General features: G+C 45.6%; 1 protein-coding gene and 1 long non-coding RNA gene across 4 annotated transcripts in view; both read right to left on the bottom strand.

Moving 5' to 3' along the window:
* The window catches only part of Bcl9 (BCL9 transcription coactivator), a 14,916-nt gene extending 12,525 nt beyond the window's left edge, over positions 1-2,391 (bottom strand). For 2 of the 3 annotated variants that reach the window (XM_052730568.1, XM_052730567.1), the window contains exons 1-2: positions 2,217-2,391; positions 990-1,306 (exon numbers count right to left, since the gene is read on the bottom strand). In XM_052730568.1, the coding sequence (XP_052586528.1) occupies positions 990-1,306; positions 2,217-2,269 (370 nt within the window). In that variant the 5' untranslated portion in view covers positions 2,270-2,391. The remainder of the gene's footprint in view (positions 1-989; positions 1,307-2,216) is intronic. The other variant, XM_052730569.1, reaches the window with a different exon arrangement.
* A 5,627-nt stretch (positions 2,392-8,018) lies between these two features.
* Positions 8,019-76,158, bottom strand: LOC128105421 (uncharacterized). Its single transcript, XR_008216326.1, has 3 exons — positions 75,868-76,158; positions 10,113-10,247; positions 8,019-8,101 (listed from the first exon to the last, which is right to left on the bottom strand). It is a non-coding gene; the product is annotated as an uncharacterized LOC128105421 (long non-coding RNA).
* Between the last annotated feature and the right edge of the window lie 68,021 nt (positions 76,159-144,179).

The raw sequence follows: 144,179 nt of genomic DNA on the forward strand, positions 1-144,179 counted from the left end.
GACAACCTTTCTGAAACTTCTTAGACATGACAGGACGCCCTATTAATCCAACTCATAGCCCCCTTCCGGCATTTTGGCATTTATCACATTCCTACTGATGGTCTAACAACTGGTTTCTAGGTGCACTCAAACTCTAAAGGATGACAACTATTTGTCCTGTTGACTGCACCCCCAGTGACAGGAGAGTGCTGGGGTTTGTAACAGGATCCCAAGGACACTTCAGGAAGGAAGGGGAAAGGGAAGAGAGGGAGGCAGGGAGCAGCTACTCAGGTTTTCCCTTTCATTTGGGGCTGGGGAAATCTCACTTTCACTTCTTAAACAGTAACTTCCCATTCTGGCCTCCTCCTAAGATTTTTTTTTTTTAATTTTATTTTTTTATTTTAAGTTTTACTGTAGGAAGGAAAAAGCCTAAAGCCTCACACCAATACCATTTCCTGGCTCATTACACTGTGGTGCCTGCCAAACTTCTACCACATCTGGTAGCCACTCATTCCTGCCACACTGAAATCAGCTGTGACAGCTCTGGACTAGCGCCAGGGCCATTAAGGCTTCCCCTTGTGTCTATGAGTCTGGCAAAGTGGCAACCAGCAAACACAAAACCCAAGTCATGGAGGATTTCTCCAAGAGGAGGGAATGCCAGAGAACCTGCTCTAGTGTGGGCCACAGGCAGAACTGCAGCTACCAGCTTGACTGAAGGACAACGTCACACAGGCCGGAAATACGCTTATGAACATGGCCTAGGACTGTAAAACATCTGATCAAACCACATGCACCTTCAAGAGCAAGAACTCCTCAACGAGGTGTTCTAGACTCTTCTTTAATGAGGAGAAAAATGAAAAGCAATGGTCTCTCCTAAGTGTGACAGTTTCTGAATCTGCCACCTACTCTCCCACTTGACTGACAGCAGCCTCTGGCCTCTAGGAAATGTCAGAAGCCTTCCCCAGGGAACAGCTACTTCCCTCTGAGTCTCAAAGAGCTTATAGACATACCTTTAATGTCAGAGTCATCGTTTGGAGTCCCAGGGTCTCTCTGATCAAAGGAGTCGGCGGAAACACTTCGCTCCCTTTTCCCCTTGCCCTTGGCACCATTTCCAGCCCCATTCTTCAGCCCCATGCTCCCACCTGGGCCAGGGAGGGCTTTAGGGGTATGGCCCCCACTCTTGGAGTCACAGGGGGATGGCTGGGATTGGCTGGCTGAGCCCCCCGGTTTACCCTGATTGGAGAATTTGGGATCCAGCTGGGGGTTTCCAGATGGGGACATCACTGTAGGGGGACGGACCATCACCTCCTGCTTTGACTTAGGGCTACTAAAAGAGACAAATAATAAAGAGAGATCAGGTAGCAGAAATGGTCAGCACAAATCAGTGTTTCCATAATGGGTTAAGGAGACCCTGCATGCTAAAGAGCCGCCCCACACTGCTCCTTGCCCACTTGCTTGCCCCTGCCACTCTGGCCCCCATCCTGGAGCTATCAACAGATCAAACAGAATGGCCTCCAGGGCTCAGGAACACTAGAGTCCCATGGGGACCTATCTCTAGGGCTTCTGTCAATAAAGGACAACCGTTTCTATGTACATAGAAAAGTGACTCTCACTCTAGACTAGCTCAGAGTAAACAAACAGACATCGTTAAGATCAAAATACTACCACCCCCAGGCTGACGACCAGGAACAGCTGTAATGAAAGCCTAGCTCCCCTGCTGGAACAAGCAAGCAGGCCCAGGAAGGCAGAAGGAAAACCCATGGGTGTCACCAGGTCAGGAAGTCCTCCAGCATCCAGACCCTTCCCAGCAGCAGCACAGCACCAAAGCAGGGTGAGCCAACCACCGCCCCCAGGGAAGACGGAAAACATTCTTTTAGGTAACAGCCTGCGAACTGAGAAACAGAGCAAAGGCTCTGGGTGGTCTAGTTCTAAGATCTCATCACTCTATGCCTCAGTTTCCTCAGATGGTACTGGCTGGACTTTAAGGTCCTTGTGGTTGTGCTTTGCAAGAGGTAGGGAAGTGGTAAAGGTGGGAGACATGGGAATGGTGGCTGAGAAAGTAAGCCGGAAAAATGGTAGCATCAGGGCTGGCTACCAGCTGTTAGTACTCCATTACGTTTCCTCTTTCTTTCCACTTGGGACGACTCTGCTGCTAATCCTACACTGATCCACCGATGGGTGTGTGTATAGTGTCCATGTGCCATCCCTGAGAGATGCAGCGAGGTACAGGCCCTTACCTCTGTGTGTTTCCTGATGGAGAGCTCCTCACTTTAGGGTTACTGGAATGCATTGATTGAAATCCTGAGCTTTCGGTCACTAATTGGGACGGGCTCACCGAGTTCCTCTCGGGCTGCAGCAGAAGTAGCTGCTGGGGGCAGAGGCAGCTGCCCACTGCTTGCTTGGTACGTCCCTTAGTGCTGGCTGCCGCTTCGCCTTCTTCCTCTTTGTTTTCCTCTGCTGTGGAAGTGGGTCCTTCCTCCTTGAAGTTCCAGCATTCTCTGAGTGTGTGCCTCCTGCTGCCAAAGGAAAATCTCGCATCTCCAGGGCACACTACAGGAAAAGAACACACAAGGAAAAAGGTGAGACAAAAACAAAGACAGAAAACGCCTTTCAACAGGATCAACACAACGAGAGACATCTGGGCTATGCTTCAGCTCCCACTGGATAAAGGGGAAGGGTGACAGCCATGTCATAGCCACTAGCTCTCGTGCTCAAGCAACTGAAGGGGACTAAGAATTTCTGATCAGCACACAGGGCTCCCATCCAAGCAGCCTTTGTTTGAAGGACAGAACATTTTTAGCCATTTATTCTCCCTTGTGTTTATTCCTGAATATGAAAGTCTCAATGGGTTTGGGTTGCCTTTCTCCTCCTCCTCCAAATCATGCTTTGAAATCATGCCTTCAAACCAGAGGGCACTGATCTCTGGTGTTTGGGCTGTGGTGGCAAACAATGGAAGAGATGTGTAACAAACCCACCCCAATTTCAAACCACGTAGCAAGTTATCAATGCTTTTACTCAGTGGGCTTGGGGGTGATGGGGCACTGAAGGAGACACTTCTGGAAACAAACATTAAGCTAATACCAATACTATCAGTTCTGGCCCCGATTTCCACGATCCTTCTATTAAATTATGCAGATTTTGTGCCTGTGTTCTCACCTCAACGACAGGGACATGGGCAAGCATGGCAACGAGCCACAGGTTTGAAGGTGAAGGAGCACCTTTGAAGGCTAAGGTATTTTTTGAGCCAATTTGCAAGGCTAATTTGAAGCGTAAAGGTCAATAAAATATTCCCAAACCTAGCTATGGAACAAACGAAGAAGCCCTTCATTTAGAGAAGCCCAGACAGTGGGGGAGGGAACCATGGTATACACTCTACGTCACGGGTCCCCCCCAGGAGTTCCACAAGCATCTTTCTGTAACCCCCGTGACCTGCTCTTCCCTCTCCTCTACAGGCTGCTCTCCTGCTGACCAAGTGTGGGACTGAAGGAGGGAGTGTCAGGTGAAGGGTGAGTGGCCACGAAAGTCAAAGGAGCTAGAAACAGCTCAGCTGTTACACCTTACACATATTTTGAGAGTCTCAAAGATTTGACTAAGATCAAAAGGCACCTTAGTTATAGTTAAATCGTGGTGGTATGATAACACCAAGTGCAAAATCCCTTCAGTTAGGCATTTCCCATTGTCCCAACTATTTTACCTGGGCCAGTGAAAGAAATGTATGGAAGTTCTGAGTACACACACGAATCTTTTCCTGTTTTAGTAAAGGAGGCAGGAAAGAGAACTAGGAAAGATATTCTGGAGTGGTTCTATGTTGGCCTCAAGAAGCAGGATTCTAAAGAACATGTTGGTCTTAATTACATTTAAGGTCGTATTCCTATCCCCTAATACTTCTTTATTCTTTTACAGTTTAAACCATAGGACGGACTATGGCTGTCAAGTGTGACGAGTTAAGATCATAAACCATTTTTTACATCCTTTTTCAAAAATCGTAACCATCGGTAAAGTAGAAGCAGCAATTGAATCCTGGGTGGGCAAGGCCGAAGATTTATCTCAGCCAAGGAAAGCAGTTATCAGCTCTCTAATCCGAGTGTAACTTTCGGTACTTTCTGTCTGCATCACACTCCAGTGCTCAGCCACCGGCACTGACAATCCTTTGTGTATATTTCCTCCCTGTGAAGACTGTGTTCTTTGAAGACAAGAACCTTCTTGTAAGTTCTCTGGTTTCTCTATACTACTCAGCATGATGTTCTAAGGATACAGTTGGTTCCTCTGTAACTTATCAGCTCCTCAGAAAACACAAGCACCTGGCCTTTGTGCTGCACATTCCCAAGAAATGCAAAATACATCACAAATAGCAAATTGCCTCATTAATCTGCCAGGCATTTATGATGAGCTGGTAGCAAAGATTATTTCTAATACTGATGCTATGAACATAAAACATTTTTATTTTCAAAGTACTTCTACATACAATTTCTAATTCTCACAATTTGCCCGACCTTGATTGACAGGTATTTTCCACCTGAATGAACCAGAGCTCACAGGCACAAATGGTTTCTCTAGCCAATCAGCGCTCTCAGACCCCGGCTCGCCTTTCTAACCCACTTCCCTTAACCTTAGTTTGTGGATGGACAGACAGAACAGGGTTGGAAGGAACATGAGGCCTCATGGAAGGGTTGAGAATGGAGTCCAGGCGTCTAATTCCTAACCTAAGACAGGTGTTCAAAAACGTCATGCCTAGCTTTAGCCTGCCTCTCAGAGTACAAACACTGAGCAAAACCCATCAAATGTCTTAGGACAGCCACAAAGAACAAGACTCTCCAACAGGTGATGGACTGGAAAAGATCTTGCAGAATCCTCACAGCCTGAGATGGGCTTCCCTCTAAAAGGAAGACTCCTCACTCCTCAGGTCTTCTCCCGTGCTTCTCCCTCTTCTTCTTCAGAAACCCGACATTTTTTACTAAGCCCCAGGCATTGTTCTAAGCACTTCATACACGTACCAGCTCATTCACAGCAACCCCACAAGATGGCTATTTCTACCCTATCTCAACAATGAAGAAATCGCTGTGCACTCCATTAGTGGTAGAGCTGGTGTCTGGCCCATGCCTCTGGGGTGGGTATTCTTCACACTGCAGTGCCGTGTACAGGCAAGGGGAGCTAGTCCTTCAGCAGCGCTTCACCAACTCGCTGTGACTAGTACTGCTCTGCAGCAGCTCACCGCTCCTGCGGGTACCACCTCATACGTTCTCCATATGCTCTGTCTACCTCCCATCGTCCTCTCTCCCCTTAGCCCTAGTTTGTGGGTTACTGGTTTTTGTTTTTTTTGTTCGTTTGTTTTTGTTTGTTTTGCTTTAATATAGTGTCTCACTCTGTCGCTCTGGTTGGCCTAGAACTTGCATGAATCCTCCTGCCCCCACAGCCTGAGTGCTGGGATCCCCGTCTGTGGCTCCCGCCCCCACGGCCTGAGTGCTGGGATCCCTGTCTGTGGCTCCCCCCCCCCCCCCCCCGCCCCACGGCCTGAGTGCTGGGATCCCTGTCTATGGCTCCCCCCGCGCCCCGGCCTGAGTGCTGGGATTCCTGTCTGTGGCTCCTGCCCCCACAGCCTGAGTGCTGGGATCCCTGTCTGTGGCTCCTGCCCCCACCGCCTGAGTGCTGGGATTCCTGTCTGTGGCTCCTGCCCCCACAGCCTGAGTGCTGGGATCCCTGTCTATGGCTCCCCCCGCGCCCCGGCCTGAGTGCTGGGATTCCTGTCTGTGGTCTTGGCTAGTACTTAATAGGAAGAAGACATTTTACCAAGTAGGACATCCCAATCAGTAAACCTGCAAATCTCTTTCCCAGTACTACTTATCCCTTTTTGCTTTACTATATTCAAAACAAATAACAAGACCTAGCTACTTTTCCTCAAAGCTTAGTCCACCAACAGGTGGTCTGGCTCATGCCTAGGGTCACTCTGCCCGCTGAGGGCTCTTATTCTGTTCTCTGGCCATCCCTTCTACTTCCCGTGTCCATCAGGTATTGCCAATTAGCATGCAGACCCACTGGAGTACCCTTCCAGCACCAAAAAAAAAAGAAGGGCCAGTGAGATGGAAGGAGAGAACCAACTCCCAAGGGTTGTCCACAGATGAGCCACACACAGAGTGGATAAATGTACAAAAATAAATAAAGCAAACCCAACGCCAATCTACTCTAGGGGAGTCTTCTACTCCCCTTAGAGTCAAGTTTCTCTTATGAACGTGACATGAGACACAATGTTCTCCTGCCATTCACCGCTCACCATATGGAATTAACTTCCATCCCCAGATCACAGGACCGCTGTTTCTGTGGGGGTCATCCTGGCCACTGGTCTAACACCTCACTCCATCATCTATCAGGCATGTACACGGTTGCTGTAAATGTGGCCCAATACAAAAATGAAAACCTTACTGAAAACATGACATGACTTTCTTTGTTCAGTTGGAAAACCCTCCGCTCTGTGGTTCTCAAGCTCGGACTCTACAGACGACGACGACGACGCTGTCAACCTGACACCACAGGCTGGACACCCCAGCTCGTTCTGTGAGCAATTCCTTCCTTCTCGAAGCTGCACTTTCCTCTCGCTCTCTCCAGCTACTCCTCCTATGGAGCATCCCCTGAGGCGCTTCTCAACCAGCTCAAACGCTCTGAGTCCCACAGGACTCTGCGCTGGGTTCTCTTCTCCTTCAGTGAGTTCCTGCTATGCCAACAGCTCCCAGACTCACACAGCTGGCTTGGCCTGTACTCTGCAAGCACAGCTGCTACTTGACGCTTCCCCGGATGCCTCAAAACCAACAGGGATGAACACGAATTATCCACCTTCGTTTAGTCTTCCTTCCCAAACTATTTCCCTTCTGGTTTTCCTCATCTTAACTAATGCCTCTTCCATTTACCTCGCATGAAGTCACAGGTTAAATATTTCTTCTTCCGAGAAGGACCCCTGAAACAGTGGTTATCAACCTCTGGGTCATGACTCCTTGGGGGTAGTCAATGACCTTTTCACAGGGGTCGCCTAAGACCATCAGAAAACACAGCTATTTACATTATGTTTTATAACAGTAGCAAAATTAGTTATAAAGTAGCAAAATAATTTTATGGTTGGGGGGGTCACCACAACACGAGGAACTGTATTAAGGGGTCGAAGCCTTAGGGAGGTTGAGAACCACTGCCTTAAAACCACCCACCTACATGAACTCCTCCATCGGTTTTCAGAGCACCTTGGGTTTGCCGCACAGGATTCCCTCCATGTTTCCTAACTGTAGAGGTCATGTGATCACCGTGAAACATTCATTCACCTTTCCTACTAGACTCTAAGCTCCATGAAGGTAGGGACCAAGACTGACATTACTCATCCTTCCATCCCTACCGCTTACTATGGCGCCCAGAGTAGTAGGTATTGGTTCAAAAACTACTATTCAAGAGAAGGAAATGAGTATGTCCAAGGGGTCTTATCACAGCAGAATTCTTTTTTTATTTTATTTATTTATCTTTTATTTTTGAGAACGGGGTATTACTATGTAGCCCTGGCTGGCCTGAAACTCTCTATTATATAGAGTCTAGTCTGAACTCAGAGAGATCCACCTGCCTCTGCCTCCCAATGCTGGGAATAAATTCGTGAGCCACCACATCTAGTCCTCACTGCACGACTCTTAACAATAGCTAAGACACCGAATCTATCTAAGCAGCTATCGATGGCTGAATAGATTTGAAAACTATGAGGAACCCTCTTCCCCACTGGGACTATTTGGCCTTAAAAAACATTGTAACCCTGTTACATGTAACACAGATGAATCTGGAGGACATATAAAATAAGCCAGGCGCAGGAAGGCAAATACCGTATGATTTCACACACATTTAACAAGTTGAACTCAGAAACAGGTAAGAGAACGGCAGCTGCCAGAGATGAGGGGGAGGGAGACAGAGCTGAATGATAGAAGGAAAAAACATCAACTATTGAGAGAAAGCTAAAGGTTTCTGCAAAGATCACATTCCTAAGCCAGGCACGTTTTCACGCTACCAGCCAAGTGTACTCACCCAAACCCCAAGGGTCACGACACTGCAGAGTTCATCCTGGGGGTGAGGAGTCGGGAGTCCCTTCCTCAAAGGTGACCCTCACCTAGAAGAGAATCAAGTGGGTCAGAGTTCCTAAGTAGACCTGAAAATGTCAACAATATCGATGTGACAATCGTGGAATAACAAGACAAAAACAAGCTTCCCATTTACTCTAGGATTTCAAAGAGGAGGGCGCCATCTCACGTGTAAACAGAATCGACTTCCAACTGTTTAGGATGTATATAGAACGTGTAGATATTTCAAGGCCCTTGCTGTTTCCTTTCCATCCCAACTACACATTCTGTTTCCAGAGGCTGGAGCGATACTGAGTGCAGATAAAATCAACTTTTCCACTTTGAAATTTCCAGGCATTTAATGGAAGAAAAAGAAAGCTCACATTTTCTGCTTCTACCACTTCCCACCAGTATAGAGATTAAAGGTTAACCGCGAAGGTGCACCGAGACAAAACACCAAGGGTACTTCTCAATTTACAATCTGAGGGCCACGTGCGGCTACTCCCTCTGCACATCCGCAACTCTGTGTGGCAAAGGCTGGCAAGAAAATGTATCTCCAAACTTTGGAAGGAGCTTAGGACTGAACCAACTTGCTTTCCTTCAATGCCGACTGTGTGTGTGTGCGCAAAGTGATGTGCTGAACTGAGGAGAGCTGGCTACGTGAACGATTTCCAACGTCAACCTCTGCAGACTAGAATTACAACGCTTTGCCAAAAATGTGTCGTTTAAAGAAATTACACTTATTTATTTATTTAGTACGTGTGTGCATGCACGCACATGTGTGCTATGGTCCATGTGTGGAGGTCCAAGGAAAAGTTGTGGGAGTCAGTCCTCTCCTTCCACCATACGGGTTCCGGTTCCGGTCTTATCGGTTCAACTCAAACCGTCCGACTTGGCACAGGTGTCTTCCTGGCTGAGCCATCTCACTGCAGAAGCTACAGTGTTCTGACTGCAAGGGCAGCAAAGTTCCAGCAGGCTTCAGAGTCAAATTATTTAGGGATCTTTAAAAGTGCAGGCTACGGGATTAGCAAAGTTTTAAGTAAACTCACAAATTAATTTGACTGAGCTCAGAACCAAAATTCCAACCTCAATTCTCCCGACGACGCTTTCCCACTGCCCTGCTCTACGAAGTCAAGTTTGTTAGAACTACGTCATGTTTAACAAATTTCATTTGTATGCTATGACCACTACTCCATAAAAGGCACGGTGTCATACTTAGAACGTGGAGCTAAAAGGCCTTAGGATTCCATTCCTAGCTCACTCTTAACTTCTGGCTTGCCAACAACGCAACAGTTTCTTCAAGCACACAAAAGGAAGAGCCGATCTCTCTCCAGAATGTAGAGAAAAAGAAATGGTTCAGTGGGCACATGCAGAAAACCTCAGTTCACATGAGATGTTATTGTGTGTTTTAGTATTCATGGGGCAAAATGCATCTACTGTCCTTCAATGGCTACTAAAGTTTAAGAAAACAGAAATTCATATCAACTTAAAGAATTCTGACAAAATTCAAGTGTTCAAAGTCAATTCTAACTATCATCCTTAAGAATAATGGCCACCTATATCCCTTTTCTGTGAAATTTTCTTAGATTGCCAGCTACCCATATATGTCATCCAGGACCCCTAGTACTCTACTCACACTATTTAACACTTTGAAAACAGTATCACTGCTATAGTTAGACAGGGAACTCCCCGAGGACAGTGTCAATCATCATCTCAACACCTGGTACCCAGCAAAAAACCAACAACTGAGGGTTGATCGACGTATTACAGTGAGCTTGCTACTCCTAGGTCACATTCACGCAAACCCAAGGGGACATGATAAATACTATTCCACTTCTCACTGTCTGCCTTTCTCCTCAGCTTTCTGAGCTGAGTCAAGCAAAAGGCCCCAGATCACCCAGGGCAATAGCATATGTAGTTTTGACTTGCATCTGACTTGATGACTTTCATTTTGGGAAACTTCTAGAATAGACAGCAGTCCAGTTTTACATTACAAGAAACCCCAGAGAGACAAAAATCCAACATATTCACAGAAGTTCCAGCGTATGATGAGGTTTTTACCTTTCAAGTTGTCCACTCTGCCCTGTCTTCTACATTGGGGCAGGGAGGGACGGACAGAGGAGGAGAACTGTCACCCCACCACACAGGCGTTTTTAGGTCAAAGCGGAGTGACACCAGTTAGTCCCACATGCAGTCCTACGATAAGAAGGAAGGAAAGTTCATTTCAAACTCACACTGACTCCAAGGAAAACTACCCATTCCCCAGTGGGCCAAGGCCAAACGGACACCTGGAAGAAGAAATGGTAAGAAAGCAATTAGTCAACAATGGGGCAGGAAGGCAAAGCCAAGAAAACTTTAGACACAACTCAGAGAAAGGGACTGCCCATCTACCCCACAGGGGAACGACCTGTGCTAATGGCAGCCAGGGATCATGGACAAGGAAAACCTACCAGGCACAAAAGCGTCCTTTCAATTCTTGTTTCTAACCTTTTCGACAACCAAGAATGGCCATCACAGGTTGCAAAATGGTCTTTGGCTTTTCATGTGGTCTCTATGTCCCTGTTCTTAACACGATGGAGATACTTAAAAATATCACAAAGCCCAAAATATAAGCAGCCTTAAGCTAACTTTCAAAAATCACAGTCTAAAAAAAAAAAATCAGAATCAGTTGGTCTAGGGTAGTTCTTAACTCCACAATTCATGGCTCCTGCAGAGTCTGTACACAGACCTGGGGGAGGAGAGTGGCTTGGAGTCTTCAGGGGATCGATACAACAGCTCATCATTTTGACTAATCTCTAAGTAATGAAGTTAGCACAGCCTTCAACAGTGGGTGTAGGATTAGCAACGCTGTGACTGTGCCACCAACAGTAAGTACCACCACACATTTTTCACGTCACATTAGTTGTTGAAGATACGTTGACATAATGACACATACTTTTCCCTTATCACTACTCAAAATCACAGTCTCATTAGACATTATTCAGTGTGTTAGAAAGCAGCAGACACATTACCATATCACCTCGAACATTTTGACAACTCATTTTGTACTTCTACGTATTTTAGTTCATGCATTTAAGAAACATTCTCAGGTGGGACCCTATATCACTTGATTGCCAGAGTACTGGGATACAGAAACACTAAGAAGCCTACTCTCCCATCATATTCCTGAAGGCAGAGAGAGAAGGCATTTTACCCACATTATCTCATGGCTGGAGAGGCCTAGCCAAGAAACCAAGGAATATGCCTTAGGCCACAACACAAGGCTCCTGTAGCCTAGTCCAACACCAGAGCATCTACTTTCTCACTCGGCGTGCTGATTTTCGCTCGCACATTTACAATTACCATCGAAAGTACTGTCTTGCCACTGAACACTAAAAGGAGGTATTATCTTCCAAAATTAATATAAAACCCCAAATTCACACAACAGACCAAAACATGTATACAAAACATCCCCTTTTGTTCTTTGATTAAACATATTACCATAATTATACAAAAGTTGAATTTGGTCTGTTAGTGAGACAGTTAAAAATAGGATAGAAAAAAAAAAAAAAAAACTTGTGCTACATAATCTCTCATCCAGAGGTGTTCAAAGAACTTTTCAGACAGGCATTAACTTGCTAGGCTGAAAGGCAGCTCCGAGTGGTTAGAGCAGGCAGCATCACCATGCCACAGGCAGGAAAACAAGAAAACCAGAGATCTGTTCAAAGTTGAAAGTCAGTCAACCAGAGAGCTAACATCTTGATTCCTAGTTCAAGGATTTTTACCACTGTACCAGGTCACCACGATCCAATATTCAGCCAGTTAACAATGCTTGTGAAAGCTCTGGGTCTTTCCCCTACACACTGTAGAGCATTTTTCTTTGGTTTACAGCAGCAGACATTTCTGAAGGTCAAGGGGAAATAACCCACAGAAAAAAAAAATTCCAATGCATATAAGTCCTTTTTTGCTTGTCTTGGTTAACTAGAATCCAGAACAAAATATTCCTTTTGCTCAAGAACCAGTTCCATGGTATGTGCCCTATAAATAGAAAACTATACAGACTTTCTGCTTTCATCTTTAGGCCAATGACTTTCCTATCCACCTATCATATATTTTGAAACTATTATACTCAGCACATTGATTACAAAGACTTCCATGGCTCAACACCAAACTTCTAGGTCACAAAACTGTCAAACGCCATACATACACCTCCACACTGCTTCAACTTATCCAAACCCACCGTTAATGGAGCCCTCATTCCTCAAAGTGTGTCTGTAACACCTAACGAACAGACCCTCTCCTTACTCCATCTCTATCAACAGAAGAAAGAGGGCTTTGTGACTGGTCCCCAGGACTATCAGATTTGCACACAAAAATTTCTTCAATGCTAAACTTCCCGATGGCTAGCGTCCAGTCAAAAACTTTCAAATCAACAAGACAACCATATTGAACAATCTCCAGCCACAGGTTCTACACACTGTTTCACCCTCCAAGACCCTTTGGTTCCACTTCTCAACTATTTTACTTACCCTTGTTACCTGCTATAACTAATTCAGCACTCTGCGTTCCTACACAAGAGCCCAAACCTCTGTCGCCCAAACAAGCATTTAATTCCATAATACATCAAATGCTAACAAATACTCTATCAAACTGACTTTTTACACGGCCACTCCATCATTTTCCCACTGAAGTCACTGCCAGGGGTTGACTTGTGCTTGCCTTAACTAAAGTCTAACTTTGCATCAATTGCATTCGGCCTTGGAGACTACCTCCACAGACACATATTTTCGTCCATTTCTCTACCCTGTGGTAATGACTTTATGAAGTCCCCACCCGACTCCAATCTTAGCCTCGGAATCACTCTTAACACTTAAAAGAACGCTCTTCCTGACCTCCCGCAGCAGACCAAAGCTCTTGGAGGACAGAATCCAAGACTTCTTTCTCATCCTTGGCAACCTTAACATAAGGTCCCCAGCAGTAGTACTATTACAGGCCTTGTCCTGCCCTCTGGACTAAACCAACTCTTAGGGTATCTCCACTTCACCAAGCTCACCCAACACTTACCAGTGACATCTTAATAGTCTTTGCAACTTTCAAAGGCCAGCCAGCGTCTAGGGCTCCACTTTGAAAATCACTGGTGTGTTCTACGACCCCCACAATGACTCAGTGACCTAGACATCGCCAACTCACCTGCTGGAACCCTTTACAACTCAGACATTCCTCTAGGCTTTCACCTCCCCCAACCCCTCAACAAGTCACTGGCTTGAGGAGTCCCCTTTCCCCCTACGCATCTCCGGGGTCTTACAGACCCCACCAAACTCAACCAGAAATCCCTAATTTCGCGCTCCTTCTCCTTTCCATCGCCCCTCCATCCCAGGACCCCGAGACGGTCTTCTCCCCTCAGGTAACCTCTCCCAAGCACAGCTTTGGGACACAACCTCTAAAACCCCCGAGAGATGCCCCGATCTCGCCCACAGCTCCCGAGGCTTCCCTGCCTCCCCCAACAGGTTCCTCCAGACTCAACTCGCCAAGCCAGCGCCCCGACCCCCGGAGGCCCCCCGGCCACACGCGCACGCGGACCCGGCCCCCGCCGCGCCGGCCCGCCCCTCCCCCTCCCCGGGGCCACTTACCGGGGGCCGGAGCCGGGGAGGGGGCGGGCGCGGGCGGGGGCTGCGGTCCCGGGCTGCTCTCAGCCCCGGGGGGCCGGGGCCGGGGCCAGCGGCAGCGGCAGCGCAGCGTCTCCCCCAGGCGGCGGCGGTGGCGGCGGCGGCACCGTCCCACTCCCGCAGGCACACATAGGCTCCATTGTCCGCCGGCGCCTCCCCCTTTCCGGCTCCCCCTCCCGGGCCCGCCCCTTCCCCCCTCCCCTCGGCCCTCCCCCCAGCCGCACCGCGCCACGAAAGGTACCGCGGGGCCCCCGCCTCGGACGCGAGCGGAGGCGCGCCCCTCCCCCCCGGCCCGCCCGGCGGGGAATGGGGCCCTGGCCCCGCCGCCGCCGCCGCCGCCAGGGCCCGCCCCCTCCGGGGGAATGGCACCCGTCCCCCCCTCCCCGGAGGCGCTCGATGGTACCAGCCCGCCGCGGCCTCCACCCCCCCCCCCCTCCCCCGCCTGGCCCGGGAGAAGCCGCCCTCGCCCCGCCCACCCGGAGCCCCGCCCCCGCGCTACACGAGGGCCCGCCCTGTCGGCCCCGCCTCCTGCTTTGCATAACCCCGCCCGCCCCGCCCCGCCCCGGCTAGTCACCGGGTCCCCGGCGGTGACGCCCACTCCCCCCCGCTTTAAAGCCGCAGAACCCTCTTTCTCAACTAAAAGATCCTCCCGCAGGACCCGCGGGGCCGGTGGTGCGGCGGGGGTGGTTCTCTTCCTTCCCTCGCCCTCCTCCCGACGCTCACTCACCCGGACTCCCCACGGCCTCCAGCAGTACTGGGAGCCACCCGAGGGGACTAGAAAAGGCGCGGAAGGGGGGAAGGGCAGAGTGGAATTTGGCCATCTTTGACAGAAACTAATTGGAGCCGCCGCAGGAACCGGTCTGCCCTCACTCTCTCCCGCCGCTCCGGTCCGGGCCTAGTCCCCAATCTTCATGCCACCTCCTCACACCTCTCTGCTGCGATTCCGCCCGGGCCCGACCAGCCCTCCCACCCGCCTCTCGGTGGCTCTACCTTGGCCAGGGCAAGCTTTCTTCCCTCTGGAGAGCAGGCCCCCTGGGCTCGCACTCCTCTCCTGCTTTGCAGAGCAGACTCTCTGGGGTCCTGCAGGCGCGGTGGCTCGTGCAAGGTCTCCTTCACACCTCGGGCCCTGCCCCCGCCCCGCCCCGCCTGGCCATCACCACCTAGGGTCCCCAGAGGGCACCTCCTGCCCTGGCCCCCAGGTTTTCTCCCAACCACAGGATTACTCCCTTCATGTTTCCGAAGAGCTTTGTGGTGGAGAATTCGAAGCCGGTACGTTCAGCACTATCCCCAGTGAAGTGAGTGTGAGCTCATTAGATTACACTTTTTCACATCATGGTTTAACGCTCAGATTCCGGTTAGTCCTATTTTGTGGGGCTGGTTTTACTACCGTGACCAGCCGTCGTTACTGTCCGCCCTCCCCCACAGAACCCCACTAATCTGCGAATTTGTACTTTGCGGAGTCAATCTTAAAGATGTTTCTGCAACTGTGCACTGGTCCAAAGCTTTTCTAACACAGCTGAATGAATTCTGTCTATCTGAGAAGGTACATAATCTCCCCGAAAGTGGATGCAAGCAACACAGCCAAAAGACTTACATAGATCTGTTCTTCTGTTGCCTGTGGATTTAACCAGGACAGCTATTTGTGCCTCAGTTTTTCTGTCTATAAAATAGGGAACTTTCCTTGTGGTGTCCTTTTAAGGAGCAGTGCTGTTGTAAAGGGTGGTATAAGAGAACCCTAAAAGCCGGGCGGTGATGGCGCATGCCTTTAATCCCAGCACCCGGGAGGCAGAGCCAGGCGGATCTCTGTGAGCTCGAGGCCAGCCTGGGCTACAGAGCAAGATCCAGGACAGGCACCAAAACTACACAGAGAAACCCTGTCTCAAAAAACCAAACCCCCCCCCCCCCCCCCAAAAAAAAAAAACCACCAACAAACAAACAAAAACCCAAGAGAGAGAGAGAGAGAGGAGAGAGAGAGAGAGAACCCTAAAAGAACGAAGTTCGTTCAGTGCCCAAACTACTCAAAACTCATGACTGGCCCTGTGGGTTTCCATACAGTTTCTCCCTGGCTTAGAATCTGAACGACTGTGGCAAGGTATTTTCTCTTTTTGTTCTATTGAGACTGAGTTTACACATTTTAAAGAGTCAGGTAGATCTAAAGAATATAAACCCGAGAGCAAACGAAGGAGTCCAAATAAGAAATAAAAATTAAAAAGCATGGGGGTGGGAGAGCTGTCAACCTCTGGCTTTAGACATTCGAGTCAACATAGCTAAGAGGCACGAGGGAAGGTCGGGTATAAATATGAGAAAAGACAACCAAACCAGAAATGTGCAAGAGACATTTGGGGTTGCTAATGTAAGTAAAAGGTTCTCAGATCATACAGATTGTATCCCTAAAAGGAAAATACTTTCCTAGTTAGGGTTACTATTGCTCTAATGAAACACACGACCAAAGCACCCTGGGGAGGAAAGGGTTTATTCGGCTCACACTTCCACATCACCGTTCATTGAAGGCAGTCAGGAACTCTTAACTGGGCAGGAACTTAGAGGCAGAAACTGATGCAGAGAGATCATGAAGGGGTGCCGCTTACTGGCTTGCTCCTCATGGCTTGCTCAGCCTACATTCTTGTAGAACCCAGGACCACCAGTGGCGGGGATGGCCCCGCCCACAATGGGCTGGGCTCTCTCCCATCAATCACTGACTAAGAAAATGCCCCACAGCGGATCTTATAGCGGCATTATCTCAATTGTAGTTTTTCCTCCTTTAAGATAATTCTAGCTTGTGTCAAGTTGACCTAAAACTAGCCAGCACAACTAAGGTATTCTAGTTCAGGTCACTACTAGTCAGCAAGCTGAACAAGAAACAATGACAATAATGTACTTGAAAAAAAGGAAAAGAGCCTTAACTGCTTTTGCTGGGCAGCCATGAGTTAAAGTTCAAAACTATTTACTGACTCGGAAGTAAAATGAAGGTGATCACAGACACAACAGTGAGGTAAAAGCAGTGGCATCAACGCCTTAAGCAGGCTAAAAAGCAGGAAATGAAAGGGTTGGCATCACAGTAATGGTAGTTCAGCTGTATTGCACACAGAACAGAAATGTGGTCTCACAATATCATTTATTCCGCTCAATAGTTTCTTTTACTAGAGTATCTGCTCTCTGAGAGTCCTCACCTCCACACGTCTCCTCTCACTGGACAAAGACTTGCCTTTGGTGTGGAGGGCCTGACACACTGTATATGCATAAACGCTAACGGATACTGGAGAATCCTTCTACAAGCATCTTGTAAACAGAAGTCTCATGGTGGTTCTGCTACTCCAGCAACTCTAGGAAAGCCTCCTTCCTCCGAATGGTAAAACTGCTAGAAATAACGGCGTCTCAGAACCCGGGTTTGAAATTTCTCACTGAGTCTTGCTTCTCATAAGGACGATAAACATGCAGTGGCCTCCAAGCTGGGATGATGCAAGTGGGACTTCTTAGTTCTTCAACAGATCATGCATTTGTGGTCTTATTTAAGTGCGGTCTTATTTAAGTTTGTCTCCAGGCTTTCTGAACACCTATTCTCTCTCTCTCTCTCTCTCTCTCTCTCTCTCTCTCTCTCTCTCTCTCTCTCTCTCTCTCTTGATGTTGTTGTTTTTTGTTTTTCAAGACAGGGTTTCTCTGTCCTGGAACTCACTCTGTAGACCAGGCTGACCTTGAACTCAGAGATCCATCTGTCTCTGCCTCCTGAGTGCTGGTATTAAAGGCATGTGCCACCATTGCCCAGCCATAGACACCTATTTTCAAGTTAGAGGGACTTGTTTGCTCTTGTTTCCTCAGTTTTTCATAAGCAAGCCTAGATACTGTAACTGAGAAGAATCCATCTTGTTTCTCAGATGACAAGTTATTTTAATAATATTTTTTAAATTTATTTTTTTGTATATGTGCGGGTATTTTACTTGCCTGTATGTCTGTGCATCACGTGTGTGCAGTGCCTGTAGAGGCCAGAAGAGGGTGTTTGTCAGATCCCGTGGAACCAGAGTCACAGAAAGACTGTGAGCCACCACCATGTGAGTGCTAGAGATTGAACCCAGGTCCTCTGGGAGAACAAGGCAGTGCTCTTAACTACCAAGCCATCTCTCCAGCCTCTCAGATGACAGTTTTGATGAGGAAATGTAATGCTTTGCCAAGATTGAACTCACTATGAGGGGCTAAGGTTTGAACCCAGTGCCCCACAGCACTGTCCTAGCTACTAGGAACTGCTGGTTCCCAGCAGTATTTATGAGTGACTGTAGGAGAGAGCAGGCAGTTAGTTACCTTAGGAGTCATGGAATTAAAACTATGAAAGCCTGAGGCACTCAGCCAGCTGGTATCAGGGTTCCAGGAGCTCCTAAGCTCTTGCCATGGTCAAGGCCCTCAGCATGCCCATAGGTTTATTGCTAGGGCTTGATCATGACCAATCCATCCTCCTCACTGTTCCAAATCAGTGAATTCCAATGCTGAGGGAATGCCGCTGAGGGTCACGGCGACAGAAAATGCAGGGTGACTGGAGTGGCATCTTGTCACTTGCTCAATGCTATGGTGAGGTAGTCCAGATACCACTTCTTAGACTGCCATGAAGGAAAAACAGCTCTCCATGAAAGTTCATGGAAGAATCTCAGAGCTTCATCCCTGCCTGAAAAATGAAGGACTAACTGCCTTTTTTCATGAAGCAGGAGTCTGTGTCCCCAACCCCTTCCCTCCTGCACCTTCCCAGGGAGCCACCAGCACTCTGCAGAGAGTGGGCATCGAGTCATCCTAATTGCAAAGCTCTCTCGGAGGTGACCTGCAGATCCCCCGAGAAAGTAGCATCCTGCTTTATTCCGTGCACCAACCTGTATGGCCTCATCATCCTACTCCCTAAAATTTCAGCTGTGTGGCATTCAACCTGCCATGTTCCAGAGCTCTAAGTGGCTGGCGCGGTGCTGATGGTCCCCCTCACCTTTTCCAATCTGACTGTAGGCCACACAGCCTGACAAGGGGCAACCTGAGTGCCATGTGCTTCAACCGCTTCTCCCCACACATAAAAACAACAGCAGCCTCAACAACCGTGTGTGCGGATATTTAGCCCGCATGTGTGTCTAGGCACCATGTGTGCCTGGTGCCCTCAGAGGCCAGAAGAGAGAGTTGGATCCCCTGGAACTTGAATTAAATATGATCTTAAGCCAACGTGTGGGTGCTGGGAATTGAACCCAGGTCCTTTGGAAGCACAGCAGTGCTCTTAACTGCTGAGCTCTCCCTGTATTGCTGAGTTTTAAACTTAGGCACTAATGCATGCCAAGCAGGTGCTCTACCACAGAACTACAACCTTGGTTTTCATACCAGTTCCTCAAGCCTGTCCTCAGAGTCCCACGCCCTCTCCTTGTCAATTTCCACTAGTTTGTTATTCCACTTTTTTGGTTCTTAACTGCTTCCCCAAGCAAGGATTCCGGACGCTTCTACGACCTCATTTGATTACCTTCCAGACATTTTCTTAGGAATCTTGTCCTTTATCTATGCACGTTTAGTTTTTGCTCTTGGGCCCTTCCCATTTCACACAAACAACCTCTTCTCCATTTCTCTGGAATTGTCGCCCAACCGTTTTGGTTTGACTTTCACTACCGTGGTTTGTATGCAAGTCGCTGGCCTTAGCCAAGCAGCCTCCCTCGAACCCTTGACCACCCACCATCCCAGCAGTGGAAGTCACTGTGTGTGTCTGTCCTTCGTTTCTCCATTTGGGCTGCCAGACGGCACTGGCACACTCTTAAGCCAGAAAGCGGATCCCAGGTGAAATTCGGACAGTAACACACAAACGGAACGTCATCACTTATTACCCGTTATCCCTTCATATGTTCTCACCGCTGTCGGCGTCATTTCCCAAGAAAGGATTCCAATCTTCATCTGACCTGCTCCGACGTTGCTTGGGAGAACCATGCAAAGATTTTGCCTTTTGTTTGGCTTTTGTCTCTTTCTTCAGTAACATCTTTTTTGTTGTTGTTGGTTTTTGTTTTTGTTTTTTTGAGACAGGGTTTCTCGGTGTAGTTTTGGTGCCTGTCCTGGATCTTGCTCTGTAGACCAGGCTGGCCTTGAACTCACAGAGATCCGCCTGGCTCTGCCTCGGTGCACCACCACCACCCGGCTTCAGCAACATCTTAAAGTGATACCCTCTTCCCCTTTCTTTTCCTCCAAAGCCATTCAAAAGGCAGTGGTTTCCTTGTTTGTAAGTACTCCAGCCAGGTCACTGAAATAACCTCCTGCTACAGCCTAACCCAGCTGCCAAATCCACCGCCACCGATTTCCCCCCCTCAGCCTTTCCTCCCAAGGGGCTGTTCTTCTGGGTTCCTCTCTTTACTGACTTCAGCTCTTCTGCCCGCCCCCCATGGCGGTTACTTCCTCTGGTCCTTGGTTCTTGGGTCTTCTTCCCTCTCCTGCTCTCCCCAGCTTGGCCATCCCCTCTTTGCGTAGGATCAGCAAACCCAAGGTCTAGTTCAGGCCTCGCTTGAATTTGATGCTGGATTTCTAGCTGCTCAGCTTGTCTCCGTGAAGAGGTCAAAACAGAATTCACCATCTTTCAAAATTGGCACCCTTCTCAATTCCCTGTATTTTCACGTAGGCTCCAAACCTTGGGGATAATTCTGACTCTACCCTTCCTACTCTATATATTCCCAGTCACCAATGTTCATAAATTCCTCCTTTAACCAATTTATTGTTTTTTTTTCTTCCTCTTTCCAAGTCGGGACTGTAGGACAGACATCCTGGGTCCAGTTTCCCGCTTTGTCAATCAGTTACATACTCTTTCCCAACAGAACTTTCTAACGATGTCTATACAGACTCTAGTTTATACAGTGCCCGTTCCTCTAGCCAAGTGTCCCTGCTGAGGTCACCTTGGTTCTTTGGTGCCCAGCTACTCTAAGACCCTAACAATATGGTAGGACAGCAATAACGCTGACTCTATAGCTGTGAGAACCTGAATATTGAATATTAAACTACACTTTTTAGCCAAGAAACTTCAGGTAACCCCCCCCCCCTTTTTTTTCTCACTCATTTCAGTTCTTTATATCACCAATTTGAAAACACACCTAAATATGCAACCTTGAATACCACCAACCTCTTACTGTACGTCCCTTTTCCCACCCCCAAACCTCAGAGCAGGCTCTTATGCCTATTTTGTTTTTGAATCATTTATCATTGCTATATTTATCAAGCATCTACTAGATGCAGGGCATGCTGAGATATCACACATACAAAAAAAAAAAGAGAGAGAGAAATTTAGATGTGCAATCCTGTGTTTGAGGCTCATCAGACTTGAGGAATTCATTCATTTAAAAATTAAAACGTTGAGTAAGTGCCCGTTGTGTGCCTTGTGCAAAATACTAAAGAATCAAAATAGAAAAGGAAATATAAGGCATTTTTATTTCTGATGTTGGGAACTGGCGGGTCTACCTACTTAGGAATAGTGATAAATAAACATTTATGATCAATTATAATAACTGACATGGATAAATACTGGGTTGCTGGGTGCATGCAAAAGAGATGTATCTAGGTAGACAGGAGACTTAATGCAAGAATATCCAAGCAGAATCTTAAGGAATGCGTAGGAGTCAGCGCAGCAGAGGACGCGGCAGTGGGCAAGGGCTCAGCTGTGTGACAATGTATATAAATAGCCACAAAGTAAGAAAGGAGGTGATGAATGAACAGCAGCAGAGACAAAGAAGCAAAATGGCAATCCGAAAAGATCCGTTATTTGATCGGGGAAGGGCTAAGTCCACCTTGCTTCACTGAGGTGGAGGCAGCTGAGGCAAACTGAAGGTCAGGCTGGTTCCGACCCGCAGCTGAACTGTCACCTCACTCCATGCAGTGTCCTGCACAGCAGAGGGACAGCACCTTGTCGTCTGCTATGACGACATCTAGGTTCTCCTCATAAAGTATGCTCCTCGGCTTTCCCCAGTGCCTGTCTGGTGAGAGCTACTTCTGGGTGGAGAGCCTCTTGGTCAGACTGCCTGAATTTGAACCCCAGCTCTGCCATCAGTAAGCTGGGGCCTTAGAAAATGAACTTGACTAGGCCAGACCTCATGGCATAGAGTAATGATATTTTTCTTCCTCAAGCACTGTGGGACTAAATGATCATGAGTGGCTACGTACAAATAGTGCCCAAGACAAAATAACTACCCAATAGATGCCGGTTATTGTTATGTTTGGTTATCTCCAGATTGTCCAAAGTGGGATGAGCTAGAAAGAGAGATTTTAGGAGCACCGAGAAATCCCCCACAATGTTCCCTTTATACTTCTACACAATCTCACTCATAGAGATCTCCTTAATGCTCCTGGCACATTCCTTTAAATTCTGCCATTGAAATTCATACCTTTGGATATAAGCTCTTACTTCCCCAAGCCTTTGAGGGAAACACAATAAAGGGTTAACCCTGCTGTATTCTAAGAAATTATCTGGCCATAGTCATATCCTCCGTAGCTGCGGACTGCACCAAAAGAATATTACGGAAAGAAAGAAAAGGCTAATTCTGAAACCAAGAGGTCCTTCTTCAGAAATTGAAGTCAGGCAGATGCTCCAAGGGCTTTTCGAGGGTAGCCTTTCTGGGATTGGAGGAAGGGGTTGAAATTACAGAGAGACACCAAGAAGTCAGAGGAAAATAAAAACAAGGTCTTTAGTGCCCAGAAAGGCAGGCTTTGCCAACTCAAACAGCTCTGACCTTGATTTGGGGAGTCTTCATCAACCCCCCTTTCTCCACTTTGTGCTGTTTGAGAATAAGCAATTTTGGGCAGGATCAGTGTTGATTCCTAGGAATTGAGGGTACTATGCAGATGGACCAATGACCTTGTGTTAACTTTTTTATTACTTTACATGTTTGATCTTTTATCATTGATCATTTGTGTTAAATTAAGCAGGAGCGGGGGAGAGTGCAAGAGAAGCTGAAGGAATCTTATAGTTCAATGGAGGAAGCAACAATAAAAAATGTTATATAACAGTTAAGACCTTAATTGAATTACAAGCATGCTAAAAACCACAGGCTCCAAGGGACAAGAAAAACAAACCGTGAGTCAAGAGTCTGGGGAAAGGAGTGACAGTTTCCTGAAGGGCCGGAGGTTAAAGTGGCCTTGTAAGAATCTGACTTGGTGGATGCAGGAGGAAAGGATGGCCAGGAGGGGCAGACAAGGGGCATGTCAGACGCTGGACAACACAGTAGCTGTGAATCCTAAAATAGGAATGGCAGAGTGGCAGCTGCCGTTCACAGAGCCGTCACACGGGCCAACCCCAAGCCTCAACAGTTGACACGATCTCACTTAGTACACAGAGCTGCTTTGCGGGAGAAGGACCTTTCTTAGTCAGAAAGGTAAGGGACAGTCCTAAAGCCTGCAGCTGAAGCGTGGAGCTGAGGTTCGAACCAGTCGGTTTGAGGCGGAGCCGGCTCTATCCGCACTGTGGCCTCTGTCTGGACACGTGGTGGGGTCACTGGGGAGTACAGCTGGGTAAATATAACGGGAATTGGGGCTGCAGAGGTGGCTCAGCAGTTAGGAGCACTTGCTGCAGAGGACCCAGGTTTGGTTCTCAGCATCCATTTCAGGTGGTTCACAACCACTTGCAACTCTAGCTTCAGGAGATCTTATGCATTCTTCTGGCCACCAAGGGCACCTGCACACAAGGGCATGCGTCCTCAAAGACTTATACACATACACATAAAAGAAAAAAATTAAAACTCCTTTTAAAGATACAGTGAGAATTAATTAAAAGAAACAATCTAGGGAAAGCATATAAAAAGATACATTGTTAATTTAAAAAAAAAGAAATGAAAAGGTTACAGTTGACTCAACACTGTGCAACAGCCTCCTTACAGCATCCTTCTGGCTGTGACTTATAATTGTGTACCCATTTTACAGATGAACAAACCAGTCTGGAGAGGGTAAATAACTTGCTCAGGCCTCACAGCTGCTAAATAGCACAGAGGTCCAGACTCAAATGTGAGGCTAGTGGCAAGATCCGGGTTGTAGCTGCCTCCCCTTGAGCAAGGGAAACCCGTGTACATGTGTGATCCTTATGCAAAGCATGTGCCAGGACCAGGAGATGGCGAGCTCCTAAGAAGCAATAATAAGACAGTCATTAGCACTCTAAGCCAATGCCGATCTGAGTGCTCTCCTTGTACCTGGTATCATGCTAAGGGCTTTCGGAGCTAATTCTATTAGAGAACAGCTCTATATCTCAGCTTCTATTATTAGCTCACTTTGCTCAGGAGAAAAGGGGGGCTCAGGGAGGTTAACGAAGGCACTGGGCTTTGAGAAGTTGCAGGACTAGCTCACGTGACGACGGAGGGTTGCGGCTGAGCATGCGCACAGTTCCCTGGTGTCACACCCATACCTGCGCCTTCTTGGCTCGTGGCTATTCTAACCATTAAGCTGCCGCTTTGGAAACGGAGGTTTGCAGAGTGATCAACTGGCAAGGAAAGCCGCCAAAATATATATCTAGGGTGAGATACCTGGGTATGAAATGATGCAGACCGCGAGAGGGAGAGGGGGACATTGTGGAGCTGGTCGAGAGCAAAGAGGCAGCAGCTCTCATGGGGGGGGGGGGGGGGGGGTAGTGGCACGAGGGGCAGGACTAGCATAAACTGTGTTTCTAGCTTAGAGACTGGGAGAACAGGGGCGCTGGGGTCAGAAAAAGGAGGGCTGAAAAATTCTCCAACCTGCAGTAAGATGCCACCACATATCAACTCGGGGTGGCTACAATGAGAAGCCAACAATACCAAGTATTGGTAAAGACATAGCTCTCTCTCTCTCTCTCTCTCTCTCTCTCTCTCTCTCTCTCTCTCTCTCTCTCTCTCTCTCTCTCTCTCTCTCTTTCTCTCCTTACGTATAGGAATGTAAAATAATGCAGCCACCTTTGAATATAGTTCACTTGTTTCTTAAAAAGTTAAACCTGGCTGGGTGGTGGTGGCGCACATCTCTGAGTTCGAAGCTAGCTCAGTCTATAGAGTGAGTTCCAGGACTGCCAGTGCTATATACAGAGAAACTCTGTCTTGGAAAAAAAAAAAGTTAAATCCACGTTTTCCACGTGCCCCGACAATTCTACTTCTAGGTTTCTACCTAGGAGAAGTAAAAATACATACTCTAAACTTGCCTGTGAGCAGTCACAGCAGCATTATTCTCAGTAAAAAAGAAGAAACAACCTAAACGCTCAGTTGATGTATGTATAAACCAAGTGTGGTATATCTGTATATATATAAAAAAAATGAACCACTGACACACTAGAGTATAAATGTATCTTGAAACTACTATGTTAAACGAAAGATGTGAGGTACCCAAACCAAACCCTGCATGTTACTTGATTTCTCTTACATGAAATGCCTAGAAAAGAATTCATACAGAAAGTGATTTAGTGTGGGGGGAATGAGGGCGGACCACAATAGGAATCTGGAGGGGGGTCGTGTGGGAATGAAACCCTGGGCCTGTGTGCTAGGCATGTAATCATCTACTGAACTATCTCCCCTACCTACAAACGGGCAGCGATCATAGGAAGCAAAGGTTCTAGAGCCACATGATGATGGCGGTGGCTAAATACAAAAGAATATAAATGACAGCACAAGGAACTGGCCTCTTTTAGGAAAGTACAGGTGATTTAGGAAGGAAGAAAGAGAGTTAAAATTTAGAATTACAAGTGACTATTGGACATGGAAGAAAAGAACCCCCTGGGAGGTGATAGCAGAAGCTGGAGACCAGAGGTGACATCTGGATGAGCTCCCCAGAAGAAAAGGCATGCAAGAAACTCAGAAGACGCCACAGGCAACACCTCAGTGTCGCTACCTGTAAGACGATGTAAGGGCTGGGAGATGGTTCGGTAGGTAAGAGAACTTGCTGCCCGAGCATGAGGACCAGAGTCCAGAGCCCAGCGTTCACATGACAAGCCAGTGTTCTGGTTGTCTGTGCTGCCTCTAACCTCAGCTCTGTAGTGGGTGGGCTGTCTTCCCGCCTAACTGAGGAAACCCAAGCTCCAGGTTCAGTGAGAGACCCTGCCTCAAAGGAATAGCTGGTGAACGACAGAGGAGGACACTCAATGGCCTCTTCTAGTCTCTGTACGAATACACAGGCACATGCAACTGTACACACATGTACACATATACCAAACAGAGACACATAGTCATGCACATGATAATAAATAAATAAACAAACAAATCTTTAACAGAGTTTTAAGAGGACAGCGTCAACATCTTACTAACAATGTACCCAGCTCCTATTAAACTTTACTTGTATCCTTTAAGCCCTGGATGATTGAACTGTGGGCTGTGGCCTGCTGTGGCACAGCTGGAAGTTGGGGGGCAAGGGGTATCACAAAAACATTGGCAATAGAAAAAGATTTCTAAATGCACAACAAAATCAAAAGTACTTCAAAAATCAAATGCGTAATAAGCCCAAGTTGAGCACAACACATGCTCAGTCTGCCCTGCCCACATCACAGCACACCACTAAAAGGTGCTTGAAATACCTCCCCTCACGAGACAATCATGTGCTATGAACTGCAATGGGTTTTCTTGCACACACAAAGATTTCTGATCTTGTAGGAACATAATGGTCTATAGAAAGCAAAGACTTTTCATATTTTCCTACTGACATTCTTCAGCGTGTAAATACCAAATTAGTGTCACTGGGAGCTGTATTGTATTAGAGTGTTTGGTTTAAGACACTCCCATCCATGCCCTTAATTTCACACGTATTTAGTAAAATCATATTATCTGTTTTGCTTGCATGAGAGATAGAACTGTACAGATTATCTGTTGCTTTTATACGGAAACATTTAGAGAAAGTCATTTACATATAATACAAAGACGTGAATGTTCATCGTGGTTTCATTCTCTTTTGGAGTCTGTTATACCCTCAAGATTTTAGTTTTAATAACTCTTTGTTGTTGTTTGTCCTGGAACTCGCTTTGTAGACCAGGCTAGCCTCAAACTCAGAGATCCTCCTGCCTCTGCCTACTGTGTGCTGGGATTAGATTAAAGCCATGCACTCACTGCTCCCACCACCCAGCTAATTTGAGTAACTGAATCTGTCAGACTCTGAAAAGTGGATTTTGCTGTTTTCTTGGGAAGATAATTTGGAAAAAAAAATGTGGTTCTAGTTGATTGTCTTCTTTGGTAATCTGTCTGGAAGCGGTTTAGTAACTCATGTGGCTTCTTCCTAAACAGCACAGTGCTTGTCAGGACGCCTGGTAAAACTGAAGAGAACCACTGCCAGGCTTGCTTCTGCTGTGTATGGAGCTCCAAGTATATCACTCTCTGAAAAACCTCCTGTCTGGGTGGCGTGAGCTTTATAAAAGCCATTAGACGAATTTGGGTTTGGGATTAGGACAGAATTTCGAAAGTGGCCTTGAACATACTTCTGCCATTATATACTAAATATTTAAGGATGTGGCGTTCTCAACATTGACAATCATAAAATCAAACATATTGACCAACACTGAAAAGCGCTAGAGAGGCTCTGCATCCTGCAGTATCAAATATTCAATCAGGATTTAATTCTCCATATAAAAATAAGCAAGCACATCCATCTCATTAGTATGCAAATTTGCTTTCATCCTTAATAAATGGTAAAATTACATGCATATCTAAGAACTGTTTTAAAATATATTTTTATGATAAATTGTCAGTAAATGTTTGAGAGGTACGACTATTTTATAGACCTACTGTTAGGGTCTTCGAGAAGTCCTGTAAAAGACCACCAGACACCCTGCAGTCAGCATGAGCGTTTACTATCTCGAGAATAAAGGCACCAGCATGCTGGGGCCATGCATTCAACACAAAGGCAAAAATGGTGACCCCATCCCCACCCCAAGGAAAGCTATTTTATACACAACTAAGCGAACTCTAAAAGCAATGAGCTCGTTCTATCTAGGATTGGCTTACACAAGTGACAATCATATTAGTACGTTTCTAATTGGTTAGGGCTAGCAGGGGTGGGCTAAGGCTATAGCCTTTCCATTCTTGGGTGAATCTGGACAAGTCCCAGGCTTTGTCCTGATTTGGTTATCACCTGAGGATGCGGAGGTCGGCCCAGGCCTACTATATGCAGCTCTCCTTGTTTCAAGAGGCAGGAACTGAGGCCTAGTTCTTAACTAGGAGCCTGTCATGGTATTTGCCTGGACTTCTCAATTATACAGGGTAACTTGGAATGGATTGAAAACCTTTCTCTGTGTTTTGGTGTTAAAAACAGAACTACACAAACACTTAGACTCAAACCAGTAATCATGCCAGCTTAGAGAGTGTCCCCTCAGCCCTGGAATGATAGACCCCTCAGTCTTCAACCACCAAGATGGCTGCCTGCTGGACCACCCTGGGATCCAGCAGTTTGTCCCAGTGCTGAACTCTGAAACCAGAAGGAACTCAGAGACTTTGAGGTGAATTGTGCAACTCACTTCCTTCAGTCAGGGAGATGTAGCTGAACTGGGTCTGCTAAGCATGCTTGAGGCTGTGGGTTGGATTCCCAGTACCCCCCACCCCCATCCCAGATGAATAACAACAGACCAAGGTAGTATGAGCAGTCTAGGTTTTTTGGGTTTTTTTTTTTGCCAATAAAATCACAGATAATCCAAATACCGTAACTAGTTATCACTATGACAATATTACAGTAGTTATTGGACCTGCCCATAGACTTTATTAATGCCTTAATAAGAAGCATAAATATTATTACATTGCAAATTTTGTTTGTCTATTTAGACCATTGTATTTCATTATAACTAGTTTTTAATCGTATGTGTTTAATTATATGTACTTAAAATAATTCTTTTCATATGCTTTACAAGACTGGGGTCCCATTGCACATACGCCCTCAATGACCCTGGGGTAGAGGGACCTTTCCTGGTTCCCATCCTGAACTACTACCAAAAAAAAAAAAAAAAAAAAAAAAAAAGCCTTTCCCAACGCCTGAGATCCCACCATTAGAGAACATTCCCTTTGGGTTTTTAAGATTCCCATTAAAATGCAAATGCCCCCGAAGGAGAAGAACTTCTCTGAGTGTTATTAGTTAACCCCTTAAATGGGGTTGTTTAGCAGCTAGCTGAGCGCAGCATCCTACAATTCAATTAAACAAGCGTTTATTGACCTGCGGCCACAGGGAAGGATCCAGGCTTGGGGATAGGGAGCCCATCGATCCTCCTCTGTTCCTCCCCTCAAGGATGTTTGCAGTCTAGCAGGGGAAATAAAACAGGTTCAAAAGAGACAGAGCAGAAAAACCTGCTTTCCCAGACTTGCAAAGGGCAAAGTCAGCTCTGCGGGAGATGGCTGAGAAGACAAGGCAAGCATTTCCGTTTGTGTTCTAGAAGGGCTGAGTCTGGACTCCGTGCTAGGCCTGTGCTAGGTCCTCAGAATACAAGCCTTCCAAACTCACTGCCCAGGGTTGAGGATGAACAGGAAACACAGCGGGAGTGACTTAGAGCTTCCGGGACCGAGAAGAGGTGAATGTGTCAAAGAAGTGAGCTGGATCCAGTAGAGTTCCTGAAAGCAAACTAAGGGGTCTATACTGAGGAAGTCGGGGGTTTTCTGGTTAGTGGGGAGCAGGACAAGAGGTGGACTGCTCTGTACCGAGGGAAGGCCTGACACCAACGTGGAGTGCTTCTTACCCTTCCCTTTCCAATCGGAAGGCTCTCACAGGAGCAGGAGATAAATGATTTGTCCTTACATTTAGCAAGGGGAAAATTTCAACAAGTTGGGACAGGGTTGGGAGAAGAGTTTCCGGGCTTGATGAGATGAGGTATAAACTGAACCAGAGCACTGTGGGGTCCCCAAAACACAGATTGGGTGGTCCACCTGAAAGTTTCATGACTGGGGGCGTTGGGGGGGGGGTAGATCTACTCAACAGAGTAGATCTGTTGAGTCAGACCCTCTGCGGGCAAAGTGGGCTTGCCTAACTCCACTGGTGTTCTCGTTGCTCTGTGTTGAAAAGAAAAGGTGGGCTGAACAGGAAGGGTGCACTTATAACACACCGCGGGGGCGGGGCGGGGCGGGGCGGGGCGGGGGTGGGTGGGTGGGTCAGAAGGATCAGGGCCAGAACAGGACTTAAGGGAGCTGGCCAATTTAGGATGCAGTGTGTGGAGCTCAGGGCTACTCCGCGGACTCACGTAAGGATAATGGGGGCTCGATCGTGGAAACGCCAGAGGAAGGGAAGGAAAGGACAGATGTAGCTGGTAGCAGGCTGACGAGCTTTCCATGCCTCACTGGGCAATGAAGTGCGAAGGGAAGCTGAGTCACAGGTGACGTCAGAGAGTTGAGATGGGTGTTGGGAATACCTGGGGCTTCTATGAGGAAAGCAGGGGAGTAAGATGCTTGCGGGGGGCGGGGGGGGGGGGGGGAAGATGATGTATGTTAGGCAGGAAGTGTTCAGCACAGAGAACCCACTAAGTCATAATTTTGACTTGGGGTGAGCATCCCACTGTAATGAGTGGGATGCAGGATGGGGCGCAGGTGGTACAAGGACACTGGACACAGGCTGAACTTATTACCATTTTGTTAAGGGTCCCCTAACAAGAGGGCAGGCAGGAGCTGTGGGCTGTAAACTCGGGCAAGTTGCCCCTTTTCTTCCCAAGAGCTCCTGGTCTGTTTTCTTGTTGTAAAAACCCGGCAATGATAAAAACGTATCACCCACTCATCTCTTGGGAATGCTGCAGAGAGCAACTGATACACACACATAAATAAGTTTAAAGCTCTCTCTCAGCAAGAACGAAGTGTGCTAGAAATGCTAAACAATAATAAATCCAGCCACCCCCTTCACCAAGATAGTAAACAAGGTGTCTTTTTAAAGAGCAAATGTAGTTAACCAGGTACTAACTTTGAGTTATATAGCCTCTAACAACAGGTAATTAAATCTAAACTCCTGATTTGAGTTCTCTCATTAGAGGGTCTCAGAGTGACCCTAATACCTTCATCAAACTGAGTCTAGACTATATAGCAATTAATTAACATGGACATTACTTTATCATCCCTTTCCTTCTTTAGTACCCTGTTACGCCACTAATGTCAACAGACACACATTAGGCAGTCCCCACCTCCACGCCGTGCTCTTTGTCACACCCCTGAGGTCCGTCTCTTGGCAGAATGGTGCCATATAAAATATTCAGACCCTAGGTAGAGTGCACACAGGCTACAAGGGGAGGTGGCTGCCAGACAGAAACGCAGGGAAAGGAAAAAACACAAACCAAAAAGGATCCACGACTATCCTGACAAAGACAGCAAATCCAGTTTTAAAGGAAGGAACACATCTCTAATTATAAGTTCCACGCATAGCAAAGCTCTTCTAATAAATCCCCACCTCAAGCTCCGCTTCCCTGAAGAGCAGACCTGGTCGGTAATAACTCCCCTTCTCTGTGGTAAAATCCAATTTTCACACCTGGTAAATGAAATAACTCCACTGCGAACCAAGGGCAGGTTGGGGTGAGCCGCTAACAGAAGGTTAGGGGCTCTGCACCATGTAACGGCTCTTCTGGGAGCTCCTTCCTGAGATTTGCTCTTTTTATGCTGGTTGATACTATTTGGCCAGAAAACCTCTAACCTGTGAGGTTACGAAGCATAAGCCTTTATCGCTTGGAGTGGTTATGAAGGAGCCCTGTGGCTCCTGGTTCAAGTATGTGGGGATCTGGTCCTTGCTCTATCTCTGGGTTGGGAGGACTGCTCCTGATAGTCTGTGTACTTTTCATAGATAAACTGATACTACATTCCTGACTTACTGACCAAGAGAGGGGATGTCGCTGCCAAAACTCACAATCACAATGGACGAATCAGAATCAACGTCCACAAAACAGGCAACTCCACCCACGTGGGAGGAACGGAAAAACTAAACATAAATCCAAAATTCTAGCCAGAGCCTCTGTCTTGTATAGACCTAAGGAAGAAAAATAAAGCGGCTGTCACAAGGAATTAGCAATGACTATGTACACACACATTTACACACTTGACAATAATTGGAATGTGGAACAGAAACATACCACAGGACAATAAGAATTTAGCAGAGGTGACATTTAAGTGGAGAAAAATTTTTACTCAACAATAATTTTGGAACAACTGCTCTCCTGTTCAGGACTAAATTTAAGATCTCATCTCATACAACACAAATTCCACAGCTGAAGACATAAGTATGTAATAGAAATGAATCCATTAAAATAAAAGGGGGAGGATATAGGAACATATTTATATAAACTTGGCCACAGGGATAGATGGAGATTCTTAGAATAAACTCAAAGGGAAAAAAAAAAAGGATTTTATTTCATATGAAACTCTGTACGTGAAAATATCACAAAATTAAAAGGCAGAGAACCTGATGGGAACAAAGCATTTCTAACAAACGTGACTGAAAATTAATAAATGTCTTAGTATATAAAGAACTCTTGGGCTGGTGAGATGGCCCAGTGTGTAAAAGCACCTGCTGCCACCTGAGTTTCTGCTCTGAAACTCACGTTTTAAAGGTTTCAAGAGTTGCCCTCTGTCCTCCACGTGTACACCATAGCATGTGTGTACCCACATACATATGGGGATGCACACCTACACAGAAATAAATAAATACATGTAATTTTTAAAGTCTTAAGAAAAGAATTCATAAAAAGATGAAAAATACAAATAAAATACAAATGGCCCAAATCTAATTTTAACATTTCATACAGAATATTAACCGAGAAAAAAAAATCACTTTAACTTATGAAAAGCTTGTAACTAATAATCAAGAAAATATACCCATGTTTTATTTCCCATGAGGGCTTGGCACGTGGTGAACACATGGTACATATTTGTTTGTTTCTTCAGACACCGTCACAGGTAGTGCAGGGATGGCCTCAAACACAGCGAATACCTGAAGATGACGCTGAACACTCGGTCTCTACTTCTCTCCCCCCAGAGCACCAAGACTGGAGCAAAAGCCTCCACACTCAGTTTATACAATGCCGAGGGGTTGAGCCCAGGGCTGGACACATTCAAGGCCAGCACTCTCCCTAATGTGTGTGTTATCAAATGGACATTTTCTTTCTTTCTTTCTTTCTTTCTTTCTTTCTTTCTTTCTTTCTTTCTTTCTTTCTAAAGATTTATTTATTTATTATGCATACAGTGTTCTGTCTGAATATACACCTGCAGGTCAGAAGAGGGCACCAGATCTCATTATGGATGATTGTGAGCCACCATGTGGTTGCTGGGAATTGAACTCAGGACCTCTGGAAGAACGGTCAGTGCTCTTAACCTCTGAGCCATCTCTCCAGCCCCCAAATGGACATTTTCAAAGCAGTTGAAGACTGCAGACTTGGGCACAAATCAGTAAACTGCTTTCTGTAAAGGGCTGGTAGTGATTATTTGGGGGCTTGCAGGTCACACAGTCTCTGTAGCAAAAACAACCAAAGATGGTATGTAAACAAAGAAATATGGCTGAGCTTTACATACACTGCACTCATGGACAGTCTGACAAGTGAATTTCACACCACTTTTATGTTCTGGAATGTTACTTTCCTTTTGTACTTTGCTAAGCATGTAAACAGGTGAAAAACGTCTGGAGCTCAGGAGCCGTACACACACAAACGGGACAGATCTTGTCCTCGGGCCTTCTTTTGACAACCCCTGTACCAAAGCAGCCACCTGAGCCCTGACAGTTGGCCATATCTACAAGAGAGGCTTTAAAAAGGCCATTCTCAGCCTTGTCAGCAATGAAGTAACTGGGTGCAAACATCCTTTAAAATAAAAAGTTCAAGTTCATCTTCCTTGTCCTAATTGCTGTCATAATTCTTTTTCTGGGGAAAATTTACAAGGCTAAAGGAAATAGGAAATGCAGTCAGAATGTTATACACAGGCATCTAGAACCATTAAACCTCAGTACCTTCATACGATGAAATACTATACAGATGTAAATCTTTATGGTACGCAAGAAAATGCTCAGGACAAAAACCACCTGAAAAAGTCAGGACAGAAAAATATATTTACCTCTCCATGCCAGTTTGCAAACATACTCGGAGAGGGTCGTTTTCTTCCGTCTCCTTTTCAATTCAGGTCATTTGTATTTTTAGTCTTTTCAGGAGTTCTTTTTAAAAAGTTCTTTTCAAATCCAATTTACTTACTTATTTACTGTTCTGATTCTCTACTGTACATGGCTTCTACTTTTGTGATCAGGAAAACATACAAATATTATATCTTAAAAAAAAAAATCTGGAGAAACATCCAGATTTAGAAGTTGGTATAGAATATTTCGGGGAGAAAAAAAAAAGAAAAGCTTTTCAAATTCAACCTAGATGTACAATCCTGATAACACTGCAATGAAAACCAGACCCAGGCAACTGAAAGTTACCAGGGTCTAAAATTCATGCAAAATCACCACAGAAGTAGTGGTGGCGGGGGTTGGGTAGTGGCCTGATCAAATGCAGCTGAGGCCTGGAATCTGCAACCGGCCCTTCAGTGAAGGCATCCAGAACAAGCGACCTGAGACCAAAGGCTTCATGAGGGTCCAGGGTCTGGTGCACGGGAGGCTGGGGGACTTGGAAGCCTCTTTTTCCTACTCCTCCTACACCCAAACAATAGAACCCAAATAACTCCTCCTTCAGACTTCAGAGGAATGGAATTCAACAGCCTACTCTTCTGTTTTGCTGTTGAGAAGCATGGCTTCTCCCTTCCAGCAGTTAACAGTCCTCCAGACCTTGATGTAGGTACCTTTTTCTAAAGAGTGAAGAGGAGCAGGGAGTGGGGAGGGCTGTTTAGGGAATGGAGGGTTCTCCTAAGCAATTTAGCATTTCACAGACTCGTTCAGAAGGTGAACGTGCAGCGCGCAGGGAAGGTTTGGGTATCTGTCGTTTGGGGGAGTTCACTACATGAAAGTTTCCAATGAAGAGTCTAAGTGGTGGTCACACCGGGCAGACATTGCACACCACCTGCAGCTTAAAGGGGTTCAATAATCAGCCCCCGGTCATCTTTGTAATTATCCAGATTTGAAAGCTGAATTTCAAGGATGTGACGCTGATGCCCGAAATACTTCTAAAATTAGATTTGATTGTGGCAAGGTGTTACCATCAAATACACCTGGAGCACAAAGTTCAAGGTCATAGGATGACTTACTAGATTTTTTTTCTTCCTTCCTTCCTTCCTTCCTTCCTTCCTTCCTTTCTTTCTTTCTTTCTTTCTTTCTTTCTTTCTTTCTTTCTTTCTTCCACTTCAATTTCTCACATATAAAAATACAGGAGCAGTAATAACACCTTCTACTCAGAAGTAATACAAGAAAAAACAAAACAAAACAACAAAAAACTCACAGCACACAACAGACCCTCAGTAAAAGGACCAGAACTACTAATAACCTTTGCTAAGTCAAAACAGTCTCAAGGTCTCTATTAAGAACACAAAGGAGAGTTGACATGAAGGGGGGCAACTGTGAGGTCACGGGGAAGAAGGCTTTTCTCCCCCTTCATTCCCAGAGTCTTCCAAGGCTTTCCTTTTCTCCTTTAGGACAACAGGTGTGGAAACGGATGTACTTTATAACGTGTTTACCCTTTAAAAATCAAGTCTAAACTTTGTAAGACCACAGACGGCTGTACGTGGTGCTTGTGGAGCTGGGTAGGGGTGAAGCAGCTTTTCCTAGAGGCAGAGCCCGAATCTCACAGAGCCCCAGAGACGGCCAAAGGACAGTCTGTAAAGTGGTAACGTCCTTCATTTCCTTTGCGGTTTAAACCTAAACCACAGCTCCTCCCCAGCCCCTCCGAGCGAGCGTTTGCTTTTTATACATTGAGATGCGAGCTGGGCTTTCTTCCCTCTCGACTGCCCCTTGCTTCCCCCACCATACGGAGGCACGTCCTCCGAGTCTGGTCCTCCCAGGAAAGCTTCTCCAGCACTCAGCAGCGGTTTTGAGCAGTTCTCCTGGCTCATCTATTTTATGCACAGCTGCCTGCAGGAGCGTCTTCTTCAGAGTGATTTCAATACCCAGGCCGGGGGCATAGAGGCAAGAGGATGAATAAGCGGATTGTGCATCATTTAGTGAAAAGAGGAAACACATTCTGCTCTGAAATGAATGAGAACATCGGGATTTCTAGGTAGAGACGCATGGAGGAAATGGGCCGGGCTGTGTTTGCTTCCTAAGAGAAAGAAGGATGAAAGAAAGGAGAAATGAATTCAATGCTCAAGCCAAGGAAAGGAAAACCAGAACACACCCCAAAGTGACAAGGTGGCAAGCCTGTCTCCTGCCGGCGGCTGCTGCCGTTCTCCGGTTAGTATCTGCCAGACTTAGCATTCCTGCGAGTGCTGTTGGGATAATGGGCCCCACTCAGCATCACGTGAGTTCTCCGTCTCGGGCGAGGGACAGGATTTCAACCATATCACACACAGCTCTCATTACTTGCAAGGTAATGATCTTACTGGGAAAGGCAGCACAAACCATAAACACAACTACTTAGGAAGGCAAAGCTCTTAGGTGTGCCCCTGCGCATGAGTCACACCGAGATGGCCTCCGCCGCCCAGCATTTCCCAGACTGGATCTGAGAGGCCTTTTGGGACAGCAGGGCCCGTAAGAGGCCCATCCTCTGGGGTAACTTCCTTCCTAGAGGGGTAGGACAGCAGTCAGATCTGAGGAATCTATTAAGCATCATCTATGTCAAGAGCATTTCTCTTTCAACTGGCAGGAAAAGAAGTCTGCTTCTGAGAGGTTTATGACCCCTTCAGGGAACCAATATATCCTAAATCAGAACTTTCCCTCCAGCGGTACTAGGGATTGAACTAAAAATCAGAATTTTCAAGTCTAGAGAGGACCTTAGGCATATTGGTCTTTCCCAGGCCTGCCCTTCCTTCCGTCTTTCAGATTAAAACTTTAAAATTTAAAACCTAATGGAGTTGAGTGACGATCCCCGGACCCACAGTAACTTAGCAGAGATGGAACCATATTTCCCAATTTCAGGTCTTGGTCCTTTCCTTATACTTCAGAAGGAGTAAGTCGAACAAATAAGAAAATAAGTTATGTTTGCAGTGTGCCACAAACCACGTGCTCAGAAACACGGCTGAATGTGAAGTCTTAAGTGAGCTCTTCCGGAAAGATTTCCTCAGCCGGAAGCCCGAGAAACTGATGTGTATGGACTGTCAGACACTCTCTTCAATTCAAGAGCCATCTTTGGAATGCCTAATACACCCAAAGCATATGACGCAGCCGGGAGGAAGGCCAGGGAACCTCATGGCCGGGCCCTGCTCTAAAGACAGCTGTCCAAATTTATCAGCTACTGGAGTAACTAACCATTAGCCAGCATGAGGGAAAAGCTGACAGCAGAGGAAACCAGCTGGAGCTGGAGCTGGAGCCAGAGTCGGAGTTGGAGCTGAAACTCAGAGTGCACACCTATAATCCCAGAACTCAGACGGCAGAGGCAGGCAGATGTCTTAGTTCCAGGCCAACCAGGGCTACCTAGAGGCTCTGTTCAACAACAACAACTACTACTGCCTAGAAATGTTGAGGGAATATAACTTGAGAGAAAGAATATAAACAGCGGGCTGGAGAGATGGCTCAGTGGTTAAGAGCACTGACTGCTCTTCCTGAGGACCTGGGTTCAATTCCCAGCAACCACATGGTGGCTCACAACTATCTATAGTGAGCTCAGGCACCCTTTTCTGGTGTGAAGGCATACAGGCAGGCAGAACACTGTATACATAATTAATAAACTAATCTAAAGAAAGAATGGCATTAAGGCAGCAGTTCTCAACTCATGGGTCACGGCCCCCAACAGGGTTTGCATATCAGATATTTTCATTATGACTCATAACAGTAGCAAAATCACAGTTATGAAGTAGAACCGAGATCATTTTATGGTTGGGAGTGGAACTGTATTAAAGGGTCGCAGCATTAGAAAGGTTGAGAACCACTGTATTAAGTCCTCAGAGGGGGAAGTTTTTTAAATTTAATTTGAGTGAAAGTGGGGTGTGTGTGATGTGGGGGAACCAACTTACATTTTTAAAATGCTTGGCTGTGGGGGCTGCTATTGGTTGTCAACTTGACTGCATCTGGAATTACCGACAACACAAGTGGCTGGTCACTCACCCCCAGGAGGGATGTTCTCAATCGGTGTGTTTGAAACCACGAAGACCACCCCCCCCCCAAATTCAGGCAGCGGCCACTGACGGCAGCTTACGTGGAAGGTCATGGAAGAAGGACACTATTTTGCCTCCTCACCCTCACTCTCACCGACAAATTCATCTGTCCTGATGCCACAGTACTCCATCACGCATGTGAGAATTAATTTCCTCAGGATTCAGACAGAAGTTAGTACAGACAGAAGGACAGACAGAAGACCAACAATCCTCCAGGCCTTTAACACCTGATCTGGACTGCTGAGAATCCAGCCTTGTAGACTGAGCAACTCCTGGATTCTCGACCTCTCCAGTGTGAGGCAGCCATTGGTGGACTACTGGAACTACATACGATGAGCCAATATAATAAGCCCCCATTTGACATGCATATTTACTCTCTCAGAATTCTGACCAATACAGTCCCTACAGATATTAAGATTTTATTCATCGTATTGGTTGTAGTCATATTTAGAACTGGAGCCAGGAAGACATTTAAACATACATACACAGCACACACAATACATGTATCTTTAAAAAGCTCAGATGCTAGGCTCAGAAAACTCCAAAAGTAGCGTTAGATGGCAGTTCAAGATCTAGAGCTAGGAGTGATGGCGCACGCCTTTAGTCTCAGGACTGGACTCAGGAGGCAGAGCCAGGCAGATCTCTGAGTTCAAGGCCAGCCTGGTCTACAAAGTGAGTTCCAGGAAGGTCAGGGCTACACAGAGAAACCCTGTATCAATAAAACAAAAACAGAAATCAAGGTCTGCAAAACAAAGCAAAAACCTGGCCTTTTTTAAAAAACAGAGTGTATAGCTGAAGCCAATACCCACTATATTCCAGCCATCAGTTGTATGGTCCAAGCCCAAAGTTAAGACACAAAATAAACTTGTGCACACACTGGAACAGAATATTTAAAATAAAGATGAAAAGTTACAACAATCTGAGATAATGCTTCCAGAGCATTCTACTGCAGTCAGTCACCCCCCCTCCCTTTTGTTTCCCATAAGGGGACCACGCTTTGCTCAGTTGTGAGAGTCTTCCGTAGTTACAAAGAAATATCAGACTCTAGAGTCGAATTCCACCCACGGAGCGCCACAGGCGAGACAAAAAGCCACAGAGATAGCAGGTAGGGTATTTGATAAATAAAGCGAGATAGGAATAACTTAGGACCACCAGACCACACCAGCTTTCTACAGGGCTAGCCTCTGCAGGGCTCGGTAAATCCTAAATGTAACTACAATAAGCCAACAACGACCTTGGCTAGTGTGCTGCATGGGTGTCATAAGATGCTCACATTGCCATGAATTTAGCCCACTTTGTGGCTTGTCAAAACGCAAATCTGATTGTTTTACTGTCATGGTTATTCAGGAGCCAAAAAAAAAAAAAAAAAAAAAAAAAAAAAAAAAAAAAAAAAAACCATCGAATTTTCATGTAATTGTTGCAGGAAGCCTGGTGCATACTTCTGCGCTCAGATAGGTTCCTACGGATCCACCAAGCGCTGGCCCCATAAAATGTTGCCATGATGAGGCCCTCTGTGTAAATAAGACACTTTTCTTCTGGTCGTAACCATTTGTGAGATTTGTCCTCAGTTTCTCACCTCACTCCTCCAACGACAAGAGACCAGGAGAAAGTGAAGTTACAACAGCGATCCCACCCTTTCGCCTCAGCCTCATGATTGCTGATTTTGAGAGAAACATCATCTCAATGAGGTTAGTCAAAACAAAACCCCAGGAAGATCCAGAGCCCACCCTGGATGACGCCACTGTCACAATGCAGCAGCACCTCTTACTCATTAGTACTGGATCTAAACGCACCCCTAGAAACCAAGTGTCGCCACCATGGTTCAGAATCGTGATGCAAGAAAATTGTCTTTAGGAGCTTTTGTGATTTTGGTTTCTATATAATGAGTTTCTCATTCTCACTCTCTGTTTTTGCCCAGACTAGAGAGTGAGTTAATTTACCTCTAAGTTCAGTGTGAACCATGATGTTTCATCTAAAGTCAGGGGCTGTGGCTCAGTGACTCAGTACATATCTAGCAGGCAGTGGTCCTGGGCTCCTTCCCCAGCTAAGCTAATACCTTTAGATTTGGCTGGGGATGTGAGCTAGTGCTTAAGGGCTTGCCTGTGAGAAACCCAGGGCTCAGTACCCTATGCTGCCCCTGACCAAAATATGTATCAGCATACATACAGATTATAGGGAGCTGCTTCTGCAATGGAGGAACGGGTTTTTACTTTGCTTGTGAGTTTAATACTTTGGGCAAGTATATATCTACTAAAATGGTTTTTAAAATCTTTTTTTAAAGATTTATTATATATAATATATTTATAATTTATATAAATTATATATATGTATATATACACACATATAAGTACACACACACACACACACACACACACACACACACACACACACACATATCTGCATATACAACTTTATACCGTAAGAGGGCACCAGATCTCATTACAGATGGTTGTGAGCCACCATATGGTTGCCAGGAATTGAACTCAGATCCTCTGGAAGAGCGGTCAGTGCTCTTAACTGCTGAGCCATCTCTCCAGATCTCTACAAAGATGTTAATCTTTATATATTTAAGTGTGGTTTATTTTTTTAATTTAAAAGTATGCTTATTCATCAACAAGGATACAACTCAGAGTTATACTGTTCAGTGAATACAAAAAGTTTCTTGGTGTTTTCAGATTCCTGGCATGCTACTCTTTGAGATTCAGGAACAACACATCAGCATTCCCAGATAGTCTCGGAGTTTTCAAACATATTTTAAGCATACTTATAACAGTCTTTACCCGCTATAGTTTGAATAGCTAAAATCTACGTTTAAAGAATAAAATGCAGTTAGTTTAGTGGTGCTCACAAAAAACTGCATCCTGTAGGAATAGTCAGTGTGAAATATGATTGAAAAGCCAGGTCTCCCAGCAGGGGGACAGCCCCTCATAGAATCATATGTGAGCGTCACTGTTTATGGAGGTATTTTGCAGTGACAATGTAGTATACCTGTAGAGAGCATTCAAATGACCTACAGGAAGTATACTGCATATGTGAGTTCATTACTAAGCATTTTGTCTTTTTTTTTTTTTTTTTTTTTCGAGACAGGGTTTCTCTGTGTAGCTTTGCACCTTTCCTGGAACTCACTTGGTAGCCCAGGCTGGCCTCGAACTCACAGAGATCCGCCTGCCTCTGCCTCCCGAGTGCTGGGATTAAAGGCGTGCACCACCACCACCCGGCCAGCATTTTGTCTTTTTTTGTTGTTGTTGATTTGATTGTAGGAGTGTTCACCTATGTGTATGTGTAGCAGGAGCATGCAGTGCCCGCAGAGGCCAGCAGAGGACATCAGATCTCCTAGAACTGATGTTACTGACCTTGGTGAGTACCATGTGCATGCTAGGAATTGAACCCCAGTTCTCTGGAAGAGCAGCCAGTGCTCTTAACTGCTGAGCCAGCTCTCCAATTCCTGTCTTTTTAAAAATTATTCTTTCTTATCTTCCTTCCTAACTGTTGTATTATAGCTACCTATATGTTTACTTATATACATGTGTATAATATAGGTTAGGACCCACGTAATGAGGGAGAACATGCATGTTTTTTTTCCCTTTCTGAGCTAATGTGGCCTTGCTTAATATTGCACATTTTAAGTCCATCAATATTTCTGAAAACTTTGTGATTTAATTTTTCCTTGGAGCTGGATAGCATTCCATTTTATGTATACACCAGATTTTCATTATACATTGTTTGTAAAATGTAGTTCTAGATGGGCATAGTAGTGCACAGGTATAGTCCCATTTACCTGAAAATCTGAAGCGAAATTGTTTGGTCAGATTGGGAGCATCCTGAGCAACACATAATAAAATAAATAAACAAACAAATAAATAAAATGTTTTAAATAAACAAAAATTACCATGGAGCTTCCTCGTCCCTACTTTTCAGTGGGGACCAACATTGAGCAGCAATGATTTGGAGGCAGAGAGGCAGCATAGAAGGTAAAGGTGCTCACTGTTGAGGCTGATAACCGGAATGTGGTCCCAGGATCCACCTAAAAGGCCGGATGTGGTCGAGGCTACCCCTCCATAACCCCAGTGTCTCTGTGGCGAGATGGGGGAGGATGGAGATGGCCGAGCTGATGGGAGATGGAGAGGGAAGCTCAGGACCAGCTAGCCTGGGATAATACACAGCCCAGCAGCAGAGAGGAGAGATTCGACTCAGCAAGGAGAAAGCAAGAGCCAGCTCCTGCAAGTTGTCCTGACCTTCACTCACACGCCATGGCACATGTGCACCTGCACACACACACACACACACACACACACACACACACACGAACTAAATAATTAAAAAAAGTAAGAGCAGTGACTTCCAAACTTCTAAAGCCATTGCCTCCATCTTGATCCAGCCTGCCTCTTATTCCTCCACAATGCATCAGGTAACATATTTATTTAAATATTTAGCAACATTAAGTAGAAAAAAATGCTTGAGAATTTTTTTTTTTTTGTCACTGATCATAATAACCAAACATTCTTGAAATGTGTCAGAACCATTGTTATGGACTCCTAAAGTATGGGTTTGGAGTGCTAGGTACATTTAAAGAATCTGCCGACTCCAGGGATGTGCAAAGACACATCAATTCTATCTGGTTTATTCCAATTCTCTCAGGGCTATTAGATTCAATTACCAATTATTAGATATGGGTTAAAAAAACATCCCTAAATTGTAGCATAAAGTTGAAGCATTAAGCAGATAAACATAAATGAGGAGTTAAGGGATCTACTAAAAGATCGGCATTTTGCAAAGGTAAGACTTCCACTCACCCACCCATGCCCAGATGTATATTTATTATATTTGCATTACCCAGAAATGCCACCTTAGATTTGTTTCCCACAAAAGGAAGCACGGAAACCAGACCAGAAAACCACCAGTCACCTGGGTTTGAACCTAATAAGGCAGGTGACTAGTATGTGGGGGGTGGGGAGACGGACCAATAATAATCACTATATTGCTAGTTCTGGACACAGAGGAAGGAATGGAGCAGAAATATCATGGTTTTGTGGGGAAAATAGAGAAGTTAAAAAAAAAAAAGAGTGTAAAAGAATTGCAAGGACCCGCATGGAGGAGCTAATCTGGTGTGGCAGTTTGGATGTAATTGACTCCCATCATATCATAGAGAGTGGCTATTAGGAGGTGTGGCTTCTTGGAGTGGATAGCCTTGTTGGAGGAAGTGTGTCACTGTGGGGTTGAGCTTTGAGCTCTCATATATGTTCAGGATACCAGCCGGTGTTTCGGCTCACTTCCTGTTGTCTGCAGGATGTAGGACTCTCAGCTCCAGCACCATGTCTGCCTGCATACTGCCATGCTCTCCACCATGATGCTAATGGACCGAACTGAACTATAAGCCACCATCTAGATTAAATGTCTTCCTTCTAAGAGTTGCCGTGGTCATGGTGTCTCTTCATAGCAATAAAAACCCGACCTAACCCTACCTTGCATGCATTAGCTAACCTAGTCTGTATTGGGGACCTAGCCTGGTTTACTTGGATGAGCTAAACTGGTCTGTATGGAGGAATTCACCTGGTTTGTATGGAGTAACTAACTTGGTCTATATCAGGGAACTAACCTCGTCTGCATGGGTGAGCTAACCTGTTCTGTATCTGGGAGCTAACCTGGTCTGCATGGGTGAGCTAACCTGTTCTGTATCTGGGAGGTAACCTGGTCTGCATGGGTGAGCTAACTTGTTCTGTATCTGGGAGGTAACCTGGTCTGCATAGGTAAGCTAACCTGGTCTGTATTTGGAAGCTAACCTGGTCTACATGGGTGAGGTAACCTGGTCTATATTGAGGAGATAATGTGGTCTGGGAGTCAGAAGTAGGCTGAAGGGATAACCCAGAATTCACCTGGGAAAGCCGCTTCCTCCTTTTCAGGTCTGTCCTTGTTTTGAATTGGGGATTATAATAAGCTATCTCAGGGAGGTCCCCTCTGAACAGTTTTAGTGACTGTTGAAATTTAAAGCAGTCAGCACAGCTTCGGGCTTGCAGTAAATACTCAATAAATGACAGCTGTCCTTACTACTTTTGTACAGCCTTGAGTTATATCGAGAATCTTCTCTAAAAAACGCAACACTCACAAAGTGACCCTCCAACCAAATACTTCCGTTTTCCTGCACTTGCATCATGGGAGAGAGGGCTGAGCAGACCATGGGAGAATCATCCTTCCCTCACCCTGCCCTTGGCCTGTGAGGGACGCTCACCTTGACCACAAAAGCAGGTCCCCAAATCGCTTTAGTCACAGGGTTAATATGTTCCATGAATCAGATCTAAAATTCTGGCCCCTTCAAAGGCTGCAGCTCCTCTCTGTTTAATCAGACATGAAACAAATCGCGTGCTGCGGCACAGGCGTACAAACACGCTTTAATTACAATATTGTAACACCAATTAGAGATCTATCTAATGGAGGACTCGGCACTTCCTGCTCGGATATTACTCCCATGTTGGGATAATTACTGCTAATTAAGCTTGGAACTAATTAGGCTAAATGATCTCATTTATACCAACAAAGATGACTTCTAGGAGTTCATAAGAAAAACTAGGGTGATCTTATCGTTCCTGGACTATTTGGCTTTCCATTCTGGAAACCGAAGCACCTTTGCTTGACATCAAGGTACATTCCGTGTTTGTCCTGTGGAATTCTGGGTGAGATGGTGACAGGTTCTTCATTTATCATCCCAGCTTCCCCTACCCAGGGAAACCAGCCCTATCCGCTCCAGGCATTCTATCCGCCTCCACAAATGTGTTGAAAACAGCAGCCACTCGAGAGATTGCCTGTGGCAAAGGGCTATCTGATGCAGCCTTGTTCTGGCTCCGGTTTACCTGCAGTTCTAGGCAATCTGTGTCAACATTCCTTCTCCGTCCCCCACAGGGCAGAGTACCCACGGGCTTGGGCTTGGGCTCAGCCAGACAAACTGAGGTCTGTACACACTTCTTTGGCTGCCTAGCCCTCACTTTCCCTCTGTAAGACAGGGATAATAATAGTATCCTGGGGTGTTTCCAGGGCAAGGGATGAATAGCACCTCCCGCATGGAGTGGAGGGTAATGCTTGGTGTATGGTACTTATCAATGAGTAACATAACTTTTTTAAGCTTCCCCTTCAAGGGCACAATACTACCCAGTTCTGAACTAAATTCCACTTGGACGGTGTTCCACATTCTTTTCTGGCCCAGAGCAAAAGGCACATGGCACTGAGTTCAGAAGTCTGGCTGTTTTTCAGGTTGCTCCCTAACCAGCTGCACAACTTGAAGAAGTCACTTCTTCCAAGGAAGGACAGCACTTGTCACATACTTGACCGACTGTTCTACCCGAACTTTCAAACTTCATCTTTACAGTACTCCCCATTCAAGCAAGGTAAGAAAGCTGAGACCTCAATAAATAACTTAAAAACAAACACAGCCTCCACTTCTCCTAAATGCCAGGTCCAGGAGCAGAACCTCACTCAGAACATATTCTCCAAGTTACCGTTGCAAGGGATTGCCCTCATCCCTACCTGTAACTGAAGGGATTTAAGTTCTGGTCTTAGTAAAGCCTGTGATATTTATCAAGTATGAAGTCTTTATTGTGTGTCTGATACATGCTCCAGTCTATGGAGAACAGCATGCTCCCTCAATACCAACACCCTGACACACCAGTCTTAGACTGGACCCCACAGATACACAGGTACACACATGTGTCTGCACTCACATGCACACACATCCCACATATATAATCTTTGTTGCATGGTTCCGTGGGGGACGATGCTGTTCTTAGTACCTTCCTGGCCTCTGGAGGGTTCTCCCCCCCCCCCCCCCCCCCCCCCCCCGGGGATGGATTTGTACAAGTGAAGACCAATGGGAACTAAGGATTCCCCCCCCGTTTTTTTTTTTTTTTTGCTGTCCACAAAGGTTGGTTCCACATCCTTCATAGACAGATGTGACAAGTGAGGTGCCTGGGCACAGAGCACTCTGGGTTGTCTTATTAGAAAAGCATGCTTTTAAGGAATCTGGAAAGAGGGCAGGAAGCTGTCTCAAGAACAGGCCTTAAAATATACTAGGTGATTAATTAAAGAGCATGAAAAAAATAAATAAATAACTCCTTTGGCAAATTAGGAAACCTTTTATAAGATGAATCATCAAGCCATCCTCCCAGCTCTTGTTTCTCTGGTGTATAGACAGAGGCTTAATGTACCATTTTTGATTCCTTAATATAGCTAAGGTCTTTGGCTTCTCATACCATGAAAACCTGCCAGGGAGCAGAGGGCCTCTGTGGCTGGGGAAATACTCAGAAACACAGCATATCATGCCTAAGGGAGAGTTTTTGGTTAACTTAACCAGGTCCTGGCTGTTCTGTCCTCATGTGGCCAGTCTCAAAGGGGGTGGGTTTCCTGGTTTCTTCATGTCTGTCCCAGAACTACCATCCACTATTATTTAAGTGTGATCTCCATATTAAGTATGATTCAGTGTTATTTAAGCAAGGATCTACAACCATCACGGTCATTTGAGGACCAATAGGCTGGGCTCTCCCTAGTAAAGAGCTTTATCCGAGGGTTCAATCTTGAAATGGGTCTTCCTAAACAGTGTCCTCAGTGATAGTGGGCCACTGGTTCTTCTTTGACACAGGGTCTTTTTCAAACTCTCCTCGGCATCTACACACTTGCTTACACGTTTATTCGTTTGTTCAGCTGACGCCAGGCTATTCTGAGCTCCATTTGGCTGGGCCTTGGGAATATGATGTGCTGGCCAAGGAGTGACAGCCCTCCCAGGATTGTCCCCCACCTCCACCCACCCTGAAGAGTAGGTTATGTGTCATTCTTATTGGAGAAGTGGTTTTTTTTTTTTTTTTTTTTTCTCTGCTGGAGGACGAAGGAAGAGAAAATTCAGAAGCAGTTAGTTTAACGCATTTAATCTTCTTCCGGCAAAAGTCGCATGTCACCCACGATGGGAATGTGAAGGAGCTAGGGTGGTAGGCAGCTCAGGGAGCAGAATGGCAGAGACACAAGTAGAGGACAGTAAGGAAAGGGAAAGCCAAATAGCAAAGGTCTTAGCATTCCTTCAACCGACATGTGATGGGCTTTTGATAAGGATGCGAGGCACAGTCCTAGGATTACATACAGATCAAAAGGAAGGTGAGCCAGGTGGTGGTGGTGCACGCCTTTAATCCCAGCACTCGGGAGGCAGAGCCAGGCGGATCTCTGTGAGCTCGAGGCCAGCCTGTACTACCAAGCGAGTTCCAGGAAAAGGCGCAAAGCTACACAGAGAAACCCTGTCTCGAAAAAAACCAAAAAAAAAAAAAAAAAAAAAAAAAAAAGGAAGGTGAAATATGTCCTCCAAGAGGCGCGCAGTGCTAGACAGAGAAAGAACACGATGAGTTGGGAGATGTTTCTCAGGTAAATTCAACAGCTTCTCAGGAGTATTTGGATGTAGAAATCAAGGGGGGAAAGAACTCGGTTAGTGAAGGGTTTTACCTTGGGGGACTGCATGAGAGCTGCTGTGATTAATTAACCGGGAAGGGAATGCAGGTGGCGATTCTCCCCGCCTAAAATAAAGTGAAGGAGGTGTCTTTTCATGGTTTTGTTTTGCTTGTTTATTTTTTTGCTGAAGATGCCTGTGGGAGATCAAGGTTGAGGTGCCCGTGGATAACTGTAAGGGGTCTGGAACTCACGAGAGACATGAAGGTGTTAGGGAAATGGGACAGTGGTGAAAGCTATGGAAACCTTTGGGGAAGTCAAGGAGTCACCGATTAGAAATCAGTGTGTAGTGAGTTCACGGAGAATGTGGATGAGGCAGAGAGCCAGGATGATGAAAAGGAGCAAAGTGTAGTGTGCACATGGAAGAATTTGAGAGCCCTGAGTCCTAACCACTAGGCAACCAGGGGTGTCACACGTAAGAATTGGAAAATGTAGTCCCTGCACCTGAAAGATGATCAGGCAAAAACGCACCCACTCTACTCTATAGAAACCGCTCTGGCCAAAGTCACAAATGGCTTCAGATGGGCTAACCTACGAGGCCCCTTCCAGCCTGCGTCTTGCCTGCTTTCTCTGCAAGGCTGGCATCACAGATTCGCAATGCCTCTGGACAGAACTCCAGGGACACTGTCTTTTTATACTTCTTCCCTCTTTCATCTTTTTCTCAGCTCCCGCCGTTTAAATGAAATATCAAGGATTCCCCCAAATTCCACCCTAAGACTTCTCTTCTCCCTCAATGTGCTCTCTGTGGGTGAGTTGGGGAGCTTCGGTTGCTGCTCACCATGATGGCTCTCAAGTTGGTGTCGCCAGCCAGACACCTCCTGGAACAGAACACCTGACATAGAAAGCACTGAAGATCTGCTGAAACCGAGTTCTAGCTGGGTTTTTCCAGCCACAGGCTCCACCAGCCATCATCGCCAGGATGTCACGGAGGCCTCGCATTCATGAAAAGGAATCACCTTCATGCCTAGTCCTTCTTTAATTTCCCCCACAGAGAAAGACAGTTATTAGGGGGAATTGACTCTCCTGGGTCTTAGGCTTCTGGAGGCTACACGTTTCCAGAGATGATCTGACCACAGTGCTTTGCCCTTAAGCACTGCCATCCTAGGTCTATTAGAGAAACAAGGCCTTAAGAAAACAACCTGGACTCTCTACAAAGATAAGGCACTGGCCAGGGAGGTGGGCTCATTAGCATATCTAAAGGTTGCTCCGCAAACGCTTTCTTAGGAAAGGGGCCAGCAAGCCCTGCCTCAGAGAGGAGCGCTCACAGAAGGCCACTAATGGTTCTGGGTGTCTGTGCATTGCACACACCTTCAAAGTGTGGTTGTCGGAGCTGCAGAGGAACCTTCAATTTGAAACAGATAGCCAGCAGTTGAGCAGAAAGGCAGACAGACCTGCTGGGTCACCAGCCACACCGCCTTCGCAGATAAGGGGGCTCTGCATTCAGAGGAGGGAAGAGATCGGCTCCTGAGATTGTGGGGGTGGGAGGGGGGTGAGGTGGGGTCGGGGCTCCCAGGGCAAGAAGTGCTGGAGGCTTCATTGTGGAGGAATACTACCCGCTTTCATGTCTGGTCTCATTATTTCCCTACACACCTTCCTTCTTCCCCAGAGTTAGGCATTAATATGAGGATCAGTTATTTGACAAGCTTGATGCTTAAAAAAAAAAAGACTTGTATACCATTAGTTGTTGAGCAGATCTTTGTTTTTTTCAAGTGAAATATTTTTCACATGGCTTTTACTTGACTTAGAAATAAATGAATGGATTCCATTTTGTCTCTCCCTCCTAAATTTCCCTTAGGCATAGACCAAATATGTGTGAAATGTCAGCTCAATTAGGGTATGTTGGAAGTTATCTATGCTTGTGAAAAGCAGGCGAGGGTAGAGACCTCTTCCTAAACCTACAGATGTTACTGCTACTGCAGTAGGAGCATTAATGATAATCTTTGGTTAAGGAAATTAAACAACAGCAAAACACTTCTCTGCAAAAAACAATTTCCTAAATTTCTTATTGTCTATGAATTCACCTTTATAAGAACTCATTATAAGAACACAGGCAGTGGGTTTGGAAAATCCACTTGTTGGAGTTAGTGAGTGTCAAGAGAGGGAAGGCTAGGAATAGTTGGCTTTTGTAAAAAAAAAAAAAAAGAGAGAGAGAGAGAGAGAAATGGGATGGGGGGTGGGGTGGAGAGGTGGCTCAGTGGTTGGCCTCCTGCTGAGGACCAGAGTTTGGTTCCCAGCACCTGCATCCTGCAGCTCATCACTGGGGCACATGCATTCATGTGCACATACCCCCCCTCCACACATACAATTTAAAAGTAAGACTTTTAAATATTCTTAATTAAAAGGAGGAAAACCAGAATATGATACTCCTTTGTGACGTGAAATACAACCACAATCACAATCGGCTCAGAAGTGGGAATCCTTCCCACACAGGAAGAGGTTCTTGGCCCCTTCTGGGGCTTCCCAACCCCACAGCCTCTATTTCCCACAGGGCCTAATTTAACACCCCCCCCCACACACACACACACTAGCATCCGTAGAAGATGAAATAATGGGCATCTGATGCAATAGTCTTGGGTATCCAAAACCCTTCCGTGTGTAGATTTCCCCCTAAATCAGCACACATGCACACCATCCCCATTTTAAACACGGAGCTCACAGTTGGGCTTGCACAGAAATGACAATAACCAGTGGCCCTTAAGCTTTGGAGCCTGTCACCTTCATGGGCTCCTTCTGAGGAACCACACCTCAAGAAGTTTGACTCTTCGGGAGCCCCTTCTCCCAACTGAACAAACCAGCTCTCCCAAGCCTGGCCTCAGCCCTGCATGTACATATATTCCATCCTCAAGTAACCAGTCACTTTCCCTCAGGTCCCAACATCCATTTCACCTGAAGGATGGGCCCTACGGGTATTCGGTCCAGATGGATGCTGGAAGGTTAGAGGAACGACACAGTGATGTTTCCAGCATATTTACTACTTAACATATTGTGCTTTGCTCTCTCTTGAGGTGTTTTTATACCAATAAGACACCAGAAGTCTTCATGATAAACTTTAATTTCATTTTATTTTTATTTGTTTATTTTGAGTCAAGTTATCTCTATGTAGTCCTGGAGCTCACTGTGTAAACCTGACTACCCTTAAACTCAAAGAGATCTGCCCATTTCTGCCTCTTAAGAGCCACCACGCCTGGCTCTCACATCTTTACTGCTATTAGTACACCGGTCATGTGATTGTGGATTCTCAGTGAAGATTACTTTAAGGGATAAGAATTTTAAGAAACAGTAATTTGGGGTTTTAGCAACTAAAACCAATTTTGAGTGTTGTGTTGGTCATCCAGGAGTGGCAGGCAGTTGGTGAGGACCCCGGCGGAGGTAGCTCTAGCCAGAGAGAAAAGAATGAAATCCACCAGGCACCGACTATGTGCCAAGATCTATGTACAAAAGCCTTTTACATCCATGCTACCTGTGTTCCCAAGGGACAGCAATCCCATCCCAAATGTCCTGGCAGTTTGTGTCAAGAGTCCCTAGTTTATGATTTAAACTTCTGTGTGGAAGGAAGCAAGGCCAATCTCAGCGGATGGAGCTGGGTCTGGGGACTTTCCCCCAGGTCTGAGTTACCGAATACTCCAGTCCCTAAGCAGCCAGCCTTCCAAGGCATGTATGAACCCAGAGGCGCCAATGCCAGGGTGTGGGCATTCACCTTCCAGCATGAGCTCAGCAGCCGCAATGGCCAGGCGTGAGGAAGAATGGCCGCCGGCAAAGCAGGCAGCCTGAGCTGTGTCTCAGGCAATGTTTCTTCCTTAGCAGATGGTATTAGGAGTCCAGTAAGAGGGACAGACACCTCTGCCACTCACAGAGACACCGAGAACAGTAGTGGGATCCAGTGAAGAGATGTATGGGATGGAGCGGGCAAGCTCATCACTTTAGGCTTAAGTTTTCTCATGTTAAAACCTTAGGATGTTGGAAGAGATGATAGTTAATGCCCTTCCAACTCTTGCTACTGTATGGTTTTGTCTTAAGACGTCCTGATGGTTGGGGCTGGAGAGATGGCTCAGCCGTTGAGAGCACTGACTACTCTTCCAGGACTCAGGTTCAGTTCCCAGCACCCACATGGCAGCTCATAGCTGTCTGTAACTTCAGTTCCAGGGGATCTGATGCCCTCACACAGATATACATGCAGGCAAAACACTGATGTCCATAAAATAAAAATCAATAAATTAAAAAAACCAAAGAAGTCCTGATGGTTGATCATGACTGTTAATTCCACTGGACTTAGAGTCGGCTAGAAGACGTACTTCTCTGAGTGTGCCGGTAATTCAAAGGGAGACCCACCCTGAATGTGGGTGATACCATCCTTGAGGTCCCAGAAAGAATCAAAAGGAGGAAGGAGCCTACACAAGCACTTATGTGTCTGTTCCTTACTGCAGAGGTACTGTGACCAGCACTCACGTGTCTGTTCCTCACTGCGGAGGCACTGTGACCAGCACTCACGTGTCTGTTCCTCACTGCAGAGGTACTGTGACCAGCACTCACGTGTCTGTTCCTCACTGCAGAGGTACTGTGACCAGCACTCACGTGTCTGTTCCTCACGCAGAGGTACTGTGACCAGCACTCACTGCCCAGGTACTTACTGTACTAGCATCTCCTGCCGCCATACCTTCCCTGCTATTATGGACTTTATCCCCTCAAGCAGCCCTTCCTTAAGCTGCTTTTATTCAGGGTTTTGTGAGAAAAAGTGGCTAATCAGGAGTAAACGGAAGGCATTTGTCAACTGAGTAACAAGTGTGTTGAATTTCACTATAGGTATAAGGTCATGAAAAAAGATATTTGAAAAAAATTCACAAAGGTCTACTTAATATAATTTTTCACAAATGTGGACATATTTCCTACATGTACTGTCCAATACGGTAGTCACGGACTACATTAGGCTATATCAATATTTAAAATAAAGGCAATGTGACTAAGATACTGATTTTTAATATCTAATTTCATCCTAATTATTTTATATTTAAATGGCTCTATGTGGTCCACCATACAAGACAGGACAAACATCAACTTTATTTAAGCCAGGTGGCCAGGAACAAAGATCCAAAGAGACAGTAAAGGGTTGAGAACGGTTTTGGAGTAAAGAATGTAGGCAGGCATGGGTTTGATTTAGGTAGTTTACAAATAGAGCACAGTTACTGTTTTAGGGCTTCTAAAGAGGGCACTCACATTTTGTGATGAAGACAGGGATAATAGGTTCTTTGCAAATATATAGAACTTTATGCCCTGCAGAGGTCTTTCTTGGGGTGTGGTTTGAGCCTCAGCATAGCCCCGCGCTGCAGAAAACAAGTAACAGTTTCTCATTTTACAGACGAGGAAATCTAGACTCGGATATTTGCCTGTGGCCACAGACTTCAAAGAGTGTGAAAGGAATATTTTGAACCAGGCTCTAGACTTCATTTTTCTCTAGTTTCTTTCACAGAGAAGGTGGCTTCCAAGCCCCGCCCCTAACCCTCCCCCACCCCCCGTTCGTCCCCCCCCGCCCCCCCCCCCCCGCCCTTCTTCGTGGAAACGGCAACACGTTATAAAATATGCTTAAATATAAGAACGGGAAACACGAGGAAAGGCAAGGGACAAGAGAGCCCTCTGAGAGATAACTGAAGCCTGAAGAAATCAAGAATTGTTTTTGTCTCTTATGAGAGGAGGTGTGAAAAACTAAGTCCTCACTACGCACTACGCACAGCTGTTCGTGGAAACGCCAGCATTCCCTGCGTCCTTTGGTCTGGCCGTTGAGCCAGTGACTCCCGTGAGAGAGATCACAGAACCAGATTGTGTCCCAAGGCTTCTGACTGTTTCCAAAAGTCACAGTCTCATCAAAAGGAAAAGTCTGTCCCCCACTCCACTGAGCATGCTGCAAAGGGCGTAAGCACACGGCTCTGGGGCCACCAGGGGCTGAACTTGAACACCAGACCTGCCGCTCTTGGAAGGATTTAGTATGTCCGAGTCTCAGTTTCCTCCGCTCCAAGAGCAGGGGATCATTTCTCTTCCATCTCAGATGGTCATGGGACGCATTAATGGAGAGATACCGTGTTTGTGAGTGGTGGTTATTAATATTTTATACCATCTAGGCACTGCAGATTCTTGTGGATTCTAAAATGGGACCTGCAGAAGCGACTTTCAGACAAGGTAGTATAGAAAAGATCCCCGCAAGACAAAGGGCTTGGGCTTGGATATCAAAGGTGAAAGTGGATGGATGCCCTGCAGGTTCTAAACGGTTGTTGGTAGGATCATTGACTGGGGCAGGTAGGTGGCTTTTTCTTGACTTTTCATCTTCCTGTGCAATGGTGTCAAACTTTGTTCCCTGTCCCCCCAAGTTCTAGCCCTGGGATGCAAGTACTTTTTGCCTGGTTTGCCTGAATGTTCCTTAAGACCCGGATGCCAAGCCGGGCTCCCTGACACACAGCTCCCTCTTGCTCAGCCATTGATTAGCTATCAAGTACCTGGTATGTGCTACGTTTGATGGGTTTGTTTTTGTTTTTTTTTTACATTTATTTTCATTTTATGTTTCTGAGTGTTTCGCTGCATGTCTGTCTGTCCATCACGTGCACGCATTGCCTGTGGAAGCCAGAAGAGGGTGTGAGATCTCCTTGGGACTGGAATTACAGACAGTTGTGAGTCACCACATCGGTACTGGGAATTGAACCTAAGTCCTCTGAAACAGCAGTCAGTGCTCTTAAATGCTGACTTACTACAGATTGTGTAGGATACGTTTTGTGAAGAAGAACAGAAAGGGACCCGATGAGGCGGAGCGTCCTTGAGTGACTTAGAGAAGAGATGACTATGAAGATCTGAGGGCAGAATGCTATGGACACGGACAGTATAAGACATGCAAAGGCCCCGAGGCAGAAATGAACGTGGTGCATCTGAGGGACTGAAAAGGCTTGCGTGGCTGACGTTGGAGCACTGGGGGTTAACAGAAGAGGTGAGAGCAGAGCCAGGCCAGGCTGTGCGGGGTTTATGCTAGGCCACCGGAAGGAGTTTGGATTTTGTTCTAAATGCAGTGAGGGCCATTTGGACATTAAGCGGGAGAACAATGAGATCTACTCTGCCTTTTTAAAAGCTTATTCTTAATCCAGCCACCCTCTGTCCGGACTCATGTGCATGCACAAGTGCTCGGCTGGATTCTCCTGAGAGCATCCCCAAGCTGCCAGTTACCTGCCTGTGCCTCCACACTCCCAACTCACCCCACCTCACCCCGCCCCTCCCCTGGGCAATGTTGCCATATCTCAACAATTGTCTCAACAGTGCATCCAGAGGGCAGCCTTCCCTCTGTGCAGCCAACACCCCGATGCCGGCCGGCCGGCCCTCTCCTGCTCAAGAACTTTCAATGGCTCTCCAGCCACCAGGAAACCAAACTGCAATTCTCCAGCCCTCCACCGAGAAGATCCAAAATCAGTTCGTCCACTCTCCTCTGCATGCATCCTGTAGCGACTTGGCCTTCTTCAGCATGGCTTGTTTGCACTCGAGCAATTTTCAGGCTTGGCCCTGACACTTCCCCAGTTCCGTCTGTCGGCATCCTATGCATTCCCCGGAGTCCAGTGACACCTTCTCTCCTGGATGCTGTCTCTGCTCTTGCTGATCACATGTGGACCTCCTGCAGGACTTTACCTGAACCTATTTAAAGCATTTATTGTGTTCTTCCTTGTGTTAGAGTTGTCTGTGTGCATGTCTTACTCTCCTCCTAAATCAGTTTATTGAGGACGGGGACAGAATCTTGGTCACTCTTTCTGCCTGTCAGTACCCAGCAGAGCGTGGCATGCAGGAGGTGCTTGATAAACACGGGCTGAATGAACCGCGAACAACTGAACGAATAGACAAAGAGATTCTAGAATTCATCTTCGGGCCGCTTGGCTCAATTTGATGATCTTAGAGAGTTGTGAATAATCATAAAAGGGAATGAGAAGGGCTAACCTTTTCATCTTTGCAGTGCTGTTTTCAGAGCTCTGGGGAGACACAAATAAACATGGAAATAGTTCTCCGTTGTTTTCCATGGAGTGCATGTCAGAAAAGGCCACCTGGGAGTTGCAGAGAATTACACGCTGTGCCCACAGTGCCCTAGGACACAGATTCTGGTGTCTGTGGCTCCTGCTACTCATGGTCCTTCGATCCTAATTCGGTGGGTTTATGGGAAATAATGTAAAACCATTTTCCTCAGCAATTAATTTTGAGTTGAGCAGATCCTTTTCAGGAAAAGAAAAAGATAAAAGTTTCGGCTAATTCCCTGACTCTTCAGTCTGGTATTAGCATCCCTGAAAGACTGAATTAGTGTGTTGGGGTTTACCTCAATCAATGGAGCTGCAGGGTTCATTTGTCTTAAGTGACTTTGCTTGGGAAGAAAGGTGCCGACGAACTTCACAGAGCAAAGACTTCTCTTTCCGCAGAAGATGGGTAGGGCATCCCCTCTGGAAGTAACAAGGCTTGCTTCCCTCCTTTGCACAAAGACCTTGACTCCTTTTCTGAACAAGACAGGAACTCCATACCCCTGTTGCTATTGAAATCACACATACTTCTAGCACATTGTTTAGTTGTAAGCCATCTGTTATTAATTATGTCTGAGAAACATAAAGAACCAATGAAGACTTCCTTGTTATTACTCCTTTTTTAATAGCTTAAAATACCCAGCCCAGAAGATCCATGATAGTTTGATGCTTCCTGGGTGTGAGATGTCTTACCTTGGACTCCCATCTAATGCTACATCTCTCTTGCCTACCAACAAGCTTGTTTAAATAGATGATGCTTATGAGTTTACATTCATTTTTCCTTCTCTAATTTCACACCGGTGACTTATTCAACCAGCATGACTTAGTGAAGGATGCCCGGTGTGGAATATTAGTTTAGGATGTGTTACATTTGTCTATGCTGAGGAATATTTCTTTAATGATGCAAAGATGTGTTGCATTCTTTTATGTTGCATTTGTTTAACTCTGTAAAGCTGTGTTACTGTGCCTGCCTAAAGCAACGACTGGCCTAATAAAGAGCTGACCGGTCAATAGCAAGGCAGGAGGAAGGATAGGCGGGGCTGGCGGGCAGAGAGGATAAGAAAGAGGGAGGAGCAAGAAAAGGAGGAGGAGAGAGGACTCCAGGGGCCAGCCCCCCAGCCACACAACCAGCCACGAATAAGAAGGAAAGAAAAGTATATAGAATAGAGAAAGGGAAAAGCCCAGAGGCAAAACGTAGAAGGGAGAATTTAAGAAAAGCTGGCTAGGCCAGGAGGCGGTGGCACACGCCTTTAATCCCAGCACTCGGGAGGCAGAGCCAGGTGGATCTCTGTGAGTTCAAGGCCAGCCTGGTCTACAGAGGGAGATCCAGGACAGGCACCAAAACTACACAGAGAAACTCTGTCTCGAAAAACTAAAAAAAAAAAAAAAAAAAAAAAAAAAAAAAGAAAAGAAAATCTGGCTAGAAATAAGCTAAGCTAAGGCCAGGCATTCATAAGTAAGAATAAGTCTCCGTGTATTTATTTGGGAACTGGGTGATGAGCCCCCAAAGAGTAAAAGAGTAAAAAACAAAACAAAACAAAAAACCCAACTACAGATACCCTTCCCGACTGATTTCTAGAAGGTTCCGCTGAGTATTATGTGAGTATGTATTTATTTCCAAGAGTTTAGTAACCAGCTTTCCACCAGGTTCGTCTCTGGGTCCTAATTCCTGTCTTTTTTTTTTTTTTTTTTTTTTTTTGAGACAGGGTCTCACTATGTAGCACTGGCTGTCCTGGAACTCACTATGTAGACCAGGCTGGCCTTGAACTCACAGAGATCTGCCTGCTTCTGCCTCCCAAGTGTTGGGACTAAAGGAGTGCGCCACCACACCTGACCTAATTCCTGGTTTTACAGACCCAACTATAGTCCCATAGCCCAGTAAGTCCCCACAATAATCTTTTTCAAGAACTGTTTGACTAGTTTTGTATCTCAGAGATCAGCAGGAAGGTGAGTACTGGGGTCAGGGGTGCTATCAGTGTCCTGAGAGAGCTGTCCCGAGCTACATCAGAAGGCACACCTGATGCATGCAGGCTTCAGCAGGTTACGGTGGTACCAGAGATACAAAGTACCCGTCGTTCTTTCAAACTGGCTAGAGTGTGAGGGTGGCAGTGGAATCCGGTGATCCGGTCAGTTAACACCTACAAGAGTCTTATATCCCAAGCCCACCCTGCTCCATTTAAATAGCAATGATTTGGTTAAAGCTATAAAAGACATGTTTGGGTAGGTTATGAGAGGATGAAAATCAGGGAGGGTCTTTGGCTAAACATCACATCACAAAGCTGACACTTAAGCTGTTGACAGAATTTTTAGAAAATTCTCATTTAAGAGCACTGTAAAACTGGGGGCTGGAGAGATGCTCAGTAGTTAAGAGCATTTGCTGCTCTTCCCGAGGACCTGGGTTTGATTCCCAGGACTGCATGGTGGCTCATGAACTGTCTGTAACTCCAGTTCCAGGGGATCTGACACCCTCTTCTGGTTTCCATGGGGACCAGGCTCACATATGGTACACACATATATATGCAGACAAAACACTCATACACATAAAATAAAAATAAGCTATATATATATATATGTCTTGGTTTTTCAAGACAGGGTTTCTCTGTGTAGCCTTGGCTGTCCTGGAACTCACTCTGTAGACCAGGCTGGCCTTGAACTCATGGAGATCTGCCTGCCTCTGCCTCCTGAGTGCTGGGATTAAAGATGTGCACTACCACCACCCGACTTTGCAAAAATGTTTTTAGCTGGGCGGTGGTGGCGCACGCCTTTAATCCCAGCACTCGGGAGGCAGAGCCAGGCGGATCTCTGTGAGTTCGAGGCCAGCCTGGGCTACCAAGTGAGTTCCAGGACAGGCGCAAAGCTACACAGAGAAACCCTGTCTCGAAAAACCAAAAAAAAAAAAAAAAATGTTTTTAAAGAACTCTATAAAATTGGAAGAATGGCTATTAAAAGCAAGCAAGCAAAACTCAAACAAATGACTCTCAAAATGTCAAAATCTAGGGTCAGTGGTTAAGAGAGCATATGACTCTTACAGAGGGCCTGAATTTGATTCCCAGAACCCACACGAGAGTTATAATTACCTCTAACTCCAGCACCAGATCAGAAGCCTCTAGCCTCTTCAGGCACCTACACTCAATGTGCATGCAGACACAATTAAAAATAAATAAAATGTCAATTCTAACAAAATTAATTTCAAAATTGAAAAGAGCAGAAACAACTTCAATCTCACAAATAAATGACTAAAGTCCAAATTGCTTACATAGCGGCATATGGACACAGACAGACAGACAGACAGAAACAGAGGGAGAGAGAGAGAGAGAGCTCACACCAGGGAGAGGCTGGAAAAACAAGCACACTCCCCGGCTGCACCAAGGGAAGAATTGGTACCTAAAGGAAGTGAGGGGACAGTGCTCTATTCCAGTGAAGCACAGCCATCAATGTTGACGCCTCTTTTTACAAGGAATATAGATAGCAATAACGGCCTGTGAGGAACCTCGAGAGCGCCACCCAGAGAGTGATAAGGGGACCCTCACACCCATATCCAGACATAGGAAGGGCCAGGCGTGGTTAATACCGATGAAACTCACCATGTGTCTCACAAACAGAACCAGGACCAGAGGACGAATGAAAATAAAGCCTGCCGAAGGGGCACGGGGCTGCCCAGGCGGCTTTGTCCCTCCTGGTCCTTTCACAGACTCTGCAGGGCTCCCGGTTCCTATCAGGAGTTCAAGCTCAGGAGAACAGACCCCGGGAACTCAGAATCCCAGCTAGCCTTAGACAGCCCTGGCAGTCTCAGGTGTCGCTCAGTCTTCCTCGGAGGAAAGATATTTGGGAGCTAGGTCCAAAAGGGAATGCTCTTGGCGGAATACTGGGGTGTTTTTGTTGTTGTTATATCTCTGAGCTCTGGGAAAATAGTGGTTCAGTCAGTGACATATGGGGCTGTGAAAAAGAACTGGCCATGGAGACAGATTCACAGCGCGGCTCTGATGTCTGCTCTGATGTTTGGCTTTAAACTACTGGACGTCTCTAAGTCTCCCTTTCTTCATCCACATACATCACTACTTTACAGTTGTTGGGCGGATAAATGAAATACCATATTTCATTTATTTTAACATGCATATTTTCACATTTTAGTAGCTCTGAAATCAACATTTTAAAATTTAAAATCATACATTTTAATACGGACAGTGTGTACCACACACGTGTAATTTAGTGGGTAGTGGTCTTCTTTCACAAGAGCACCCTCAGTAGGTCTTATAAAAAAAAACAACTCAGTGGCAGCAGGCATGGTGGTGCACACCTCTAACCTCAGCACTCGGGAGGCAGAGCCAGGTGGATCTCTGTGAGTTCAAGGCCAGCCTGGTCTACAGAGTGAGTTCCAGGCCAGCCGCAGCTAGAAAGACCCTGTCTCAAAAAAAAAAAAAAAAAAAAGATGGCAATTTATATTCAAAGGAATATGCTGCCACTTGTTAAACATACCGACTGGCACCCAAGGAGAGCTCAGTACAATGCTAATTTCGCTTTTCTTTTTCCAGAGAACCATCTCACAACCTGTGGAAGGAAAGACAGGTCCTCCAGAACTAATCAGTGAAACTGGCTTGCAGATCCCTAGTATGGAAAACTGATGAGAAAGGTCACATCCATCTATCTTACAAGCATTTCTATTCTGTTCTGCATGCATGGACATGTGTGTGTGTATGCACACTTAAATGTACTATGTATATGCTTTCTCATCTCATTTTTCCTATGGTCATGTAAACATTCTGTAATGTTCCAACTGTGCTCGCTCAGTATATTTTGGTTCAAATTAAAACTCATTTGTTGAATACAAGCCTAAATGTGTTATCTGGTTTTATTTTGGGAAACAGGCTCTGTCTGCCATCACCAACACCGACCAATCACGTACCACAGAATGTCTTTGTCGGGTTTAATATTCTTCAGGTCTGACTTTTTCTCTCCTGTGCTCAATTCATGATGCTTCACTTTGCCACAGAAGCATATAATAAACTGGAAGCTGCAAGGATGCATCCGTAGGGAAGATTTTTTTTTTTCTTGACCTGGCTGGCCCTGAACATAATCATCAGAGAGGCTTTTTGTAGCCAGTCACTGGGTTGTAAGTGCAGATTTTTCCCCATGTAAGAACATACCTAATCCCTTGTAAAATGTTATCAAGTGTTGTCTCACTGTTTTTTATATTGGTGAGTTACCTAGGTTAATTACATATTACACAGAATCCACTCCTTAATATCTGCTTTACACTAGTTAGCTATCTAAAAATATATGCGCACTAATCCTGCAGGAACATTAGCAATCCATTTGCTGGCTCTTTCTGCACAGCGGCATGAAGCTTGGGATCCCTACCAGAGGGTATGTAGTGGCCAAATTGAGTTTGGGTTTGGCCCATTAGCTAGTAGGTTAGTCCGTGTTCAGTTAGGGCCCACTATATACCCGTCACTGGTGCTGGGTTCTGGGAACTTCTACAGGGATGAAAGTTAGACCTTCAAGGAATTCATCTTCCAGGGTAGAAACATGAAACAGAAGCCATACTGAGCAGGGGCACTCTCAAGTGATGACACATGACTGATTCATCTGTAGCCTCCATTGCCTCTTTCAGTGGATAGACCTCGAAGGCCCGTGGCATGTTGAGCCACCTCTGCTAGTAATAGGCTACCCTGGGACACCTGCCCTAGGGAGGAGCTGTCTGCTCACCAAGAGCCCATGTTTACAGACTATTTGCATTGGTTCTTTGCATTATTATAGCTATATGATTTAATTAAATGTATTTGAAATAATGAAATATAGGTGCAAAAAAGAAAGCATGCCTTCAACTCTAAGTATGAGACAGGCATTTAGAGTGAGTTGCTAAAGGGCTAGCATGGTGGAAGAGTGGTTAAGTGGGCATACTCCTCTACAGAGGACCAGAGTTCAGCTCCCAGTACCCAAGTTACATGATTCACAAGCGCCTGAAATTCCAGCTCCAGGGGATCTGATGCCTCTGGCCTCCTGGGACACCTGTACTGATGTGCACACCCCTCCCGACACACACACACACACACACACACACACACACAATTAAAAATAAATGGTGTCGCCGGGCGGTGGTGGCGCACGCCTTTAATCCCAGCACTCGGGAGGCAGAGCCAGGCGGAGCTCTGTGAGTTCGAGGCCAGCCTGGGCTACCAAGTGAGTTCCAGGAGAGGCGCAAAGCTACACAGAGAAACCCTGTCTCGAAAAACCTAAATAAATAAATAAATAAATAAATAAATAAATAAATAAATAAATAAATGGTGTGCTGTCAGTAGTGTGGGAAAGCCAGCTGTGAAACATCATCACATCTGGAAAAAACTTGATTGCTTCTCAAATGTCTTTTAGATATTACTCCACTTTGAAGACAACAAGAAAGAAAGAAAAAAGATTGAGAAAACAATTCTTGTGACTTACACAAGGATTAAGAATTAGGGTTCTCCCTAAAGACAAAGCCTTGGCCTACATCAAAACTCCAAGGGATGTTTTAAGTTAAAATAAAGACTTAAGGAATGGTTCCATTGTCTTGTACGACTCCAGGTTTAACTAACTTGTGTAAGCAAATCACTAACTATTATTTGAATTGGGTTTCGGGACTTCTATACTGCTGTGGATTATACTCATTGTTAATAAAAAAACTGATTGGCTGATAGCAGGGCAAGAAGAGATTGTGTGAGACAGCCTGACACAGAGAGAATGATGGGAGGAGGAAAGGGTGGAGTCAGGAGAGCTGGGAGAGACGTCAGCCAGCTGCCTAACAAGCAGGACATGTAAAAAAATGAGGTAACCAACCGTTAGCCATGTGGCAACGTATAGATAGAAATATGGATTCATTTAAGCGTAAGAGTTAGCTAGTAACAAGCCCGAGCTATCGGCTGAGCATTTATAATTAATATAAGCCTCTGTGTGTTTATATAAAAGTGGCTGAGGGACAAGAAAGCTTCTGTCTACACTTAGGAACATAATATGTTAAGAACTACAACTAGGGGTGCCTAGGCAGACATGCTGGTCCTCTAGGCAGGAGAAGGCTCAGGGCTTGAGGGGAAGGTGAGTCCTGCACTGGGCACTGAGGAACAAAGTGGGAAATTCAAGGAAACTATGAAACTATGACTTCAGCAGGGAAGTCAGAGTCACATAACCCCATGTGCTAAACTCTGTAAGTCAACCCGGAGGTCAGCAGCACAGGTGTCTTCTTTATTCTGTAACTGCTATCTGTTCTAAAGAAAGTTACCTAGACCTCAGTGTCTGTATTTGAATGATGAGGAGAATAGTGGTCCCTGCCTTGAGTTGTTGGGAAGATTATGTGAGATGACCTCAAAATAAAAGGAAAACATATGCAAAATTCTCTCCAGGTTCCCCAGGATCCAGAGAATAGAAATTTGGAGGATGCTTCTGAAGATGAAGGGCATTTTTCACTCATCTTCTGAAATCTCCTTTCAAGGGCATAAGAAGAAGGACATTGAGTGAATGGAGCTATGGAGTATAAGACCTAGGAGCTAGGAACTATTACAGCTCCTGAGGCTGGCACACCGAATTAGAAGCTGGCACAGCCATCCTCAACACAGAGTGGTGTAGCTCACCAGCATTTCCAACGAACTCATTTAGTTCTTCCAACAAGCCTGGGCATAGGGACAGACGTTAAGCACATCACTCAAGGTTGTGCAGATGGTGGACAGAGAGCAGGGGTCAGAATTCAGGCTTCCTGTTGGTATAGTGCACAGGTAGCCTGCTACCCCAGGCTGTCTTTCTCAGGGCTGTCTACTTCACAACCCCTGGGCTGTTGGGCCTTCCATTTGTTCATCTGCTAAGACTGTGCTAGTCCAGGATGCTACTGCTAACGGCCGAAAGGAAGGCTGGAGATCATCGGGGATTTCAATTACCCTGCCTGTCTCTGACCTCCATTACCAAGGATAATCCGAAGCCAGCTCTAGCAATTTTCTGAAACTTTCATTAATTTTAAATAAATTTATACAATGTCACCCCCCCCCCCACCCTCTTTACCCAAATTACAATGTCCTTGTCTTTTCCGTTTCTCATCGCAGGAGACTCCCTGGCACGTCTTGGAGATTGGCCTGTTGTTTTTCTCTGGGTCCTTTGTAATTCTGCTTTGTTTTCTTTTGAAATGAAAGGACCCAATGCTGAATTCTGATTCTAAGGTGAAGTCATAACATCAGTGTATGTCATTAAAATGTTTTATTGTAATTACAGAAATAGTCAATGCCAAATTATGTGCACTATATTATTTTCTGCATTCTTCTTTATTCCATTCTCAAAGTTAATACGGCCTATTATATCTCATTCATTCTTCTGACTGCTGCTGCACAGCGAGCAGATGTCTCCATTGAGCAATCCACAATGAATCTGAGATCTTTTTCCTGAGCACTTACAAGTAGAGTAATTCAGAGCCCATCAGTGAGTGTGAGCTGCTCCAATTGTCCCTTCCGGTGCACATTAGCTCGTACTTGTCTACATCAAATTTCAAAGAATCGCAGATATTAAAGATGGAAGGGGCCAGTTAGTTTATCAAGCCTTCCCACTCTGCCTGCAAAAGCAAGCAAAGGAAGCAATTTCACCAAGTCCATACTGCTTTACTGATGCTTATTAATCACTGGAATGAATGGTTACAGCGTGTTATCTCTTTTACCCTAAAATCACTGACTCTTTTTGTTTGTTTCTTTGTAACTAGGGTCTCACTCTGTAGCCCAGGATGGCCTGGTACTTGTTATGTATCCCAGGTTGGCTTCAAATTCATGGCAACTTCCCCGCCTTAGCCTCCAAGTGCTGGTAATAGAGGCATGAGCTACTATGCCTGGCTTATCTCCTTCCCCTAAAAGAGAATTGAAGCGCAGACATCCAGGTTACAGTGCCCAAACCAAGCCCACAAAGGCAAAAACATTTAATTTGGTTGAGCTCAATAAGCAATTTTGAGCATCATTTGCTAGTCAGGGCTATCCTTTAATGGTCTGTGGGATACACAGGGGGACAGACCCTAAAAATCAATCTGTGTTTTCTATTGCTGCAATAAACACCATGACCAAAAAGCAACTTGGGGAAGAAAGGGTTTATTTATCATCCATATCCCAGGTCATAGTCCATCACTGAGGGAACTCAGGGCAGGAACCTGGAGGTAGGAACTGAATCGGAAGCCATGGAGGAACACTGCTTAATGGCTTGCTCCCCATGACTTGAGTAGTTTGCTTTCTTATGCAACCCATGACCACCTGCCCAGGAATGGCACTGCCCATAATGTCTTCCTGCATCAATCATTAATCAAGAAAATGCCCCACAGATTTGTCTACAGACAACTCAATGGAGGCATTTTCTCAGTTGAGTTTCCTTCTTCCTGGAGCTGTGTCAAGTTGACAAAAACGAGCCAGCACACCAGCCCCTTCTGTGCCATCCCTGAGCAACCTGTAGTAGGAAATACACGAAGCTATTACAGTCACTCAAAAGAGAGTAGAAGATGTCATGGGTGTGCTGGTACCACAACTCCTCTATCTCTAGGAATTGAGAAAAACAGCATTTGAGTTGGGCCTTTGGAAGAAAGAAAGAGCATAATTTTCATCAACAAAAGTTCAGGGAGAGGAGACTTGAACAGAGGACCCATCAACCCAATCAGGGCTCTCCCTTGAATTTCTGTCTTACAGTGCAAGGCTGAATATGCCAGTGAACTGAGACCAAATGCAGCAGATGTCTACATGGTGGCTGCTTTGAACTAGATTAGGATGTAGCAACTCAATTCAGTCAACAACCTAAAACAACCAGAGCACACAGACCAGCCATCACAAGTATACTTAGAGAGACAACACAGGATATCTTAAATTAGTATTATCTTTTTTTAAAAAATCCAGAAAACCTGGGGTTAAATGTGATGAAAGTTGAAAATTTCTAACTACAGATGAAAATCTCTAATCAAAGAACAGATTAATAGGGGCTTGGAGCCATGGCTCAATGGTTAAGAGCACTTGCTCTTGAAGAAGAACCCAGTTTGATTCCTGGCACCAACATGGCAGCTCACGAACACCCATAGCACCAGTTTCAGAGAATCCAAAACTCTCTTCTGACCTCCAAGGGGACCAGGCAAACATACAGCACATAGACATGCATGCAAGCACAACACTCACAAATAAACCTTAAAAGAAGAAGAGGAGGAGGAGGAGGAGGAGGAGGAGGAGGAGGAGGAGGAGGAGGAGGAGGAGGAGGAGAAGAAGAAGAAGAAGAAGAAGAAGAAGAAGAAGAAGAAGAAGAAGAAGAAGAAGAAGAAGAAGAAGAAGAAGAAGAAAAAGAAGGGGGGGAGGAGGAGAAGGAGGAGGAAGAGATAAATGACCTGCCAGATTTCTCCAGGACTTCCTTAGTGCCATGAAGAACAGGTTGACACACCATTTGGGCCCTGGGCAGCTGTCACACAGCTTTGGAGCCCCAAACTTGAAAGCAAAGAATGGAAAATTCCATTTTCTGACCCCACTAATAAATATCTGCATAAGTGCAGACCAGGGAAATACCACTACAGCCATATGGTTATTAAGAGTAGATATTTCTCCATTTTCCCTTAAAGAACCTAATCTTTGAAAACACTACATGCATATTATGTGCTTACTGTATTGTGATATAAAGTTAGCCATTGGATACTATCTTTAGAAAGTCACTAGTGTGAAGAAGAAGGAAATTATAGGAGCTTCTGGTACTTCCACAGTTGTCCCTAAAGGACAATTGCAAATGTCATCTCCTGCATGAAGCCTTCCCCAGTTCCTCTCCCACGTTCATCACTGCCAAATTAATCTTTCTCTCCCCTGACTGCTGCAGCTCTTTGATCCATTGCTCTATGGTTTATAATTAGTTGTGTGATTATCTGTCTCCCTCCACCAGGATGAAAGTACCTGAAGGGTGGGGGAATCGAGACCCACTTGTCTTGAATTCCTCACAATGTCACACTCATTTTTTTTTTTATTGCCTGGTACAATAGATATCCTTCACATGTTTGTTAAATCATTTCTTCAGATCTTAGAGACCTTATTTTTGACATATTTAAATTATTTTTCAAAATAGTCTGTACCCATTCCAAAAGCCGTCCTTGTCTTCATATCACAGCACTCAAATTCAGGCGCACACTCAGGTTATGCCTACCACAGCAGTCTAGCATTCAGTCAGCAGACATCTCTGGGGGTCTGAATTGAACTAGCACTCTTAATAAGGCCTGAACCTTGACTCAGTTATACATAACTCTGGAAACTTCTGGAGTCAGAGTGCCTGGGTTTAAACAGATGTACACTGAAGCTCTGACTATCGTTTACCTAGTTTTAGGACCTTGGACAAGTTACAGTCCAGGACCTCAGCATCCTCAGCTATGAGATGGTTTAGATGAGTCCATTTGGCACATGATGAATAGTCAATCTGCATAATCTTTCACTCTTGGAGCTTTTGCTGATACTATATTTTGTGATTTGGGGATGAGGTGCCAAGGGTCAAACTCAGGGCTTTGTATATGCTAGACAAATGTCTGTCACTAGGCTACATTCCCAGCAACACTGTTATTGTCTTATCATTCATAAAGAGAAGCACAAGTCCCTCAGGGTTGCTCTAAGGAATCAATGATGTAACAAGTGAAATTTTACTCAGCATATTATCTCATCAACGTTTCCTTCCTTTCTGGGTATTAGAGTAATTGCTACAATCAAATGCGAACCTATTAATGCCAGGTAATATATTACTCACTTTAAATATATGGTGCCATCTAATTTAATTCATATTACAAGGTACTGAGATAATTATTATTGTCCCTATTTGACAAGGGAATAAAGTGAGTTGGAGAGAGAATAAACAGTCCAAGGTCACATGACCAGTCCGGTTTGGGTTGTTCAGAACTTCAGATCAAGAAGGATGAAGGGAAGGACTAAGGAAGGATAGGAGAAAACACACAGGAGGAAAGCTCAGGCCCAAACTCCCTCTGGAGTTTGTATTCCTCTGTTTCCCTGGTCTTCAATTCCAGGGTTCTGCTTGCTTTGTAAACTAGCCTCTGGGATCCATGTCAACATATGTTCATGCTCACTACTCACCTACTTGTGTTGTTTAACAAGCACACAACATGATATCATTCATCTAAGCGCTAGCTAGCTCTAACTCACTTCTGTCTCCCAGTTTCTTTCTTGGTTATGAATTTGCTATTCGTCCCATGACCTTCTTATCACAGTTATACTAATTATCACTGATGAAACATTTTAATTTTTAATAACCTGGTTATGCTTAACTTAGACTCTCATAATGGACTTATATGTCAAATATGTTGTTGCCAACTACATGGGAAGGAAGGGAGCCCTTCCATAGTTTCTACCAAAAGGCCTCTTTGCTTACAGCAAACAGAAACAGCTTTGCTCCCCCCCTCCTCTATACACTAAGGGAGAACTTCGAACCCCTGAACAACTACAAGCACAGCTCAACCAAGGGTTATAAGAGTGCCAAAGAAAGGATGAAAGGGACTAACTGGATTCTCAGGAATGTGCACTAGGTAAAAAGAACTCTGAGAGAATAAAGCAGCCATCAGGAAAAGTACGAGGGAAGACTATGAACCAAGACACCATGGAGGGGGCAAGCAGAAGCTGGACACGGGAGTGTAGACCAGTCTAACAAGCAACAGTCAGGTGTCAGCAAAAAAGCTATGAAATCAGAAGATGCCCTGTAATAAAGCCAAAAGGCTAACGCCACAGGGAGCCAAAGGAGACAGAAAAGCGACAGGGACATTGGGAATGGCGGGTGGCTGTCCCTGGAGCTGGCATCATCCTGGAAAGGCATCACTTCTGATGCCCACCTGTCTGTGAGCATCCTCCCCATGAATGCCCTTTTGCTTGAGGAAACTTGAGTGAGTCAGTTCTTTGCAGCTAAAAGCCCCTGTCCAGAGGGTTCTGCACTTACATCCATGTTTAGAAAATTAAAGCACACAATTCCTTCTTCATTCTGATAGTCCAGATGTCTGGAAGCCAGGTATTCACCTTATTTTTTTTTCTGATTATCCAGCCTTTCTTGGGAAATATCTCTTCTTTAGCTACTGCCTAAATATCAATAAACGACCCTACAAAGAGTTAGGCAGGCAAAGGTAACCAACACATGGAACGTTAGCGATTCTTTGATGACATAAAGAATAAACTCTTAGTAGGAATTATAAGGCTCAAGAATGAGAAACTAGAGAAACAGCCTGGCATAAGACAAAGAAAGATTTGGGGGCATTCCCAATACTTCAGGATGAGTGAGCAATTCATTCTTTGCAACATTCTTTTACAAAAGAATGAATACCACATAAAACATTTCCCTTTTTAATGTGGTATACACAAGATTGCATGGTTTTATATCTTTTCCATCACTTTTTTATTTGTTTAAATTATTAATTTTTTTTTTTGAGACAGGGTCTCACTATGCAGTCCTAGCTGGTCTTGAACTCACAGAGATCCGCCTGCTCTGCCTCTCCAGTACTGGGATTAAAGGCGTGCGCCACCACATTGAGCTAGTTAAGTTATTAATAAGTTTTTTTCTTTTCCTTTCTCGTGTGAATGTGTATATGCACCCGTGTGGGAGGGTGCCGTCCCCCGTGTATATGCACGGAGAGGCTAGAAGTGGATGTCAAGGCTCTTCCTTTATCACTCCCCACCTAGTTTTTGAGGCAGGGTCTCACACAGAACCTGAAAATGAACCCGGAGTTTGCTGGGCCAGCGAACCTATGAGATCTACCTGTCTCCACACACCCCACCCCTCCCACCCACACCGCAGCCCAGTGCTAGAGTCACAGACACATGTCACAATGTCTGGCTTTTCAGGTGGGGGCTGGGGAACTGAACTTAGGTTCTTTGCTTCTCATGCTTTCACAGCAAGAATTTTACCCACGGATCCATTTCCTCAGTGCCATAGTAAGCTGTTTCCAATGCAAATTGTTTGTTCTTTCAACAGCATTGATTTGCTGCCTCTTCTGTTCCGCCCTGCCCTGGGCTTTACCGTGCAGGGACTGAACATAGTCCCAGCTCTTGAGGATACAACAGACTAAAGGAGCAGGCGGGTGAATTCAGTTCAGGGCTGCCTGAGTACATGCCCACCGTAGGTAGTACAGACAGGAGGCAGCAGCTTGGGTCTAGGAACTTTGCTAGAAGAAATGCCAGGAGAAGTCCTGATGATGATTCAGGAGCTTGTCTGCCAAAGATAAAAGCAGAAGACAGTCCAGGCAAAGAGATCCTGGGCCCTGACATGTGAGTTCAAGCCCTGAGTCTTTAGACACTTGAGTACATCGTATACATAGACAGAAACCACCAAACAGCCATTGTGAGTTCAAGTCCTGAGTCTTTAGACACTTGAGTACATCGTATACATAGACAGAAACCACCAAACAGCCATTGTGAGAGCAAGCAAGCTCACCATTCATTCAGCTTGTCCTGTGTCCACAGATCCCCGGTAACACCTCTCTCCCAACTGCACAAGTCAACACCCATTACAAAGTCGAGCTTACCTAGACAGCATGATAGCTACCTCAGGGGACACAAGCATTCCTTCTTAGCTGGTGATGACGTGGCTTCTTCCAAATGCCATCCGTGGCAGTTTGGGTTCTTTTTCAGGAAAAAGAGTGATTATGTTTTTTCTGTGGAACTATAAAAGCTTCCCAAAGCTTTAAACTTCAAGGTATTTTTAATTATCAAGTGAGTAACATAAAAACACTTGGTAACTACTTGGCTCATCGGAAAGAGGCTGAGCAACAGTGATACATAGTCCTTTTTGTTTATTACCATATTAACATCCATCAACAACTAAACATTCTACACATGTCTACAGAGCACGATCAGACTGCCTAAAACGCTTGCTGATAAATCCATTCCAGCTTCCTTACCTCTGAAGTCACTAATACATTTCTGTTATTATGTATGTTTTAGGATGATTACGAAATAAACAAGAGACCCAATGTTACGAATTTTAAACAACGTAGAATAAAAGAGTAAGTAAAACATAATTATACATGGTCTTCAAAACCCCCTTTCTGAGTTAGAAAGTAATTATAGCTTATACGCTAATTTTTTTTTCAGATTAAAAAAAATTAAGACCAATTAAAAGAGTCATTGGTTTACTAACTGTCAACGCAGGCTTGAAACAGGGTCCTCTGCTACAAGCAAGATGATATTCCTAAAACATGGCAGAAGAATTTATTCTGGGGTTCTAAAAATTGCATTAAGAGCTAACATGTAAAAATTTTAAATGATATCTTTCAAAGGTTTATCCAACTCTAAATGGGTAGTACTCGGAAGGACTCACAGAGGAGACATGATGAATGGAAACATCATTTGTTCTCCAGCCTTTCTGTCTGGATCTCAGTCACCACACCGTTTGTTACTCATACCCTAAGCTAGGTATAGAGTTTATGCAGGCACACACATAATCTACCTGTAACTTAGCCGCAAGTCCCCCACAAGACCTTTTGTGAGCTGCATTCTGATAAAGGCTGTCAAGAGGCCTGCCCAAGAGCAGAGTGTGGAAATGCATGGCATGGATCGCCAGCACTACAGTTGCTTAAACTGGTTATTTGCATCCTCCAAACAACATGGGAACACAATACAAAAAGGAACAGCGCGGTTACCACAAGAAAGCGTGTGAGGAGAACAGTGAAGCTTAGAGAATGTATCCAGTGCCCGTCCATTTTAAATTCATACTTATTATACAGGAAGACGAGCATTCAACACAGCTTATTCTTTTGAAAATGGTTCTTCAGTCTCCTGCACATGTGCCTGCTTGCTGACTGGCAAATTCTCTTGCAATCCATAAATTAAAATCCCACTCTTTCCTAACGTGCTTTCACTTTGAAATGTCAAAACAGTTTGTATGTATGTATATACGGGTGTGGATTTATCCTATATACCCACAAAGCCCACTGTATTTCTTATTTGGCAACATTAGCTCTTGAATTGGGCATCGTGTAAATGACTAGACTGTCACGTAAGCCTCTCACAGAATCAGAAAAACAACCGGCTAGCAAAGCTGAAAGGAACCTTAAAGATGACTTGTTCCAAATCCTTCACTCCAACAGGGATCCAGAACGGGAGAACGGGGATTCCGTCAAAACAAAGCCAAAAGCTGGTGCAATGCCCTTTACAGAAAACATGTCACTAGTAAGTCAGAACTGGAAATCCCTTTCTCTGATCAACGATCGAAAACTGTCTTTTAAAAATCTCTAGAATTTTGTTTTGTTTAAAGAATAAAAAAATAATAAAGGCAAAGAGTGGGATGCTCAAATTAAGGCTACTTCTGCCCCGTCACCACAGAGCCTCCGATCTGAACGGGGTGGTCCTCTGTTTCTCGTCTCCTGAAGAGATGGCCTAACACAGTGGTTCTCAACCTTCCTATGTTTCAATCCTTTAACACACTTCCTCCTGCTGTGGTGACCCCCCCAACCATAAAGCTATTTTCATTGCTACTTCATAGCTGTAATGTTGCTACTGTTATGAATCAGAATGTAAATATCTGTGTTTTCCAACGGTCTTAGATGACCCCTGTGAAAGGTTCGTTCGAACCCCCAAAGGGGTCACGACCCACAGTTGAGAAGCACTGGCCTAACCAGGGACATTTCATTGGCTGGGCACCTCACCCTGGGTTGCCCTGTGAGTCCTTGGATGGGTCAAGAGCCTTACTTAACTAGAACCTGAGGTTAACAATAGTACTTAACTCCGAGGGCTGCTAAAGGAGAGGACTAGGCAGTGGCCTTAGTGTGCGTTACAATGTCAAAGCTGAAAAGAAATGAAGAAAGTTGCCACTTCATAGCTTATATCATATCTCTTGTGGGGAGAAAAACCACAGATTTCCTTCTATGAAACTACATGCAAAAACAACATTTGCGGCTAGTGAGTTCAGGGAATGCCCTGCGCCCCGTGTGGGTTTGCCTGTAATGGGACTAGAGGCACGTATACAAGACTCGATACCCGGGACCTTATAAAACGTCCCCAGAGCCTTCACTTTTATTCTCCTGGACTTAAGGACGACCTGTATCCCTGCTCTCTGGCCTCCCGTTAAATCTTTCTTCCACCTGGGACCTGCTTTACTTCATCCTTCAACTCCCTGCGGTCTTTGGGTGACTCTATCCAGTGCCAACTCAAGCTGCCTCCCCCACCGGTACCGCCACAGTGAGTGACACATCTAGGGAGCGTGTGTCCGGAAATGATCAGAGACATCGACTCAAGAGCATCCCACTGAGGAGAGGAGGCCTAAGCCACAGGTTCCAAAGGCAGACATGACAAGCTCCCGACTTAGGTTGTCGCTGCGATGTGGGCTTGAGCACGTCACTGTGTAACGAGGCTGCGTGCATTGAAATGACTCTCATTTGGCCCACGATGTGACTTACCCACACAATGTGTGGGGGTTCCTGGAGTGCAAGTACCAAACCTGTGATTCAGGTGTGTGGGGGCACTTCTGTCTTCTTTTTACACCATTAAGTTACTCTTTAAAAAGCAGGAGAAGATTGACAGTACCGAAGACAACACTCCCCTGAGTACTAGAGAGAGAGAAACGACGGAGAAGACGTGCTATAGTAAGAGCGCTAAGTTCCTCCTTGGAAGTGACTGGCGTCACGGGTGTGTGTTCTCTCCAAGGCAGACTACAACAAGGAATGGGGGTAGGTACGTCTCAAACCACCAAATCAGTAGGAGTTTGATAACCTGACCCCAGATGGGATGGGCTCAACTGGTTTTTGATAATACGTTGCCTTATAGTTAGGCAGCTGCCTCTTAGGGGGGGCGGGGAGGGGCAGGTGGGGGTGGAAAAGACCATTTGATTGAAATATTGTCTTTGGGATTCCAAAATGACAGTGATAATGGTGGAGGTTCCTGCAGCTAAATCTTTTTTAGTAGCAGCCCAGGAACCACGGAAGAAGTCAAGGGAGACAAGGGCCTCGCTAACTCCAGTTCTCCAGCACCCGTTAGGGTTGAACAGCACAGACTACGGCCAATGTGAGTGAACCGGATAATGACTGTTATATAGGCTGGCTCACAACAAGTGTGAAGGGTTAGCAGATGTTCTGTGTGTCTCTGCTGTACTGGGTGTGGGGGGCTGTGGGGGCTGGGGAGCCTTTCCTTCAGTCATTAGAATCCTTGGGCTCTGTGAGACTGGGACGGGACCTCAACCATGAAGACAAAATGACAGTTTGTATTTGGTTGTAGAGTTGAGGCTGAAAATGTACACAGTTTTACGATGCATTGTAATGGCCACATGGTGGTTTGTATGACTCTGTGGTTTCTATGGACCATGCTAACAAGACTGGACCCTGCCTGAGGATGGGCACCTTGCTTTTTCCTTCATCCACAATACGATGCCTGAGGCAAATCAATGGCGCAATGGATGTCCCCTGTGTTTGTGTCTTCTTGTGACATGAACCTGGCACCGGGTGCTGCTGCTTGAACCCAGAGCATTGGGTGGCGCTGGAAAAGATGTCTACTCATGAGTGTGCAAGATCGAGTGTGGAGGGAGACAAGGTTGGAGTGGATGGCATGTCAACCTTCACGGGGCTTGGGACCCTGTGGTTCGGTCACCCCCACCAAGCACCCTCATCTAAAACATGGCAAGTAACCTTTCTTCCCTCTCCCAGTTCTGAAATGCTAACATTTAAAAAAGATGTCTGGACCCAGAAGCTTGCCAGAGACAAATCATAGCAAGCTCTTCAGCCTTCACAGCAGATGACGATTAAGTCTTAAGATGTAAAACATTAAAATAGAATAAAGAAGTTCTGGGACCTTCCTGCCAGATGGAGGCCCCTAATGCCATTCTCTCTTCCTCTCCCACACCCAGCAGCTACGTTTCCAGGCCTCTATGGGAAGAACATAAATACTCTTAGCCAGGGGTGGCTCCTTGCTTCCATCTCGGGCTATCACAGTCTGTCTGAGAAACATTTGAGTTAGGATGGAAGGGGTCATAGTCGCCCAGACTTCTATAGATTTTTTTTCCCTGACAGAGTCACAAAAAAACCCCTAAAACCAGGTAAGGCACCCCCCCCCCCCCCCCCCCCGCCGCCGAGAATTTCAAGAGGGCTACAGCAGAGAGCCTTGATACCATCACTGTGCAAAGGCAGAAGGAATCCACAATTGAAAAACATAAGCAGACATTTTTTTTTCCTTTCAAACAAACATGTGAAGGATGGATATTAGGTACCGATCTGAGTCTTCTCTCCTCCCAGTTCTCCAGACGCCACTTTAAAAAGCAAAAGGTTTTAGCCACCAAACCACCAGAGAATAAACAGCCATCACATTCTTACCCCTCCACACTGATATTTACTCTCTGATAAATGGCAATTGTAAATAAATCTCATTTAATCTCTAAAAGCCACAATAAAAATCTTTAACCTCCAAGGTAGTTTACAAATGAGCATGCACACCCTGCCAGCGCCAGAAAACACAAGGTCTTGAATAAAGGGTTTTAACAAGAGGCACGTTTTCCCTCTGAGAATCTTATACTGACCTTTTGATATATATATATATATATATATATATATATGCATTACGGAGGAGGAGGAGAGGGGAAACCCAGCCCCTCCCACGCTATTCTCTGTACAAATCGGCCAATAAATCTAAGGAAGACACAGAGCAAGAAGGGAAGCCAACAGGTGGAAAGGGGTTTTTGTTCCATTAGAAATGGTCAGACACTTGATCTGTGCTCGCGAGTCTGTTTGTCTCAGGGTGTCTTTAACGACGGTTTTATCATCACGACGCTGATAATCAGGAATAATGGTCACACTTCCACTTTGTGATTCCACAGCATGGCCAGCCTAAAGAATTCACCACACAGTTACATGGAGTGGGCTGCTCTGTTTGGCTTCACCCCAGGGAGGCGTGCAGCATCCCCAACCAGCTCTCCCGCTTTCACAGATGGGGTAAACTGAGGCCCGAGGCATCCAACAACTCTTTTACAGCGTCTCAGAGCAGAGAATTCCCCGAAACTAGAAAAGTTTGTGGATGTCTCGGGGCAGTCCTCTCGCTCACCCTTCTGGCCGGCCATGCCGCTCTCCTTCCCCCGAGTCTGGGCTGGGTGATAAGGACTGGGGTACCTCCCCTTCGCTACAAGGCACTCCAGGGCAGTGTGTGGGAGGTCCACACACACACACACACCCAGACCCACAGGCATACTCGCACACACAAAGCGCCATGCAATCTCTGCAGTCACTCAGCACAGCTCCAGCCAGCCTCGCTCAGCCTGTGAATGCACAGCGCAGAGCTTGCAAGGCCGGCCTCCTTGGGCTCAGGGCTGGGGCTTCTCTGAAACGGGGCTCTGCCCTTCTCTTCCTCTCTTCCAGGCTTCTCTCCCTCTCTCTTTTTTCCCTCCCACCCTCCACCCTCCCACCCTCCTCCCACCCCTCTCCTTCCACCCCTTCTCCCCCCCCCCCCCCCAACCAACCCAGAGGCACTGATCGTGTTACTGGGGTTCCCTGGAAAGAGGGGCCATCCCCAGCCCTAAGCGGCTAGCAAAGACTTCAGGGGCACAGAAGCAGCTCCAATCGCAGGACCCAAGCGCTCCTCCTGAGCAGCGCAGGAATGAGACCCCCCACTTCCAGGCACAGGCGAGCAAGCTTGCCACAGAAGAAGGAATCCTTAGAGTAGCTTACCTTTTTCATGAGCAGAGATTCTGGAGAATCATTGCAGAAACTGGAGGGAAGTGGATGAAGACAAAAAAGACCCTTTTCCAGCAATCCCTGGCCTCCTGGTATCAAGACACCAGGACAACATCAAAGCAACTTAGGGGGAACACTTTAGGGGCCTATTGTCTGCTCTGGTCTGATCTGTTTTTCTTCTGTCTCCCCCTCTTGCTGCGGTGACACTTGGTACGGCCCAGGCATTCATGCCAAGTAGCTTTCACACATGGAAGCTTGTCTCAAGCAATTGCTGACAAGCCACAAACAAGACATTCTCCCTCCCTTCTCCGCACCCCCCCCTCCTCCCCCCTCCACCTTTTCCTCCTTCCCTCTTGTCTCCCTCCTCCTTTCTTCTGAATGCAAACTAAAACTCCTCAGTGCCAGGCAGGCTCGCAGGCTTGGCCTAGCTGAGCACGCAGACAGACACACACACACACACACACTCACGCACACACTCACACTCGCTCACTCACACGCCAGCAGCTCGGCTAGTTGCTGCTGCACTGGTGGAGTTCAGAGACAGGAAAAAGCCCAGGCTGAGTTGGGGGCAGGGGAAAAAGAGGGGCAGTAAGGACCCCACGGAGCAGCCTCCCGTGCCCTAGCAAAATGGCAGTGGAGAGGTGAGCCCCGTGGAAAGCCAGCAGTGGCCACACATGTGTGCACACACACAGACTCAGAGGCCGTCTGAGCTCAGGAAGAGTAGAATAAACGACCCAGCAAGGGGAAAAACCAAGGCCCGTGGCCTTGGAGTTGGGGGAGTGGGGAGATGCGGTGGGTGGACCCGGGTAGGTGTTTTTCTTTTTTTGTTGTTTTTGTGTGTTCGTTTGTTTTTCTTTCTGCTTCTTCCTTATTATTTCCTGAAGGATCTAGTGGTCTGTCACCATGGAACAGAGCGCAGATCCAAGTCACTGATTAAAATAAAACCATGAAATGTGGAAATGTGGGAGTAAACTTAACTGTAGGTTCAACTTGTGCCCATAATAATTTTTTTTTTGTGAAAGCTAAGCCCCCGCCCCCAACCCAAACCCTCGAGAGCAGCAGCAAGGAGCATGGTCCGTAGTGCAAACTCGGGGAGCGGTGAAGTGGGATGCTGAAGTTAGTGCCCGGCTGCTGGAATTTATGGAAGGTGGGCATGAGCTGGAGGGAGAGGGGGAGTCTGGGTGAGCTGTTTTCTAGGAATGAAGGGGACCCAGGGAGGATAATGAACTAGGCTAGAAGGAAACAGGAATGTGATTGGTGTGGAGGGAGGAGGGGGGAGGGGGGGAGGGAGGGAAGGAGGGAGGGAGGGAGGGAGGGAGGGAGAGAGAGAGAGAGAGAGAGAGAGAGAGAGAGAGAGAGAGACTGCGACTGCTTCAAAAATTAAAAGAAGAAAAAGGAAAAAAAAAAGTCCACAGACTGAAACACAGAGTAACTGATATGGCAGAGGAAGGTCCAAACTGAGCAGAGAGGACAACAAAGAGCATAGAGATCTGCAGCCGGCATGAGCTCAGGAGGGCTGGTGGACAGTGGCAAGGGACAAGCTGATTACAGGACTTTCATATCTCCAGTAAGCTTCGGTGTCTCACGGAGTGCGGCCTGCATGGCCATCCTGGTGAGCCAGGACCCGAATGGAGGTTCAGCCCCGACAAATGCTAAGCCTGAGCTCCGTTTTCACAGGAAGGTCACTTGTATTCTTTCCCCAGAATCTTCTCCAAAATGAAAGTTGTGTGGACACAAATCACTACTCCCTTGACAGGCACGCAGTAGGAAAATAACCGGGACTTTTTACACACTTAAATAACCATGACTTTTTACACACTTAACCCTAGCTAAATGGCTTTGTCACTGCCTGAAACAGTGACAAAGACATTTGTGTCTGTCACTGCCCCCTTAGCTTCGTCTTGTTATCACCAGTCCTGGGAACGGTGTATTTGAATTCCAACTTGCAACCACGATGGCTGTAGTAATGATAATTACCCTGATTCTGAACATTTTCTCAAGCATTTAGATCATGAGGTCATCTTTACTAAGACCATTTCCACTCACAGATATGTTTGTTTTTGTTTAAGACAGAGTCTTACTATGTAGCTCTGGCTAGCCTGGAACTTGCTTTACAGACCAGGCAAGGCTCAAACTCACAAAGATCCACCTGTCTCTGACTCCTGTGTGTTGGTACTACCGTGCCAGGCAACATATATGTACATTTACACACACACACACACACACACACACACACACACACACACACACACACCTGCTCCAGAGGTCCAAGGTTCTATTCTCAGCACCCGCAGGGCAACTCACAACTGTCTGTAACTCCAGTTCCGGGGGATCTGATGCCCTCTTGTGGACTCCTTGGGTACATGCACACATATGAAAATCACCCCCTACATATATTACACTATTTTAAAATAATAAAAATAAATACGTTTTAAAGTGAGACTTAAAGAAGGTGAAGGGTGTCTGAGGCCCCAGAGTAAAGCAGAAACGGAACTCAAACCGAGCTATACGGGACTCTGAAGGCCCAGCGTTCCTGCCACACTGTGCCCTCCCACTGGAGGAGCCCACAGTCTCCCGGGTGCCTCATATCCAGGCACTCCAAGCCCACTGGCTGTGCACACAAGCATGCTGTTTCTTTGTGGACCGTGGGTTTGGATCCTCTACCTCGAATCCAGGGGAACTTCTGACCTTTCCCCACCAGGATACTGAGTCACCCTACCCATCGGAGTGGCAATGACTCACTGCTCGCCGCCCCGCCGCGAGGCCTCCCAGACAACAATTGCACAAAGGGTCACCTTAACCTTCAGCAACTGACCGTTTGCAGACTTCCCTGCGATGGAGATAGGCACCTAAGACCAGGAAAACTTTCCGTTTTTAAACAAAAAAAAAAGTATCTTCAAAATTAAAAACAAAGTAAAAACACATGCAAAAGTGGGGATAACACGGGGTAACACACTCACATATACATGCACACACACACACTATAAACACATGCACACACATACAACACAAACATGTTCACACACATAATGCACACCCATGAACACAATATACACATATTCACACAGTACACATAACACACACACACATATGCACACATCATACACAGAAGCATGCACATACACACATGCACACATGTACAATCATAGGTGCACATACCCGCAGACACTTATGCACACACGTGAAACAACTCCATAAGGTATGGACTCTCATTGCTTGTTTTCGGCATGACGATGCGGAGGCATGGAGGCTCTGTAACTTGTTAAGGTCATTGGGTGAGGAAGGGGTGGCTGAGATGCTGCTCAGGCAATCTTTCGAGTACCACTGTCTCCCCACTGGACTTCAGCTACAGGGAGTGAAAACCAAAATGCTGAGCAGGAGAGAAGAACTATCATGACCCTAATATTTGGGACCTTTTACATCTTGCAGTGTTTTTCAGGACCCCTGGAAAACCCTAATTGTCCATTTCTTCCACAGTCCCTCCTGGCAGAGGACAGAGTGTGCTGAGCCTCTGGTCTGAACTGGTTGGTGGAGGCACCAGGTCAAAGTGTCAGTGCCTCCAGCTCTGATGGCTTCCCCTCCCAACTCCAAAGAGAGAAAGGGAACCCGAGAGGGTGCAGGAACAGGTCAACACACAAATGTTCCTAAGTGTATTTCACAAGGTCTCTGAATGCTAAGCATCCTACAAAAGCGAAGGCCCTGGACTCTTGGGCAGGAGAACAGGATGCCAGTGCCCTGTGGCTGGTCAGCTGCTCTACCTAGCTCGCTTCATCCACAAATGTATTCTGCCTAATGGGCATTGGCAACTTTGTTGTGTTTCACCAGAGAGGATTCTCACCAATTACAAATTCATTTGCATTGAAAACAGTCTTTTTAAAATGCAAATACCTGTGAAGAAAGTGAAGCCAACCAGCCGTTCATACTTTAGTGTGAATTATTTCAATACTTTCCTACAAATAGCCATTCAGATTGGAGGAACAAAACAGGAAAGCAAGCAGAAGTTTGGAAGTTTAGAAGCCTCCGGTGTAAAACTAGGTCTGACGTGGGGGTTGCTCAAAGTAATAGAGAGATAAAGAACACTATGAAATGGAACAAATTTTGAGGAGCTATAGAAAGTAAAGACAATCTTTTATTTGCAACAAACCTAGACTGAAAAGGTGTGGGGGGACAGGTAGGGGGGATCTCTTGGAACTTGCTCTGTAGAGATGGCACCCTGACCTTGAACTTATGGTCATCCCATCTCCACCCCCCCCCCCCCGCCCCCCCAGTGCTGATAATTGAACCCAGTGCCTGGTGCAGGCTCAGTAAGCTTTGTTCAGCCATGAGGGCCTTGATTGACAGGAAGCAGGGAGTCCCAGCTTTGTCTTCCTCCATATTGGGTATCCTATTTTTGCATCTGGTATAGAGGATGGGTTCCTCCAGGATTACTGTGGGACTGGAGTCCCACTTAAAACACAGGGAAATCCTCAGATTTCCAAACACCCAGCTTATAAATTAACCTTTAAAAATAAAAAAGCCGGCCGGGCGGTGGTGGCGCACGCCTTTAATCCCAGCACTCGGGAGGCAGAGCCAGGCGGATCTCTGTGAGTTCGAGGCCAGCCTGGGCTACCAAGTGAGTTCCAGGAGAGGCGCAAAGCTACACAGAGAAACCCTGTCTCGAAAAACCAAAAAAAAATAAAATAAAATAAAAAATAAATAAAAAAAAAAAAAAAAGCCCCCTCATAATTCGACATCTACCTCCCCACATATATTTAGCTGTGGAAAAGAATGTGGGTGTTAGACAAATGAGGCGTCCTTCTCCCTCTCATCCCTGGAAGGAGAACTATCTTACAAAAAGGAGAGAAACATGCAGGAAACTAACAACAAACAGTCTCCAGATTTCCCAGGCTAAGGAAGCAATTTAGAGGCAGACAGGACTAGAGTCCACATAATAAGAAAATAGCCGGGCCGGGCCGGGCGGTGGTGGTGCACGCCTTTAATCCCAGAGCACTCGGGAGGCAGAGCCAGGCGGATCTCTGTGAGTTCGAGGCCAGCCTGGGCTACCAAGTGAGTTCCAGGAAAGGCGCAAAGCTACACAGAGAAACCCTGTCTCGAAAAACCAAAAAAAAAAAAAAAAAAAAAAAAAAAAAGAAAAAGAAAATAGCCATGTCTCCTAGTAATAAATAGGATATATTATACAGAAACAGCCACCCCCTACACACACATATACACACTGATTGAAAACTGGACATGGTTGCTGCATTCTGGACTAAAAGAGTATTTACAAACTAAATAACCCAAGCTATAGTTTAAAATTATTTGTTTATTATTAGCGTGTGCCTGTTCGAGTGTGTGCGTGCACATGACATACTCGTGGGGCCGTGCATGCCACAGCGTGTATGGAAGCTAGAGGACAACTTGGTGGAGGTGGCCCTCTCCTTCAGCATTGAAGTGGGTGCGTTTGGGGGATAGAACTCAGGTCTCCAGCCTTTTGTTTGTTTGTTTTTAGAAACACAGAAACTGTGTAGTCCTGGCAGTCCTGGAACTTGCTTCGTAGACCAGGCTGGCCCCAAACTCATGTAGATCTGTTTGCCTCTGCCTCCTGAGTGCTAGGACCAAAGGTGTGATCCACTAAGTATTTTTGTGTCATGTGCCTTCATCTACTGAGCCATCTCCCTGGCCTGTGTGTGTGTGTGTGTGTGTGTGTGTGTGTGTGTGTGTGTGTGTTTTCACATTCCTAAGCCAGTTTCTAATGATTGACTGTACAAATGGTCTTTATAAATGGTAAAGCTCTGTACAAATGCTAGCAGATAGTATGAAATAAGAATGCTATGTAAGTCCTGGCATGGTGGTGCATTCCTCTAATCCTGGAACTGGGAGACAGAGACAGGTGGATTTCTGTGAGTTTGAGGCCAGCCTAGTCTACAGAGCAAGTTCCAAGTCAGCCAGGGCTGCATAGCGAGACTCTGTCTTAAACAAACAAAAGTGAGCACTACGTAATAGGTATAAGCACTAACTGTATATAGACAAATTCTTTTTACACAATATCTCATTTAATCCCTGCAACTCTCCTTTTTTTCTTTTTAAGATTTATTTATTTATTATGTATACAGTGTTCTGTCTACATGTATCCCTGCAGGCCAGAAGAGGGCACCAGATCTCATTACAGATGGTTGTGAGCCACCCTGTGGTTGATGGGAATTGAACTCTGGACCTCTGGAAGAGCTGCCAGTGCTCTTCACCTCTGAGCCATCTCTCCAGCCTGCAACTCTCCCTTCTAAGAGGAGTGCTACCAACAAGGACAGTCTACTGTTTTGTTTCTGAAACTTGGTGTCTGGGATTTTGGAGTAACTGCCCAACCTTTCTGAGCTTTGAGTTCTTCATTTGTGAAATGAGGATATGAATAGCACCTTCCTTATGGGACTATTCTAAGGATGAAATGAGATAGTGAATGCATCTGACAGATTTAGCTCAGTGCCCAGCACATGCAAGTAATCAGCAAATGTTAGATGTTGTCAGTGCTTAGACCAAGGTCATACAGTTCACAAATACAAGGGACTCACACTTGGCTCTGCGTGACCCCAACCCCCTGATCTCTACTGCTGTTTCATCTTGTCTATGTTGTCATTGATTTCTGTGACCACAGGTGATAGGAGAGACCTCAGCTCCCGCCTTGAATTCTAGTCTGCCAAGTAAATATTCAAGGAGAATACTTTCTATGTTGAGTGTCTTAGAGGAATGATGCCAGTATTCAACAACATTCTGTGCAAAGGCCCAGTAAGGCCCCTCAGACTTCAAGTGTCTGGGAAGTGCATGGTGCCAGACTCGTGGTGTGTTTTGCTTTTGTTTGTTTGTTTGTCTGTTTTATCGACATAGGGTTTCTCTGTATAGTTCTGGCTATCCTAGCACTCGCCCTGTAGAGCAAGCTGGGCTTGAACTCAGAGATCTGCCTGCCTCTGCCTCCTGAGTGCTGGGATTAAAGGCCCTTACTGCCACCGCCAGGCTCAAACTCATGTTCTGGGCCTTGCAAAGTATTACTTCGCCTTCTCTTCCCAGTTAAGCTATGCATCAGTGAAGAGCATCCTAAGTGGCAGTGTAGAAGCCAGAAGAACCAGGTGCCTGGGTACCCGAGCTGCAGTGTGCCTCTTCCTGATTGCTAAGAGAGAGAGAACCACGGTTAACGGACAGACAAAAAGGAAAATGTTCGCCAGCCTAAGAGTTAGATACATCATTTTTCTCTAAGCAGTTACTATCTTGCTGTCTTTCTTGGCAACTAGGCTCTGGCTAGGTTCTAATTCCTACTAAAGACCTGTAGAAGGCTTTCAAAAGCCCTGATAAAGGACAGAGAGATCTGCCGGAGCCACGTGAAGTTGACTCATGCTGGCAACGCTATTTGAGCAGGCGAACTAATGGTAATCTGGAGTTTTGCAAATTTCATCACCAGACAGGTGCATGCTTTCATCCATACGGTCCTCCGCCGAGGAAGACCAGACCCAGTTGTACAGTCTGAAGTAGCCCAATATGAAGCTCTTAACACTTTATTATGTACAATAAATAATACCACGGGCTTTTTGGTGGGTCAGAAAAGCCGTTTTGTTCTTTTCTCTCTGCTGTAGAAAGAAGCGTGGAAAACCCTGAGAAAGGGTTATCGCTGTTAACTGAGGCAAGGCAGGTATAATCTAGAACACACCACATTCGCCATGGGCTGGGTTTGTAATGCTCTTTCCCTGAGACCTGCTTCTGTGGGTGGCTTGCAGCTCAGTGGAGCAGAAAGGTTTGGCGGAGCTACCAGAGGGAGCCACTGGTTTTGGTAAACAAAGCAACTTCCCCAAGGGTGCAGAGGAGAGGAGGCACAAGAACTGTGGAGGGAACTCACCAGCAGTTCTCGGAGACCACCAGAACAGAGAATACCTCTCTTGGTCGATCTGTGCCACCATGAGCATGAACTCAGAGTAGCTCTGAACAGTCAACGGGACTGCAGGATGATCTGGGCCCTTCAGGTCTCTCAGGGTTGTTTGGATACAGCTACCCAGACCACTAGCTCCAGCTAAGTGGTCTGCCAAAGTCCTGAGTTCAGCCTAAAATCATTCTGAGATGGGTACGTACAGGAGGATTTCCTCCCAGCCTGGCTCAAGGGTTCATGTCGCTCTGCCCTACAAAACAGCAAGGAAATAAAAGCTCCCAAAGTATTCTAACTGTGTTCCTAGTTCCCCTGGACCTGAGGTTGCTTGACCCTGGGACACCCAAAATGGAAATCATGCAATTATCTCCGTGAAAGACAGTTTAATAAGAATAGAAAGGGGGCTGAAGCCAGGAAAAGGACATTTATCTTTGATATCACATCCTTTGCCCAGCAATGAAATGCGTATCGTTCATAAAGATGAAAGATACATTAAAAGTTGAACCAAAGGCATTGTTTTGAATTTAATTCGTTGAATGCTTGCCATTCCCTCTTATTCGAAATCATTATACCAGGACTGTGGCCAGGGCTACCATGAGTAAGGTAGTGTCTTTGTTCTAAGGGAGTGTCCTGGAGAGCGGGGAAGAGAGAGGGAAAGAGGGAGATGGGGAGGGAGAAGGAAGGGGAGGTAAAGGGCAGGAGAGAGAGAGAGGGGAAGAGGGAGAGGGAGAGGTTCCTTAAGACAGTCCTCCTTCCTCCCCACTCTCTGTCTGATTCTCCTGATCTTTTCTCTCTCACCCAGAGTGAGGGTGAAGTTCGGTGGTTGCCAAGCCAAGTATCATGTCACCTCCAGATGCATGACTAAGTATTCTAACATATAAAGAGCCCTGTGGCCTGGTAGGAATTTGGGAGAACGATTGTTTCTAGCACCAGAAAAGAAAGTGCAGAGAAATGGGAAGAAACTAGCTTTTAATTCTTTAGAGAAGTTTGGGAAACCCTTCACAGAGGTTGCGGTGTTGGATGTAAAAGTTGAGTCAGGGGGTTTCAACAGCTCTTGTGGGAGGTGGGGACGCTGCACTCCCCATTGAGGAGGTATAGAGCTTCCTTGCTCTAATCCTCAATCAGGTTCCAGAATGGCAGGTCAATTTGCTCCCTGTGACCCACAGGCCAAATCCACCCTGATGCCTATTATACAGTACAGCCTAAAAACTAAAGAGATTTTTATACATTGTTAAGTAGTGGTTGTAAAAGAAAAAAAAAAGTCAAAGGAATGATGTTTCATGATGTAAGAGTTATATGAAATCCAAATTTCAGTCTCCAAAAATAAGGTTTGATGGGAATGCCTCTGCTTTCTTTTGTCTGAGTGTGTCTCTGGTTGTCTTTCAGCACCAACCACACAGGTATGTAGTTGCAACAGAGACCATACGGTCTGCAAAGCCTCAGCTATTCCTGACTGGTCTTTTACAGAGAAAAAGCTGCTGATCCATGCTCCACACTTTAGCAGTCTTTAGCTGTCCCCTTTAAATATTTGTGATGTGAAGATGTGGCCATCTTAGGTATGGCAAAGACAAAATGGCATGTCTATATTTCTAGGATTATTTATTTAATTTCCCATACTTGTGGATAGAGTTTAGGTTCTTGCACATTCTAGGTAAACACTGTACCACAGAGCTATACCCTCAGTCCCATGGGATCATTTTGAGAGTAATCCATAATGTTTGGCAAGTGAATACTTGTGTGTGTGTGTGTGTGTGTGTGTGTGTGTGTGTGTGTGTGTACATATAGTCTAGTCTGTCTTAGGGTTACTATTGCTACGATGAAACACCATGACCAAAGAGACTTAGAGAGGAAAGGGTTTATTCAGTTTATGCTTCCAGGTCATAGTTCATCATCAAAGGAAGTCAAGACAGGAACCCCAACACAGCAGGAACCTGGAGGCAGGAGCTGATGCAGAGGCCACGGAGGAGTGCTGCTTACTGGCTTGCCCACTCATGTCTTACTCAGCGTGCTTTCTTATTGAACCCAAGGACTACCTGCCCAGGGACGGCACCACCCACAATGGGCTGGGCTCTTTCCCATCAATCACTAATTAGGAAAATGCCCTACAGCCTTATCTATGGAGACCATTTTCTCAATGGAGTTTCCCCCCTTTCAGATAACTGTAGCTTGTGTCAAGGTCACATAAAACTAACTAGCACATGGTCTGAAAAAAGTGTGCCATGAGCTTTTACCATTGGTTACTTACTGCTGAGATTCGAGCTATGTAGAACAGTATGAAATATCAGCAATGATAGCAATAGTGACCGTCCTATGTTGACTCCTGACCATGTGCAAAGTGCCATTCCCAGGAATTTATGTAGCTCATCTTACTTAAAATTTCTGAGAACTGTTATTCCCATTGCAGAGAACCCAAGTTCATTTCCTAAGTTGGGTGGCTCGCAACTGTCTGTAACTCCAGCTCCAGGGGATCTGACTCCCCTCTTCTAGAGTCCTTAGGAACCTGCACTCAAGGGCACATAGACCCTAAGTACAGACACACACTCATGCATGTAACTTGAAAATAAAAACAAGTCTTTAAAAAGAAAAAAAAGCCAGTATTGTCTTCATTTAGCAACAGGGAAACAGAGGAACGGGAACCCTGTGTGTCCAAGATCACACAATTATGGTCAGGAGAGCCAGAATGACAACCAGTTCTGAATGTGGTGTTTTCCCTCCTTCCATCACGTCACATTTGGCTTAGGTTAGGAATATGCTCAGGGATTTCTTTCTGTATGCTGTGAATATGTGTGGCTCCCATTGGATAATAAATAAAGCTGTTTTGGCCTATGGCAAGAAAGCTTACAGCCAGGCAGGAAATCCAAGCAGAGATACAGAGAGAAGAAGGGTGAAGTTGAGAGAGAGCCAGCCGCCACCAAAGGAGCAACAAGACACCAGTAGACTGGTAGGTAATGCTACGGCCACGTGGGGACATATAGATGAATAGGAATGGATTAATTTAAGATGAAAGAGCTAGCTAGCAAGAAGCTGAAGCTATAGCCATACAGCTTGTAATTAATATAAGCCTCTGGGTGGTTATTTTATAAGCGGCTGAGGGATCTCAGGTGAGAGATTTGTCCAGACCTCGGGGCGGGTGGGACCTGAGAAACTTCCCACTACAGGAAGGTGCTTCTTATTAGAGTTTTTTTTCCTTTTGAATACTGACCATCTGTTACTTTTAGAGTCAGGACAACCATATAAAAGTTAAAATTAAATATCCATTAGACAGAAGGGTCCCTGGCACCCAATAAAGACAATGATAGTGAGGAGAAGTGGAGGAAGAGGAGTGTATACACTTGTGACCCGGGTTCTCATGCCCTCCTCCCAGCACTTTGCATGCCCGTTCAGGTAAGAAGGCATCTGGCAAATTGTTAAAGCTCTTATGATCCTTGTCACTTTCAGGTACCCCCAGAGACAGGCTGGACTGTGTGTGGATGGGGTGGGCCACGGCACTCCAAGTTCCCATCCCGAGGGTTAGGAAAAAGCTCTCCTCAGTCCTGCTCCCACCTGTTCCTTGCAACTTCAGGTGGTCAGAGAGTGTGAATGGATGGGCCAGATGAGTGAGTTTGAGGGTTAAGCTGAGCAAAACTCTAAATCTGGCCCCAGCACTGATTAGCTCCGTGACCCTGCTCTGGTCCTTCCGCTGTCACAGCAGGCTGTATTTATCCTTCCTTTCCCATCTCTACTGTGTGCCACTGGGAAGTCCTTGCCGGTCTACCGGCAGGCATCTTCCAGCCTGAGAGATTCTCACGGAAGATTCATTTCTTGGGGCTTAGAGCTCTGCCAAGCAGAGGTGACATATTAAGCCAGTGACACCATGGCAATTTAATTCCGTGGACTTAGAGCTGGGAGTCACCTAAAGTCTATAGCCTCATTATTCCTGCATCTAAGCCCATCTTTTTCTTTTTACACCTGCAGTGGGACATGTGCCTCTGCCCTGGCAGCTTCCCCCCCCACACACACTCTGGATCCCACTTTCCCTTGCCTCAGGGGCCTCAGTCTCTCTTTCCCACATTAGCATCCTTCCTGGCTTCTCTCCATGGATATTTAAATGAGCTCAAATCTTTCTCTTCTTAATTCAATACAATGCTAGGCCTTCTGGGGCCTACCACCCTTCTGCAGGGACTGATTACCCTGCCTCTCTCCTCTGCCAAACTTCTTATAAGAATTACTTACAAACGTTGATAGACAGATGGGGGAAGTCTTAGGATTTGAGGAAGGCATCTGTTCATTGAAAAGGAAAGACTGGACAGCCCAGAAGTTGGTTGAGGTCTGGAGGACAGAACAGAAGGTGGAATGTTCCTGAAGACAGACTGCCTCGCGCCATAAACAGCGCCTAAAAATCAATATGAACCCGTCGTGCGCTTTGACACACCCCGTGGGATTTGGGCACCCGGTCTGAATAAGCTAGGTACTGTGGAGGACACTGTCTAGGACCCATCATTTCTTCAAACTGCTCACAGTTTCACATAAACACTCAGCTACAGTCTCAACATAGGCCAGAGCACGACGAAGGCTGAGCAGACAGTAAATGCTGGCGTCTTCAGATCATGAGCATCACCTGGGTATCTACCAGTGGTGTAAATTCTCCAGGGACTTCCCAGCTCCCTTTTAAGATGCCCTGCGCTGGGCTGTGGGCATAGCTCAGTTGGTAGAGTGCGTGCCTAACGGGCAGGACGCCTTGGGCTTCATCCCCGGCACTGCATAAGCTGGACTTGGTGGTACAGGCATGTAATCCCAGCACTGGGGAAGTTGAGACAGGAGGACACCCTTGGTTACAAGGTGAGTTTGAGGCTAGCCTGGGCTACAGGAGATCCTGTCTCTAAACAAACAAACAAACAAGCATTGTGTCCTGCCAGCGATTCTGGTGCATGGTAGAGTTTGAGGTCTACCTTTGTAGGCAGTAAGGATGCTGGGGGTGGGGGGTGGGGTGGCACTGGAGGTCAGGGCTGCTGGGGCATTTGGCACTTGCCTTTGATTGCGATTGATCTGTGGGGTGGAACGAAGCAGGCGGGAAGGTAACCCAGAGACTAAACCAGCACAGAGGCTGGAAGGCATTTGCTACCTGAAGGGTAAAAGGCAGGGGTGCTGCAGGGCTGGGGATGGGGGAGATGAGGGGTTAGAGGAGCAGCCCCACAGACATGGAGCTCCCTGAAGAGGATGATGAGGGGCCAGGAAGCCTGGACTCCCAGCTATCCCCTGGGGAGTCTGAAACTGCTTCTCCTCCCCATGCACTTCTCTAATCCCTGTCTCTCTTCTCCCCTCACAGGCTTCCACCCCACCCCACCCTTCCCCCTCCACCCCTCCACCCCCAGCCTACCACCTCCAGAAGTGAGGCTCACCCCTATCCTTTGATCTCCCCAGATCTGATCCAGGATGGCATCTTTCCCCCTGCCTCCTCCATCAGTATTTCTTCCTCAGAATCCACCCCCTCACCACTGCTACAGAGGAGAAATTACATGCTACTCCTTTGAGAAACTGTTCCTAGAGAGCCTACATGATTTGAACAAGTACCTACTCAGAGCATCAGGGGAGCTACACCTGCCTTTTACGTTCTTACAGTGTATGCCAGGAATTCATTCAGCATGAATCAGAGGATGGTTTTTTTTTGGAGCAGGCTCTCTGTGGCGCCCGACAGTGAAGTTACACAGGGACCCAGTGGAAGGAAGGCTCAGTGTGGTGTGCCCGGAAACAGCTCTCGGTGGGAAGTCCCTTCCAAAGCCCAGAGGAATCCTTTCAGATAGTGCAGCCCCGGCTCCGTGTGGAATCTCCTCTGAAGACAGAGCCTTCCCTGCACCTGTGGGTTCTGATGTTGCTAGCACCTTATTCCCTGAGCGGCATCTCCCTCTGTGGGATGGGGGAGGGTGTGAATGCACTCACCGAAGGCGTTCTTTTCTCTCTTAGAAGCTTTGGGGTGCAAAGACCCAAGTTTTCAGTGTGATCTCTTATGTTAGTGTTTGCTAACTTCTCTGGGCTGCCAAACCTGTAAAATGGGCACAATAGAACCATGCCACAGAAAGGAGCAGTGCATTGTGGGTTCTACCATCGTGTACACTGTGCTACCAACTACAGAAGTGTCTGGATGGGTGTACCTGCTCCACTGTCCTCTTGGCAGGTCACCAGACCTTATTAAACACTGTTAAGCAGTGTTCTCCAAATACGATCTTTATTAATGGCAGGGTGGTGTTTGGCGGAATGTCAACTCCTATCCCCCACCCCTGCTCACTTCCTCAGGCTTCTTTCATCCTCTGCCATCGTTCTCCAAGTGGCATGCTGTCCTAGATCGCTCCCCACAGCTGTGAGAAACAGTAACTAAAGCAACCTGGGAAGGGAGTTTATCCCACAGAATAAAAACTCAAGTTTATTTTATCTTACGGTTAATAGTCCACCATGAAGGGAAGTCAGGACAGGAACCCAAGCAGGAACTGAGGCAGAGACCAAGGAGGAACGCTGCTCACTGGCTTGTTCCCCGTGGCTTACTCAACCTACCTTCTTTAACAGCCCAGCACCACCAGCCCAGGAATGACATCACCCACAGTGGGCTGAGTGCTCTCCCTTCAGCCATTAGTTAAGAAAACGCAAGCTGGGCATAGTGGTACTTGCCTTTATTCCCAACTCTCAGAGGCTGAGGCAGGAGGATGCTGTGAGTCCAACGCAGCCTGGTCTACATGGTGAGTTCCAGGCCAGCTGGGGAGACATAGTGAGATGCTCCTCAGACAGGTCAATCTCCGAATGTGAACACCAAACAGGCCTCTGGCCTCATAGAGCATGCTCACGTGCTGCTCCACGTTGCAGCTGTTCTTACATGGAATGACTCACTGAATGTCAGGGAGACGCAGGTTCCTAAAGGGCAGGAATGCAGCACTCTACGCCTCAGGCCTGCCCCACTGCTTAGCTCAAGTAATTAAATGAGGATTTTTTTTTTTATTCAGGTGTGTGTGCAGAACTGTGATCTGTGCAATTGGGAGGTGGAGGCAGGAGGATTGTGAATTCAAAGCCACTAGGAGATACACGGCAAATCCAAGGCTGGCCTTCACAAAATGAAACCTCATCTCAAAAAAAAAAAAAGCAAAGAGTGGGTATCCTGGCTAGTTTTGTGTGTCAACTTGACACAAGCTAGAGTCATCGGAGAGGAAGGAGCCTCAGCTGATGCCTCCATGAGATCCAGCTGTAAAGCATTTTCTCAGTTAGTGATCAATGGGGGAGGGCCAAGCACGCTGTGGGTGGTGCCATCCCTGGGCTGATGGTTCTGGGTTCTGTGAGAAAGCAGGCTGAGCAAGCCAGTAAGCAGCACCCCTCCATGGCCTCTGCGTCAGTTCCTGCCTCCAGGATCCTGCCCTGTTTGAGTTCCTGTCCTGACTTCCTTCAGTGATGAACAGTGATATGGAAGTGTAAGCCGAATAAACCCTTTCCTCCCCAACTTGCTTTTTGGTTACGGTGTTTCATTGAAGCAATAGAAACCCTAACTAGGACAGTGGGGTTATAGCATAGTGGTGCAAGGCCCTGGGTTTGCTCTGTAGTAAACACGCACACACACACACACACACACACACACACACACACACACACACGGACACACGGACACACGGACACACACACACACACACACACACACACGGACACATGGACACACGCAGACACACACACACACATACATGTGCACACACAAGTCTGTAAATGAATGTATATAAGGATGAACAAACGAAGTGATGTCTCCTTTGCCTTAACTGATCGCTGGCTGCAGTTAGCTGTTTGAGGGTATCATCATAAACAATCTTGCCTTAGTATCTAATGCATTCTCTCAGCAAGAGGCCGTGAGCCCAAGAACAAGAGCAGCCTCCTCCTCTCCCTTTTCCCACACCCCTCACGCTAGTGCTGAAAAGAAAAAAAGAAAAAAAGAAAAAAGCAGAAGCGTAAATCTTCTTGAAGAATGGCACCTGCCCCTCTGACCAGGAGCGGAAGTGACTGTCTAGAAGAAATTGGTCTGGTGTATCAACAGCCAGTTCTAGCCAGTGTGTGCTGCCTCCCAGTACTGCTTTTTTCCTGTTTGCTCTGACTCAAGTCTGTTTCTATAGCCTGCGGCTAAGCTGAACATGACAGTCAGCTCAGCTCCCTCTTGGCTCATTCAGTTCACGCCAGCAGCAGTTTTCCCGGGGATCCTTCCTTCCTTCCCTCCGCCCTCATTGCCGGCTCCTGCGCCAAGCTGAGCTGAGCTGGACGGATGGCAAACCTCTGGCTTTGCCATCATCCAGCAGGGCTGCTAAGGTCACAATGACTTCACACGTAATGGTGATGGCCTGCATTTAGTGTGTGTGCGCTGGCATGTAGCAGGTCATGAGGTGGTTGCTAAAAAGTAGTCTCTCTATTGGAAACGAATAATCCTGTTACAGTTTACCAGAGTAGGAGAAACTGTAATAGTTGAGAACATTGGGATTAAACATGAGATGGTGAGCAGTTCTCTGGGGTTTTGTCCCTTCTTATAACAGCAACAGTAGCTAAAATACATAGCCAGGTACATATTTTTATGTATGTAAGTATTTTGCCTGCATGTATGCCTGTGTATCATGTATGCCTTGTTCCCGCAAGGGCCAGAAGAGGGCATTGGACCTCCTGGGACTGAGGGTTATGATCCACCACGAGATGCTGGGAATTGAAGCCAGACCCTCTGCAAAAGCTTCAGGTGCTCCTAACTTCTGAGTCATCTCTCTGCCCCAGATGTTTTTTTGGTTTTTTATTTTTTTATTCTTTGTTCTTGCTGTTGTTTTGAGACAGGGTCTTAACTGTGTAGCCCTAACTGGCCTGGAACTCTCTGCGCAGACCAGGCTGACCTTGAACTCACAGAGATCTGCCTGCCTCTGCTTCTCAGGACGGGCCACCACAGTCAGCCCAGCTACGGCTTTATGCATTTTATTTATAGTAAAGTGTCTTAAGCCTCAACACAGCACTCTTGGTGAGCTGCCATGGTCCTCATTTTACCAAGGAGGAATCAGATTATCTAACCTGTAAAAGAGACAAGAAGTGACTGAATCCTGGCTTATAAATTTTTTAATTTAACATACTATATATGTGTGTGAGTATGGGCTCCCTTGTGCCAGGGTACATGTGGAGGTAGGGGAGCAGTTTTGGGGGATCTGAGTCTCCTCTTCCACTGCAGGTGACAGGGATTGAACTCATGTGTTACGTAGATAAAAGCAAGTGCTTTTAACCTCTGAGCCATCTCACAGTCCCTGAATCCCACTTCAACGCAGGGAGGCAGGTTCCAGGGTCCATGCTCTTCAGCACTGTAACTCTTTGCCTTTGGAGTAGTGAGAGTGCTATTCTGATTTTATACATGTATTGATTTATCCACAGATAGACGAAGCCTTTTCCTTCATGGTGTTCAGTTCTAGTTCTGAGGAAACTGAGGATGGAGAGAAGGGAAGTGCTTGTCCAACAGGAATTGGCCAGCCTATCTATCTATCTATCTGTGTTTTTTTGAAACAAGGTCTCTCTGTGTAGCCTTGGCTGTTCTGGAACTCACTCTGTAGACCAGGCTGGGCTTGAACTCACAGATCTGCCTGCCTCTACCACCCAGGTGCTAGGATTAAAGGTGTGTACCGTCACTGCCAGGCTAACTGCACACTTAAAAAAAATGTGCATTTTTTATGGGGTGTTTTGTCTACATTCATGTCTTTGAGAGGTTGTCAAATCCCCTGGAACTGGAGTTACAGACAGTTGTGAGCTGCCATGTGGGTGCTGGGAACTGAACCTGGGTCCTCTGGAAGAGCAGACAGTGCTCCCAGACACTGAGCCATCTCTCCAGCCCAACTGAGCACTTTTTAAAACCTCCCCGAACTGCCGAGTTGTCACTTTCTCCCCCTCCTCTTCCTTCCCTTCTTCCCCATATTCAAGGCCTTCGTTTTCTCCACAAGGGAAATTCTGTCTTACCTTCATCTCTCATGCACGGCTCCCGTCAGTGGCCTGAGGTTTGTCTTGTACCACCTCTTTTTTCTCTAAGTTCAGTGGCCTGGCTCCCTTCGACATTCAGAACACAGTTTTCCTCAAACTCATAGCCCTGTGGTTGCCGTAGAAACCCCCAAGGTTCTTGTGAGCACATCTCACTTGCGTGGCATGAAACTCAACCAGGTCTGTGCTCAGAAATAGTCCTGTGGGCAGGATCAAGCCAGGTGGCTGCTTGCCCTTCTTAGCGGCGCATGTGTGGAAGACAGGATGGGGCTGAGTGGTCTGTGTAGCTTGGCTGTCAGCAGTGAACCCCTCAACAAATACTAGGATTGGGACTTGAAAAGGCAGTTGTAGACAAGAGGCCCATGAAGTGTGGAAGGCAGTGTAACATGAATTGCTAAAATGGTCTTATAATAAAAAACCCTGAGCCAGATATTGGGGTAAATGCTGAGAGATCAGAGGGACAAAGGAACAAACGACTGTCATGTCTCACCTCTAGGACTCCTCAGCCTGAAAAGCCTTCAGTTCCTGTCTCCTCACGCCTTATAAACCTTTCTCTGCCAGACCTCACTTCCTTCCTAGTGCTGGGATTAATGGCGTGTGTGCTTCCCAAATACTGGGATTAAAGGTGTGAGATCTCAAATGCTGGGATTAAAGGCATGTGATTCCCAAGTGCTGGGATTAAAGGTGTGGGCCACCACTGCTTGGCTGTTTCTCTCCTAGACTGAGTCAATCTCATGTAGTCCAGGATAGCTTTGAACTCACAGAGATCCAGATGGGTCTCTGCCTCCCGAGTGCTGGGATTAAAGGTGTGTGCCAACACTGCCTGACATCTATGTTTAATCTAGTGGCTTGTTCTGTTCTCTCATCTTCAGGCCAGTTTTATTAGGGTCCACAATATATCACCACAAGGCAGGTAAAGATGCCCTGCCCATCTCTGTCTGTATCTCTCTGGTCTCTCCCCTTTCCTCTCCCTCTCTTCTCCCTCTCCTCTCCCTCCCTCTCTCCCCCTCTCCCCCCACCTCTCTCCCTCTCCATGCCACCCTTTCCAGGCCTAGGCCTAGGACTTGTCAGATGTCTGAGGAGATAAGAAGTTTTGTCCTCAGTGGATTGTCCCAATACCACACAGATGTGAGCTTCCCCGTGACTCCCAGGAGATCCCTGGGAGCTCTGCCGAGGTAAAACCTGCACCTTCTCCCTCTCCCGTGACTATCACTTGACTTTCTCTTGTCTCTGGAGCAGCTACTCTTCACGGATCTCAGAAAAAAGCCAGAGGTTATTTCTTGGTATTCCTCCACCTTCCTTCAGAGCAAAGGCATGCACGTAAGCGGTCAATTCCGGAAGTGACATCATATGTAGGAATGGACCTTGCATCTGTGAGGACAAAGAAGGAAGAGGGCCAGTCAGTCTACGATGACTTTATGTATCTTGATCATCCCTGGAGATGCCCAGAACTCAGTCTGTCTTCCGGTCTCTGAAAAGGCCCTGTAGAATGTGTATCAGACCCAACAGCCCACAGCATGGAAGAATAAAGTGTGACTCTATAGAGTTCTGCTGCCCGCCGATCCTCTGTTGTCTTTGGGTATTAATTTCCAAACCCTTCCAGGCTTGCACGTATAGCAGAGTGGCTGAGCAGATTCCCGTAGGCCCCAGAGGCAGAGCTGCTCCGGAGAGGAAGTGGGTGATGCTCAGGGCTCCTGTGGTGATGCTGTTCTCACTGGCTCCTGCAGTGATGCTGTTCTCACTTGTGGATGTCAGCTGTGGCAGTGGCTGAAGGTGAACCCCGGGAAGTAAGAGGCCTGAAGGAAGAGGAACCTCCCTCCACTCTCTCTGCCTTCAAATGCAAAGCCTACGGTGGTTCAAAGCTCGCTTCAGTCCTTTCCCACAAATCTTCCTCAAAGGACTCTTCGTCACCATCCAGTCACCCTGACATGCACCAACTAGCTCCCATGTTTTGCTTGGTTCTGTGGTGTATTATAATGGTTTCACTCCGTACACCCGAGGAAGGACTTCATGAACGGCACCCAGTGCCATTTAGACGAGAGGATGCAGAGCAGGTGTGTCAGTCAGCCCTCACAGAGTTGAGTGGTATAAACATTCTTAGTGACGAGAAGAGCTCTTTGGTCTTCGAGTGTCTACATCTGCATCAGGACCACAGGCCAAAGGAGAGGAGAACTCAGTTGAGCGTTTGGTTTGGGGTCCAGAAGAGAGCCTCAGTTCTTCAGGAGCTGGAGTCACAGGCAGTTGTGAGCAGCCTAAGCTGGGACTCTGGTCCTCTGGAGGAGCAGAACGTGCTCTTAACCAGTCCCAGGGGCTCAACAGTTGACTGAGTCTGGTTGATCTGGATTTTCCCCAGAAAGACAACGTCACTGGAGAGTAAGCTGAGGGTGTAGCTAAACTGGCAGATTGCTTGTCTAGCAGGCAGGAAGACCTGAGATCAAATGCTGGCACTGCATAAGCCAGGTAGGTGGTGCATACCTGTAACCCTCACACTCCGGAGGTAAGATCTGGAGTTCAAGGTCATTCTCTGCTACATAGGAAGCTTGACTTCAGCCTGAGATACCCGAAGCTCTGTCTCAGAAAACAAAAGATAGAAACAGGTAAGCGGGGAGCACAGCTCACTGGAGGAGAGATTCTTTTTGTGAAATCCTTTCTTTCACTCCACGTGGCTCCATGGAGCTTCCCAGTAAAGACTCTGAACAGTGGCCCCCAACCCTTCCAGAGAAGCATTTCACAAAAGAAAGTGTATTCAGTGCTTGCATAGTACAAGTTAATTGCTACTTTTCTTACTGTTGCAACAAGATACCCCACAAAAGCACCTTTAAAAAAAGAAAGGTTTATTTTGGCTCCCGTCTGTGGTGGAGAGGAAGTTGCATGGGGCTGCTGGTCACATAGCTCCTGCAGTTGGGAGGCAGAGAGATGGGTGCTGCTGCTCAGCTCGCTTTCTCCAGTCCATGGAATGGTGCCACTCGCGTTTGGGGTGGGTCTTCCCCTTGGCATTGATTCAACCTAGTAATGCCCTCACAGATGTGCTCAGAAGTTTGTGCTCTAGGAGATTCTACAGCCTGTTAACAGTCCATGTGAACCAGCACAGGGAAGTTGCTTCTGGAACTCCCTTCAAACGCCAGCGTCTTTGAAGGCCCTTACATAAGAGCATAGTATTTGTGTATGAAGTATGCACACCCTGTTATGTTTGTTGATTCGTCTCTAGATTATTTGTAACACCCAATACGAAGTAGATGTGACGCAAGTGGATGCTCTGCTACATTATTTACGGAATACTGATGGAAGTCTGTACATGTTCGGCACTGAGAGTTATTTTTCTGAATACATTTGAGTCACGAGTAGTTGAATCCGTGAATAAGGACGTCTGGATCTCAAATTAACGAAGAATTGAAAGATATCTTAGTGTGGACCCAGGTGTATGGAGATTTTGGTGGAGGAAATCTGTTCTAGTCAAATGGTTTGAAAGATTGAACTGGGACCAGGGAGACAGCTTAGTGTGTAGAGAGACTTGGCACTGTGCCTGACAACCTGAGCTTAAGCCCCAGAATCCACATGGTGGAGGAGAGAAGTGAATCTCACAAGTTGTCTTCAGACCTCCTCACTCAAACTGTGACACACATGCACCTACATCCACACCCACACACAAAATAATAATAATAATAATAATAACAAATTGGCCCCCCAGAAATCTCACTCTCTCTGAGAAGCTGCAAATGTTCTGACTTGGGACCAGAAAGATCTTTAACTGAATTGAGTTGGGGCTGGAAAGATGGCTCAGCAGTCAAGAGTATTTCCTGCTCTTCCAAAGGACCAGAGTTCAATTGTTGGGTGGCTTACAATCACTTGTAACCCCAGCTCCAGAGGATCTAATACCCCTTTCCAAACTCCAAGGGCATACATTCATGCACACACAGATTGACACACATGCAAATAAAAATAGTAATAATCTTTAAAAAATGAATTAAGTTGTATAAACACTAATAACCATGGTCATGTTAATCTAGTTCTTCTTTTGGTGGGGGTGGGGGTGGGGTTGAGACAGGATTTCTCTCTGTAGCCCTGGCTGTCCTGGAACTTGCTTTGTAGACCAGGCTGGCCTTGAACTCAGAGATCCACTTGCCTCTGTCTCCAGAGTACTGGGATTAAAGACATGTATCACCACTGCCCAGCTTTGTCTAGTTCTCAGCAAAACACAAGAGATAAGAAGCTAGAGTCACCTTGATCGGAAACCCTCAAAAGTGCTTAGAGTTTAGGAAAGGTTGAAGAAAATGAAGAGGCCCCCCAAAAGTCAAGATTGGGAAAATGAGGGAATTTGATGGACTAGAGAAATCATTAAGGTGGACATAAAGGAGAGCTGGAGTGTGGATGAAGAATGCATGCTCTTTGTTCCTTTGGCATCTCTTCAGGGTGATGTGGCAAAAAGTATTCTGGCTGCCTATGTGTAGATCATTCCCATTACCTTGTGGCACCCATTCTGTCTGCTAAGTACACCAAGCTGCTCCCTGTTATTGGTTGTTTTTGCTCTTTTGGGGGACCCATCACCCAGCTCCCAAATAAATCACTCATGGAGGTTTATTCTTAATTATAAATGCCTGGCCTTAGCTTGGCTTGTTTCTTGCCAGCTTTTCTTATCTTAAATTATCCTGTCTACGTTTGCCTCTGGGCTTTTCCCATTCTCTTACTTCTGTAAATCTTAGTCTTACTCTATGGCTTGCTGTGTAGTTGGGTGGCTGGCCCCTAGAGTCCTCTTCCTTCTCTGGCTCCTTCTTTCCTTGATCTCCCACATTTCCCCTTCTATATATATATTCTCTCTACCTGCCAGCCCCGCCTATCCTTTCTCCTGCCTTGCTCTTGGCTGTTCAGTGCTTTATTAGACCATCAGGTGTTTTAGACAGGTACAGTAACACAGCTTCACAGAGTTAAACAAATGCAACATAAACAAAAGTAACACAGCTTAAAATAATATTCTACAATAGCTCCCTTTCATAGAAGCTTGCTGAAGATAAGAACTCTTCAGTCCCCACTGAAGTGACACTTGTGTTCCCTCTCTTGCCACAAACACTCTGTCAGGTCACCCTGCAGCCAGGCCAGTGACTGATGGTTGGAACTGGAGGAAACAAAACCTCATTCCTCTGACTTCAGCTAGGTCACATTTAGGATGATTTGAGCTTGAGAGCCCCTCCTGGGATGAGAATGGGGCTGGACCCTTGCCCACTCCCTTACTTCTACTCGCTCCTCTGTCTTCGAGTGTCCCCCTAATAAATCACTGTTGAGTGTCCCCAAGGCATTGCTGAATCAATCAGGCAGCCTCCTCCCTAAGGCTTTTCTGGAATAGATACAGACAAGCCCACAGGGATTTACAGTGTCCAGCAATAGTGGCTCAGACTGAAGGAAGGCACACTGTGCTCTGGGATGGGAGCGGTTCACTGTGTTCTCCTTGGAGGTGAGAACTGAAGTGTGACTAGGGACTGGCTAGGGGAAGAGGTGAGGGAAAGGATTCACCAGGCAGAGGGAAAAGGACAAATCGAAGTCTAGATGGATGCTACTAAGGTACCGCCCTCAAATTGCATAATGAAGCTAAGGCTGGCAGTGGCAAGAAAAGAGAGGCTTAATGCTGTGACGGTTACGAAAGGCTAAGGGACCCAGTCACAAGCTTGCACTAGATCACCAAGCAAAGGAAACATAACGAAGAGTTTTAAGTGGACATTACACAATAAGACTTTAATTTAAAAAAAAAAAATCCCGGGTGTCATATGCAGAAAGGAGTCAAAAGTAAAGGCTGATGGAAGGACGCAGTCCGGGTTAATGTCCCCAGGGTGATGTCACGTTAACAGCTAACATTGTCAGCAGAGAGATATAGGCTAAATGTCAGCTCCGAGGCTGGCCAGCCTGGGCAAGCTCTCTCTAAACTTCGGCTCCCCGAACTGTGAACGGGGTAACTAACAGAATCGCTAGGTCAGAACTAGAGTAGGTGTGAACACCAGAGGAGCCAGTGGGCCAAGAGGGCTCTGCTGTTTTCTGCAGCATTTGGCATGCCGGGGTCACCATCGGAATGATGTTATCCACGTGATCTGAAGTTGAGCAACAGTTATGGAAATGGAAAACGGAGTCAGGGATTGTCAGAAGCGGAATTAAAAGGATGTGATGACTGGCTGAAGTGGAAACCGGAGGAAGAGAAGCATCAGGGATTTCTGTCTTGGCAGCAGATAAATTGAGACTTTGCAAGGCAGAAGTGAGGATGACTGACTTCGGTTTCTGACCTGTTGATGTTGAAGAGCCTGTGAGGTACCAAGAGTAGCACTGTCTGGCAAGTGACTGTGTGCGTGAGCCTGAAGTTCCAGAGGTCTGAGTAGGGCAGAGCGGGGAAGGATGGAGGAGAGAATCCACGCAGAGTGTACCGAGCTCAGAAAGGACCAGCAGAGCTGCATTAGACCCAGAGAGCAAAGGCCATGACGGGATGAAACTCTCTGTCTCAGGGAATTCAGCCTTGTTAGAAAACAGATAATTAGATTATTAGAATACGGTGGATGTATTTGCACTGAAGCTATCCTGTGAATCACAGAAATTGAGGGAACCCAGGGTAGACAAGGACTCTGAAGATCAGAGATGAATAGAGATAGCCTGCAGGGTGGGGAGAGGCAAGGGAGAAAAGGATGGACCAGCTGGGGGAGGGGAAAGGATATCTTGCTTGCTTTTTTTGGTTTTTGAATTTACGAGCCAGGATTTTATTGTATAGCCCAGGTTTACCTTGAGCACGAAATTCCCCTGCCTCAGTGCAACTGGAAAGTACTTTTCTTTTTAAAGACTCTTAACCCAGAAACAAAATAATTGACTGTAACATCATAACATCAAGAGGAGGCCTGACTGTAACATCATAACGTCAGGAGGAGGCCGTAGTGCCGTGGGTTCTATGCCTCTCAAGCTGTGCCATATGGAACCGTCAGAATTCCAAGGGGTCCTTATAATTGGAGGCCACCTTAGTGGGGAGGGTGGAAACTAAGCAGATGCCTCACTAGACTAGAGTGGCTGACTTCCTTTGCAAATTGGGACTGTGTGCATGCTTTCTTTTAAAAGAGAGAGAGAAAGAAAGCTATTGACTTAAGGTAAATGTAAAGGAAAAGAATCTGAGCCCAGAGATGCCAAGTGACTTGGTAAAGATGGTCCTGATAATTAGGGATCAAGCTGGGTCCACACTTAAGGTTCTGATCCTCAGGCCAGTACTCTTTCTTGCTGTGGCTGAGAATGTGTACTTTTAATTTATGTGGTTGATGTTTCTATCTTCAGATTTTTCTGAACTGTAGTAAAAGAGAGATACGTACTCGCCGGTGTCATAGAAGCAAAGATCTGTCATGGAACAGGAATTCAAATCATTATCCAATGACATCCTTCCCTCCTTTTGATTCCTTAACAAGCAGCAGCAGAAAGTTGACCCAGAGAGAAGCCCTTCAGGCTTGCTAACACCTAGGCTTGCCTTTATGTGGAGGGCCCTGTTTCATTACACTTGACCTAAGTCTGAACAGACACTACCACCTAATGCTGGAACGCTCTACCACCATCTATGTTAAAAGGGAATTTAAAAAAAAAAAAAACCTCAACTCATACAGGTTTAAATGAACATGTCTGAAAATTGATTTAACTCAATCAATGAGGGAACTAGGCAGACACTATAACCGATTCAAGGAAGAGCCAAAGAACAGACTCATTGACCATCAGCAATACTGAAGTGAATGTACACAAAAGGGCAAAACTGGCGTCTTCCACAGGGGCAGCCGACTGCAACTGTGCTATAAGGGGCAGGATCTGCATGTCTGCAGACAAGAATTATTCTGCAAAGTTATCAGTGATCTACAATTTACGGAGTTGTAAAATAGCTCGTGTGGAAGCTAAATCAGATACTGTGGATAAAGCACACCCCAGCCAGGGTAAGTTTCCCAAAGATGCACACATTTCTACCTGCATCAGCTAGGAAAGCAGAGATATACTTGACAAACGAAACAGGAGACTCTCAGGCCCCCTTCCTGCAACATACACCAAGATATACAAAGTATGCACATGCAGATGTAACATACACTGTTCCAAATGAAGGTTTAATAAAACAGGACTCACTTTACTACATGCTCTACTCTCTATTTTGTCCTTTCGTTAATGCTTAATTTGTTTGTTTGTTTGTTTTCTAGACAGGGTTTCTCTGTGTAGCCCTGGCTGTCCTGGAACTCACTCTGTAGACTAGGCTGGCCTCAAACTCACTGTAATCCACCTGCCTCTGCCTCTTGAGTGTTGGGATTAACGGTGTGCACCACCAAGCCCAGCTTTTACTGCTCAAATTTTGTATCTACTAAAATTAATTTCATAAGTCATTGTAAATTTAAAAATATTTATCTCGGGGTGGGGGCATTCATGTGAGTGCCAAAGCTGGTGTGTGGAGGTCAGAAGACAACATTTGGGAATTGGTTCTCTCCTCCCACCATGTGTTCTAGGGATTGAACTCGGGTCAGCTTGCTTAACAGGCAGCGTTACCCACTGGGCCATCTTACCTGACCTAATTTTGCAACTCACTGATGCACTGCTACCCACTAATGATTAAGGATTCTTGTTTGAAAGCAAGGGACTAGATCAATGTTCCTCAATCTGTCTGCTGGGAAGCACCAGCTTTGAAATATTTTATCACTTCGAGTTTTTCATATACTGATTGATACTTTCTAAAACATAAAAATAAATTACTACAAAAACGAAGGGGAAAAGCTCCAACAGACTTAACAAAATTTGAGTTCAATTTTTTTTTCTTATTAGATCAACTAGACATAAAATTGGATGTAGAGGCGATGTCATATTTCCTTTTTTTAAGAGAAAGACTGATTTTATTTTAAATTGCAGGTGTGCATGCATGAGTGCAGGCACCCAAGGACGCCAGAGGCATCAGATTCCCTGGAGTTGCAGGGGTTTGTGAACTGCCCGATGAGGGTGTTAGGGACCAAACTTTAGTTCTCTGGGAGAGCAGTATGTGCCTTTAACAGCTGAGCTGCCTCTCCCGCCCCCGCCCCGCCGCCGCCGCCATAGCTCATTTCTATTTGAATGTTTCCAAATGCCTATTCTCAGAGTCCGTATTTAGTTCCTCCCACACTGAAACGGTAGCAGATCCACTGCTCCTTGGACCACACTTTCAAGTATCCCTGGCTAGATGACCCCTAGGGCCCCAACCAATGCTGACAGTACGAAGACGTTTTGTTTCCCAGTGAAGACGCTTGCTCAGGCCACCTCAGTCACTGGGGGCTTATTGTGGCATAACTGGGGTGTTTGGAGACACATCACTAGAGATCCCTGGTCGCGGTGGCATCCCAGTAAATGAAATGCCGTGTGGGCACAGGATGTGTCTGACCCTGGGAATCGTCTTTTAGCCCTGTGCTGTTTGCCTAAAGCATGATCAGGCTGTTCTCTCGGGCTGCTCTTCTTTTGTAGGTATGTCTGTTCGGGGACTGGCAGGGCAGAGGTTGACATCAGGCGTCTTCCCTTGATCCATCCCTCCCTGAACCTAGAACTCTTCCAATTAACTAGACTGGCTAGCCAGCAAGCCCCAGGAGCCCTCCTGCTCCCATCCCCCAGTGCTAAGGGCACAGGGGCCAGCAGCCATGCCTGGCTTGTGTGCATGTGCATCTAGGCGCGTCTAGGAAGCAGGGCCAAACTCAGCTGTTCGCGCGGCAAGCACTGTGCGAGCCGAGTCATCTCACCAGTCCCTCAAGCCGTCCTCCTGTGCTGATCTTCATGTGCCCAAGAGTATTGTTTCATCTGTCTGTTTCTCTCCCCTCTTCCCATCTGTGAGAGGACACCACCGTTTGCCTTAACCATCCCTTCCGATGTGCAGGTTGTGGTGTACAAGGGTTACCTGCTACAATTCAGATGGGATGCTTGCAGCCCAGGGGTTGACTGTGTGCCCAGCCAGAGGCTAGAGAGCAGGCTTGTGTGGGACAGAAAGGGCCTCCTTCCTGCCAGGAACAACTGTGAGATTGTGCTGTCAGCCCAGCAGACAATGGAAGGAAGCAGCCAGTGTGAGTCTGCCTTTGAAGAGAGCTTTTGGGGAAAAATGGGTCCAGAATACCGTTTGCAAGTCTCTATTTGCAAACTTTGACTACTCCCTGGAGATCACTCTCTGGGAGACCGAAGCTGTAAGGCTGGCTGCCACAGCACATGGGAAATGGAACCATGGGGACAAGCCCTCCCGACTCTAATTCTGTCTTAGAATAAGACTAAAGGGAGATGTTGGAAAACCTGCCCAGAGCAGCTGGGTGCCTTGGTCATTCTCTGAAGTCAGGGGACCCTTGATCTTTGTGAAGCTTCCTTCTGAAGATATTTGCAAGCCTTCAAACTCTCTGTCAAACAGGAGGGCTTTTTGTTTTGTTTTACATATATATGTGGTGTGTACGTTTGCATGTATGGGAGTGCACGTGCATGCACGTGGAGGCCCGAGGTTGATGGTGGGACTCATCTTCTACCATTCTTCCACCTTGTTTATTGAGGGTCCCTCAGGCAAACTCGGTGCTCAAGGGTATGAGTAGTCTTGCTGGCAGCTTGCTTGGGAGATCCTTTGCCTCCACCTCCTGAGGATAGAATTGCAGCCAGACTGGCTACAAACAACTGGCATTTCTGTGGGTCCTGGGGATCTGAACTCTGGTCCTCATGCTTGTAAAACAACCACTTAACAACCGAGCCATCCCACAGCCCAGGAGTTTTCACTGGGGCATGGTAGCTTGGGCTCATAATCTAAGTGTGTGAGAACAGGCAGGCCATCACCAGATCAAGGCCAGCCAGGGCTACACAGGAAGTTCTAGGGTAGCCTGAGCTACAGTGAGTGTCCTCATTATCCTCCTGGCAATGAGATAAAGCAGGATTTCAAAGGACTGACTACAAACTCAATGGGTAATAAAGGCGGATTGAGAGTCAACGACGGGCAACAAATAATTTTCTCCTAAGACTGAGAGAGAGTCATTGCCCGCCGTAAGTCAGTCTCGAGTCTGGGAAAATGAACCATGTCCTACCCTGTAAGGGGTGCTAGTCACAAACTAAGTTATGACAAATTCCAGACTGCTGGATTCTGTTGCTAATGCCTCTACTTCATCTCCGTTCATTTATTTCATTCCATACCAAAATGAACTGCTGTATTACTTTGTTTAGACTTTCTAGGCTCATTCACATTCCCCATATATAAGATGTAATGTATATAAAGTACTTCATACAGGGCCTGCTGCATGGTGAGCACTCAGGAAGTGTTAACTCTGACATCCATGTATGTATGTATATTAAACCTATGCTATCCGGATTGCGTAAGTCAGCTTTCGTGCTGAGGGCTGTAGTGATGCCTGTGTGGGTGCCAGGTGTTCTCATTATCCAATGTGCTTCTGCTTTCCCAGGCAGCTCACCGAGGTGTTGTTTGCAGTGGTCTCCACTAGCCTTCAAGCCCTCCGTGGAAGGTCTTTCATAGCCTCCCTACTGCCCTTACAGCTATTAGCAGCAATAACGTTTCCGCATACGCCGGGCACCAGGCAGATGCTGCCGCCTGGCTGACACGTTGGCTGGAGATCACCTCCCCTCCATTCTAGTCTAAGCTTTCATCATGGCAAACATGAGAAGCTCCTTTTCTACCTCTCCTGTTACCCAAAACAGTCTTCCTTGATCTCCCTGCCTCACTGACTCGCCATCCCATTTCACCCTTTCTTGCTCTCTCTACACCTTTTCATTTCATTTTCCTCCCCAGACTATCATTTTGTTTTTTAAACTCAGCACACAGACATTTGTCAGTTTTAGAAAATATTTCCCCCTTGCTTCTATATCTTAATTTAGCTGTGCCCATTTTCTGTGCTACCTACCGGTATAAATGAGACGATAGTTCAAAGTGTGACATGTTAAAGATGAAAAGCCCCATTCAGGGTAATTGAACACATTCTCGAAGCCAGGCACTGACTCTGTGGAGAGAAACTTGCTTGGTGCCTCTTGTCTGTGATGCTGTGTTGAGGTAGAGGTTGTTCAAGGCACTCAGCAAGTGGAGTGAGTGGGTTGGGTGGGATGAAGCCATGGCCGTCTGGAAGAGAATGTTTCAGCTGCTGAAACAAACCTCTGGAGTTAATGAATTTCACAGTCCTGTGCCCTTCCTATGCCTTTAGTCTCCGTTGTGGAACAGACGCCTGGAGTGAGCTTTTCAAGTGACAGGCATCATCAGGGAAGTGCAGAGGAGATGGAGCTGATGTCACGCCAGCTCTCCGAGAGAAACAGGTACCTCCAGCAGCCTCAGGGGTCATTTCCACTCTTGCAACGGTAAACCAAGTCTGCCCTAATTAGAGTATTTTGTTGTATTTTCATACATATAGTAATCTAGTTTATCTGCAAGTGATTCATTTACAATTCAATGAAACAACCAAGGAGAATAAAACGTTAAAATAAACATGTGTTCAAGTAAGATACACTGTGTATAATTAGACACAACACATAGGCCTGTCTTAGCATTTGATTTGCATGATAATACAAATAGGTCATTTGAGGATATGCCAAATATCAGAGATTAGCTGACCTCTGCGCTCCTGCCAAGCTGGAGAGGACGATTTTGTGATCTGAATGAAGAATGAAAAAAAATTCAGTGTGCTATCCAAATGTTTACAAGAATCCAGCTGTTTGATGTCAGGTAGACAGAACACCCGGATAACTGACAGAGACATTTCACTTTCATCCAGATGTTTCTGCATTGTGTTGATTTAGCCCGACACATAGCAAAGTTAAGTCACTTTCTCAGGATTCCTGATGAAATCTTCTTAGTATCCTGGCACTAAAACAGCTTAGAGGTTTGCTATTTTGGTGTCGCCAGCACAAATGCTTTGCTACTGCCCCAGACATGAAAATAGCCCATTCATTTCTCTTCATTGTCCAGCTCTCTGCCTACCTCACTGCCCACCACCCAGGGTCTGTGTTAACCTGAGCTGTGACCCATGACAAAGTGGACTCCTCCATCACAGGACTGTGCACCGTGGCCTTTGTCTTCGAAGCTGCTTCTGTTCGCAGCAATCACCGCCTCTCTGGACCATCGCTATCTGGGCCAAGGGCTGGCCGGATCAGGATTCCGAGCCATCTTAAAGGTTGATTGCAGTATAGGCAATCACGGCCACCATTCATCCTCCATTATCGTGGTCAATAATACAACTCATCTAGATTTGGCTGTGATTCACGGGCCTGGCTCAAGTGACGAATGCTGACCCCAAAGTCCTATCTGCACACCCATAAATCTCAACGCTGTCCTTGGCTTTGCAGCTGGAGCTACTATATGCAGAGCCTGTGATGTTTGCAAATCAGCCTCTTTGACTCAGCTTCTTCCGGTTGCCTTGACTCCCGGTGAATCCACCAGTGCCTGATTGCTGCCTGTCTCCAGCCCCTCTGGTCCTTCTCACCGCCCAGATGTCTTAAGCTTGACCAGTCAGCTTGAAATTGTACCTTCCTCTGTCCCTGGCTTCCTCCCCCACTCCCCCACCCAAAACCTCGTTCCCTTTTGCATTGCCTCCTTCGGGTTCCTGCTCAGGTTCTGTTGTTGACACTCAGGCCCCGGCATCTACCCAGAGGCAACAAGTGGAAGGGGATCAGGTTCTAGAGCAAGCTCCCCAGCTGACACTGAGCACATTACAACACCTCTCGGGGCTGCACTGTCCTAATCCTGATGTGATAGTGTTGGACTAAATCAGGTCTGAGGTCCCCTCTAGTTCTAAAATCACATTATCTTCCTAATACCACGAGGCTGGCTGCCTTCCAAGGCACCAGCGCTCTTCCTTTTATCTAGTTATTATTCAGAGATAGTTTGAGGGTGGGGTGAGGATGAAAAACCAAGGCACCAGGACCCGTGTCTTGAGAACTTAGAAAACTCATCTGCTGACTTGCTCATCTTTCTGTGTCGAATCTAAAACTCAGCTTAACCGTGTGCATTGTCACCGGGCTGTCACTTCAAGTGCCCAGGAAAGAGAGACACACAAGAAAAGCCCTGCATGCTGTACAAGCAAGGTGCTTTGAACCCAAGACGCGGTGAAAGTAAAAGACTTCCTGAACCCAGGAGCCAGAGAGCGAGAGTGGATGGGCAAGACAGACCCGACTGGGGAGGTGCCTGCCTGTGTTTAGGTGACTACCAGGGAAGAGTCTTCCCACGTAGCACACAGTCAACACTTCCTCTGGAGTTTAAATATGCTAATTACACATGGACTAAGGAAGGAAGGGAGGGAAAAAAGCAAGCAAGCCAGCTCCAGCTTAGTATGCAAACTGTAGAAGCTTCCAGAGTTGAGGTCTGCAGAAAAACAATCTTGTGTGGTACTGAGCACTTGTCCCTTCCTGGCTGGTCCAGCACAGATGATTTTAACTGCTTTCTCCTGACACCTTAAGACAGGTTACATCAGGGTAATGAATAGTTAGTGAAGTTCTCCAGAATTCACAAAGGATATTAGTCTAGAAAGTAAAGAGAAGGGCATTTATATGCTCTCCTTATGTGAATAAGTTAATGGTCCTTTTCTGTTTTGATTGTGGTTGTTATTATAATTTTAAACCACAGGCTGATTCAGTGGATTTACTCCTGGTAGTGATAGAAAATATATATATCACTAGAGATGATCCCTGGTTTTGGCTTCTAAGCTCAGAAACAGTTCTGAATAAGCAACCCAGTTTCCAAGCTGAGTCATAAGATAGCAAATGAGTGTTGTGTGGGATTATACTGGATAGGAAAGGAGCATCCATCGCAGTTTAGAGTGGGCTGGGGTTGTCCTGCTTTGACAAGATGGGCTGTCACTGCAGGAAGAGAGTGTGTCCAAGGAGGGTTGATTCATTCTCTTTTTTACCTAGTAACTCTTGTTCTTTTTGAGGAATATTTGTTACTCATTCTTTGACAACTTCACACTTTTATACAGTGTGTCTTATATTCATCCCTAACTACTCCCCCAGTCCCCCGAGAGCCTCTCAAAGCACTCCCTCCCACTTTCATGTCCTCTCTTTTCTTTATAATCTACTACTGAGTCCAATTAAGTGTGGCCTATAGGCACATGACTGGGGGCCATTCCACCAGAGCATGGAAAAACCTACCAGTAGCCTCCTTCTCTCACAAAGAAGATGGCTCCCTGTCCCTCAGTGGCTCCTCAGCCAGAGGTGCTGCCTCACAAGCCCTTCCTCTGTCTGTGCTAGAGTGTTGATTGACTTGGTCTCGTGCATTAACTGTTAGGCACTACTAAAGAAGTTTCTCTGATTAAGGTTGAGGATAGCACTAATGTACACGTATGAACATAAATATTTAGAAGGAAGTTTGACAACAAGTTCATTTAGCAAAACAGCAGTAGTAGGCTCCCCCCTAGGGCCTATGTCCTCCCCAGTCATGTTGTGTTGACCAGGTTTACAGCACCAGGCATGAATTCCTTACTATGGAGCAGGCCTCAAATCCAATCAGAAAGTAGTTGGTTATCCCAGTAACAGTCATGCCACTATTGGAGCAGTGAGCACACTCTGCCTTTCGTCTAGTAATTCTTCACCCTCAAATGGACTCCTGGGTTTTCTATCTCCCTTTTTCATGCCCAATTCAACTTTCCTCACCCAGTAGTCCATTGATAGAAAGTTTGCATTTAAAGACTGTCAGTGCTCTATTATTCTCTTAATCAGCTTTTCCATGGCCGGGAGGGTCTTATACCAACATATCCTGTAACCTAAAGTTTTTGTAATGAGTTAAAAAGCAAGAGGGACAATTAAGGTAGATAGAATGTGGGCCTTACTCTTAGTGCAAAGACAGGCCCTTAGAGTTCTGTTGAACTTGTAGGTAGGACAGGTGGGAAGAACTGACCTTTAGGCCCAGGTTGGATTAGACAATTGGAGATGCTTAAGTATAGAAGGTTGTATGTAGAATGAGTGTAGTGTTTTGAAAGCAGTTGCTTATTGAGCCCCCCAGGGAATGGAACTCACAGAGATTATGGAAGATGACGGTCTAAATCATCCCTGGATCAGAAAAGAACCTCAGAGTGAGAGAACATGGCACAAACCTCAGTGGGTGCCACATCCTGGGACTTCATTTGAACCCAGCAAGGAACAGAATATGTCCAGGAGGGTGACTAGGCAGACCAATTCCCACCAAGCGGAGGGCATTGAGTGGAAAATCAATAAGTATGCCAAATACCATTCAAGTGTCCACACAAGGGTCTGTAAGTGAAACGAGCATAAGAAGGATATATTTACTTCCAAGGATAAGGTATACCCATGTGGAAGACATAAGTGTGAAATGGTTGTTAAAGGCAACAGTTGGAGACCTGCCTCAAAGCACTGTTTAACATCATCAGGTGGATTACAGCATATAGTGAATGGGCAAATTCTTTAGACCTTGCCAAAGGCTCACCTACTTTCATTTGAATGAATGAGTCCCATTAACAGGGGGAGGCACTGTGGTGCCTAGGAGAGTAGAGGAAAAGTTGCCTAGATGGATGGAGCGGGGGCCTAGAACTGAGTTTTGAGAGCAAAGTGTTGCTTGCTTTCTCATGCTCTCTGTCTCTGTCTCTTTGTAGCAGCTGGTCTGTCTCTCTATGCTTCCCCCCCACCCCCGTGTGTGTGTTTGTGTGTGTGTGTGTGTGTGTGTGTGTGTGTGTGTGTGTGTGCAGAAAGACTATCCAATGCACAGCCATTCACTGGATGAGTGAACAGCCAGTCCGAGGAGACTTCAAATAAGTGTATGAGTGAGGCTAAACCACACATGGGAAAATTTTTTTTTTTTTGGTTTTTCGAGACAGGGTTTCTCTGTGTAGCTTTGCGCCTTTCCTGGAACTCACTTGGTAGTCCAGGCTGGCCTCGAACTCACAGAGATCTGCCTGCCTCTGCCTCCCGAGTGCTGGGATTAAAGGTGTGCGCCACCACCGCCCGGCAACATGGGAAAATTTTAAATTAGATCCAGCTAGGTTCTTTTTGCCTGCATATATCCAGGCAAGGTGACTTAACTTCTCTGAGATTCCTTTGGTCTTAGGCAGGAATAGCAATCCTACTTTAGCAGGCTGCTGTGAAGTCACAAAGGGGAGAAGAGACATACAAAAACCCACCAGGAAGTCTTGTTTAAAATCAATACTCAATAGATGCCAGTTGTCAATGACAGTTCGAGGTGCTTATAGCCTGTCGCCTTCTGCTGAAGAAGTGCTACAAATATTAGAATGTGAAGCTTCACGAGACACTGAAAGTGTGAAAAACATCATCTCTCTTTTAAGCATGGGATATCTTCGCAGCACGAACCAGGGTTTCGCCAGAGGAATAAGCAATGCTGGGAGGATGGGGGGTGAGGGAGGATGAGGAGGAGGAGGAGGAAGAGGAAGAGGAGGAGGCAAAGCCTTCAGAAAACTTCCCCTACCCCGCTTGTCTTCCGCACACACCATCAGCCAGATCTCCAGCTAGCAGGCAGCTTAGTTCTGCTCGCCTCTGCCTGAACAGTCCAGACTTGGGTCGGCTTGGCTGGTGAGTTAGGACGCAGTGTAACCTGGGGCATTCATTTCTCAAAGCATCAGGCAGTGTTAAAGAGAATGAGCTCTGATCAAACCCAACACTGGTTCCTTCTGAGACTAGCCTGTGGATATGACTCCCATTGGCAGTCTTTTCCCACCTTGTCTGTGGCAGTTTGGTAACAGTCTGGTGGTGGAATTTTCTCTCCCACGGCATCTCTGCAACTGAGTTCCACGGCTCTTTCAAAACCCAGGCAGAGTCCAGAACTTCCAACGGCATGCCCGTCTCAGTGGTGCTGCTGTAGTTCCCGTGCGTGCATGCCATCTCCTGTGAAAGTGGCCCATCTGGGGGAGTCTTCTCTTTCATTTACCACTACTTTCAGCACCTGAGAAGTAGAGGGGAACTATCGCTGTCACGAGATGTACACCCATGTACAAAACTATGCCCCATACAGTGCCACAGTTCTTTGAACGAGAATGGGCTCCCAGTTGGTAGAATTGTTTGGGAAGGATTTAGAGGTGTGGCTTCATTGAAGGAGGTGTGTCACTGAGAGTGGGCTTTGAGGTTTCAAAAGCCGAAGCCATTCCAGTCAGTGATCTTTGCCTCATGCCTGTAAATTAAGATGTAAGCTCTCAGCTGTAACTCCAGCACCATGTCTGCCTGCCTGCTGTCATGGTCTCAGCGGTTGTGATGGTCATGGAGTCTAACATTTTTGAGCTGTGAGCCCCAAATTAAATGATTTCTTCTGTAAGTTACCTTGGTCATGGGGTTTTGTCACAGCAATTGAAAAGTTTCAAAGACGGGGTTAGAAGCTCAGTAGGTGCTCAGCAAGTGTGGGCACGTGTGAAAAAATAGGAGCCGACAAGCACAAGGATGTTGTAAGTGCTAGGCTCCTGGCCCTCATGAGTCACTGGAACTTACTCTTCACCTTTGGTCAAGTCCCCACTGCAGTAAGGTTAGAAGCTGTTTGTATTACACAGCTCCACAAAGTAGGAGGCAGCTGTCCTTCCCTTTGCAAATCTGCTAGGCACGTCTCAGGAAACTTCTCCCTCCTACATGGAAGTAAGCCCGTTTTTTCCAATGGTGCAGTATGTTGGGTTTCTTAAAGATCTCCTTCCTATATGCACAAGTCCCAGGTATGCTTGCCTCAACCCTCTCCATACTGCCTCATCTCAGTTCCTTTAGTGCTTCTTGAGGCTCTTAAAACCCTCCATTTACATAATCCATTTGCTGCTGTCACGATTCCTGGCCTCAAATAATAATAGATACGGTGAGGAGATGCCAGTATTGGTGCGACCAATGTTTCCTATTGGTCTGGTTCACATGCACCAATTCAGAAGTAGTCACAACAGGTCACTGATACCACTCTTCCTACACGCAGGTCATATGTGTTTTATTTCAGCTTGCCCTTCAGCAATCTTACGAAGAAGGTACTAATGTTGTCCCCTAATTGTAGTCAATGAAATGAGGCCTGGAGAGATTGAGTGACCTGCTCAAGGTCACACTGAAAAGCGGATGAGTCTGGATCTGAACTTGAAGTTGTCTGATGGCAGAACTTTATATTCCCAACAACCCCCAAAGGAAGCTCAGATCTGCACGTGGCACTTTCTCAGCAATCCCCTGGAGATGCATCCCTAATGACAGGTTTGAGTGTGATGATGATGATGATGATGTGTATGTAGCATTTATGGCATTCCATGACACACACATAGCAGTCACAAGTCAACTTTACAAATACTCATTTACTATTTCTATTAAGTCTTTGAGAATTTCATGTGTGCATATGATGTAGTTTGATCATATTCATATCTCATTCCTCCCCTAACTCTTCCTAGATCTACTCTTCACCATCAACTCCTGTTGTTGGTTGTTTTATTACTCTTTACTCTTTGGGTGCCCCCACCCAGCTCCCAAATAAATCACATGGAGTCTTATTCTTTCTTATGAATGTCTGGCCTTAGCTTGGCTTGTTTCTAGCCAGCTTTTCTTAATGTAATTATCCTGTCCACCTTTTGCCTTTGGGCTTTTACCTTTCTCTATTTCTGTATATTTTTTCTTTCCTTCTTATTCTGTGTCTGGCTGTGTGACTGGGTGGTTGGCCCCTTCTTTTCTCACTCCTTCATCTCTCTTGTTTTTCCTTCTATATATTCTCTCTGCCTGCTAGCCCTGCCTATCCTTTCTCCTCCCTAGTTATTGGCCATTCAGCTCTTTACTAGACCAGTCAGATGTTTTAGACAGGCAAAGTGACACAGCTTCACAGAGTTAAACAAATGCAACATAAAAGAATGCAACACATCTTTGCATCATTAAACAAATGTTCCACAGTGTAAGCAAATGTAACACCTCTTAAAATAATGTTCTATAACAGACTCCTCGCAACCTCATGTCTAGAGGTCAACTTAACTTCTACCTTGTTGAGTGAGGCAAGGTCTCTCTTATCTCTGCTGTGCCTAGTACTCCAGGCTAGCAGGCCTATGAACTGATTTGTAAGCTTTATCACTAAATCCAGGATTTGAGACTGGGTCTCTATATGTAGCCCTGGCTATCCTAGAATTTCATATATAGAGAAGGCTGGCCTGGAGCTCAAAGACACTCGCCTGCTTCTGTCTCCAGAATGCTGTAATTAAAGGCCACTATGCCCAATCCTTTTTTTCCCCCATGAGAATGTCTGTGGGATCAAACCCAGGACTTCAGGCTTCCACAGCCAAGTACTTTTCCCCACTGAGCCGTCTTGTACATCCATGAGCTACAGATTTACACTGTTTTCTGCTATGCAGCAATCGTTTTCCATATGGAAATAACTATTTTATTTTTCTTCTGTTATTTTTTTCCTTCATACATTCATTTTGCCCAGCTCCTATTTCCTGGTTGCCTCCTGGGCTCTGGTTCTGTGCTAACGCTGTGGGAGCTTGTTCACATGGCATCTTCTAGAGCCCTGGGTCTTCAGTCTGCTCTCTCTCTTCTCATCTTTCGCCCTTCTTGACCTGATTCCCAAAGAAAACCAGATCAAGCAGTATTATCAGCATTTGGAATTTAAAATGTCTTAGAAGCTAAGGACCAGGCTATTTCCTTTACCCACCAAGGCCCAGATCTACAGGGCTAACTGTTATCTTGTTCTAATTAAAACCCACTCTCCACTGCAGGCCACTTACCCGAGTCAGGTAACTCATGGGTAATAAGTGATATTTGGTCCTTTATGCCCATCAGTGAGTCTGTACAATACTTACCTCTTCAGGGTCTAATGAAGAGGAAACAAATGACTACACATGAAGTTTCACGCTAGGATTAACAAATGGTGGATTGTTGTGGTTTGAAATTTTACTTCAACATGCTTTTCTCTAGTTATAAGCCACAATTGCTAAAAACTTGCTATAGTTATATTTGGTTTGGTCCTAAAGATGACTTTTAAAAATGAACTTCTTCCCTGGGTGATGGTGGCAGACATCTTTAATCCCAGCACTTGGGAGGAAGAGGCAGGCAGACCTCTGAGTTCAAGGCCAGCCTGGTCTACAGAGTGAGTTCCAGGACAGTTGGGACTATACAGAGAAATCCTGTCTCCCAAAACCAAACCAAACTGAAACAAACAAAAACAACAACAAAGAAGAGAACTTCTGTTGATCACAGGATGCCTTATGGAAGAAATTCTGTATAGCAATAAAAGCAAGCACTCTGGAGTCTTCCGCGCTTTTCCCCACAGGGAAAGGTTGGCCAGGTTATGCTGTATATGTTCTCTCCCACCCCAGCTACTCTAAATGTCGGGTCATAACTGCCCTCCGCTCCTACTGCTCTACACTGTAGGCAGTTGCAGGCATGGCCTGGTCCTGCTCATCTTCAGCTCTATGCCCTTGATCACTAATACACCATATGTATTCCATACGTATTTGTTGCTATGTGAATGGACAGGTCACAGACTTTTGTTCTTCCCTCTCTTGACTGTCCTTTATTATTATCACTACCAATTTACTTCTATTATTATCTATGTATGGATTCTGGACTAATTCATTCTTACCTTGGATCAGCCATTGAATCCAAAGCAAGCATGGAAAGCATCAAATGCAGCCAAGACTGACGGCTTCCATGGAGACCATAAGAAGGACCACATAAGCAAACATTAGCCAGAGCGTCAGAACAACAGAGGCAGAAGGTAGTGTGAGGTGGACAGAGGATGGCAGAGACTTAAGGAGCTCTCAAGCTACAGAGACAGGTAAAGGAGATGCCTTGGCAGGTCAGCTCTGCAGGTACACACACCACACCTGAGTGGGATGCTGACTTCAATGAGTCTCTGCTTTACCACCAGCAGAATGAGGATGATAAACTTTTCTCACAGGCTCTTGCAAGGACTGGGTGAGATCATTCCTGTCCAGTGCCTGGTGCAGAGGAGGGATGTGGAAAGGCAGCATACATAGTCATGTCACCTATTAATGACAGTTTTACCTTTTCTTTTTCAATTGTAGTGGTTTTATTTTCTTTTTCATATCCTATGATTCTATAGAATACAATGATGAACAGAAGTGGTAAGATTTGGTCTTTCCACTTCCTGTCTTGTTCTGTGTGTGTGACATCTATTTTCAGAAGAGGGATATTCTTTGTATCTTCAGTTCTTAGCATAGGAACGGGTAGTGTTTGTTATCTCCATGTAGTGTTTGGACTAGAATAATCATATTTTTTGCTCTAGGTGGGTGCAATGTTTCTCTGAGAATATCCTGAAATGTTTCTCTGTGATGTCAAGACATCTGATCTCTGAGGGGACTTGACAGCTGGGAGGAAGGGCACCATGCCTTAATGCAATCTTGTAAAGACTGAGCTGTCTCTCTTTGTCTGTGGGAATGGGTTTAAATTCTGGTTTATCAGTCATCTCTAAAAGCCATGTATCTCTTCAGGTTTGAACCTGAAGAAGTTTAGGAGCAGATTGTGGACCTGTGGTGACTTTTCCTCTCTTCTCCCTAAACACACACACACACACACACACACACACACACACACACACACACACACACACGATGCTACCACCTGGAGAGACTGCCAGGCATATAAAGAGCAATGGCAGTCACTGTGCTATGACCATCATCCTCATGCTAAAAGGTTAATAGTACTTGTGCTTTAAGGACAAATATGACCCGTGAATATAAAATGATTTAAAGGAAATAAGATCATTCATTGAAACTCTACCTTCCACTCTCCCGAGCTTCGCTGAAATTTCACAACCAACCAAGCAGCAGACAGACCCGCCCCCCCCCCAGTTGAATACTGTTCCCAGAAAAACTCCGCACCTCTCTACTTTGCCCTGTGATTGGCTGCTTGTCTCCTGAGGGCCGAGAGCTTTGTAAGCAGCTGGTGCAAACGGATGCTTTTCTGAAATTAACCAGTTGATGAATGTCACAGGTATCAGGCTCCATTCCAGGGTTAGGCCAGGCTGTGCTCAGACTGCGTGTTTCCCTGCACGGCCTTCAGGGTGTGTGACTAATGAGGAGATGGATGGTCCAGTGTAGGTGAGGGGAAAGGAGGGTGGGAAGCAGTTAGAAGAACTGCTGGGTGTCTGCCCTGGGGGGCTGGTATCTCTCTGTTCATCTCTGTGCGTGCAGTCGCTGCCAGGCCTATCATTCCTGCAGGTTTGTTAAGAAAAGCCCCAGTCAAGGGGATGGCATCTGTGGTTTGGGTACGAGGCCGAGAATCTTCTGAACAGAAACTCGACCCTGTCTCGGGTGCTTATTAACCATGTGAACTTGGGCCAATTATTACCCATCGAGTTTCCATTTCTTCACCTGTACCAGGAGACAGCAAGACTTGTGTCACGTGGCACTGGACACACGTACACGGAAAGCACTTTTTACATCACATGAAACACGCTGAGTGCTTAGTAAGTGTAGGTGGACTTCATTATTACTCTCCATGGTGTTTGAAGGAGCCAAGAGGGCCAGCAGACTCGTCTATCACAGAATAACCGTCAAACAATCCCTAAACATCCTATTATTAGAGACTTACTCTTTGGATTCTTCTTTTGGCAAGTCTGCTTTGAAAAAAAATGGATATGGATTTGGTAAATATCAAAGTATTAATAATGGATATTGGTAAACATTCTAAGATTTTTTTTTGTCTTGGTTTGAAAGAGGCATATAGGGTTATGAGACGCTTTGCTTTCACTGTGATTTTGTCCGAGGTTAGACCCAGGCTCAGATGCCAGTAAAACGTGTCTAATGTTTCTAGGCTGCACTGGTTAGTGTTTTGAACGCAATCTCTTGAAAGTGTTTCACAGCCCTGGCTGAGTAGGACCTGACAGACCACCCACGTGGGACCCGGAGGCTGGGTTGGTCCTAGCTCTGCTACCTACTGTGTGGCTCTGCTCTTTGGATTTCAGTTTCTTCACTTGCAAAATAAGAGGGTCTGCTCATTAGTGATGGACAAGTGGCAAGCAGATGAACTTCTCTGGCCATCACCGAGAATAAGGAAGATAAAGGATGAAAGAACAAAGAGCCAAGGCCAAAGCTGCCGAGGGGGAAGGGCAGGGACCAGTGGGTTTGTTTAGGAAGGGTAATTGCTACTTCCCAGAGGACCAGCACTTGGGAAGCTAGACTAAATATCTTGAAAGCTGCTTTGCGAATGTTCCAGCCCACTCCAGGGTAGGCAAAACTGTATCGAAGTCTAAAGCAGCACGGTTCAGATGCTGCTAAACAGCTTCCCAGAGAGGGGATTGGATTTCAAAGTCTGGGTTGCAGCCCTCTGCCCATGCTGCACCTGTCAGTGCCTTTCCTGTGAACACAGGCTGGCCCTCCAACACCTATTGACCATTAACTAATGTCCGGCAAAGTGGCCACCATGCGGGTGCTAACTATTCTGCTAAGAGTGTGCAATAAATTATGTTCTCCTTAGGACTCAGCATATCCTAGGGCCAACTGCTGATCTCCGCACAGCAGTCTCTTAAATATCTACTTACAGTTCTGGCCACAAGGTTGTCTAGAAAATCCTTGAGGCGAACAGTTAAGCGAAAGAGGAACAGATCAACGTGAGCTTGGGGTTAGGAACAGCAATGGGCACTTACTGGTTGGTGGATAGACCCAGTCGTCCATCTTTTTCCTTTGGCTGTGACCTTGCCTTGGCGCAGTGATACACATCCCTGAGTCTCTTTTCCAATTGGATCCTTAAAGTGCTGCCTAATGGCAGGAACACAAGAGTCATGGAATTTGGAACCCTGGTTCCTCTGCAGCGGCTGCTTGCTTGCTGCGGGTTGTTGGACAGTCATGCACTTCCGTACCCACCCCGTCTGTGAGATATGCAAACCCCTCTCAGTCTGCAGGTGAAGATGATTCAGAGTCACCTCCCAGAAAACACAGGCCCGTGGAAGCCCCTCTGCTGGAGGCCTGTTTTGCATTGTTTCTAATATGGAATGGTTCTTACCACATAAGAATCATCCAGCGAACTTTTTAAAAAACACAGAGGACTGGGCTCCACTCCCAGGTAATCTTATTTAATTGTTTTTTTTTTGGGTGGAGTTGCGGTGGTGTGGGTCCTTTTTCAAAGTGCCCAGGTGAATCTAGTATGCAGTCAGGGTCTAGATCTACTTGGCTGGTGGCTTGGAGGCACGGTTCTTTTGGATGAAAGAATGATGCTAATTAGGACTTCCTCTCCTCCTCCCCCTTAGAGGAGCTTGCTTTGCACGCATGGAAAGATGTTTCCCGTGTCGGGTTACACTCAGGTGCTGGCTATTTCCAGAACTGCGTCTGAACAGCATCTGGACATTCTTGTACAGAAGATGTGCGCATGCCTGACCTGCTGGTAGGCAGCGCCCCAGAAGGCCGGTGGAGGCGCAGAGCAGCCGCTGCGGGCGCACCCGACTAGTATCTTTAGGTGGCAGTCTGCCAGCCCGGGGGAGGCAGAGGGAGCTGGGATTCCCTGGTCTCCTTTACTCCTGCCAATTAGGTCAGGTCAGCCTCTGGCTGTGTTAAATGCTTCGGGAAGTTCCTGGAACCTTTCACCTTCTTTACCTCGTGGAGTCACTTTGGTCGGGGTTTTAAAAATAGAACTCAACGTGAAGCTAATTTCTAGAAGTTGCTGTTGGTGAGGTGAACTGCAGTTCCGACTTTGGCTTCAGAAACCTTAGTTTTTGACCTTGCTTCCTTTCTGGAAGAGTTGGTTTTTAGAACTCAAACAGCTGAGAAAGGAGAGGTTCTTACCCACCAAATACTCCACGTTTTGATACTTTGGACTCAGTACTGGGGAAGCCGTCAGTCCCCACCCACCCCTAGTCTTCTATCCCCACCCACAGGCCAGTGTGAGCGACCTCCGGGATGTCCCCAGCTCCCCAATGGGCATTCTCGGGCTTGCAGCAGCCGGTTAAGCGCTCCGGCGTCTGGGTAGCCTTCCTTCAGGTATTACCATGATACTGCCTGCTCCTGACCTTCGTGTGGTGAGAGCCTCAGGCAAAGAAGGCCAGCAAGGCTAGCACTCGGGCTAAGCTGGCCTTGAACTCTGAGGTTGCCACTTAGCTTTCTGAAAGGCCTTAGACAGATCACTTGACTTCTCTGAGGCTCAGTTTCCTCATCTCTGAGACGAGGCTAATGATGCCTGACAGAACTGTAGTGAGGGTAGATGAGGAAGATAAAAACGTGACCGGGCAGGGGCCGGTGGTTATTGCTGTGTCCTCCCATCGGACACCACCCTCTTTGTTGCTAATGGCGCGCTCAATGGACGTCCGCCGACTAGTAGTGGGTGAAAAGAAATGGTGGGGATACCAACCTAGACAGAGGCAAGAAAGCCACTTTCTTACCCTCGACTCCTTGCTGGATTAAAGATATATACCCTTCCAGTGATTGATTTGTTGGCTTCTTAAAAACAATATGTACTTCCTGTCAGATGTTCTTCAACATGCATCAAAGGGCATGACCAGACAGAACCCTTGGGGTTCACTCTTGAAAGTCATTTCATGAAGTTGAGGTATCCCAGAGAGAGACCTGGGGGAGAGGGGGATTGAAGGCCTGAGCATTTGATGAGTGACCACGAGCTGCTGGGAGCCTCATCTATGCTACTCCCAACAGAACACAATACTGGCGCAGTTGAAGTATTCATATCTCATAAGACGGTAAGGTTCAGAGAAATTAGGAAATTTGACCTGGTATATAAGATGAGATACAGCAAATGGGATCCTTGGCTCCCAAGTCCACCCAGTATCCAAGATATCAAATTGGAACCCGAGTGAAAACTCTAGTGGAATTGTGACTTTGCCATGTAGTAGCTAGGTGGCCTGGGGAACACCATGCCACCTCCTGAAACTCCAGTTTCCTCAGCCTAAAGGCGGGGTAGGACCCTAGACAAGGTCTGATCCGGGCTTCAGAGGGCCTCCGACTCCCTTGATTGCGAGTCTCTGCAGCCCTCTAGTGGTCCTTTGTGGGAACAGAGTGGCGCCTCATTTGCTGTGAGGACACCTGAGACATAGTTTTTTATCCGCCAAGACTTAAAAGTAAGTGTGACTTAGAGGAGCCTTCTGAACAGAGAGGCGCTCATCAGCTCCCAGAGGCATCACAGGTTTTATAACTTCCAGTCCTGTCTGTTCTGCGTTGTATTCAAATTTAAATTAAAAAAATTTAACTTAAATCCAGTTCACAGTAGGTGCACAAGCTTGACCTCAGTCCCTGGCTGTGCTGTGGCTGTGTACGCGGCATCCCTGGCTGTCTCTCCTCTCTGCACCCCACATTCATCATCCATCAAATCCCGAGATCTGGACTCAGAACCCTCACGAGGCTGAGATCTTACACATGTGCCCGGGCTGTTCCTTCTCTAGAACAGCGTGTTCTCACCACCCTGATCTGCCCTTCATTTTATAATTCTTGCCAGTGGACCCTTGCTTTGCAAATAATAACATTATCTACCTCATTGTTCGAGGAGTCCTGCTTGATATCTTACTTCACACACGAATCTCCACAGCTAGCTCTGTAGATGCAGTTGTCCTGCATCTACTTACAGACATAGTCTATCTCAGGGCAGACAGCTCCCTCCATCTCCACTGTCTGATACAACCCACCAACCTCACTCCAGCAGAGTTTTCCAGAGGTCTTGGACTTCCACACTTCATGTTGTGGGTCTTCAGAGTGGGCGCTCACAAGACCAGAGGAACTTTGTTAGCCCCTTGCTTAAAACTTTCTAGTGCTTTCCAGCCAGGCTTCTTCATCTTAACCCAGTTTAAATGGCTATTGTCGAAAGGATGGTGACATGCTGGTGAGATGTCAAGAAAAGGGAAGTCTCAGGATGGTGTTGGTGGTACTGCAAATCAGTACTGTCATAACAGAAAGCAACACAGACACTCCTTAAAAGGTAGAAACAGAACTACAATAAAATCAGTCACCCATGGGGCTGGAGAAGGGGCTTAGGGGTTAAGAGCACTGGCTGCTCTTCCAGAAGACCTTGGTTTAATTCTCAGCACCCATATAGCAGCTGACACCTGTCTGTAACTCCAGACCCAGGGGATCCAACACACACATGGTGTACAGTCACACATATAGGCAGGATATCCATTCACAAAAATTAAAAAAAGGGTTAAAAGCAGCCCCACTACTGGGTATATAAACAAAGAGACTGAAATCAGTATGCTGAAGAAGCATATTCCCATGTTGACTGAGGCATTATTCACCACAGCTAAGAAATGCAAAAATCCTATCAGTAGGCAGATGGATTAGGAAAACACATCACGTATGCACAATGGAATAGTGTTCAGCTGTAAAAAGAGTGAAAGCCTTTCTTTTGTGGCCAGGGGCCTGGATGACATTCTGTTATATGAAATAAGCAGAAAGACAAATACTTAACACCCCAAACTTACAGGTAGAAGCTTTAAAGAAGTTAGTTTTGCAGAAGTACGGACTAAACACAGCAGTTCTCAACCAGTGGGTCACGACCCCTTTGGGGATGGCAGATCAGATATTTACATTAGGATTCATGACAGTAGCAAAATTGCAGTCATGAAGTATCAATGAGAATAATTTTATGGTTGGGTGTTGCTACAATTTTCCTGCCTGGCCTATAGTCAGGACAAATCTCTGTCACCCGCCAGTCCCACAGCCGCTCAGAACCAACCAAGTAAACACAGAGACTTATATTGCTTACAAACTGTATGGCCGTGGCAGGCTTCTTGCTAACTGTTCTTATAGCTTAAATTAATCCATTTCCATAAATCTATACCTTGCCACATGGCTCGTGGCTTACCGGCATCTTCACATGCTGCTTGTCTTGGCGGCGGCTGGCAGTGTCTCTCTGACTCAGCCTTCCACTTCCCAGAACTCTCCTCCTCCTTGTCCCGCCTATACTTCCTCCTGCCTGGCTACTGGCCAATCAGTGTTGTATTTATTGACCAATCAGAGCAACACATTTGCCATACAGAACATCCCACAGCAGTTGGAGGTCACCAGGACATGAGGAACTGTATTGAAGGGTCGCAGCATTAGGAAGGTTGAGAACCACTGGCCTAGAACAACGGTTACCTGATGCTTAGAAGAACAAAGGAGGACTGGGGGGTGATGAAGACTAAGGTAGGATGAGGAAGTTTTAGGGCTTCATATTACCACGGGGTAGTCATAGTTAACAATTAATTGTGAACTTCAAAATAATCAGAGAAGTGTGTTTGTATGTTCTCGCCACAGAGAGATGGTAAAAGTTAATGGTGATCACTAACCCTGAGGATAATTACCCTGATCTGATCTTTACACACTGTGTGTTTGCACATCTATATATACGTATGTTCATGTGTATATATATATCCTGAAGTATCACATACCATAAATATGTATTATTATGTATTAATTAAAAATAAAAATGTTTTAAATTACAGTCCTGATAATCATGGCTTGTAATCTTAGCTACTCAGGGGTCTGAAGCAGGAGGATTACACATTCAAGGCCTGTTTGGCTACAGATCTAATTCAAGGCCAGCCTGGGCAGTCTAGTGAAACCCTGTCTCAAGAAGAAAACTACAAGAATTGCTGAGTGGGCGAGCACTTTACTAGTGTGGGTAGGGCCTTAGGCTCAATCCTTAGTACACAAACCAGAGATCCAAATGAATAAAATCCCTGTGGTGATTTCTTTTTTAAAAAAATTTATTTATTATGTATACAGTGCACATATCCATGCAGGCCAGAAGAGGGCACCAGATCTCATTACAGATGGTTGTGAGCCACCATATGGTTGCTGAGAATTGAACTCAGGACCTTTGGAAGAGCAAGCAGTGCTCTTAACCTCTGAGCCGTCTCTCCAGCCCTGTGGTGATTTCTTTTGCCTTTGCATAAATGGTTGTATCTCACCCTCTCTGATGAGGCTTGGACACAGAATCCCCAGGTGCCCAAATTTCTTCTATAAGATGATGTAATATTTGCATATAGTCCACAGTATCTGCCTGTATACTTTAAATCAGCTTTAGATTGCTTATAATACCTACCATGATAAAAACACTACATAAATATTTGGTTCACTACATTATTTAAGGAATGATAAGGAAAATGTTTGTACATGTCCAGAGTAGACTGAACTTTCCCACATCTTTTGATCTGAAGTTGGTTAAATCTGAGGATGTAGAACCCACAATGGGGAGGCCAAACAGAATCAAATCATAACTGTGATGAACGGGGACCTCCTGGTCCGGCTGAGCACACTCACTGGCCTCACCTCTACTCAGAGCACACTCACCTCAGCGCTCACCTCATCCTAGCTTTTCCTCTTCGCCTTGTGCTGTTGTCCCTTGCTGTAATGACCTTTCTCTAATTTCAACATGGCTCCATGTCTCGACGTCAGCGTGGCCTCCATTAGTGATGGCTAATCTTGGTTGTGAACTTGACTGCGTCTGGAATCAACCAAAACCCAAGCTGCTGGGCACTCCCATGGGGACTTGTAACTCAAATCTTAAAGGGTCTTATTAATAAAAACAAACCCAGGGCCAGATATTGGGGTGAATGCTGGAAGATCAGAGAAGCAGAACAAGTCACAGCTTCCTCACCTTGCCAATTCCTCGAAGCTGGTCCTGTTTCCTCAGACTGAAAGCCTCTGTGTCCTCATCTAATGGGTCTCAGCTGAACTGTTGCTAAAAGTCTAAAAGCTTAACCAGGCTTAGTTTCTGGTTTTCACGCCTTATATACCTTTCTGATTCCTGCCATCACTTCCTGGGATTAAAGGTGTGTGTCACCATGCCTGGCTGTTTCCAGTGTGGCTTTGAACTCACAGGGATCTCTGCCTCCAGAATGCTAGGATTAAAGGTGTGTGTGCCACCATTTTCTGGCCTCTATGTCTATCTAGTGGCTGTTCTGTTCTCTGACGCAGATAAGTTTATTAAAGTGCACAATGTACTGGGGAACACAATATCACCATAGGGACTTCCTTGATCAGATTATTTGAAGCAGGAGGATCCACCCTCTGTCTGGGGCACAACTTCTGGTACAAGGACAGAAGGCAACTTGGCTTTTCGACCGCTTGTGCTCAGTCTTGAGGGCAAGTTCGCCTACCTCGCTGCTGAGGCATTCCTTCATGGGCATTAGAACAAACTTCTTTGGGATTCCAGTGTAGACTGATGTCCCCATCTCACCAGGATCCAAGTCTCCATCAATTGGAACTGCTGAGACATCCAGCCTCGCGGCCTGAACAACTAAGAGAGTCTCAATTCCTTCAGTGTGAGACAGCTACTGTTGAACTACCTGGGCTGATTTCTGTGAGCCAATGTAATAACCCCTAATAACACACACACACACACACACACACACACACACACACACACACACACACACACAATTGGAAACCATAAGCAAAAGACTGGTAAGACACAAAATATGGTAAGCAATATGAGACAAAAAGTCTACAAGAATACTACTGAGTTCAACATATGAACATCTTTGGGGGAGTGGAGAAAGGGAAGAGGTCCAGTTTTGTGTTGGCCATCTACAGCTGGGTATGGGGGCCAGCCCTTAAGTGGTTAGTATACCCAGTGAGACTCCACTGGAGAGAACTAATTTTTCCTTTGCAAGCAGATGTCAGTTGGAGATACCTTCTGGGTTAGGGATGGGGATTTGTGTCTAATTCCCCATCTCAGTACCGGGACCCCATCTGGCGTGGACCTGTGCAGGCCATGTGCATGCTGCCACAGTCTCTGTGAGTTCATCTGTGTGTCAGTCCTGTCCAGTCTGGAAGGTGCTGTCTCCATGGTGTTATCCATCCCCTCAGGCTCTTCCATTTTGTCTACTCCTCTTCTTCGGAGTTACCTGACCCTGAGGGGAGGGGTTTGATGGAGACATTCCATTTAGGACTGAGTGTTCCAAAGTCTCTCACTCTCTGCACATTGTCCAGTTGTGGGTCTCTGTATTAGTTCCCATCTACTGCAGGAAGAAGCTTCTCTGAGGATGGCTGAGAGAGACACGGACCTATGGGTGTAGCAGAATGTTGTTAGGAGTCATTTTATTGCTTCGTTCCTTTGGTGTTTGGTTTTCCCCTAGGTCTATGGCCTGTCTGGCCTCAGGTTCACCTTGACAACCTTGCTGCTATCTTCAGGTTCCATGTATCCTTTATTCCCCTTTCACTGTCGCTCAGTTGCAGAGTTAAGTTTATGATTATGAATAAAAACGTACATTGTATGCCGCACTAACTTAACGTGGCCAATTTAAATGGCCTTTGGTTCTATTTGTCGTGGATCTGGTTTTGTAGTTGCTCATATGGTCTATAAGCATTAGGAGTGGACTTTAAACCTAGTTAAAGATTGCTCTATCTGTGTAACTTTGTAATAAATGTTATCTAAGTGGATATTTTACATGTCATGTGATAGGTGTGAGAAACACTCTTTTTTTTTTTAAAAAAAAATTTATTTATTTATTAAATATACAGTGTTCTGTCTGCACGTATCCCTGCAGGCCAGAAGAGGGTGCCAGATCTCATTACAGATGGTTGTGAGCCACCATGTGGTTGCTGGGAATTGAACTCAGGACCTCTGGAAGAGCAAGCAGTGTTCTTAACCTCTGAGCCATCTCTCCAGCCCGAGAAACACTCTTTAGGATCAGAATTTCCCAGGGATGGTTCCGCGAAATGCTAGTCCCAAGAAATGGATAAGAAGGATGAAATACATTAATCAACCAGTAGGTTCTGGGAATGTGCTAGAGCTCCTTTGCAGGAATCTATAGTGTATTAACATATATGCATATAAGAACATCATTTAGTTTTACTTACAGCTTCCCACAATCATCTCTATAAAACCACTTTTCATGGACCAATCACTAAGTCTTACGAAGTTCCAGAGAACATGATAAAGACAAGTTGCTATAGACTAGAGACCAATTAATTGTGCTTTCTTTGATGGACTTGAATGTGGCTCTAGAAGATGAGAGATAGGAAAACATAGATTTTGTTGTTGTTGTTGTTGTTCTGCATCTCTATAAGGAATGTGGTGAGAAAGGAAGAGTAAGAGAGTGTATTGCAAGGGTGTGGAGCAGTAGCACAGGATCACATTTGATCTGCAGCCAAATCTGAAGAAGACTATTATAAAAGAGAGACAAGGATTTCTTCAATGTAGTCCAAATGAGTGGGTTTCACTGAAAATTACCACAGAGCAGATTTCAGTATACAGAAAGCAGAGTAAAGATGTCCAAAGATGAAATGGAGAGCCTTGGAATATAGCATTTACCCTGATGCCAGCAGGACCAAACCAAGGTGAGATGGTGATGCTGATGAAATTCAGGTTGTTAGTTAAGGGCTTGGACTGAATGATTTTTAAGATCTTGAATTTCTGTGAGCCCATATATATGTAGACATAAATATATAATGAATAAGCTGGGTGTGGTGGTGCACACCTTTAATCTCAGCACTCAAGTGGTCTACACAGCAAGTTCAAGGACAAGCCAGAGCTACATCGTGAGACCCTGTCTCAACAAACAACAATGAAAGTATGTAATCGTGTACCCTCCAAGATAAAACCAATGAAGGATTACTAAGTGATACCATGTGCCAAGTACATTACATATGTTCAAGTGTTTAATTCTCACATCCCCGCCCCCCGACAGCTCATGAGTGAAGTGCTTATCTTCCCCCATTTTATAAATGTGTATCTGGAGTGAAGACAGTGGTCATGCTCACCATGCCCATTGTAGACTAATACACACACAATTCACACACACACACACACACACACACACACACACACACACACACCCCCACTCATGTGCTGCAGTGCCATCCAGATATACTTCATCTCTTCCCACTTACTTCCTTACTCTCCAAGATTGCTTAAAACCCTCAGTTCTCTCATCAAAAATCTCCCCTCCATCCTTATTCCCGCCAATACTGGTGATTCCTGCATCACGGAAAACTGAACTCATCAAAAGAACATCCGCGATATTCCCACCAGCTCTCACATACTCTCGTTACCCTGGTTGACAGGACTGTGCTCCCGACTGACGGAGCTTGTGCCTGTGTGCCTGATCTCACATCATCTGCTTGAGACTACCATTCCAGCATCATCCCATTCTTCCCATTTCCTCACATTATCAATTTGTGTTGTTTTATCTTCAACATGGTGGCTGTGCCTTAACCTACTGCTGTTTCAGTCAGCAATTTCAACTCTGCAGTTACCAGCCAACTTCTCCAGCTGCCCAGGCCACAGCCTGGTGGGAATTCTGCTCCCACAGGCACAGGCTTTGTTGCTGCCACTAAAGGTAGCTTTAAATCTCTATCGTTCTATTTATAAATAAGACTTGAGATTCAAAGACTGGGGTGAAAACCTGCTAGCTCAGAGAGGCTGAGTAGCAACTAGCTGGCCTTCTCTCCTTGCTGGCATCTCCTAAAAAGCACATCTTTCTGCTCCACTGAAACAAACAAACAAACAAACAAAACACTGCACCACTTTGTAACAGGCTTTCTTGGATTGCCAGACCCCAAATCACGACATGGAGACTTATTAATTATGAATGCTTGGCCTTATCTTAGGCTTGTTTCTAGCTAGCTTTAAAAAAAAAAAAAAAACCTTAAACTAGCCCATTTCTATTAATCTGTGTGCTGCCTTGAGGTTCATTTACCTCATCTCTGTACTGTCCATCCTGATTTTCTACTTCCTTTGTGTCTGTCTGTCTGGCCCCTGTCTGGCTGGCTCCCCTTTTCTCTCTGCCCACCAACCCCACCTATCCCCTCCTCTGCCTAGCTATTGGCCATTCAGCTTTTTATTAGACCAATCAGGTGCCTTAGGCAGGCAAGGTGAAACAGCAAAACATCTTTACATAGTTAAACAAATGCAGCATAAATAAAAGCAACACATCTTCACATAGTTAAACAATTATTCTTCCACACAAACAAATGCAACAAATCTTTACATAGTTAAACAAATGTTCTGTGCCTCGACACCACTCAAAACCCCTCCCTACTACTTCCAGTGCACCTCTCCACCTCTTCCAGATGCCCCCTGATGCTCTATGACTACTTTCTGTCAACCAGTTGCTAACTCAGCCTCCTGACCAAAGTTAATTTTATGTAATAAACTCAAATGCTAATTTGGGGTTCACAGTGTGATTGACTATCCCCCAACAAGTCTGTTTCTGTGGCTAATCATTTTCATCACATAAAAACATGCCATTTCACCTATGTTTGCAACATTGCTTAACCCTGTCCCCCTCCAGGGCATTCGCTTCTCTTCTTCCCTTGAGAGCAAAGCTTAACCGGTTTGCTCATTATCAATGCTTCTAATTCCTCCCTTCCCCTCTCTATAAACTGATAAGTCAGGTTTTCATCCCACACTACTCTACCCAAACTGTTCTTGTCAAGATAGCCAGTGGCACTCACATAGTTAGACAGGGCAATACTCACCTCCCTGGACCTCCCTGGAGTGTTTGATATCACTGGTCATTTCATTTCTCTGGAAACATTCCTCGCTTGTGGCTTCCTGGCCCGACATTCCTAGTGTTCTCCCCACCTCACCGGCTGCTGCTTTTCAGTTACTTTGATTCCTGCTTCTCTTCCCCGTCTCAATTCCTCCTCCACCCCTCCCTCCCCCTCCCTCCTCCTCCCCCTCCTTCCCTCCCCCCTCTTCTTTCTCTTCCTCTCCCTCCTTGTTTGTCCATTACTGAATAGTGAACCCAGGGAATCCCATGCAAAGAGGGCAAGCATTCTACCACGGAGCTTCTCTCTCTCTCTCTCTCTCTCTCTCTCTCTCTCTCTCTCTCTCTCTCTCACACACACACACACACACACACACACACACACACACACTTTTCATTTTGAGACAGGATCTCACCAAGTTGCCAGGATGGCCATGACGTCACTTTAGGTCCCAGGCTGACTTCAAACATTGGATCCTCCTGTCTCAGCCTCCCAAGCAGCTACAACTACAGGCTTGTACCACTAGCCCAGCTTGAGTCTTACTCTTTTTCTTCTTTTTTTTTCTTACTAGTTGAAAAGAAACTTTATTGGTTCACCTGGGGAAGGCACATATGAGGATTGGTCGCTCAGCGTCTTAAGCTTCCTCACACTTGCATAAATGTGCAAGATAACCCCAAGACCCAGTGGGGAATTTTTCAGGAGGAAAATACACACACACACACACACACACACACACACACACACACACACACACACACACACACACACGTTCTACATATATATGTGGCATAACAGAGTTTCCAAAAAGAAAGGTTTGGAAATACACCACCATCTGTTTTTTGTTTTGTTTTGTTTTTAATGTGTGATGATTACTGACTAACTTGCAAGCATTTGGAAAAATGAATATTTTGAGATAATTGATAATTGAGGTAACTTGAATATTTACTACCTCCAAACTTGTTTATTTTGTATACTTTACAAAGTCCTAGGAAATAAATTTTTAAAAAAATTTCCCTTTTTTAAATTTATTCTTTGTGTCTTTCCCATTCATTTCCCCATCCCTTCATACTCACCCTCTGCCCTTGCAAACTCCCCCCAATAAAATAAAATAAAATAAAACAAAACTTAAAGAGAAAAAAGAAAAAAGAGAGAGAAGGAAAAATCAGTCTTGTCATGGAAGCTGTAGAGTGTGACACAGTGAGTCACGCAGTAAACGCTTTTGTCCATTTATCTTCACTTGCAAGTGTTTACTGCAGTGAGTCATTGGTCTGGTTGGAGGCTTCTGGTTTCTGCTGCACTATCAATGCTGGGTCCTCACTGGAACTCCTCTTGGATATCCTGTCTTGTGTTGTGGAGATCCTGAAGCTTTAGGTCTGCAAGACCAGTCCTTTCATGTGCTCCAGCAGATCACAAATGGGGTGGATGTTGGGATGAGCCAACACATAACCCTGGTTCTAGGCCTAGGTAGTTGCAGGGTTGGTCATCCTGCCAGCTTTCTCTTGTCCTTACCACCATGGTGAGCTTTTCTATATTACCTTGGTGAGTTCACCCTTTGCACAGATGAGCAAGGGACGGGGCCAGTTCTCCTGCCTTCACATCTTCAGGGTTGGATCTCCCACACCTACACCTTCAGGGTCAGCTCTACTGTGTTGACCAGGTGTGGTGTAGGGACCACTCTCCTGAGTGCTGCAGTTGGTGAGGGGAAGGGCCAGCTCTCCCACCTGTCTCAGGTGTTGATGGGCAGCTTGGGAATGGGGGCACATCTCTCTGCTGCTCATGCCATATGACAGATGAGTAATGGGAACAGCTCTCCTATGGTCACAATATCAGTGCTGACTCACTCACACCTCTGCCAATTGTGCTGCTCACTCGAGGTGCAGGGCCTGCTTTCCTGAGTGTTGCAGCTGGTGGGGTCCTACTCTTCTTAAACTATTTACTTTGAAGTGTTCCAAAGGCCTAGGTTTGGAATTACTTCTTTTTTTTTTAATCTTACTTAGTCTTATAGTTTTAAAATATCACCTGTCTTAGGCATTATATTCATATATACAAATGGCTACTTAACTAGGCTTCAGCTCTCATGCAGTGGATGCTGTGTGCACTGGCCATATCCCCCTTAGCACTGTCTAGGAATTGCCCTTAGCTGAAGAAATGCTACCCTGCTCAAGGTGACCTCCTTCTTTGAGGCAGCTCCTATCCAATGCTTCCTTAAGGTGGGAGGTTCAAGGCCAAGTCCCATTGCCTCATTAATAGACAACTGCTCAGACACATTGCACATCACACAGGATCAGTAGAAGTTTCTATTGCGTAATGTTCATCCAGTCCCAGGAAACACGAGACTCTGTCTCCGAGTCTGTTTCCTGGGGAACTTGACTGAAAATAAAATACATCACAAATGATCCCAGGAAGCTGGGTCTGGAAAGGATCATGGAGATGGATCACTTGCACATTAGCTGGGACTGAAGCTATATGCCCAGCTGGTACCTGGAGTGTTTGGAGCACTTTGCAGTAATTTTAAAAACTGTCATCATGGATTGTTTTATGAGTGACTGAGCCGTGTGTTGAATAGACAGCACTGCCTGAACATACAATAATTTATGCATTCATTTTTCTCTATAGATGTACATGGGATATGATTGCTTCTCAAAGCAGTCTTTCAAATGTGTACTTATGCTGTCACAGAACAAAGAAAATCACAAGATTGTATTTCTAGGGAAAAAATGCTAAGTGTATAAATTCCCCTCTCACCATTTCCACAGGGTATCTCCTGAGTAGTCAGTTATCACTTAATGTTGTCTGAAGGTAACCATTCCCCCTAAAGAGTTAAGGACAAGATGATTTTGGAGGCTGTCTTATAACTCAAGAGATTTTGTAAATATTTTTCTTTTCTGAATGAGCACTGCAAGAAAAATGAAAAAATATGTCCGCAGAACACTTGCACACAAATATTTACAGCAGCATATTTTTAATAACTCTAAGCTGGAAATAGTCCAAATTTCTATCAACAAAGTTAATGGATGGGCATATTGTCGTGTATTTATACACCAGAATACTAGTCAGCATTAACAACATGAGCTATTGGTACACAGAAGCCTCAAAACATTTGCTCATGTTTGGAAGTTCCATGTTTACATGTCCATCTTCATGAGATAGTGAAGATTAGGTAGCTCTGAAGGGGGATCAGGGTGGAGAAGGGGTAGTTATGCCAAAATGACATGCAGCCTCCATGAACAAGGACCATTTTTATTGTTATTGTTTTAATTTTTCAAAACAGGATTTCTCTGTGTAACAGCCCTGGCTGTCCTGGAACTCGCTCTGTAGACCAGGCTGGCCTCGAACTCACAGAGATCTGCTTGCCTCTGCCTCCTGAGTGCTGGGATTAAAGGTGTGCGCCACCACACCCAGCTTTGAGGAAAAGGATTTTAGGTTGTGAGCCACAATGTGGGTTGCTGGGAACCGAACCTTGGTCCTTTGCAAGAGCAGCAAGTGTTCTAAACTGCTAAGCCATCTCTCTAACCCCTATTTTTATTATCTTAATATTATATGAACAGGAACGTCTTAAAGAATTTCTAAAAAAAAAAAAGTATGATCATCTTAACACATAGGATTGGATTTCCTCTTAGAAAATAGAGCATCAGTGAACATGGATGGACAAGTATCTGCATTAGGATGTAGAGTCCTTTGGATATATGGCCGAGAGTGGTACTGTGGGTCTTGAGGCCGATCTATCCCCAGGTTCCTGAGGAACTGCCATATTGATTTCCACAGTGGCTGTACAAGTTTGCTCTCTGACCAGCAAAGGATGATGTTCCCCTTGCTCCACATCCTTACCAGCATGAATGTGGGTTTTTTTTTTTTTTTTTATCTTGGCCATTCTAATTGGTATAAGGTGAAACCTCAAAGTAGCTTTGATTTGTACTTCCATTAAAGATTGTTGAACATTTCTTTAAGTATTTCTCAACCATTTGAGATTCTTCTTTTGAGATCTGTACTGCATTTAAAAATTGGATTCTTTGTTTTCTTGATGTCCAGTTTTTGGAGTTCTGTATATATTTTAGATATTACCCCTATCAGTTGTATAGTTGGTAACAATCTTTTCCCGTTCTGTAACCTGCCGCTTTGTCTAAAGGATGGTGTCCTCTGACAAGCTTTTCAGTTCCATGTTGTCGTTAGTGCTGTGCTATCAGTGTTCTGCTCAGGAAGTATTTTCCTCTGCCAGTGAGTTCAGGCCTATTCCCCACTGTCTTTTCTTTCTTTTTTTTTTTTTAATCATCTAGTTTTTCATTTTCTTTTTATTTAGTCTATGTGTCTTTTACATCATGTATCTCGATTCCATTCATTTCCCTGTCCCTTTGCATTCACTCTCTGCCCCAGCACACCCCCTAACAAAACAAAATTTAAGAGAAAAAAGGAAAAATTAAATATCTCATCATAGAAGCTTCAGTGTGACACAGTGAGTCACACCGTAAACCCTTTGTCCATAGATCTTTACTTGCCAGTGTTCATTGCAAAGAGTCATTGGTCTGGTTCGAGGCCTCCGGTTTCTACTATGCCATGGATGCTGGGCTCTCACTAGGACTCTTCTTGGATATCCTGCTGTTGCCCTGTGTTGTGGAGATCCTGCAGCTTTGGGTCTGCGGGTCAGGTCCCTTCACATGCTCCAGCAGATCATAGGTGGGGTGGATATTGGGGTGGGCCAAGTTATAGCCCTGGTTCTGAGCCTGGGCAGCTATGGGTTGGTCTGTCTGCCAATTCTCCCCTGTCCTCACCACCAGGGTGAGCTCTCGAGCATTGCCCAGGGTAATTCATCTCTTGCCACAATGAGTGAGGGCTGGGGCCATTTCTCCTGTTTTTTTTTTTTTTTTTTAAAGATTTATTTATTTATTATGTACACAGTGTTCTGCCTGCATGTATGCCTGCATGCCAGAAGAGGGCACCAGATCTCACTGTAGATGGTTGTGAGCCACCATGTGGTTGCTGGGAATTGAACTCAGGACCTCTGGAAGAGCAGCCAGTGCTCTTAACCTCTGAGCCATCTCTCCAGGCCCTTCTCCTGTTTTTATGCCCCCAGGGTCGGCTCTCCCACACCTACACCATTGAGGCCAGCTCTATTGTGTTGCTCAGGGGAGTTACAGAAGTCACTCTGGAGTGCTGCAGCTGGCGGTGGGGGGTTGGGTAGGGACAGCCCTTCGGCTGTTATGACCCCAGAACCAGCGTCTTCATCTGTCTCAGGCATTGAGGGGTGAGAGGTGTGGGGGAGGGCATCTTTCCTCAGCCCATGCTACCACGTGTCATAGGAGTAATGGGGACAGCTCTCTTTTGCTCATAACATTGGGGCTGGTTCACCCTCACCTCCGACCACCGGGCAGCTCTACTATGTTGCCTAGGTGAGAGGCAGGGACCGTTTCCTGAGTGTTGTAGTTGGTAAGGGGGAGGGCTAGCTCTCTGTTTGCAGGCAGTAAGGGGCAAGGGGTAATGGGGGCATCCAGCTCTCCCACACTTAGAACTTTGGGGCTGACTTACCTGTACCTGAGACAACAGGGTTGGCTGCATTGTGTTGCTGAGGCTAGGTGCAGGGCCTGCTTTCCTGAGTGTTGCAGCTGGTGGGAATTGAGGACAGCTCTCCCACTCTTATGACTACAGGGCCAGATCTCTCCCCTGCCTCAGATGTTGATTGTGGGGGCATCTTTCCCTCACCCATGCCTCCACAAGACAGATGAGAAATGGGGCTAGCTCTCCCCTACTCACAGCTTCGGGGATGGCTCACCCACACCTGCGCTAAAACAGGGTTGGCTCTATTGTGTTGTCCAGGTGAGGTGCAGGACCTGTGAGGTGCAGGACAACAGGGGCAACTCTCCTGCTCTCATGACAACAGGGGCAGCTCTCCCATCTTCCTCAGGTGTCCACTTCCTTTTCTATCACGTTCAGTGTATCTGGTCTTATGTGGAGGTCCTTGGTCCACTTGGACTTGAGTTTTGGGCAGGATGATAAGTATGGATCTATTTGCATTCTTCTACACGCAGCCGTCCAGCTTGGCCAGCACCATTTGTTGAAGATACTGCCTTTTTTCTACTGTGTATTTCTGGCTTCTGTATAAAAGTCAGGTGTCCATATGCATGTGGACTAATGTCTGGGTCTTCAGTTTGATTCCATTGATCAATGTGTCTGCTTTTGTGTCAATGTGACTTTATTACTATCGCTCTGTAGTGCAGTTTGAGACTGGGGATGGTGATGGCGCTAGCAGTTCTTTTATCATTCAGGATTGTTTTAGCTATCTTGCTGTTTTGTTTTGTTTGTTTTTGTCCTTTGTTTCCATATGAAGGTGAAAAGTGCACATTCAATTTCTGTAAAGAGTTATATTGGAATTTTGGTGGGGATTGCATTGAATCTGTAGATTGCTTTTGGTAGGCTGGTTATTTTTACTTTGTTAATCCTACTGATCCATGGGTGTGGGAGATCTTTCCATCTTTTGATATCTTCTTCAATTTCCTTCTTCAAAGACTTGAAGTTTTTATCATAGAAGTGTTGTGGGATGTTCTGTATGTCAAATGTGTTGCTCTGATTGGTTAATAAATAAAACACTCATTGGCCAGTAGCCAGGCAGGAGGAAGTATAGGCGGGACAAGGAGGAGAGAATTCTGGGAAGTGGAAGGCTGAGTCAGAGAGACACTGCCAGCCACCGCCATGACAAGCAGCATGTGAAGATGCCGGTAAGCCATGAGCCACGTGGCAAGGTATAGATTTATAGAAATGGGCTAATTTAAGATATAAGAACAGTTAGCAAGAAGCCTGCCACGGCCATACAGTTTGTAAGCAATGTAAGTCTCTGTGTTTACTTGGTTGGTTCTGAGCAGCTGTGGGACTGGTGGGTGAGAGAGATTTGTCCTGACTGTGGGCCAGGCAGGAAAACTCTAGCTACAAATGGCACCCAATGGCTCGAGTTTCCACCTTAAACCTGAGAATATTTAATAAGCAATTCTAAACAGAGTCAAAACCAGGTTCCTGCTTCATGTCTCATACAGGCAGCTAGACACCGCAAAACACGGGTTTGAGCTACTGGTGGTTCCCTGGCTTTTGTGCTTGACCTGCAGTATGGAGGGAATGAGGCATCTACAAGTAGCACATTACGCTGCTGCTGTGTGGTTGATTTAGTCTTTGCTAGTATAAAAAAAAAAAAGCTACACGCTGCTTGAATAAAAGCATAGATCCACAGTAGCTCCCAGAGCTGGCAGTAAATGTACCACCACCATGTTGGGAAGCTGAGGTGGGTGGAGCCAGCAGCCATAGCACCGTTTCAGTCTTACAAATGCTGCAGTTTAAAGTAACAGATTCACAATAAGATAGATTCAGATGTAATAGTTTACAATGTGTGTAAAATATATGTAGGCTTGAAAGAGACAAAAAGGTGATATATACAGTTATATAAACAAATACACAGTTTTAAAAAATAAAGTCTTTAAAGAGACAGTAAAATTAATATAAAAAATAAGCCACGTAAAGATGAATATTACACAGAGAATCTGGATTGTGTTGTCTTTGGGATTTTTTTTTTTTTTTTTTTTTTTTTTTGGTTTTTCGAGACAGGGTTTCTCCGTGTAGCTTTGCGCCTTTCCTGGGACTCACTTGGTAGCCCAGGCTGGCCTCGAACTCACAGAGATTCGCCTGGCTCTGCCTCCCGAGTGCTGGGATTAAAGGCGTGCGCCACCACCGCCCGGCTGTCTTTGGGATTTTTAACTGCAGAAAAACATTTGATCATAAAAGATGTTGAGTTAAACCAATATGGATATTTTAAAGGTACCTTGACTTCAAAATTTGCATGTAAGGATATGTTGCTTTGGAAAGGAGGCTCTGCTTTTGTTTCCACAGAAAGCCAGAGGCTATGGATTTGTTCCAGATTAAGATACATCAGGTTTGACCAGCCAAGACCCCCTGAAAGGTCTCTGATGACACCAAGGCCCAGATGATCCAACATCCAGAACCATTTCAAGGCAACTGGCTCAGACGATACACCCTCATAGACTACTCCATAGTCCTAAAATTTTCTTTGTGTCCCCATAAGATACAGCATCCCCCCTCCAGCAGGAAGTAGTAAGAGAAGCTACACCCAAATTCCCAAATATACCAAGCTGGCTTTGGAGATGTGTAAAAGTTAAAACCTTCCTTTTTTAAAAAAAAAAAAGAAAAGGGGAAGTACTGTGGGATGGTCTGTATGTCAAATGTGTTGCTCTAATTGGTCAATGAATAAATCACTGATTGGCCAGTAGCCAGGCAGGAATTATAGGCAGGACTAACAGAGAGGAGAAATGAGAAAACAGGAAGGTGGAGGGAGACATTGTCAGCCACCGCCATGACAAGCAGCATGTGAAGATGCTGGTAAGCCATGAGCCACGTGGCAAGGTATAGATGCTGTGGGATGTTCTGTACGTCAAATGTGTTGCTCTGATTGGTTAATAAATAAAACACTGATTGGCCAGTAGCCAGGCAGGAGGAAGTATAGGCGGGACAAGGAGGAGAGAATTCTGGGAAGTGGAAGGCTGAGTCAGAGAGACACTGCCAGCCGCCGCCATGACAAGCAGCATGTGAAGATGCCGGTAAGCCACAAGCCACGTGGCAAGCTATAGATTTATAGAAATGGGTTAATTTAAGCTATAAGAACAGTTAGCAAGAAGCCTGCCGTGGCCATACAATACAATTTGTAAGCAATGTAAGTCTCTGTGTTTACTTGGTTGGTTCTGAGCAGCTGTGGGACTGGTGGGTGAGAGAGATTTGTCCTGACTGTGGGCCAGGCAGGAAAACTCTAGCTACATAGAAGTTTTTCACTTGCTTGGTTAGACTTACCTCAAGGCATTTTATATTATTTGAGGCTATTGTGAAGGTGTTGTTTCCCTGATTTCTTTCTCATTCCATTTGTCATTTGTATATAGGAGGGCTGGTGCATTATTTTTTAAATTAATCTTGTATCCAGTCACTTTGCTGAAAGTGTTTATTAGTTGTAGGAATTCCCTGGTGGAATTTTTGGGGTTACATATATACTTATTTATTATATCATCCGCAAATAATGATACTTTGACTTCTTCCTTTCCAATTTGTATCCCCTTGATCTCCTTTAGTTGCCTTATTGCTTTAGCTAGAACTTAAAGTACTATATTGAGTAGATACAGAGAGAGTGGACAACTTTGTCTTGTTCCTGATTTTAGTGGAAATGCTTTGAGTTTCTCCATTTAATTTGATGTTGGCTGTAGGCTTGCTGTATATTGCCTGCATTATGTTTAGGTATGTCCCCTGTATCCCTGATCACTCCAGGACTTTTATCACAAAGTGGTGTTGGATTTTGTAAAAGGCCTTTTCTGCATCTGATGAGATGATCATGTGTTTTGTTTTGTTTTTTCTTTCAGTTTGTTTATATGGTGGATTACATTTACTGATTTTCATATATTGAACCATCCCTGCATCTCTGGGATGAAGCCTACTAGATCATGGCGGATGATCTTTTTGATGTAATTCTTGGATACAATTTACAAATATTTTATTGAGTATTTTTGCATCTTTGCTCTTAAGGAAAATTGGTTTGCAATTTTCTTTCTTTCTTGGGTCTTGTGTGGTTTAGGTATCAGGGTAATGTGGCCCTGTGAAAGAAATTCAGCACTCTTCCTCCTGTTTCTATTTTGTAAATAATTTGAGGAGTATTGGCATTAATTCTTTTTGGAAAGTCTAGTAGAATTTTCTGCTAAATCCATCTGGCCCCAGACTTTTTCTCAGTTGGGAGATTTTTAGTGATTATTTCTATTTCACGAGGGGTTACAGGTCTGTTTAAATTGTGTGATAGCTATTATTGGTTGTCAGGTTGACCACATCTGGAATGAACTACAATCCAGATATGGAGGGCACACCTGTGAGAGATTTTCTGCTTGGTTTGAAGTGGGTGAATCCACTTCTAGTCCGGACCTTTGAGGAAGAAGGACACACACCTTTGATCTGGATCTTGAGGCAGGAAGACACACTTCTAATCTGGGCCAGACCTTCTGCTAGAAGTCTATATAAGGATACAGAAGAAGAAAGCTATCCTCTTTGCCTGCTTGCCCCGGCCTCGCTAGCACACCCATTCTCTCACTGGAATTAGAGCCTATTCTTCAGGATTTCAGCACATTCTGAAGTCCAGCTGAGACATCCAGCCTCGTGGACTGAGCAACTGCTGGATTCTTGGACTTTCTGTTCACAGTCATTGTTGGATTATCTGGCCTATTGTTTGTAAGTCATTCCAATAAATCCCCTTTAAATAGAGAGAGACATTCATTCTACAAATTCTGTTACTTTAAGAGAACCCCGACTAATACAAATTGCTTATCTGATCTTTATTTAACTTTGGTAGGTGACATATATATGTGTGTGTGTGTGTGTGTGTGTGTGTGTGTGTGTGTGAAGAAAATTATCCCTTTCTTTTAGGTTTTCCAATTGGGTGGAGTATAGATTTTTGAAGTATGCCCTTATGATTCTCTGGATTTCCTTGGCATTTGTTGTGATGCCCCCCCACACACCTTTTAATCTCTAATTTTATTAATCTGGATTTTCTGTCTTTTACTTAATTTGGCTAAGAGTTTATCTATCTTATTGATCTTCTCAAAGAACTAACTCTTCCTTTCACTGATTCTTTGTATTTTTAAAATTTTGTTATTGTTATTTCTATTTCTTAAACTTCAGCCCTGAGTTTGATTATTTCTTGCCATCTACTCCTTTTGTATGTCATTTTTCTCTTTGTTCTAGAGCTTTCAGATGTGCCATTAAGTCACTAATATTAGATCTCTCCAATTCTTTTATGTAGGCACTTAGGGCCATGAACTTGCCTCTGAGAACCACCTTCATTTTATCCTATAGGTTTGGGTATGTTCTGTTTTCATTCAATTCTAAGGAGTTTTTTTCCTTTTAATTTCTGTCCTGACCCATTTTTCATTCAGTAGTGAGTTGTCCAGTTTCCATGAGTTTGTAAGCTTTCTGTTGTCTCTGTTATTGTTGATATCCTGTAATTCTTGGTCATCAGATAGGACACAGGGTGTTATCTCAATTTTCTTATATCTGTTGAGACTTGCTTTGTGTCCAAGTATGTGGTCAATTTTGGAGAAAGTTTCATGAGGCGCAGAGAAGAAGATATATTCTTTTATGTTTGGGTGAAATGTTCTATAACTATTCACTAGGTCCATTGGATTTATAGTGTTTAGCTTGAGCATTTCTCTATTTTTTGTCTGGATGACCTGTCTATTGGCCGGATTGGGGTATTGAAGTCACCCAGTATCAGCGTGTGTCTTGGTCAGTGTTTCTATTGCTATGATGAAATAACATGACCAAAGCAACTTAGGGAGGAAAGGATTTAATTGACTTATATTACACATCAATGTTCATCATAGAATGAAGTCGGGACAGGAACTCAAACAGGAAAGGAACCTGGAGGCAGGAGCTGATGCAGAGGCCGTGGAGGGGTGGGTGCTACTTACTGGCTTGCTCCTCATGGTTTGCTCAGCCTGCTTTCTTATAGAACCCAGGACCAACCCACAATGGAGAGCCCCGCCCCATCAGCCACTAATTAAGAAAATGCTGTACAGGCTTGCCTACAGCTGAACCTTATGGACACATTTTCTCAATTGAGGCTCCCTTCTCTCAGATGACTTTAGCGTGTGTCAAATTGACATAAGACTGTCCAACACAGTATATGAGGGTCAATGTATGACTTAAGCTGTAGTAGCATTTCTTTTATGAACTTGGGTGCCCTTGTGTTTGGTACATAAATGCTTAGAATTGCATTATCTTCTGGGGTATTTTTCCCTTGAAGAGTATGTAGTGTCCTTCCCTATCTCTTCTGTTTAATTAGTTTTGGTTTGAAGTCTTATTTGTCAGATATTAAAATAGCTACAGCAGCTTGTTTCTCAGGTCCATTTTCTTGAAATATCTTTCCATCCTTTTACTCTGAGATGATATTTATTCTTGATGGTAAGCAGCAGAAGAATGGATCCTGTTTTCAAATCCAGTCTGTCAGTCTTTTTTTTTTTTTTTCTTTTTTTCAGAATTGAGATCATTGGTGTTGAGAGTTATCAATGAGCAGCATTTGCTGATTCCTGTTATTTTGTTGTTATGGTGTGGAGTTCCCCCACCCCACCCCCCACTTTGATTTGCTGATCTGGGATTAGTTTTTGCTTGTGTTTTCTTGGGTATGGTTAACTTCCTCAAATGGAAATTTTCCTTCTAGTGCCTTCTATAGAGCTGGATTTATAGATAGACACTGCTTAAATTTGGTTTTATTGTGGAATTCTCCCCCCTACATCAATTGTGATTGTTTTGTTGGGTGTAGTAGTCTGGGTTGGCATCCATCCAGGCCTTTATGGCTTTTAGAGTCTCCACTGAGAAATCAGGTGTCCTTTGGCTTCTTCTTTCTCTTCCTGTTCTTCCTGTTCTTCCTCTCCTCCTCCTCCTCCTCCTCCTCCTCCTCCTCCTCCTCCTCCTCCTCCTTCTTTTTGATTTTTTGAGACAGGGTTTCTCTATGTAGCCCTGGCTGTCCTAGAACTCACTCTGTAGGCCAGGCTGGCCTCAAACCCAGAGATCCACCTGCCTCTGCCTCCCAAGTTCTGGGATTAAAAGGCGTGTGCCACCATGCCTGACTGTCAGATGTTATTCTAATGAGTCTGCCTTTATATGTTACTTGGTCTTTTCCCCTTGTAGCTTTTAATATTCTATCTTTGTTCTGTATGCTTATTGTTTGGAGTATTATGTGTTGTGGGGGTTTTCTTTTCTTGTCTTGTCTATTTGGTGTTCTGTATACTTCTTTTACCTTAATAGGTACCTCCTTTTTTAGGTTAGAGAAATTTCCTTTTATTACTTTGTTGAAAATATTTTCTGTGCCTTTGACCTGGATTTCTTCTCCTTCCTCCATTCCTATTTTTATTAGTCAGGGTTCTTTAGAAGACCAGAACTGATAGACTAAATATATATGGGATTATTAGAGTGGTTTACAATCTGTGGTCAAGTAGTTCAACAATGGCTGTCTGCCAATGGGAAATCCAAGAATCCAGTAGTTTTTCAGTCCATGAGGCTGGATGTCTCAGTTGGTCATCACTATATACCCAAATCCCAAAAAAGTAGGCTCTAATGCCAATGAAGGAATGAACTTGTCAGCAAGAGCAAGAGCAAGCAGGCAAAGAGCAAAAACTTCCTTCTTCCATATCCTTATACAGGCTGCCACCAGAAGGTGTGGCTCATATTCACGGTGGATCTTCCCACCTCAAAGGATTTAATTCACAAAATTCCCAGTGGTGCACCCAGCCACTAGACTTTTAGTTAATTCCAGCTGTAGTCAAATTGACACCAAGAATAGATCTAGTCTTTTCCATAGTGTCCCAGATTTCCTGGATGTTTTGTGCTTGGATATTTTAGATTGAACATTTTCTCTGACTGAGGTAATCAAGTCTTCAATATCTGAGTTTCTCTCTTCCATCTCTTGTACTCTGTTGGTGAGGCTTCACTCTGAGGTTTTGCTTTGACTTCTGAAACTTTTCATTTCCTGTTTTACCTATTTGGATTTTCATTAGTGGTTCTATTTCTTTGTTCAATTCTACTACATGTTTTGAATTGTTTTTCCTCATTTCATTCCACTGTTTGCATTTTCACAGACTTCATTAAGGAGATTCATATCTTCTTTGAGGTACTTAAATATATTCATAATCACTATTTTGAAGTCCTTGTCTTGTGATTCAGCTATATTGCATTTCTTAGGGCTACTGTCATAGGGCTACTGGGTTCTAGTGGAGACATATTGTCTTGTGTGTTAATGTTTGTGTTTTTGTGCTGGTCTCTAGGCATCTGGGTTTGGAACAATTGTGATTCTCGGTGCTGATAACTGGTCTCCTCTTTGTCGGTTGGGTGGTCTGTTCCTTGATTTCTATTGTCCTCTTGGGAATATGTGATGTCTGTGGGTTGCTTGGACTCTGTGTTTCTGAGTCCACACCAGGTGTAGCCACTGGGTGTCCCAGGTAGAATGTTTTTCTAGGTACTGGGGGCTAACATAAAGGAATGTAGATGGGCTAGAAGGGGTTAGTTGATGAGAGGGTCCACAGGAAGGAAGAAAGCTATGTCTGCAAAGAAGTCTGTCTGAGTCCTCAGGGAGTAGAGTCAGAGAGAGAGAACAGGATCCTGCAAGTGGTCTGCTACAGGGCTGGGGATGAGACAGGGGAATTTGAAGTAGTGAACAGGAGGGAGAGTGGAGATGCCTTCTTGATTCCCAGGCCAGCATGGCCAGAGGGTTCCCTGGTAGAGAGTCCCTCTGGGTATTGGCAGCTGACACCCTGAAGCTGCATTTTTGCCTATCTGTGGGCATAGGAGCTTCCAAAGCAGAAGAAATCCACAATTTTGTCATTTACAGTGGCATATGCATCTCTAATATAGATATACTATGCATTTTATTTATTGATTTATTTGCATGAAGTAGGTAGTAAAATGCATTCATCTTAAGTGTTCAGTTCAATAAATGTTGACAAAGTTAAAGGTGGCTACCCAGGGGAATGCTTGCCAAGGTCAAGGTGAAGATTTCTATGACTCAGAATTTCCCTCCTTGTCCCTTCAGATCAAGTTCAACTGTTCACAACCTCCAGGAAACAGCTTTCTCATTCCAGTCACTGGAGCCTGGCCTTGACCCAGCCCAGCACAGATGTACTCTTTTGTATCCGGCCTTATTTTCCTCAACATGAAGAAGCTAATACAGGTTTTCATTGTTTGTTTTTGCTTTTTTTTTTTAAAGTTGTAGTTTTTTTTTCTTCAACAAGCAGTGCTGGGTGGACTGTAGTGTACTCAGGACAGAAAGAAGCCCCAACCTCGACTTTGCACGATGTTGAAGACTCAGTGTAAACTGTGTTGTGTTTATTCAGTTTTCTTTTTAATTTATGAATAACTTATTTATATTGTAATATACTTCTGTATAATAGTGGGTATTTAACATAAACATTTAACTTATATGTGTGCATGTTATATAGACTTTTTTTTTCTAGAGATGAAAAATGCCATAAGGGAAATAAAAATTTCCTTGTAGGATGATGCTAGCAGCAAACTTAAACTTACAGAATAAAAGATCAATACATTTAAAGCTAGAGCAATAGAAACGATTTCAATCAAAGCCCAGAGACTAGGCAGGGAAGAAACCAAAA

Source organism: Peromyscus californicus, unplaced genomic scaffold (assembly GCF_007827085.1).
Source record: "Peromyscus californicus insignis strain IS unplaced genomic scaffold, ASM782708v3 Scaffold_9__1_contigs__length_137607984, whole genome shotgun sequence".
NCBI lineage: Eukaryota > Metazoa > Chordata > Mammalia > Rodentia > Cricetidae > Peromyscus > Peromyscus californicus.